Source organism: Leopardus geoffroyi, chromosome A1 (assembly GCF_018350155.1).
Source record: "Leopardus geoffroyi isolate Oge1 chromosome A1, O.geoffroyi_Oge1_pat1.0, whole genome shotgun sequence".
NCBI classification, from domain to species: domain Eukaryota; kingdom Metazoa; phylum Chordata; class Mammalia; order Carnivora; family Felidae; genus Leopardus; species Leopardus geoffroyi.
Window position 1 is genome coordinate 58,130,055 of NC_059326.1, and position 144,179 is coordinate 58,274,233.

The following is a 144,179-nucleotide window of genomic DNA, read 5'->3' on the forward strand; positions in this document are numbered from 1 at the left end:
GTGATTTAACATTAGCATGTAAAAAATAAACCTTCTGGCTGATAGAAGGTCCATCAGTGCATTGTAATTCCCAAAAATATATGCAATTTTTACTCTTCACTCAATGTGGAGAATAAGGAAGATTATGGTACAGCTTTAGTTTGTTTCTTTCTGTGAAGAGTTGTCTGCCAAGGATAATGTGCCAAAGGTAGTGAAGATCAAAATATATGTCTAAAAGCAGAAAATTCAAAGAAATGAGATTTAGCACAGGAAAGGAAAAAGTCGTGTAAATATAATGCCTGTTTTCAAATATATGAAACATTATTTGGTAACAATAACTTTTATTTCCTCAGTAAAAACAGTCTAAAATACATTTAAAAAATATAAGAAAATTAAGACAGGATCCTGGAAAAGAAGAAACCAAATCAGGAATTCAATCATATAAAATGGGATAACAAGGGATGACATGTTTAGAAATCAGGCACAGAAACTTCAATATGGAATGGATAATGGGTCTGTTGCCCAAATGCTACTTCTGACTAGGGGAAACAACAACAACAACAACAACAACAACAACAACAACAACACAGGTATAAATCTAGAGGTCAGTCATGTGGCATTGTTTTCAGCAAATCAAAATTTGAAAGGTTTAGATCAACTTGTGTCATCACAAAGGAAAAAATAATCTATGACATGTTGGTCACGATTATATGAAAAGACACATTAGACCAATGTAAAAGAATGCTTTTTTTTTTTCCTCTCCATTGGAACAGTCAGAAAATTATATGGATGTCTTTGGAGTCTGTGAATTCTTCCTGCCTAACTGGAGGAGGAGAAAAGGAGAACTAGAGTTTCAGCAATACTTTGCTTTGTGTCTACACTGCCTTAAGAACTAGAGGGGAGAGAGCCTGCAGTAGGAACTTCTGTGAATCCACTTCTTTGAAAAAGAGGTAGGGGCGCCTGGGTGGCGCAGTCGGTTAAGCGTCCGACTTCAGCCAGGTCACGATCTCGCGGTCCGTGAGTTCGAGCCCCGCGTCGGACTCTGGGCTGATGGCTCAGAGCCTGGAGCCTGTTTCCGATTCTGTGTCTCCCTCTCTCTCTGCCCCTCCCCCGTTCATGCTCTGTCTCTCTCTGTCCCAAAAATGAATAAACGTTGAAAAAAAAAAATTAAAAAGAAAAAGAGGTAAGGAAAATGACAGGAATTTGAAAACATGTGTTGATTTTAAGTAAAATTTAGTAAAAATACATTGTATTTCGTAAATGTATTAGTATTTAGTAAATGTATTTTTTTTAATGTTTATTTATTTTTGAGACAGAGAGAGAGCATGAATGGGGGAGGGTCAGAGAGATAGGGAGACACAGAATCTGAAGCATGCTCCAGGCTCTGAGCTGTGAGCCCAACAAGAGGCTCGAACTCACAGACAATGAGATCATGACCTGAGCCCAAGTTGGAAGCTCAACCGACTGAGCCACCCAGGTGCCCCGGTATTTAGTAAATGTATTAGTACCTATACTAAATACAACGTATTTAGTAAAAAATACATTGATTTAGTAAAAATACATTGCAGAATTTCAGTATCTTTGTAGCTGTAGTAATCTGATGACTCTACCACACTCAAGGTTATTTTTCCAAATTAGTTTGGGCTCCTGTGTGACACTTTTATTCCAATTGACTAACCTGCAATCATCCTTCCTGATGTCAAGAGCTGTAGGCAGCCTATTAAACCTGGCCTCACAAATCCTTAAATTAATTCACTGAAGCAATTTTCATTGCAGTCCACTTTAACTTCATATCCCATTGCCATACCAATACATTATCATAATCAGAAACATACAATCTTTGAACTCTTAAACTGCAATATTCTAAGTAATTTAATATTAATCCATTCTCATCTAAGCCCCTTAACTTATTTCCCTTTCTATGCTTACTTCTTCAATGCTTTTAGTGGACTACACCATATATAAAAATATGCATAATGTAAATTAACAATTTAAAGAGTAATAATAGGAAAACTCAAGCACACAAGAACAAGTGTGTATGTATGTGAGTAATCAGTATTTTATGCATACATGTATAGCATTTTGTATTTAAAAAGTGTATTTTGTACACTTAATATATAGTAATATGTAAATAGAAATAAAATATATAATGTGTATATATATGTATGTGTGTTTGTATGTATATGTATGTTTATATATGTATATGTACATGTACATACACACATATGTGTATCTCCAACATTCTGGAAAAAACTTATACTTTACCTAATCACATAACTTTCTCCACTGATAATTGCTAATTTACACAGTACTTTCTATATTCCAAGCTCTATTCTAGACCTAAAAGGAAAGAAAAATAATCAGTAGAAAAACTGAAGAAATACTTTGCCTTTGTTGATCTTACATTCAAATGTGTACCTTTCAGAGCATGGGAAGCATACAACAGTTACACAAGAACACTGTTTCCTAAATGTCCATAAATACTATGCAGAAAATAAAGCTAACAGTGTCATAAAGATTGCTGACTGGGAAGGACTTGTAATTTTAAATGTATTATTCAGAGACATTTCACTGAATGTGAAATGTACACTTCCACTTTTCATTCATTAGTCAGAGAGAAAAACTTGCCCACTCAATTAACAAAAAGACTAGGAAGAAAAGTATTTGTAATATAAAATGCTAAACACTAAATTAAATACAATAGAATAGATTATTTGCCTATAGGATATAAAAATTGAAATTGAAAGAGAGACAACACAAAATCATTTGCTGTAAATTGGTATTTGACCCAACCAAACATTCCCATGTGCTCTGTTTATACTTATCCTATTTAATTATCTGGTTTTTAGTTTTGCTTAATGGGATGTTACAAATGATTTTTAGGGACAGAACCTAGTATCATTTCTGAAATGTAGCAAAGAATAAAAAGAAGTTATTAAATCGATAGACAAACAGATGAACAAATTTATATTAGTGATATATGAAACTAGGATTTTGAGGAATCTTCCTCACATTTCATTTTGAAATCGTGAAATAATGAAAAGTTGCTCCTTTTGAATTCTGTGTATATGTGAAAGAGAAAACATCAAAACTATTTTTTTTTATTTTCTCTAGACTTCAATTCTGGAAAAAAAAAAAGTCTACCCCTTACATATGTGTCATGTAAATTCTTAAGTGGATTATTAAAGTAGGTTAATAATTTCTATTTAGAATTCAAACTTTCTTTAGTACAGTCAAATACCTTTGAGTTTTCAGGAGTTTTAGATGAAGATATTTGCCACAATTCACCACCAAAAAAAAAAAAAAAAAAGGTAAAGAAAAAGAGGATAACTGCCTAGCTTTGACTTGTGAGTGGAAATTGCTCTGACCACTCAGTGACACAGAATGCAATTGCTGAAATATTAACAATAAGAAAGGCAGCTGGGAAAATTACTAGAGTGGACAGTCACAAAATGCTTTTCCAGTCCATTAGACCACAGCATATTCAGCTAGATTTTAACAGATGTTCTAAGATTCCTGTAAAATATTAAAATGTTCTTTAATTCAATCATAGCATTCCAACTGAAGAAACAGCCGGATTTATTGCACCTTTTTAAGCTAATACCAAAGATCCATTGAAGAAGTAGTGAAAGCACAAGGAAGCTCAGGGCAGCTCAGCCCCTTTGGCTCCAGGCCAGAGCCTACTAGCTTGCCACTTGGAGTTATTGCGATGCAAATGCCTGGAAGCCAGGCACTCACTGAATCTGAATTAATACTGAAGGAGAGAGGGGAAGAAACAACAACAACAGCAAACAAAAACATAAGCAGAATCACTGTGTGGAAAAGAAAAATCTTCACATGTGCAATGGCATTTTGAGCCTATAGTAAGAATCTAAATTGATTCATCCGGCAGGACTAAAGAAAAACAGGGCATATCGAATCTACCTGGAGGGATTCTTGAGGTGATGCTGACTTGAAAAATGTTTGAAAGAATAAAAGGAATATTTATTTCTCCTTTACTTCAAATAGCTCACATAACAGACTTTTTAAAACAGTAAGAGTGCTAAAAAGTCTATTGGTGGGATATATCTCAAAATACAAGAACTATGCAAATGAAAATGGAAACATATCAATGATTTCAAAGGAAACTTGATTACTGTATTCCAAGTAAATCAAAATATAATTTTTTAAAAATTGTATTGACCTGGTTTAACTTTATATCCCAGGAGAAAATATTTAATTATTTGTGTTTTTAAAATTTGTAAGGATATGTGTTCTAAACTTTATGGATGTGATAAAATGAAACTCCTGCAAATTTACAAATCTTATTCCTCACTTTTTGACTAAATACTCAAAATAATATCACAAAATTAAAATATTTGAAAAGTTTTATTAAAAACACTCAGTGAAAGAGAATATCTATTGTCAAAAAATGATGCTGAATAAATTCTAGACATTATTTTTTATGTATAGGTCTTCATACTTTCCTTTGTGCTATTTGTATATAAACAATGTGTTAGACATTAGTGCCGTTCACCAAAATTTCTGGATCATCACTTCATCGAAACATATGATAGTGTTTCTCTGTCCTTTTAAAGTTAGGAATCGAACTGTGACTTGTTTTGGCCATGGTATAGTAGTTTAGATGGGAGACAATTCTGGACAGAAGCATCAATAGCCTTAGCAAAGCACAATTTATCTTGTCCCTTTCTCCCGCCTTGGTGATCTTTGAAGCATCATCAAGATGAAAATGGGAATTGGTTTATGTCCCCTCATAAGCCTAATATTGAATAAAGCAACTCGTTTTGGAAAAATGGGTGTGAATATGTAATAACTTGTTTTACTAAGTCACTGAAATGTGGAAGCAGTTTGCTAACTCAGTGAAAGTAACCCCATCCTGATATGGAACAGAAATAGGTGGTAACAGAAGGAGATGCTAGTGTTATAGATAAGTACAATGTGGGACATATTCTAAAAGTCCTACAGTGAGCAAAATGGGAGAAATTGTTATTGCAGCATGAAAAAATAGTGATTCAAGCAATACAGTGACAAAGAAACATATAGCTATTATCTTGGGTGCTATCTATCATCAAAAAATAAACATAAATCCAATTTAGTTTTAAGGAAAGTTATACTGATCAGTCTGTATTAATGAAGAGGTTAAGAATTTTTGAGATTTGAAGCTGCCTAGGGCCCCCCATAATCTAGTGGCAGGAAACAGGATCAATATGGCTTTTTCCTTATCAAGATACTAAGGCCAAAACTATAAGTGAAGGATATCACAGTAAGTGGAAACAGTGATTGTGGAGAATAATAGACATGTGAGCTTCTTTCAGAAAGCAGAACTAAGTTTTTATCAAGCGTCCCTCTTCTCTCATGAAGACACAAAGCATCATTCAGAGATTCTGGACTCTGAGTTCAGTCTCAAAACTGAATAGGAAATTTGTCTTACTTGGGAAATTTGTGGGTAAATTGTTTACAGGGAAAGCAGATTAATGAGTGTTCACCAGCCTAGATCTTGGACTGACTACTATGAACAGAGGCTCTTGCTAATATATACACAACAGTAGTGTGAATAATATGCCCTTAGTTATGTTACATTACTGTAATTTTGGAGTTTCTTTATTTAATCCTAGCAAATTTACAAATCTAGCCTTTAGTATGTGATACAGAACAAATATTTTTTAGTTTTATATTTAAAAAATAAAATAATAATAAAGAATTATGTTCTATACAAATGGTTATTGTATAAATGGGCTAATGACCAAAGCTAAAGCACAAAATATAATATTGGGCACTTTAAATTGACCCTTTAGTTCTACTCGTTAATTCTTGTAACAAATTGCATTATCCAGTTTTCTCTCTTTCACTATAGATCGGGACAAAATGAGTGCACAATATAGTTAATAATAGAATACATCATAAAAAAATGTAAAGTGCTATTGAGAGTATGAGGGGCTCTGGTTCTAACACCATAACAAAGTAGCTAATCTGAAATTCCCCTTTCAAGAACCTAAATCTGGGGGTTAAATAACCAAGCAGTCTTTAAATATCTAGGTTAGTTTGCAAGAAAATAAGTACAAGCTTCAAATGCATAATTTTATGATGTGGCACTTAGGGGAGTTTGCCCATCTTATTAACAAAAAAAGCTTGTATTGAATACCTATGTGTGCCAGGGGTGGGGATGCAAGGCAAGACATAAAGCCTTGGGACAATCTATTATAGGGAATTGTGTAACAAGGGTGGGAATTATAAGAAATAATAACAAAATATATATCCCTCAATTAAGGAGTCATCTAGGGAAAGGAAACTTGCCTGTCTGCCTTGATTCCATGGGAGAAAACAAGAAATCATGACTAAGCAGGCATGCCTATTCAGAATCTTATAACGGAGCAATTAACATACAAAGTAGTTATATCCTAGTGATGCACTAGATGTTGCAAGTGATGCACTTGACAGCAGAAGCTGTCACAAATGCACTTAAGTAAAATGTTAAGCATCTCACGATACAAGAATCCATCTGTCAGCCTGACAAATACATACATACATAGGTGTTGGGTATTAAGGAGGGCACTTGTGATGAGAACCAGATGTTATATGTTAGGGATGAATCACTAAATTCTATACTTAAAACTAATATCACACTGTATGTTAACTAACTTAAATTTAAATAAAAACTTGGGAAAAAAACTTTACATACATATGTAAAAATAAACAAAATAAAGGAAACAAAGTACACAGGTTTAGACATCCAAGAAATAAAGTATGTATTTCTAAAATATTTAAATTAATTTAAAAACCAGAATATAAACAAAAAAAGTGCCTCAGTAAATAAATAAGTAAATAAATAAATAAATAAATAAATAAAAATAAATAAATAATATGGATTTGAAAAAGACCAAATCAAAATTAAATGTGCAATAGTGCACTAAATAGCAAATCAGGTATAATTCAATAGAGAATTGGTCAAATGCAGAAACCTCACAGAAACATTACGAAATAGTATAAGAAAAGATTATGAGAAATGTAGTATGTAATAGAAGTTCCATCAAAAGAATGAGTAAAACCATCTTTAAACTGAGCTAAGCATATTCTAGATATAATGAAAGCATGTATTTTCAGATTCAGGAAGCACAGTTAAGTATGAGCATCTTAAAAATAAACTAGCACCTAGACATCCTCATAATTAAATTACAGAAACACAAATGGAATAAAAGACCAAATGGTATGCAAGTAAAAAAAATAATAATAATACATATTATCTCCAAAGAATGACAGCTTGGCTGACAACTTTCTTTAACAAGCAAAATAAGCAGCTAAAATACAATAAAAAAAATCCTTTAAAATTCCTGGAAGATAATCAATGCTATCTCACATTTCTATATAAATATCAACTCTAATTAAGAGGAAATTAATACCAAAACAGAAGGTTTAGCACTGACAGAATCTCATTTTAAGAACTAGGAAAAAGTGTGCAGGCAGAGAAAGAAAAGATACCATATAGAACTACTAAGTAATAAATGCTCCCTTTACAAGTAACAGTTGAGGGGTGTATGAATAAAAGATCAGATTAGTCAGGTGGAAAGACAATGAGGAATAGAGAAGGCATAAAAAAAATCATATTTCAGATATACGAAAGGTTTATCCTGAGGTTGAGAAATGGGATCATAGGGCAGACCTAGAGGATATATGTAGATTCAGGATCAAGAGCAACATAGCAGCCATATTACAATGTCTTACATGTTGTTCAGGAAGGTGTACTATTATTAACCAGGTGATGGACAGGTAGGAAAAGGTCTTAAATAGAATTCTGACATCCAGGTTGTTACCAAAATATAATATTACAGCAGGTGCTGTAGCAATTTTATGGATAGATTGTAAGGGGAAGCAAATACCCATGCAAAGGAAACTTTCAAAAAAAAAAAAAAAATCCTGATCAAGAATAATGGAAGTGGGCATGAAAACTTTATAAAGTTGAAAAAGTAAAGTTTTGTGAATCAATTTGTAAAAAAAAAAAAAAAAGAAGAGGAGGAAAATATAATGTCATTCATTTGGCTTGAGTGTCTGAGAGGATATTAATCAAATTCATTGTGGTAGGAATTAAACAAAAGGAAAAACAATGTGGGATGGTTGAATAGGAATGGGGAAAATGCTTTACTGTTTTAAGGGGTGAGTATATAAAAACAAATGATATGATCCCTATGTTTTGCAGTAAAAATGACAAGCACCAAATTTATATATCATAGAGCATAAAAGGCTAATTGTTTTATGCAAAAAGCGCAATGACAGCAAGAGTCTGAATAACAGTAATTTGACAAAGTAAAGCCTCATTAGGTTTGTATTCTTATTAAAACCACTGAGAGCTCAAAGTTTTCTTTTCTGCTATACATACATACAATCTTGGCAAAATCTAAACATAGTAATGATATTTTTTTATGTTTTTATTTTTAACATGTTAATGATGGCATGATATAAGATAGAATATTTCATATAAAGAAAACAATCAAATAATGAAAAATTATTTTCTTCTCTACAGATGTCCTGTGACAAATATTGCTTTAAAATTTTTTATTTAGCATCATTTCAAATAATTCACTCACACAGAAACCACCAAAGAAAATGACTTAGGGTTTTGGAGGCTGTGTATACACCTTGGTTACCACTTCTTTGCAAAGTTTAGCAGTACTAATTCCATGTCCTAGGCAGTGACAACAGAAATGAAACTCTTTGAGTCTCTTATCTTCCTAAAATGTAATCTCTATCTTACATGCACTGAGGGATGCTCAAGTGTAACGGAGGTCTCTCGGGACCTGTTGGGACTTAATTTGGCTGAGCTCACTTTTACTGAGGTATACTGACTGCTAAGCAACAAACAAACAAAATGGTGGGCCATGTCCAAAATAAAAAAAAAAAAAAAACTGGGAGAAAAGCATCTCTTTGTAGGGAAATTGACACATATATAAGCTAGTAAGTATCAGCTCTAAAAGGAGATGCTAGTGTGATTTCCCTCCTCCCACTGTTAATGTTGCCTAATACATACTTAGGTTTCCTACTTAAGAATGGAGCATGGTCAAATGGGAGCTACCTTACCCAGACCTTCCCTAATGCCTGATTGACAGAGGGATCCCAAAGGGCTGTCCCTTGCCTCAAGGTGGGAAAAATGTTACAAGTTGTGCTCCAGAATTTGTATGTTTCTATAGCTAAAAACACATTCTTGTTCAACTTTCTTCTTGTATCCTTTCTTGCTTTTTCAATTCCCCTTCTCCTGAAAGCATTCCCCAAATAATATTTGAACTAGAACCCCTGCCTCAGGATCTACTTCTAGAAAATAACTGACTTAACAAAGTTTTTTTTTCCCCCTATAAAGTGAGCAGTCTTATTTAACATTATCACATTTAAATAAAATCCTTCTAGTCAAATAGGACAGCTTCCTGGGTTAAAGCTCTTTGGGTTTTCTCATTCACTTCCTTACATAAGCAATTATATTTCTCCAGACTGCTGTCATTTCCTTTAGGACTGAATAGACATTGGTGCACATGATTCAGAGCTATGGCAATGTCTGAATACCTCTGAGAGAGCAAATATTTCAGGGAAGTAACATCTATGCACCAACTCAAGTAACCCCAAATTTATATATACAATTATTCATCTGAAGCTAAGGAAGTCTTTTGGTATATCCCGTGCAGTGAAAGATTGAGTGTTAACCATCGCATTTTTTTGTGTGTTTAGAAGAAACATCTCTTGAGTTAATTTTATGACTGTAATAAAATCCATTATGTTTTAGAAACCTAAGTATTAGTCAATAATGTAAAAATAGCATTTGACAATATCCAACACCTATCCATAATAAAAAACTGTCAGTAAACTCTTTTCTCAACTTGATAAATAATATTTCTAAAAACCTTCAGCTAATACCAAATGTAATTGTGACAAACTTGAAGCTTTCCCACTAAAATCAGGAAGAAGGCAAAAATGTTCCCTCTTACCGCTGCTTTTCAACATCATATTAGAAGTCCTAGCTAATATAGTAAGAAAGATTTGGGAAGGAAGAAATACAACAGTATTTCTAGGTAACATAATGCTCAGTGTGTAAAATCCAAAAGAATCTACAAAAAATCTCCTGGAACTAATTGATTATAACAAAGTTGCAGGATACAAGGCTAATCCAAAAAGTTAATTGCTTTCCTATATATCAGCAGTAAGCTGGTGGAATTTGAAATGAAAAACACAATACCATTTACATTAATAGCCTAAAAAACCAAAGCACTTAGATATAAATCTAACAACATTTGGGCATAATTTATATGAGAAAAAAGATATAACTTTAATAAAAGAGATCAAAGAAGAACTATATAAAGAGGTATTGCACATTCATGTATAGAAAGATTTAATGCTGTCAATATGTCAGTCCTTTCAGCTTGATGTATTAATTCAATGCAATTCCAATAAAAATCTCAGCAAGTTATTTTGAGGATATAAAAAAAATGATTCTAAAGTTTACATGGAGAGGCAAAAAACCAGAGTATCCAAAACAATACTAAAGAACAAAGTTGGAGGGCTGACAATGCCCAACTTCAGGTTATACTATAAATACACAGTAATCAAGACCAAGTGGTACTGGCAAGAGAACAGACAAAAAGATCAATAGAACATAATAGAGAGCCCAGAAATAGGTCCACATCAATAGGGTCAACTGATTTTGACAAAGCAACATACAGTGGATCAAAGATCATCTTTTCAACAAAAGTCACTGAAACAACTCGACATCTACATGAAAAGAAAAAAGAAAAGAAAGGAAAGGAAAGGAAAGGAAGGAAAGGAAGAAAGAAAGAAAGAAAGAAAGAAAGAAAGAAAGAAACAAAGAAACAAAGAAACAAACAAACAAACAAACAAACAAACAAACAAACAAACTAGACACAGACTTAACATCCTTCATAAAATTAACTCCAAATCAATCAACAGACCTAAATGAAAAATATCAAACTATAAAAGTCCTAGAAGATAACAAAGGAGAAAACCTAGATGACATTGGGTATATAACATTAAAGACATAATCCATGAAAGAAACAATTGATAAGCTGGAGTTTATTAAAATTAAAACCTCTAGTCTACAAAAGAAAATATCAAGAGATTTAGGAGACAAGCTAAAGACTGGAAGAAAATATTTGTAAGAGACAAATCTTATAAAGGACTGTTATTCAAAATATACAGTGAACCCATAAAATACAACAAAAAGAAAACAACCTGATTAAAAATGGACCAAAGACCTTAACAGACACTTACCAAAGAAGATATAGAGATGGTAAATAAGTATATGAAAAGATATTCCACATCATATACTACCAAGAAATATAAATTAAAATAACTATGAAATAACCTATTATAATGGCCAAAATCCAAAATAATGACAATATCAAATGCTGGCAAGGATGTAGAACAACAGGGACTCTCATTCATTAGTAACAGGAAAACAAAATGGTATAGCCACTTTGGAAAACTGTTTGGAGGTTTCTTACCAAACTAAACATACTCTTACCATAAGATCCATCTATTGATCTCTTGATATTTACCCAAAGAATTAAAAACTTATGCTCACAACAAGAACATCAAGATGTCCTTCAGTAGGTGAGTAGATAAGCTGTGGTATATCCAGACAATGGAATATTATCCAGAATTAAAAAGAAATGAGCTATCAAGCCTTGAAATGATATGTAGAAAACTTAATTGCACATTAGTGATTGGGAGAAGCTTATGTAGAAAGGCTACATACTGTATGATTCCAACTATGTAACACATAGAGACAATAAAAAGATCAGTGATTGCTAGGGACTGGGTGGGGCTTAAGAGGTAAATAGCTGTGGTGCAGAAAAATTTTACAGCAATGAAATTACTCTGTATGATATTGTAATAAAGAATGTTGAAAAAAATATATAGCTCCATATCTATATCCATAGCCTGTACCAAACCAGGTAGTCTGAAGTGATAATGATGTATCAATGTAGATTCGTTAATGGTAACAAATGTACTACACTGGTGGGGGGATGTTGATAATGGAGAAGACTATGTGTGTAAGGGCAGGGGATATGTGGGAAAACTCTATAACTTCCTTTTAATTTTATAATGAACCTAAAACTACTTTAAAAATAAAGTTTATTAACATAAATAGGAAGAGAATATATATAAACAGGAGGCTAATCTTCTTGGTTTATTATAAAATTTAGATTTGCAGAAGGCATAAAAAATATATTAAACTATTTAAAATGATCAGTGTAGTAATATGGCAGCAAAGATAAAGTGGTTATCACAGAAAACCAATATGTGTTAAATGCAGATAATATATTGAATGAACTGTAGAGTGAAACTTGTTATTAAATTAGCATAGTGGAGATCACTGGGCTTCTTTCTACTGTATGATAAACTCAAGGATCTGGCCTGGATTCAATACATTTCAATAGAAGAAAAAGAAAGACTACATGAGTAGAGCATTCTTTTTGATGATGTACTACAACATAGAAGCACAGAAAAGGATACAGTGGTAACTGGAGGAAGATGTTGAGTTAAAAGTGACATTTGTTCATTTGTTTTTTGTGATATATAATACAGTGTTTCCTAATGTTGATATGAATTGCTGTTCAGGAAGAAAGGGAAACTTGAAAATGGGAATTTTTTGTATAGATGCACCAGTGGGATTCAATGCACATGTGGAGAGCCTAACCTTGGATGGAAACATTTATGATTCATCCACTGTAATAGGGGAAAAGATAGAAAAAAGAAGTTTAATGAATTTGGCACTGGGTAGATGTGGGAAAGTTCTTGATTGCTTGAATTAGCTCACTGGTAAAAGAAACAAAATTGTCAACTTATTTAGGACTGGGAAGTAGATTTGGAGAATTAGTTTCACAGAAAAGTAGAAAAATGAATTCATAGGACAAGTATAGGAGTGCCCACTTGAGAGTTACATCGGTTAAAAAAAGGTGTGTGTGTGTGTATCCCCAGTTATATCTACATGCTGCTTTACAGAGGAGAATGTTTAATTCAAGTGTAGTTGTAGTCCACATACCCCAGTTTGAAGACTTTAATCAAGAGAGATAGAGCAAACTGGAGGATATATGCAAGGGTATAATTAAACACGTGGACAATTGGTTCTAGGACCTCTCTGCAGAGAAGTGAGGATGTGAAAGGTTGATGAAAAGTGAAAAAGTCAGTAGTTTGTAGGTCATGGAAAAGTCTATAAAGATTTTAGAGTCAAGGTATTTGAATGATTAAACTATAAAAAGAGAAGGTGACAGGGAGATAACTGAAATCGAGATTCAGCACGTGGTTCTATTGTTGTTAATTAAAAATCTAGGTATGACAATTAGAATGTCTGAGGTAAGAGAGAAGAAAAGTTCATTAGAAGACAGGAAGTCAAGGGTTGCCTGTGTGGCTCAGTCAGTTGAGCATCTGACTTTGGCTCAGGTCATGATCTCATAGCTTATGAGTTTGAGCCCTGCATCAGGCTCTGTGCTGACAGCTCAGCCTGGAGTCTACTTTGGATTCTGTGCCCCCCTATTATTTATCTATTAATATATTTACCTATTTAACATTGAATGACCATAAATGATAAAATATACAATTGGTGAAATACAATGAAATGCACTAAAATCCTCACCGAATGAAGAGAAATATGAAGGAAGTAGATGACTGCAGATAGGGATAGATCACGTTATATTATGTGAAGGCATAGAGATCAACGTGTTGGTCATTTTAAGTGCCCAGATATTAAGGAATTTGGGGAGGTTGAGGTGTTTGTGGGAACTCAGATAACCTAGAATGTAGGGCATAATGAGTCTAACTCTCTTGCTAAATTACTTAGTCATGTTGATCATGTTCATATGGGTAACACTGCCGTTTATAGTTTCCTTCATGGCAGTGGCTCTTAGGCAGAACATTTAAGTGGAAGTAAAGTATAAGTCTCAGCAGGAACATAAGGAGTTCTCTGGGTCTTAGTTCAACCATGCTATCTTACTATATGAAGGAAGGCAAGAAATGAAGAGGCTTAGAGTAAATGCTAGAACTTGAATGAAAGCAATGACAACTCATGCCACCCCATCAATTATTTAACAGAACAAAGCGTAATGACAAGTCTTTCTTAAGCTAGTATTATATATGACATGGTGTTATGTCATGGCTGCATGTTATTTTTATCAATATTTTTGAATGTAAAAATAACCTTGAATACTCACTGATGCATTATTTCAGAGATATCCCGATGGTATAGACATGTCCTCCTTTGGGGGAACCAAACAACTAAAAATGCAAAACAAAAATTTCAAAATTATTGAACATTCATAAGTGAAGGATTGAACTTATCAAATATCTTTCATTGCCTAGGAAAGTATTTTTTTGCACTAACTTTTTACTCTTCTCAATCACCTGGACAATTTTTTTTCTTTTTTTTTTCAACATTTATTTATTTTTTGGGGGGACAGAGAGAGACAGAGCATGGACGGGGGAGGGGCAGAGAGAGAGGGAGACACAGAACCAGAAACAGGCTCCAGGCTCTGAGCCATCAGCCCAGAGCCTGACGCGGGGCTCGAACTCACGGACCGCGAGATCGTGACCTGGCTGAAGTCGGACGCTTAACCAACTGCGCCACCCAGGCACCCCTGGACAATTTTTAAAACAACTATGTATTCCTTTTACTTCTTTTTTTTCCAGAAACTCAAAATTTTATGATTATTACTTTAGTATAAATAAATAAAAGAAGTTTGTGTTTATCTAGTAAGAATTCAGATTTTTTTTTTTAAATGGTTGAAAAGTTTCAATATTTAGGAAAAGAGAAATGTGTGGAAGGATATCAAATGGAAAAGCAATAGAAGTTGGACCAAATTTAAAATTTATCTGAAAGTCATTCAAATGAAATGTTGTACAAATAATTGATTTGGAAATACAACAGCAAACTGTTCTTGGTAGCATAAAAACAGTTACTAGCTCGGCCAAGCTAGGAATGTGACAGGTTAATTTATTTTCAAATAGTATAGCTTTTCTGTTCCCAGTTCCTCTTGTAAACAAGAGTAGGGATGCGTGAAAATTTTATAGAGTATGAAATAGAAGATAAAGGAGATTTTTGAGGATATGAGTCTAAATAAAATTTCAATTTAAGTGAAATAGTATTAAAATAATTATTAAATTAGCATCATAGCTTTTGCTACATAAATAACTTATAAAAGAGAAGGATTTAATATGACTGGTGAAAGTGCAACAAGGGTCAAGTAAGTATGAAACAATATTATAAGAAAAATGAATAGAACCATGTGTTCCTGTTTAAAATATTTTTGATTCTATACCTTTTCATAAACATTGCAGTATTGGGGTATAGGAACCAAGCATACTCACTGTATCTTAATTCAATTTAGGGGGTTCACTTCAGTTATTTTTTTAAATGTTTATTTATTTATTTTGAGAGAGAGAGAGCGCGTAAGCCCTGGAGGAGCAGAGAGAGAGATGGTGAAAGAGAATCCCAAGCAGGCTCCACACTGTCATCATAGAGCTGACACAGGGCTTGAACACATGAACCATGAGATCAGGGCCTGAGCTGAAATCAAGAGTCGCACCCATAACTGACTGAGCCACCTAAGCACCCTATCAGCTATTCTGAATATAGGAAAGTTGATTGGCCAAGAAAATAAGTTTGTTACCAAACAGTTATTTTTACTCTTTTTTAAATATTACATCATAAAAAGTATGTAAAATACTTTACAGTACATACATAAAGTACATAAAAATACTTTACTGATACTAGAATAAAAAAAAAAAAAATTCCAGAAACTGAAAAATAAAACCTTTGGTTACTGTGTAGATTAGTTTCATAAAATATAGGGGTAATTTAGTTTCAAAAAAACATTTGAGAGGCTGGCCTTATAGTTTTAAAACTCCATGTACTGGGGAGTTTAGGGGCTTTAGAAACAACACACACATGCATACACGCACATACTTCTTGGGTAGATTTTTATACTGTACAGCATGTATCACTAATGCATTTATTATTACATGGGCTTTATTAGTAGAAACATACCAAATTATAACTTGGGAGACTTGGGTCCTATTTCCTACTCTTGCTAGTTCAGTTATAACCTTGAACTGACCATTACCCTTTGAATATTCTTTTCTATAGCAGAGATAATAACAATGCCCTCATCACATGCATATTGTGACAACTTGAGCTTGGGAATTGTCTACAGTATAAAAATACAAGACAATATTTTAGTAATTATGAAAGGCAATAGAAGTTCCAAAAGAACGCCTTTGCCTTCTCCTGAATTGCCAGCATTCCTCCGGAAGGCTTTATTAAATGCCAAGACTTTAGGCATTTAAGTTTTATGTAAGCTTTGTGGTAACCACAAAGCAATAACCTATCATCGATACGCACAAGGTCTGTATGGAGTTGTTTTGGATTCCCGTCCTAACTTAAAGAGAAACATTTACAATATCTGGAGTCCTTAATATCCTGCAAATGGAGGAGGATGTCCTCAAATTCCTTGCAGCAGACACCCACTTACGTAGCACCAACCTTGACTCCGAAAGAGAACAATAATCTACAAAAGTAAACGTAAAGGCGTCTATATTTTAAGTCTGAAGAGAACCTGAGAGCAGCTCACGGTGGCAACTGGTGCCATCGCTGTCGCTGAAAACTGGGCTGATGTTAGTGTCACATTCTCAAGAAATACTTGCCAGCGAGGTGAGCTGGAGTTTGCTGCTACCACTCGAGCCAGTCGTATCATTTGGCCGCTTCACTTCTGGAAACTTCAGTAACCAGTTCCAGGGAGCCTCCTGTGCTGCGACTTCTGATGGTTACATACCTAAAGGGCTGACCGCTATCCTCTCAGAGAGGCTTCTTACGTTAACCTGCCTATCGCTGTTCTGGGTAACAGGGACTCTCCTCTGCATTATTTGAACAGAGCTCTCCCGCGCAACAAGGGAGCTCCCCAGGCGGGTCTGTTGTGATGGATGCCACCTCGGAAGTTGTGCACATGCGCAACACCGTCTCCCGTGAGCGCCCACGGGAGGTCACGCCTTCTCTTTCGTTCGCCAGAAATTCTGAGAGGATTATAAAAGGAAAAGCAGGACCCCAGGTGATGGGGCTGTGACAAAGGAGGAATTTCAGAGTAAGTGGACTGCTTCAGCTCCCGAGTTTACTGCAACTAAATCTGTTACACAGAGTTTTTAAAACAGATATTTGTCTGTTTGTTTTTGTTTATTTTTAAAGTTGGCTTCACGGCCAGCTCCCGGCTTAAACTCACGACCCTGAGATCAAGACCTGAGCTGAGGTAAAGAGTCAGTTAGAGGCTTAAATGACTAAGCCTCCTTTCGCCCCCACAGACTTTAAAGACTTTTTTCCTGGGGGTTGGGGGGGTAATTTTTTATTTTGAGAGAGAGAGAGAGAGGTGGGGAGGGCCAGAGAGAGAGAGAGAGAGGGAGAGAGAGAAACCTAAGCAGACTCTACTGGTAGCACGGAGCTCAACATGGGGCTCCAGCTCAGGAACCGTGAGATCATGACCTGACCCAAGCCAAGAGTCAGACGCCTAAGGGACTGAGTCACCCAGGTGCCACCCCTCACCCGCAGCCAGACATTTAAATAGAAGGGAGAAAAAAGGTTGCTAGAAAATACTTTCTAAAAAAAAACCCCACAAACAAAACCTGTTTCCTTGACAGGTATAGTGCTGTGCAACTCGTCAAATGCCAGCCATGTTGGCTTTCACAGCGTGGCATTTTGGGGTCTCATCCCTCAAGTCTTACAAATTGGGGCACTAGCTGTGTGGTTCAAACATTTTGCTTCCCAGGAAGAAGCTGGGAGTTGGGACTTCCCTACCGGTTTTATGACACTGTGTCCAGGTGGAGTTTATGGTAAACCTTTCCTACCTGTTGCCAAGTGGGTATGTTCGCACTTGCCTGATGTGAAGGGCTCATTCATCTAGTTCCTGGATTTCAGATTGCACCCTGTATAGCTGTACATTCAGTTTATTCTTGGAGTAGAGGGGAAGTTCAAGAGTCTTTGATGTCACCCTCTTGGTCCCTCCCTCTTACTCTTTTATTAAAAATAGATAATTCATCAATCCTGGATTTTATGTCCAAGATTTTATTTTATTTTTAAAAATATTTTTAAGTGATCTCTAAACCCAACATGGAGCTCAAATTTACAACCCCGAGATAAAAGTTGCATGCTCTATCAACTGAGCCAGCTAGGCGCCCCTCCAAGATTTGAGTTGTTGGCTTATTTGTGAAAATATTTTGCTGGCCAAGGGCACCTGGGTGGCTCAGTCAATTGAGCTTCGTCTTTGGCTCAGCTCATGATCTCCCTGTTCATGAGTTAAAGCCCCTGACAGCTCAGAGCCTGGAGCCTGCTTTGCATTCTGTGTCTCCCTCTTTCTCTCTGCCCTTCCCCTGCTCGTGTTCTGTCTCTCTCAGAAATACATAAAAACATTAAAAAAATATTATGCTGGCCAATAAACAGACATCTGGAAAACCTGTCATTCTTGGATCCCCTTAGATCTCTTAGAATAAAATCTGCTTGGAAAAGTAATAGTAAGTCTAAAGGTTGCAGGAATAATAAACATTTTGTTCAGGGTATGATCTTCTGTCCTAGGACTACAATTACTTTTTGGTGTTATATTTTGTCCTTGATAATTAAGATTCCCTAAAAGTTCATAACTTCCTTGCTTAGCAAGCTCTTTTCTACAAATCAAATTATTTTAGACCATTCTCCTTTTTCATAATTTCCAAGGATAAAAGATCAAAGATGTGAGCTAAGTAAGCATTTGATGCATAAAAGTAGTTAACTTCTTAGATATAAAGTAGAAACATATTACTTATAAACTAATCAGTGAAGTAGCAAGTCACCTGAAAAGTGATGCTTGAACTCAAATACCTCACTGACTCCAAGAAATTCAAGTTTTTCATACTTCTTACGGTTTTTAAAAATAATGTCAATCATACTTTATATTAGAAATTGCTGTTTTAAGCTTCCACATGGGTGCAAGGTGATGAAGAAATAAGGAAGACTGCTAATTTGAAATTTTCTCCAAAAAACCTTATATATACTTAAGTGCACTTAAGAGAAAATCCAAGCATCCATCAAATTCTTTATTATCCTGAAAAAGGAAATATAGAACTAGAACTCCTTGAGGAATTAAGTAACCTTCCAAGACTTGGCAAGAGTACCAAAATGTTAAAAAAAAAAAAAAATAGAACTGGGATGGTCTACTGGAAATCAAAACAAAATATACACATACTGACTTTAAAGTTAAGAAAACCTGTGGTAAATATCTACTTTGAAATTAAAAAAAAATTTTTAACGTTTTTTATTTATTTTTGAGACAGAGAGAGACAGAGCATGAACGGGGGAGGGGCAGAGAGAGAGGGAGACACAGAATCGGAAACAGGCTCCAGGCTCTGAGCCATCAGCCCAGAGCCCGACGCGGGGCTCAAACTCACGGACTGAGAGATCATGACCTGAGCTGAAGTCTGACGCTTAACCGACTGAGCCACCCAGGCGCCCCTCTACTTTGAAATTAAATAGCTGTATACTTATCTTCATTTTTTTGAAACTTTATTTTTTATTAGTGAATTGAGTAAAATAGCAAACAAATCAAATAATTATTCTATTAATTTATATTACGTTATTGAAACAATCATCATCCTTTAGGATAACTCATTTGTAAAACTTTATTGTTGAAGAAATCTTGACTGAGATAAATATGCTATTTCAGGTCATTCTATTGATTTTTAAAGCCTGAAGGAAAGCATATTGTAAGAATTTGTGTGTGTTTGTGTGTGTGCGCGTGTGTGTATGAAGTTGCTTACTAATATTTCACTTAACTGCAAGTTTTGGAACTTAACATCATTCAGTTAGTATATAAATAGATTGGATTGTTTCATTACATATATTATTCATGTTCAAAACAATTACATATGTATTGATACCAAGCTAAGTATCATCTTCATTTTACAGAGGAGAAAACAGTGGCTCAGAGATTCAAGCTTAATATCCTGCTTTTCATAAAGTCAAAATAGCACCAAAACAGAACTCAAAGAACACTGGACTGAACTCCAAAAAAAACCATACAACTCTTCCCAGACCATTACCTATTCACACAGCAGACTTGGTAAGAAGAAAAAAATGACACACTATCAAATTTCCATTTATGTAAGTATGAGATTTAACTGCTTCAGACATAAAGAAATTTGAGTAAGAAAATATAGTTCTTTTTTCTTATAAAGCATTTTAAAAAACTTCATTGTTCACAGTGCTTGAATTTAAATTTGATGTGGACTCTTGACTTTTGTTCACTGAAGCATTTCCTATTAGCATTCTAATTACATCTAAAACACACATACTGGAACTGTTATTCTGTGCTTATTATTTCCATATAGACTTCATTGAAAATTAAGCTCTAACTTACGTTATCTCAGTGGAGTTCCAGAACATGACATTTAGTACTTGAGAAATCAAAGTTGCATTATTTTTTTTTATGTTGTAACCATAGCAGTTATATGTGTGCTTCTTGTTTTTCAAGCCTGAAATTAACTACTTGAAATGTGCATTTTAACTATATGATAAGCATTGAGTTCCAAAAAAGAGTTTGCTTCGGTGAAGAATAACTAAGCTATGGGCATTGCTTTCAATCTTTAATAAAATGCAGATTACCCATTAAAAAGCAAAGCCTTCATTTCATAAATTGAATAGAAAGATGATTGAAATAATTATAACTGGTTAAAGTAGGTCACTTTGAAAAGTCAAATATAAGTATCTCTCTAGAGGGCTTGTAGTATTTTTATTTAATTTTGAATAGAAAATATTTTCACTTATTTTAAACATTGAGTGTTTTGTTTTCTTCCCTTAAAACTAGAATTGACTGGTATGAATATTTCAGCATAAAGTCTTTATTTAAAAATAAATCCTGTAATTTGTATTAATTTTAGATAAACACATCTTCAGTATTCATTGAGATTAAAATTCTTACAGAAGATATTTATTCTTCTACTTTGCTAGCAACTCAACCTTATGATAAGTAGTATGGTCTAATAGTCACTCTTGAAATAAGATAAAAGTCTAGTGAAATATGTTAAATGTTAAAAGGAAAAGAAACAAAGGCCAACCTAGAAGTCTGTATCTAGTGAAATTATCATTTAAATAATGAGTAAATATTAAGACAAATAAAAATTGAGGGCATTTTTTCCCAGTAGACCTGTCTTAAAGGAAATTTTAAAAGAAGTTCTTTATAGAAAAGGAAAATGATACAGTTCAGAAATATGGGTCTATGTAAAGAAAACAGTAGTGTTATAAAGTATTATAGGTAAAAAAAATATTTTATTTTCTCCTTTTTAACTTATCAGCTAAAATTTTATTTAAAATAATGTATTAGGTGGTTATAGTGTGTAGATAAAGTAAATGACAGATATGTTAGACAGGTGGGAAAATTTGGGAATATTCTGTTATAAGGTGTGTGCGCTACACATCAAGTGGTACAGTGCAATATGAAGGAAGATTTACATTAATTGTAAATTATATTTCCAACTCTCAGGCAAACACTAACAACAAAAAAGGAAGTATAATTAACATGCTGAGAGAATAGAAAATGAAGTCATGAAAAACTATACTTCCAGCTGTTCAGAATTTGTTGTCTATTGTTTGTTTTGTTTTGTATTATTGCCAGCTCTTTTTTGCGGTGTTCAACAAATGAGGACAGTTTTATTCATTATTTTATATCTTTGTGCACTTTTAAAAAATTTTATTTGACTAGGTAGACCCTTCTAGTACTATGTTGAATAGAGGTTGTTAAGAAGAGGTATCATGGTCTTTTTCCCAATGTGGGGAGGAGAGACACTCACTTATTATTAACTATGACGTTAGCTATAGGTGTTCTGTAACTGTCTATTACTAGTTTGAGAAAATTCAATTCTGTTGGTAGTTTCCTAAACGCTTATAACAGGAATGGATGTTGCATTTTATCAAATGCTTTTCCTGCATTTATTGATATTATCATGTGTAAATTTTAGATTGGTTTGCTTGTTTTGTCTTTCCTATCCTATTATATGTAGAAGTAGGTAATGTTATTTACGTTCATTGATTTATGGTTTTTAAACTACCAAATTTTCCTTAGATAAACCCCACTTGGTCATGGTGTATAAAGGTTTCTATGTTTACAGATTCAGTTTGTTAATATTAAAAAAATTGTGTGTATATTCATGAAAGATATTTTTCTGTGGTTTTCTTTATTTTCTCCCTTCCTTCCTTCCTTCCTTCCTTCCTTCCTTTCTTTCTTTCTTTCTTTCTTTCTTTCTTTCTTTCTTTCTTTCTTTCTTTCTGTCTTATGTCTTCATCCTATATCCATGTTGGGGTAATATAAAGAGTTGGAAAGTTAGGGTAGGATTAGGATATCTTTACCTTAGGTGTTTGATAAAGTTAACTCAGTTTCATTTATGGGAAGATTTTTTAATTAGTTCACCTTTACTACATGATCTATTTACAAATTTGATTGATTCTTAATTCAATTTTGGTGATTTTTGTCTTTCTAGGAATTTGTTGATTTCATCTCATTTGTCTTATTCTGTAGCATACAGCTATTCATAATATTTCTTTATAATTATTTTAACATCTTAGGATCTATAGAGGTGCTCTCTTTAATTTCTATAAATTGAATTGTAATGACCATCTACACTGAATATATGTTTCCCTTACACTGCTATTAGAAAAATTCATATAATGAATGCATTATATGAAAATGAGATGCTTTTAATACCATACAGAGAAGTTCCTTATCTTCATGTAATTCAAGGAAGATTTCTATTTTTAAAATTTTATCTCACTGTTTATATTTCTGAAGGTATACTAATAACCTATTTACTCATTCAGTTACACTTAACCTTTCATTCTGCTTTAAAATAAATTAGGTAAATGATAAAGAAAAAATTAGAAAAAACAACTCTGATCTTTAAGAGTATCTCACTACAGGGTACCTGGGGGGCTCAATCATTAAGCCTCTGACTTCAGCTCAGGTCATGATCTCACAGCTCTTGAGTTCAAGTCTCACATCAGGTGTGCTTGAGCCCTGCTTCAGGTGAACATGCTCATCACTTCAGATGAGCCCCAGTTCTCTCTTCCTCTCCCTCTCTTTCACCTGGGATTCTCTTCCTCTCCCTCTGCCAATCCTGGGATTCTGTCTCTCTTTCTCTGCCCCTCACTCAATTGCACACACTCTCTCTCAAAAAAAAAAAAATTTTTTTTCTTACTACATAAAGGATTCTTAGAATTTTAGCAGCCATCTTAATTTTAATGACAATTCACACTTCAACCCTAACATTGTCCTACTATCCTGTATGTTATATGTAATGTATAGCGTATGACATATTCTCATATGTGGCATAAGATAATGTTTCTTGGGGTGCCTGGGTGGCTCAGTAGGTTGAGTGTCCAACTCTTGGTTTTGGCTCAGGGCATGTTATTACAGTTCTTGAGTTCAAGCCCCACATCGGGCTCTGTGCTGATAGGATGGAGCCTGCTTGGGATTCTCTCTCTCTCTCTGACCCTCCATGCCTTCTCTCTCATAAATATAAATAAATAAATAAATAAATAAATAAATAAATAAATAAATAAATAAATAAAATGAATAAAACTAAAAAAAAAAAAAAAAGATAATGTTTCTCAAACTGCAGATTTTTAAGAACCATGGGGTCTGCACAAATTCTGACTCAGCTCCTATCAGTAATTTCAGGTGATTCTGATGTAGTGGTCTTAAATACTCTTAGTGAACACTGTTCTAAGAGGACTGTATAACACTGATATCTATGCAGATCAGTATAGTTTCTTTTTATTATTGTTCCAAGTAAAAACTATGTGTAACCCATACTTTGTACAGTCAAGCAAATGTTTGATAAATACCATTTGGCATAACATCAAAATCTGGTTGAATTTAATTTTTATCTTCCTATTTGTTATGCAGCTTATTGTTTTATAATTCTTGAAAAAATACTGAATTTTATAGAAAAATAGAGAAGTTTCCAATGTAATCTGATCTTTAATAGTCTGTAGTGGTATAGCACAATTTTCAAGATAAAAAGGCATACCTGGCTTGTTGTATGCATTTTTCTTCATGTGTAAACTTTATTGACTGACATAACCCCCCTCACAGACCTCAAAGCAGACTTTGTTTCATTCTATCTTTGAACTGTGTTATTACACAAATATGTGTTTCAAACTTAAATTGTCATTTGTGTAAGTTAATATTCAAAATGCTGTTTTTGTTTGGTGTATTTGCAGCTTGATTGTTGATCAAGAAATATAAATAAATTTCTAATAACATTTTTCACTAAAAATTAATTTCAGAAGTAATGATTAAGACTGTAATGTGATTTCTATAAAATGATGACTCAACATTTCAAAATTGTGAAATACATGTCAAAACAAATATTGTTTTAAAAAACAAAACTGCCAAACCACTTGATGCCACTGATAGATATGATAGAATCATGTCTCCAAATAAATGTATGTCCTAATTCCTAGGATTTATGAATGTTACCTTACATAGTAGAAAAGACTTTGCAGATTTGATTAATTTAAGGGGATTATCTGGGTGTGTCCTGTGACATCATTAGGATTCATAGAAGTGGAAGAAGAGATAGGCAAGTGAGAGAGACAGGGAAATGTGACCACAAAAGAATGGTCAAAGAGATGCAATGGTGTTGATTTTGAAGATAGAGAGGCTGCAAGTGAGGGATCAAGCTGCCTATGGAAGCTAGCAAAAAGAAAAAAAAGAAAAAAAGGATTTTATTTTAAAGCCTCCAGGGATAAAGGCAGTCCTGCAAACAGCCTGCTTTTACTGATTTTAAGCCAGGGAGACTTACATCAGATTTCTAGCCTATACAACTACAAGATAATTAATGTGTGTGTATTAAGCAACTACGTTTATGGTAATTTATTATACCAGCAGTGGAGGACTAAATAACATGAGGAAATATCGTAAACATGAACCACTAGTGAGTGACCTATAGACCAAACTTTGCAGAACACTGGAAAGGTCTTAAATTTTGACAGCAATCAGAACCATTAGAGACGGTCATTTTAGCAAGGTCTAATGAAATAGAAGTAGGACAATCATTAAAATTAAAAAATACTTGAGTTCATCCACTCAAGTCGACAAAAACATCATGCTTTTATTTACCGTCATCATTACTGCAGTGTAAGCAAAAGTAAGCCTTACTTACAAGCAGGGTTAATGTATCTACTAAACCTGATTTTAAGTGATTTTTATTAGTGATGCATTCTAATCAGAATATTAAAAGCTTATATGACTTCAGATATAAATATGTGTCAACCAAGAAGTCCACAGCTGATTGTGGGGTTAATATTTTTAAAGCATTATAAAACTTGTGAAATGTTTTTACTGTACAGAAAATCTTATTGCTAGATATTATTTTTGACGACTAATGTATGCAAGTACTCTTCAGATATTACTTAATTTAATCCTTGCAAAAGTCCTGTGATATAAATTATATTATTCCCATTTTAAATAGAATCTGAGATAAAATGCTTTACTTACGTTTCAAAATTCACCTTTGCTAAGCTTCAGAGTTGTAATAAAATCTAGATGAAGCCTACACCTCTGTTCTAAATTAATATACTATATACAAACCCCAACCCCATTTTCCATGTTGAATCACTTTATTATTTTCTTCCTCCTGCACACTCCTTTTTGACTGTACTTATATACCCAGGTGTGGTTAAATATTGTCTTTTGTTTTAATGAATTTAAATATTTAATAACTTTATGTATTGATTTTTAACTAACATCAAATTTTCATTTCCTGAATGGGTATGCTCCTACAAAATAAAACTAGAGTTGGGCCATAGTGTGGATAAGAAGACATAAAACAAGTTTAATTACAACTAAAGAAATTAACATATATTGACGCACACCTTTGTACATTGTGGATATTCTTTTAATAGAAAAATACTCTAAATGTCATGGGAGTGTTCTTACTTAATGTGGTATAAACATCACTGAAGTACGTTTAAAACAGATAATTTCCCATATCTTCCATTGGGTGGCAGCATAGGGTCACTATTTGAATCTCCATTTGCACTTTTAAGTAGCCAACCTAAATGGTAAAAACACAAGAACATAGAACATTTTAGAAACATTTTGTGGGGGTTGTAAAATATCTTTCTTCATGAAGAGTATTATAACAAAAGCTCATTGTTATTTATGACTGTAAATTATATTTAAGTTTAGGAAAGATAAAATTCAAAATTGTGGTTAGTTACCCTTCAAATTATAACTTTTCCCATAACATCTTCAGCATATAATAATTTTCTTTGAGAGGATATTATTACTGTTTAATAAATCATTACTATTTAATAAATTTTTTAATGTTTATTTATTTATTTTTGAGAGAGACTGAGTGCAAGCGGGGGAGGGGCAGAGAGAGGGAGACACAAATCCTGATATGGGGCTCAAACTCACGAACTGTGAGCTCAGAACCTTACAAGGGGCTCATGTTCGGTGAGGTCATGACCTGAGCTGAAGTCAGACGCTTAACCGACTGAGCCACCCAGATGTCCCTACTTTTTAATAAAAAATAAAATATGCTCTAAAAATCTGTCTTAATTAATTAGTGAGACATAGATTATTTATTGTATATAATTCTAAAAACTATGTGAACATTTAAAGAATTTAAAGAATGAAACACGGCATTAGAACTCTCTCTAGAATGTCTATTTCTGTGCAGCATAAGGGCAAAGAAAATATTCCTATCATCCAAACTGGCTGTTCTCTGTTTTCTAACTTAATGTCATCACTGTCCAACTGAGTTTATCAATCCAGTAAAGTCAATTTTTTCAAGCTGGCCATCTCATTTTACCTTATTCCATGCATCAACTCTTATTCTGTCTTACCAATTTACCACTTAAATATTTATGGGATCTGTCCAATCCTTTCAACTCCCATCATTTCCCTGGTCTGAGCCACCATTCACTTAGATAACCCCACAAGCCTTATAAAACACCTACCAGACTCAAGATCCACGGTTACTAGGTATCAGCGTGAGAGAAATCTCTAAGACACAAATTGCAATATACCATAACTTTTTAATATTCACTTAAAGATTTCTCCTTCCTCTGATATGTATAATACAACAAATGAAGAGAAACCTGTTAGGTGGTTGAGATTAAGTATTAAATAAAAGAGAAATTATCTTCAAATATGGAGTTTGAATATTTCAGAGAAAATAAATAGAAAATAAATAACATTAAAATCATTACTTGAGGGGTGTCTGGGAGGCTCAGTCAGTTAAGCATCCTACTTCCACTCAGGTCATGACCTCACCACTCATGAGCCCCATGTAAGGCTCTGTGCTGACAGCTCAGAGCCTGGAGCCTGCTTCCGATTCTGTGTCTCCTTCTCCCTCTGTTCCTCCCCTGTTTGTGCGCTCTCTCTCTCTCTTTCAAAAATAAATAAACATTAAAAAAATTAAAAAACAAAATCGTGATTTGAAAAAATTGTGTTTTGATAGTGTTAGAAAAATACAGGATATTATGGGAACATAAAATAAAAGGATATGACCACAGAAATTTTCCCTCAGAAATGACATTTGTTTTTAGGTAGATGATAAGATCAAGGTGGAAGAGAAGAAAGAATGAGAAAGTAGAGTGTTTGGAGACCATGGAACTGTCTGGGGGTTGTCTGTTCTCCCGTATACACTGAGGAGATTCTAGACTGTATTTGAACAGAGATAGGAGAATAAAAGATAAACATGGAGGTAAGTGAATAGTGATTTTTAAGGCCTGATTCAATCTCCTTAATCATTACTGGTTGAACCAATTTTCTGTTTCTTCATGATTCAGTCTTAGTAGGTTGTATGTTTCCAGGAATTTGTCTATTTCATCAGGGTTACCAATTTGTTGGCATATACTTGTTCATAGTAGTCTATGAGCCTTTGTATTTCTGTGACATCAGTTGTAATATCTCCTCTTGCATTTATGCTTTTTATTTGAGTTCTTTCTAGCATCATATAAAAATATGAAAATTCCTGTTATTTTCTATTTTAATCTCCTTTCCATATACAGCGAGGTCCATGATCTAGACTTCACTGGTCAAGCACACCTACCATAGACTTGAGTTAGTGTCTAATAATATGAGGAATCAAGGACTGCAATAGGACATCAATAGTTATATCTAGGTCCTGTAACTGCAGTTATTAGAGGTGTAGCTGTTTGTAGTGACAGCATCAGCGCTCATTGTGGATTCAGTGATGCAATCTGTATTGTCTGTTTCAGTAGAAATGAGAAGGAAAATAATTTAAACACAAGAGAACACCAAAGTGTAGCATGCAGTGGCAATACCTAACCCATACCTCTTGGACCTTTTATATGCTCCAGGTGATTTCCACCAGGTAGTATCTATATCCCTGATACTGAAGGTCCTTTTATCTTGGGTTTCGGAAAGGCTAGCTTCCTACACAGTGCTGGCAGCAGGCTGGACATGCCAAGTGATTATAGCACCCTGGAGCAGCACTCAACCAATGATGCTTATCCCATGAGTAGAATAAATAAGATGGAAATGTGCATTTGCACTCTTTCCCAGAATTTTGCCAGAAGATTAAGCCTGAATAGCATTTTATGGTAGCTGGCTTAATACCACACTCATTATTGATAATTATTCCTTGTCTTATCAATCTCCTACTTCTTGAATAATTTAATTTTACAACTAAAGAATTTCACTTGAAAGACTCTGAGTCTTGTTCTTAGTTAATGCAAATGGAGACACTTGTGATGTTATATCAAAGGGTATACCTTAAGGAAAACGTGGCCATTTTATACAGGTAGGACCAACAAAGACTCAGATCCCCTAAAAATGAAGATATGGGTTACCTTACAGGGCAGGAACTCTTAACACTTAAGTTGCTTGCTGAAATTACCGGACGCATGATATGATTAATGAAGTAGAGGATTTGTCAAAACCAACTGTGATTTGTTGACATGTTAAATAATGGGTACTCTAGCATCTACCCATGTTCCCTTACTTGCTCTGGCATATGCATATGTTTACAATGTAAATAATTTCCTTTCATTATATATTTCTTTTTTTCTTTTATTGATAAAGGGTGTGTGTAATTGGCAATATCAAAATGAGAATTTTGACAGAATAAAATTTTAATGCATATGATTGATTGTGGTCTTAAATTTGTATGCCATAGTTCATGATAATTTGGTTTAAGCTTTTTGATGGGAATGTTTAAATGTATTTGATTGTATAAAATATAATTATATTATGTTGGGAAAATGGATAATTTGGGGGGGGTTATTTTAGAAATGAAGATAAGGGAAGAGATAATTATACTGATATTGGACAACCGAAGGTGTTGTTGTTGAAGGTTTTTATAATTACTTTTTGTTCCTCAGTAAATTAATGCCATATATATGTTTGAAGAATCTTTTATGCTACAAAGAAGTCCCTGCTTTAAACAGCAGAATTTGATATTTTCAGATTCTTGCTTTCCAAATCTGTCTTGTAGGTAGTATGTGCACTTACTTGGAAACCAGACCGATCAATCCCATGCACCTATTCCGGACACTGAGGCAAAACCAAATAAAATAAAGAGCAGTGTCACGTGGGATTTATGGTGAGGTTCATGGAATCAGTAGAATCCATATCCAGTTTACGGGATTAGCAGTGGCAACAGGTTCATATGGGAGTATCTTCGGTCAAGAGAATGATGAGGTCAGCATAGTCTACAGTGTCTGTGCCTGGTAGCAGTGGCAGTGACGTTTTCACTAACCAGTCCTTTACTTGACTGAGATTACTCTTCTGGACTATCAGGTATTCAAGCCAACTTCTCTTGTCTTCCTGGAGGTCCTGTGAGCTGTCCAATAAACCCTTAGGTAACACCATTACTCACTTATATTTAGCAGGCAGAATTATGTTTCATTTAACAAGTAATTCTCAATTAGGACAATTTTTCATTATCATGAGCTTAATCTGCTACTTCACTCAAAGGATAGTTATATTTTACAGGAAATCCATTGAAAATGTGGTCAAATATAATAACATATCCTGATTTCTAATGAAACTCTAACATTTGCTTACGTGACAGAATTCAGAAATATTTTCACCACAGTTCAATTCCCAGTTTCTTCAAACCACATTACGCAGACAGTAGTCTTCCATGGCTACATATAAATGTTTTTATAGGTACTGAAAAAATATATATATTATAACTGGTATATATATATATAATAACATAATAATATAGGTAATATATAGATATTAATAGATACAGATAACCAATTTTTTTCTAATGGTAAAGTTCTATCAAAAGTATTTGCATTTATTAGTTTTTCAGATGAAAATATAAATTAACAATCCTCCATGTTTATATTCTATTATTTTATATATTACACAAGCCTAAAATAGCTGAAATAATAATAATAATAATAATAATGTAGGTTTTCAAAAGTAATTCAACAACTGGAATTTTCAATTGCTACGCTATGTGAAAAACTACAGTTCTAGATGTTGCCATTTTTTTTTTTTTTTTAGAATAAGTTGACAAGGGGGCACCTGGGTGGCGCAGTCGGTTGAGCATCCGACTTCAGCCAGGTCACCATCTCGCGGTCCGTGAGTTCGAGCCCCGCGTCGGGCTCTGGGCTGATGGCTCAGAGCCTGGAGCCTGTTTCCGATTCTGTGTCTCCCTCTCTCTCTGCCCCTCCCCCGTTCATGCTCTGTCTCTCTCTGTCCCAAAAATAAATAAACGTTGAAAAAAAAATTTAAAAAAAAAAGAATAAGTTGACAAGGCCAACTTGTCATCTGTCAAATAGCAATAGAAATTTAGGATGAAGTGAGTAAGGTTTTCATTATAACAATAATAAAATATTGTTTTAGGGCAACTTTGTTTTTGCCTGACTGTTCACCCCACCAGTCCCCTGTCAGAATTACCTATGTGAAGCCAAAACAGGGGGGTTGGGGGGAGATGTGAAACTAACATATAATATGCATAACATATAGTTTTTATTAGATAATTTTGAAACAGTTCAAATTATATCTCTCTTAGTAAGCGTGGTTTACCCATATTGAAAATTGATATTGTAGCCATCAGTCTTCCTGCTTCTATCTTTACCTCAAATATTGATATTGATGAAATTAGTCTCTACTGAATCTTAAAGAGAGCTTCCACTACTTTCTCTGATTTGAAAGTATGTGAAAATGGGCTCAGGATAACCTAGGTGAGAACAGACATTTTTACACAATCCACATATCCTGGAGCACTTTAGATTCAGGCCGTTCTAGACAAAAATCTATCGGTATTTTGTATCTTTATCTATACCCTTCATAATGGGAAGAATAAAAATGTTTCTATTATAACTTTTTAAGTCAGTTCCCATAGATCTATCCCATTTACTGATACTTTACAAAAATTATTTTGGTTTTGACTGGAGTACTTATCTTTCCTCAGCAGAGAAGGATCTCTGTACTACTATTCATATTTATGTTTTGCTGTGTTTCATGAATATCTTTTTTCAAAAACCATAACTTAGAGAAGCAGTTTGTTTATTAGAAATTCATCTTTAGGGGCACCTGGGTGGCTCAGTCAGTTAAGGATCCAACTCTTGGTTTTGGCTCAGGTAATGATCTCATGGTTCATGAGATCAAGCCCCGTGAAGGGCTCTTGGCTGACATTGTGGAGCCTGCCTGGGATTCTCTGTCTCCCTCTCTCCCTGCCCCTCCATCACTCACATTGTCTCTCTCTTTCTCTCTAATAAATAAATTTGAAAAAAAAAATGCATCTTTAAAAATCATATCCACGTCTTAACAATGTATCACATGAAATTTTCAAGCTATTGAAAATGAAACATTTAAATATATAATCAAGTATACTAATTGATGACAGATCCATGGGGTTATGCTTTTAAAAATCATAAATACAAAATAAACAAATATAAACATGTTAAATAAGATGCTTATTTTCAAAGCATATTACATTATGCTATTCTGTTCTTTCATCAAACCACCTAATGTTTATATGGTATGTTCCTCATTTCATGCCATGCATGGTAATTGAAAAGAGGTTAAGTAACTTGTCCTAAATCACAGGAGTAATGAAAGGAGTGAGAGCCTAATTACTGAATTTTTTTATTCATATTTGCATTTCTTGGCCATTTTGTCAGTGAGTCCAACATAGTGCATTAAACCTGAGTTTAGATATCAAGCTTCATGTTATTAAAAGGTTAGTGAATCTATTAGAGCTCTAAATAATAAAAACTATTGGGGTTATGTACATGTATATACACATATGATTCATTTCTAAGTAAAATTCCAAACAAAATTAAAAATAATACAGTGGTAAATCTCAAAACCAGAGAAGAAAAAATAGAGAAAAGGTAAGAAAAAGGAAAGAAAAATTCTTACTCAGGGAAAAATTGCCACAGATATACTTAATTAATCAACAAATAGCCAATCATTGGATTAAAAGTCAGTAGAAAACAGTTATTTGTATTTCACTCGTGGATATGTATTTTATAACCATTAGCTTCTGAAATCATTTATAGCATTCTGTGTTTTAAATCTGGTAGGCAAAATTGACATGAAACAAAGTACTCTTGCTGCCTCCTAACCAAAGGATTTGCCACCTTTTATGGATGCTGCTGTATAATTAAAGGCTCCTAATATTTTGGTTACTAATATGTACTCACACCAAATGCTGGTGAGGATGTGGAGCTGCGGGAACTCTCGTTTATTGCTGGTGGAATGTAAAATGGCATAGACACTTTGCAAGACAGTGGCAGTTTCTTACAAAGCTAAATATATTCTTCACGTTCAATCCAGCAGTTGTGCCCCATGGCAATTACTAAAATGAGTTGAAAACATATGTATGCTAAAATGTGCACACAAATATTTGTGTCAGTTTTATTCATAATTACCAAAATTTGTAACCAATCAAGATGTCCTTCAGGAAGTGAGTGGATAAACAAACTACAGCACACCTATACAAAGGAATGTTCTTCAGTGATAAAAAGAAATGAGCTCCAAAAGCACAGAAACACCTGTAGGAACCTTAAATGCATATCTCTTAGTATAAAAAGCCAGTATGAAAATGCTGTATGTTGTATAATTCTATCTATATGGCATTCTGGAATAGGCAACACTTTGGAGACAGTAAAAACATCGGTGGTTGGGAGGTTCTGTGAAGAAGGTATGATGAATAGATGGGGCAAAGGGGAATTTTAGGACAATGAAACTTTTTTGTATAATACTGTAATGGTGAATATATGTCATTAGTCATTTGCCAAAACACATAGAATGTACAAAACAAAGAGTAAACCAAAGGTAACCAATGGATTTTATTTAATGATAATCAAGTCAGTCATAAAAAAAATGAAATCTTGTTATTTGTGACAAGGATGGACTTTGAGGGCATAATGCTAAAGTGAAGTGAGTCAGGGAAAGGTAAATACTATATGATCTCACTTATACGTGGAATCTGTAAACAAAACAAACATCAAACAAAAATAGAAGTTCATGGATGCAGAGAACAGAGTTGCTAGTTGCCAGCAGTGGGGACTGGATGGCAGGGTAGGAAAAATGGATGAAGGGGAGCAAAAGGTTCAAATTTCCAATTATAAAATAAATAATTCATGGGGATGGAACGTACAGCATGGTAACTATAGTTAATGATGCTAAGAGAGTTGATTTTAAAAGTTCTTAATCACAATAATTTGTTTTGTTACTATTTAAGGTGATGGATGTTAACCATACTTATTGTGGTGATTATTTTGCAGTGTGTACAGGTATCAACTCATTATGCTGTACACCTGAACCTAATATAATATTGTATGTCAATTATACTTCAATTTTTTAAAAATGCTAAAATTTAAAAAAATAATGTATCAAAATTGGTTTATTAATCAAACCAAATGTACTACATGAAGGAAAGTTATGATAACAGGGGAAATTCTGAATGGGGAGGAGCATGTATATGGGAACTCATGGTACTCCTCATTGATATTTTTCTGTAAATTTGTAAGTGACCTAAAACATAACCTCTGTGAAGTAAAAAAACAACATAATATAGTACTATGTTGAATATAGTACCAAATACATATAATTGAAATTGTAGGCTGGATGCAGTGTCAGTTTCTGGCTGTCTCTAATCTCTGCATAAAGCTAAAAGGCAAGGTTTAATTAAATATTGAAGTTAGTGTGAAATTTTATCAAATTAGTACTTAAACATATTTTAAGACCTCAAAAGGCACTAATAGGTATTAGGAGGGGAAAAAAGCATTTGTCTGTCCCAAATCTAGTTGTTCCTGAGACTAATACACCAGAAACAGCAACTCTCCAGTCGCTTAGTATTTAACCGTATAATTGTAAATACAATTTTATTTTGCTATTTAAAAAAAATAATGTTTATTTATTTTTGAGAGAGAGAGACAGAGTGTGAGGGAGGGAGGGACAGAGAAAGAGAGAGAGAAAGAGAGAGAGAGAGAGAGTCTGAAGCAGGCTTCAGGCTCTGAGCTGTCAGCACAGAGCCCAACGCGGGGCTCAAACTCGCTAACTGTGAGATCATGACCTCAACCAAAGTCAGATGCTTAACTGACTGAGCCACTCAGGCACCGCAATCTTGCTATTTTTTTTTTTAATTTAAAAAGTAAGCACTACTTATTTTTATATCATAGAAAATAATGGTTTATCTTTTTAACACTTTTTATCATTTCAAACAAATAGACACATATGTGCACCTGCACAGATATACACAATGCTCTTTCCCAATCATTTCATGAAATTGTTATTTATTTTCACATTTACAAATACATAATAGTTGGCAGAATTAATTCTTTATAGTTACATCTCCTTTTTTCTTTTTTTTTAAGTTACTTTTAATTTCCAAACTTACTTATGTATTTCTCCACTTGCTTAATTTATTAGGTAACAGATTGTTTTCTTCTAACATTTCTAAAATAATGTCAATACATATAAATATGTTTAAATATAAAATCATCTAGATGTTTTATTTCTTGGAGTTATCTTTCATAGATAAGGTAACTTAGATTTAGCAAATAAAAATAAAAGATACTTAGTTGAACTTGTATGTCAAATGAGTAGCTATTTTTTAGTATAAATATGTCCAATGAATTATTTGGGACATTTTATACTAAAAAAGTAGTTTATCTGAAATTGAAATCTCACTGGAATCCTCTGTTAGTTATCAACTGTACCCCCTGGGTGTTTTTGTTTACCTGCTTTGATATGAACTTTTTGTTACTGGTACTGCTCACTTAAGTGGTATCTTTCAATTTTGTTTTACTGTCTTCTTGATGATTATCTTTATGTGTCTTTTGTCATGAACTCTCTAACTTCTGCATTCAATATTTTCATTTTTCATGATTTCATTGAAAACATCCTCTGGTAGTTCCATGGCATGGCAAATGGGAGTCATTTCTGAGAGTGCATATTTAATCTGTATTTGATTAATAGTTTGGCCATATACAGAGTTCTAACTGTATGTGTTCACACACACACACACACACACACACACACACACACACACGCACACACACATCCCCTATAGAATTTTAATGTTTTCAATATAGCTTCCAGTTCTGCTGTTGAAAATTTCTTTACCATTCTGATATTTGATCATTTATTGAACTTTTCCCGAGTTTTTTTTTTCTTTTAAATGTTTTAGAAATGTCTCTTAATACCTAATAAATTTTGTATCAATGTTTCTTGATGAGAGTATGCTTTATTCATTGTGTCTGGCCCTCAGTCTGAAAACTACAGGGAAATAAAATCCACATTAGTGAATGACCACAATCAAGAGAGAAATGGTATAGTATAAAATCTGATTACATGAAATTAAAAATTGGGATAATTATGGAGAAATAATGGAATTTATTTTAAAATATAGAATGAGGGGCCAAAAAGTGTGTGCAGAATAATTCTGGGCCTATTTGTATAAGGGCTGGGAGAAAAAAAAAGAAAGAAACTCTGCCACATAATAAAAATTTAGAGGTATCATTCACTGTCTTTGGGGGAGACTTGGGAATGTTCAGAAATGAGGTTAATGATTTAGGAATTTTTTTGATAATGAATGTTGAATTCTAGATTGTATATTGGAAGAATTTTCAAAGTTAGGGAGCATAATATATGAGGAAATAAAATCTATGCAGAGAAGTACTAAAAGTGGAGATAATGATGAGGAATAATTGCAAATAGGAGATGTGTTGAGACCTGGAATTCTGGGACCTGTAGCAGTGATTTACGTAAACAGGGATAATGAATATAATGATATTAAGCATGATATCCTTAAGAATTTTAATAGTGACAACACTATTATTTTCTGTATTTTCTTTTGTCTTATATTTTGTTTATGTCAGTAAAAATGTACTATTATAATGGAGAAAAAAAGCAACTTTTACTAAATTATTGTCTTTAATACATAAAAATATATACATGTTTATTTTTATTTTTAATTTTTTTTTACATTTTTCTTACATATTTTCCCTCAAGATAAAAATTGTACCAGGCACTGTACCCCTGGGTGCCCTTTAGGGAGGCATTGAAATTTTAAAAAGTTAGTAAAATAATCTCAGCCTATTTTCAATGGTCTTAGAATTGTGTAAGGGAGAACTTTAAATAAAACGCAAAACTTGTCAGTAATGAATAATATGTCTTGTTTTATATCACAGACTGCATGAATTTACTAGAGTCAAAAGTAAAAAAATTAAGCTCAAGGGTATGTTAATATAGAAAGGCTATGTCTCCAAATATGTATTGAAGATATTTTTCTGCATGCCTTTCCTAGAAATAGACTCATAATTCAAAATACTAGTGGTATGGATATCCCAGGTTCCTTCTTTTGTGTTGCAATAAGAGATCACACAAATGAACTTTCTAGGAAAGTATATCTGGATCTACATTCCTAGGTGTGGTGATAGGCTAATGGAAAGGCTATTTTAATATGAGAAACACAACTTTCTCCTTCTTTAGGTCACCTATAAAAACATAACAAAATATACATTCATAATCCCCAACTGTCTAAATTACCATACAGATAAAAGGATTTTAGTGGCTGGTTTTTGGCACCCTCTCTTATGATGAAAGTGGCAGACAATAGATACCAAAGTCATGATTTCTCTTGACTGTGACAAGACTTCTTTAGTGCCCAATTTTAAAGCTTATGTTTGTCTGCCAAAGGTTAGTAAAAAGTAGAATCAGATATGTAGTTATAAGCCAAATAAAAAGATTGAATATCTCAGCTTGTGAATGGAGACTGTCTAGATATATGGTTTTATTCACATCAATTTTTAGTACAAGGAGGTTGTTTATTTCTACTTCATTATCCCCAAAATAAAATCCCTGACATCACCAGAGGGGACATATTCTGGCAGTACCAGTACATTTCTCTATATTGCATAAATATCTCCCGAGATCTGTTTGTCATGTAAATCATTCCTTGTTCTGCATCATTGCTACCCTTCTTTATTACTTCCTGAGGTCTTGTACCTGACTTCATGTTTCTAACCATGACAAATAGAGGCACGTGATCCTCTCTTAAGTTCCTGAAACATTACAACTATTAGTGTTGCACAGACCAGCGCAAGGACACTCATTCTGCTCTTTCCTCTCTTCGAGGGTCAATCACCATATTGCAGAAAGCAACTAGCCTAACTTCTATTGTGCATGTACTTATAACCACATACCCCTTGTGCAGTCCAGCTTCCATCACACCTAAGGAGATCCTCCTATGCAGCACCCCTTTGCAGTATAAACTGAATGTATTTTAACTTACTGTTTTAGATTTTGCCAAGAACAATAATTAGAAACTTCCCCTATTTATCTATGTTTAAACTATGCACAAAAATGTACCATACCAAAGAGAATGCCCTAAGCAGAAATTGTGATTTCTACCTTAAAATAACAGTTTGATTGCTTCAAAATTTAGTATCCAGGGCTTTTATAGGAATACACTTATTCACAAATATTTTGCAAAGAAATGAGGACAGGCTGTGTTACAAAACTCTGTCCGGATGATATTTTAAATGGTGGCCAGTATATAATTTTCTCTTATTCACAAGGATTTAAACATAAATAATGCAATTTATTTATGTGGTCACTGGCCCTTTCTGAGCAGAATCTCCTAATATGAACTTCTTTTGAGCTTCTTTCCATGTTTCTTTGAGCTGTGATTTGGGAAACAGACTTTTCTATTCTATTTTGCCTGTCCTATGTCCTATAACAGAATTGTTTGTTTTCTTTTTACTTTTTACCTCATTTTTACCTTCTTTTTTTATTTTAGCCTTTCTAAATGCAGGGAGAATTTTAATTCAAAGATGGGAAGAATTTTTTTTTTTACTACTAAGTTACTGGCTGTGGATCAGCAAAAGCGTCAATTTAGTATATTTAGTAATTCCTAACCTGGAGCATAACTTAGTGTTGAGCTGCTTGACTTTGCACTGTCAGAATTAAACTTTCATGAATTTTATTAGAGAAAAATCCTGAAATGTCCTATGAGAGAAAATGGGCAGGAGGCTGGTGTAGCTGGAAGATCCACTATGCTGCCATGCAAATTTGATTCCAGATGATGGAGAGAGACTAGGAATGTGTGTGAAAGACTCCTAGAAAGTTTTTCAGTCTTAGAAATATTGGGCACAGTGACTGGAGAGTTCTGGAGCCAAATTGGGCAATCCAATGAGTCCTATCTTCCAGGAATAGGCCAGCTTTAGGATCCTTGCCATTCTCAGTCATTAGTTGGGAGCAGATAGTGAAAACCTTGGCTTCGATGCAAACACAGTTGATGAATTTCAGTGCACAGAAGCTAGGGCTCTTGGTCAATTGTGCTCCCATTCTCATGCCCACCAGAGTATACCTCTTGTGCTAAACAGATCAGCTTCTCCACATAGGATCAGGGTGCTCTTTGGTGGTTTTCTGTAGCCTGTTTTTTTTTAAAGGAAAAATTTAGAAAAGTGTTACTGCTATGAATTTTAGCACCCATTGATGCAATTGATCTTGAAATTACAACTGATATCCTCCCCAAACACCATCATCCATTCTAAACCCCTCCCACTCTCAGTTATCTCTTCAGAGTCATGCTGGCTTACTTAGTAGTATGATCCAAAACTTCATTCCAGATGGGCCTGATCCCTTGATAATCTTAACTTCCTTCTCAGCTCAAGGTTTCTGCATTTGTCTATTCACAGTTAAAATAGGGCATGGGAATACAGATGGAACAGAGGTTATCCAAGTAGATCAACTGGGATCTATACATCTTCCTCCCTACCCTATTGTCTAAGAACAGAATTCTTTCTCCTACTCATCAAGGTCAATTACATCTGACATTATAGTTCTTTGTGCTTGACTTGCAATCCCCAAGTACATGGATTCTGAAGTGACCTGCTGGTGGGCATAACTGATAGTTAAATTTTACCCTTCTGTCCCCTACCCAGTGCTACTCTGTGTGGGATTCCAAGCCTCTGGATTAAGTATTGTTAGTTTCTGTGTTGTTGTCCTGGCCAAAGCTTTGTGTGTAACAAAAGCAAACCAGTATCTGGAGTAAATATCTATCACTCTGAGGAAAAAAAAAATCTGGTCCTTCCAGGATCCCACTTTGGAATTCTCCTAGAAGTAAAGGCAAATGAAATTAAATGTAATTAAGTGTGCAAGAATTTTATTAGGGGAAATACCCTGAGAAAAGTATGGGGTAAGATCTGGGAGCTGGAACAATCAAGGAGAACCATTGAATTGCAGTGCAGGTCTGATCCCAGTAAAAGAGAGGGGGAAAGAAGGTTGGTGGAAGCTTTACAGACAGTAACAATTTACAGGAAGCTCATCCAGGCTGTGGAGTTCCTAATTCAAAGATGGCTGTCATTAAAGTCCCATGTCGCCCAGAACGGGTCTGCCTTTTTATCTATATCTTACTTAGTCACTGGTTGGGAGGAGACTGTGGAAAGCATAGCCTTTAAACACACATGGAAACACATTTCAGAGCATAGCACCTAGGGCTTCTGGTCAATTATCCTCTCATAGTTGGAAAATCAGACAGTATGTTCTCATCACTGATGTACTTCTTATTCATTAAGTTGATAGTTCATGATAGTTGGTCAATACTTAATAGCTAAATAATACAATTGATTTAGTTAAAATTGTTACAAAGGTCATTTGAATTTATCTCTTTAGAATTGCCTTTAAAGTCCATTTATGAAATGCAAAAGAAATCTACACTTGATTGCATTATAAATTATCCTTTTTAGTTAAAAAGTATTATTAAGTCCTGATACAACTTTTATTGCCAGAGTGTTTTTAAAACATTGTTGTTATTTCAAAACAATGTATTCACCTGCAAAAAAGGTAAATTAGTCCTACTGTTTTCATAAAATTTCTCTTATTTTGAAAAATGTTTTTCATAACATAAGTAACATAAAAAATGTTACTTAACATGTAATGGGTTTGTTATTGTAATTTTTAAATGAATCATTAAACACTTACAATTTTAAGAATAATTTATTCACAAAGGATGATACATTCTTATCATTGAAGATCAAATTTATGTGTAAACTATGTGTATAGAAATATAAATGCTACGCATAGATGAACTCTATGTTAAAATGGCAAAAAATCAACACAAGGAGTAAGATATGATGTTCATGTAATTCTATACATATTATTTTAATAAACTGATATTTCAGTATTTAATATGTAAAACAAGCCAGAGTATATTTTGTGAACAAGCACATTAAGTTTATTATGACAACTAGGGCACCTGGGTAGCTTAGTTGGTTAAGCGTCCGACTCTTTTTTTTTTTTTTTTTTTTTTTTTTTTTTTAATTTTTTTTTTTTTTCAACGTTTATTTATTTTTGGGACAGAGAGAGACAGAGCATGAACGGGGGAGGGGCAGAGAGAGAGGGAGACACAGAACCGGAAACAGGCTCCAGGCTCTGAGCCATCAGCCCAGAGCCCGACGCGGGGCTCGAACTCATGGACCGCAAGATCGTGACCTGGCTGAAGTCGGACGCTTAACCGACTGCGCCACCCAGGCGCCCCAAGCGTCCGACTCTTGATTGCAGCTCAGTCTTGTTATTAGGATCATGAGTTAAAGCCCCACATTTTTTTTTATTTAAAAAATAATAAAAAATGAATTACAATGTAAAAAAAATGACAATTTAGTATCAAAAATTAATAAATTTATTACAACAACTTTCATAAACTTTCAGCCTGCATTTTATAAAAAAAAAAAATACCATCAAATAGTATCATGAAAAGTTATTAGGGACATTCTTTGAAGAAAAGAAAATTGAAGTTGGGATGCCTGGGTGGCCCAGCTGGTTGACTGTCCAACTCTTTTGTTTTTAATGTTTGTTTATTTATTTTGAGAGAGAGAGAGACAGAAGGCAAGCAGAGGAGAGGCAGAGAGAGAGGGAGACAGAATATCAAGCAAGTTCTGCACTGCCGGCATGGATCCCCACACGGGGCACCAACTGTAAGATCATGACTAGAGTCAATATCAAGAGTCAGATGTTTAACTGACTGAGCTATACAGGTGCCCCCAGCATCCAACTCTTGATCTCAGCTCAGGTCATCATCTCAGGATTGTGGGGTCAAGCCTTGTGTCAGGCTCTGTGCTGACAGCCTGACAGCTAGACCTGCTTGAGGTTCTCTCTCTCCCTCTCTCTCTTTGCCCCTCTCCTGTGTGGGAGGACTTTCTCTCTCCCTTTCTCTCAAAATAAATAAATTAAAAAATTGAAGTACATTTGTGGATACCCTGATTACTCTCCTCTTACAGAGAGGAGTTACAGACTTTTGAATAGTTTTGAGAGACAACACATACTACACGTATCATTTTACTTTCATATATTCTAGTTGACTTATTTTAGGTTGTATTTTCTTAATTTTGAAGGAATACCCACTTAAATAATAAATGCTTGCATAGGATTGCTTGTATGTTTGAGTAGAAGATCATTTTCCTGGTTGTATAAACATTAGTATAAAAAAAAACATACATTTACAAATGTGATATATATAAATGTGTGTGATATAACATTTTATTTATTCTTTAGGAAATTTCTTGGAGAAACTTAAATGTATAACTAATGCACAAGGACTAATCTCTAATATTTGCAAAGTTGTTTTGCATCATATTCAATATATTACACATTCCCCTCAAATTTCACTAGATGGTGCTATGTATTAAATATAATAAATTTTATGTTCAGTAAAGGATAGTTCATTTTAATGAACTATCTTTTATTATCATTTTATTATATTTATGACTATTAAACAGGAAACTGGCATTAGAAGACTCTGTTTTTAATGGCATTTATGGACCTCATTTACGGAGAGACATAATTGGAACAGGTGATGAGAAGGCAAAATGAAAAAGTGCAAAAGTCTTCCCCCTAACATGACTATTGAGGCTGTTTAATGGTGTGTGAGAGCTTATCCAATTTGTCATGGTTCACACTCACCTTCTGTGTTTTCATATCTCTATTTTTGATGGATAATTGAGTTATAATTTATAAATTCCATATAAATCTTCTTTTCTAGAATGTGCGGTAATTATTGATGTACACTAATTGACCATTCAGAGTGGATCTGATGAGCCATAAAAAAAATGCAGGCAATTCCTTTTAAATTACATATCACAGGTGTTATCAGGCAAAACTTATTGAGATCTCTGTCAAAGAGGTCAAACGGAACTCTGAAAATGACAGAAACATAATAGTTACCTTGTAAAAATAAGTAAGTACATTTTTAGCCTGTGTCAGTAAACCATTCTTTTCTGATATATCCAAATCAGAAAACTTCTAGGATGCTGGCTAATATGACATTGCATAGCAAAAAATTTAATTACCGTGCTCAGTATTTAAACACCATTATTAAATGAGATGCAATATCCCCTAAAAATAAAAAAAGGCAAATGTTTATAATTGGTATGGTTGTTTTGTTTTGTTTTAATTTTCCTTAGGATTTAGCTGTAGAAGTTATTTTAAAAATAATGTATGAAGGAAAATGGCTTTGTCCTTTATTTTACACTTTTTATGATTCACTGACCATAAACTTTTCCCTCTTTCCTAAGATGGCTCTGTTCTTCCTGGACCTGCCAACCGCCCTGAACTAATGTGCTATCATCTTTCTGTGTTCACACTGAGCCCACTGCACACTGGCCCAATTTTGGAGAGTTCTAGAATCATATCAGTGTCATATGTGCTTTTCTTCATTTGTACCAGTTGTTCTTTCTGCCCAGGAAACTTTTACTTCAAATAACTCCATAACTTTGCTATTTATCATCTGTCATATCCTACTAGAATTTAAGCTTCAGAAGAGGAAGAGCCTTTTGTGTCTTGTCCAAAGACATGTTTCCTGAACCCAGGATATACAGAGAACTGAATAGTAATTTGTGTTTGAAAGAATCAATATATTAGCTGAAACCAAAGGATGTTGGTCCATATGTATTTTAATTATAGCAAGTGAGTTCGAATGAGGAAACACTGTTGAAAGTGCATTTGTGTCTGCATATAGAGTGTCGTTTTTGTTTTTGTTTTTCCAAGCAGGTTTTGAGAAGAATTTTTTTCTCTTTGGAACCAGGATATTGAACTACTCTTTCATACTCATCTGGGTGTCAAGAGAAGCCTTACTTTAATAACCTTTTTTTTAGAGATGTGTGTGTGTGTGTGTGTGTGTGTGTGTGTGCGCACGCGCGCATGTGTGTATGTGTGTGAGAGACATTACAAGTTTTAATTTCATATTTTTAAAAAATTACATAACTTCACAATCTTCTGTGGGTATTTTAGAGTATGTTTTATTCTTATTACGACTAACTTTTTTTTAAGCACATCTAGTTTAAACTATGGTATCTACAGACATTAAATTTTTTTAATTTAGATTAAGTTGTTTTCATATGAGTACTGCTATTGATGATAGGGCGTAAGATGTCTTTTTAAAAGTATAAATAGACAAAGGATTATGAGAATGCCAGTATCTGAATGGGAAATACCACATTTCTTGGGTCTACCGATTTAGGTGTGATTATAATCATGAATATAAATGCACTCTAATTCACATCTAACCTGATTAGAGCTGAATAAACTTTCAGAAGCTAATCAATCAAGTGAAGTGTAAAACAACTGTATGTGTAGGTCATTACCCTTAGCAGGTTTTCGATATAATACGTGATTGCACTTCTTTTTTTTTTTTTTCCTAAAATGAAATTGTTAATGCATGAGCTGTTGTCAGTCCACTTATCAGTAGTTAGTTCTACTTGAAGTGTCTGCTACATGTCCTTTTGCAAATGACATTGATAAATTTGACCTCTGATTGGAGTAGTTATAATCCTGTTGTATATATACATAACTTGCCAAATAACATTCTGACCTTGGGAAGGTTCTCATTCTTCTCAATGTTCACCAGTGATAACATATTTTGAAATCACCCTTTGGAATTGTTAAGTAATTACAATTTCTGCCTTGAGTCTTCACTGCTACAATTCATTCTGGCCCTATTGATAATATGGAGAATGTTGCTGACATTACTGTTACTAACATAGAGAAAGTATTGACATTACAGTTGGTTTTTTTTTTTTTGTAGTCTATCTCTATATGAACAGCTATAACATCTCCACCTATACTTCTCCAGCTATAGCTATCTCTACATGAACATCTCCAGCTATAGCTATCTCTACATGAACAGCTGTAACATCTCCACCTACTATCATTGATACCAAATAATCATTGAAACCTCCTTACTTATCAGAATCAGGTCCCCGGAGAAGGAAGGAAATTCTTCCTCGTCACTAATATTTCCTTACCGGCCTTTTTTTTTGGATGTAGGAAAGTACATTGTTACCATGCGATAATCAGTAACAAAATGGTATACAGTATATGTAGGTATACATATATATGTGTATATATGAGTATATTATATATATATATATTTCTCAAATATTTAGAAATTAAACAAAATATTTCTAAATAACTCATAGGTAAAGACAAAGTCTCAAGACAAATAGAAGATATTTTTAGATAAATGAAAATGCAATATATAAAAAATTTCTTCAATGCTTAAACAGAAACTTACAACATTAATTGTGTTTATTAGACTGGAAGGCAAATCTGAAATAGATCTAAGGTACATCTTAGGAAAATAGATAAAAAAGAATAAGTTGAGCTCATACCTCACAGAATAAAAGAAAGCAAGAGAAAAGTGGTGAAACAAAATTTGGTTCTTTGAAAAAAGTATTAAACCTTTAGCAAAATTCAACACAGAATAACCCCCAAACACAAATTACTCATGTCAGGAATGAAAGAGAGAATATCCCTGCATACTACATAGAAACTAGAGGATAATAAGTAAATGCTCTGAAAAACTCTATGATTGTAAAGTTGGTAATTTAAATGAAAAAGAGAAAACCCTTGATATTCTCATACTACCAAAATATACTCAAAAAGAAATATATAACATGATAATATATTATCAACTTGAATTCTCAGCCAAAATCTTCCAATAAAGAAAGATGCCCAGAAAGTTTCACTGTGAAATTTTATAAATATTTAAAGATTAAATAATATCATTTATTAATCTTTAAAAAACGAGAAGAGGAGGAAACATTTTCCAATTCATTTTATGCAATCAGCATTTCTTGATACCTAACCCGACAAATTGTATGTAAACCACAAAACAATGTTCTCTATGAGTAGAGTTGCACAAGTTCTTTGTAACAATAAAATAACACACACACACACACACACACACACACACACACACACACGCAAGGCATCTTAGATAGGTAGAGTATATGTAAGTTATGAAAGAGCAATTCAATATATAAAATTCATTGTAATTCACGGTATTTACAAAAGACAGAATAGTCATGTGATCACTTTAGCAGATTTAGAAAAGCCTTTGCCCAACATCTGATCATAAGAAACTCTTAGCACATTAAGAATAGAGGGGAAAATCTTTAACCTGGTAATGCAAATTTGCAAAAACCCTACAGATAACATCATTATAAATAGTGAAAGGCTGAACAGTTTCCCTGAGAAATCAGGAGCAAGGCAAGCATGTCTAGTCTCACCCATCCATAGACCATTATACTGGAAGTCGCAGTCATTGTAGTAAGTAAAGAAAAAAAAAAAACACAGAAAGTGAAAATTTTTCTAATATTTGTTTATGTTAAAATTCCAATGAGAGCAACACAAAATATTCTAGACATAAAGTGATTTCAGCAAGATTTCTGGATACAAGGTCAATACATAGCTGTCAATTGTATTTCTAATTACTGGCAATGAACAATTCTAAAATTTATATGAAAAGGCAAAAGAACTAGAATAGCGAAAGTAATTTTAAAAAGAATAAAACCCTCATGATTAATTTTTGTCTTATACACATTTTGTCTCAAAAGTTAATAGAGGATACCAGTTAACTCATGCTTAATAAAAGCTTTTCCGGACCTTTGGTAAATAATTACAAAAATAGTTTAAAATGATTAAATAGTTTGCCTTCATATTTTGTTATTGTTATGTTTTATTTTGAGAATCAGTCTGAACTTAAAACATAACAAGTAACAGAGCACACATGGATATATTTATCTATCATGGGAAAATAATCATGAGAAGATTAAAAAATATATACTATTTTAAGATTCTGAAGTTCTCATTTCAGTGAAGATCAAGTAATCCAGGAATAGAAGAGATCTAGTTATCAATGTTGTCCAATAGATTTATTTACCTTAGCTAAGGATGATAATTATTGATTATATGATGCAAAATGGCAGGTTGTTATAAAAGATTTATAAATCATCCCTAGAAACAAAGAATTTGCAGGGATCTTAATAATTTCTTACAATCACCTTGCATATTTATTCCAAAGATAAAGCAGTCAAGCCTGAGCCATTCCGTCATGAACCCCACTTTTGCTCATCAACACATACCACAAAATTACATATCACGGAGCCCCAGTGGCTAATGCTATATCTTAGTCTCCAACCCAGAAGCCATAAATTAAATTGCAACTTTCAAAAGGGCAAGCAAATAGTCAATGTATATATTACAAATACCATGGATTTAGTACTTCCTGTTTTTTTTTTTCATACACTGCTGATCTAATACATTGTTTATAAACATCTCTGAAAACATCTTGTTCTGTTTTGGAAAAACTGGACAAAACTGAAATTTTCCTAAAATGCTAGATGTAAAATGAATAGATTTATAACAGAAGTGCTTTCAGAACTTTCATAAAAGTCCAGGGATATGGTGCAAAATAAAAATTTCTTCATTTAAATATGAATAATAATTGCCTGGGAAGAATATATTAATGATATTGTTAATATGGATGTTAATGCAAAATTCTCAATCTCAAATTCAAATGGCATTGTGGTATAATGATATGCCAGGTGGTGTTCCATAATAAATACCTAGATTTATCATCATTTTTGATCACAAAACAACAAATGTCAATTTACTTTTTTTGTTTCCCTTTTGATTATCAGTTTCTTGAAACAGGGACTGTGTCTTTACATATTTTGTGCCTAGCTGTTATTATATATCTCGCATAAAATGGATAATTAATAAATAATATGAGAAGAGCTATCATAGGTAGACATTCACAACTTCCGTTGGAAAGTGAATAATTTCAAGAAAACGTAACTGGCACAATGTGCATAATTTAACTGAGTTTAGTAACTTAGACTTATTCGATTGAAGTTCTTCTAGTTGCTCTTATCTGAGTATCTGATATTTTTGATACTTATTTCCTTATTTGAATTCAAATATTACTGAGCACCAATATGTTAACTATGTAATACTGGACTTACATTATCAGAGTAGAAATGACTGCTCTTAAAAAAGTAAAACTGAACTTGGTAATGCAAGAGGGTTAAGGAGAGTTGTCTATTACTCACAAAAATGTACTTGGCTCACTTTTTTTTCCCCTCAAGTGTTGATTAAATTATAAATTTATGAAGATTGGCATAAAGCCATTTCTGACTTTTTATAAATGGCTGAACTCATATTTTTCTTTCTAGTTCTATCATTGGTATAAAGCAAAATAATTTCCATTACTTTTATTAACTCCTAGTGTCCTGACTCACAGTCACATCCATTCAGCATATATGATGAAGGTTTAAAAATAGTTTAAGGGGCCCCTGGGTGGCTTAGTTGGTTGAGCTTCCGACTCTGGATTTCTGCTTAGGTCATGATCTCCATGATCATGAGATCAAACACTGTGGCCAGCTCCACATTTAAGATTCTATCCCTCTTCTCCCTCTACTCCCTCTCCCCCACTTGCACTCTTTGTCTCTCTTTCAAAAAATAATATATATATTTATATTATATATTTTAAAGTAGTTTAATATTCTAGATTATAATCTTAAAATTATAGAAGGCAAGACCATCAAATTTAGTCAGTTGATACTTGCTGTGCCCTCTTGACATTAATTTGTCTTAAGGGATAAAACAATTCTATGTTTATGTTAACTTATAAAATCTACAATGAATGCGTTTGAAACAGTTTTAGTGATTTGTATGTTATTTCGCAGTCTTTTTCTCTATTTTAAAAGTCAGTCACTATTACCAGTTAGGAAGATCATTAAAAAAAGCCATTTGGCATTAGAGAAATTAACACACACACACACACACACACACACACACACACACACACACGAGTTTTATTCTATGATAGCCATCTTTATTAGTAAGTGACATTTCTAACAAAATTAAAACTTTGTACATATGTAAGCAAAAATCATTGATGCTGCATCTGAGTTATTTAATGGATTTAATGGCATCTTGTTAAGGTACATCTACATGAAAGAATTGTTTCTAATTTCAAATGGATTGTAAAAACTAGAGTTTTCTGCGTGAATTGCTTATTCCTCTTTAGATTTTGTTAATTTGGGTCTGAGCAAGTGTTGAGAGACGACCCATAGGACTAAAATCTTATTCTTCAAATCTTCTCAACTCTAAAAATGGTTGAGAGTCATCAATTATTATTATTTTTCAATCAATGGAGTTACACTGAGATTTATTGTTCACTACCACAGAAAATTGGAATTACAGTGGTCTCTGATAACCTTTATTGTGGTAACAAAAGTATAGAAATAAATTCTAAGAAGAACAAACTGAGAAGTTGAATAATAGTATTAATCAACTACTTGATCCCACCCATTTAGAAGTGAGGGCACACAAATGTCTGATAAACAGGTGAAGAGACACTCAGAAAAGTGCTTTCCCTTGTCAGTGTCGGTTACAAAGCAAACATAAGACCCACGTGTAATTGGTGAATTACAATTTTAAAAAGTTTGATTTTAAAAGCTTCTTGAATATATGGTATGAGTCACCACTTGCATGACTTTATGGTTGAAGGTTCTGTATACAGCAGCCTGAAAACATACTTACTCAATGAATCATCAGTGGATGGTAGGGATGGCTTATAAATCTATCCCATTCACATTACAGAAAGATAAATCACACTGAAGTTTATAGGCTTATAAACTATTGTATCACATACTTCTTATTCTAAAAGCTTTTTGTTGACATCACTCCTACAAAATATGCCATGCCAGCTATTCTCTTTTATCAGTTGGAGTGAGCACCATTGCTTTTCTGTGGAATTTACTTTTAATAGAATACCTTACCTCTGATTGCAATAACAGTTATTATTTTTTTGGTTAAAGAAACAATTGATTTGTTCTTAAAATCTTGACAAAATAATATACTGCTGCTGATGAGCTGGCAGGTTGCTTTTTAATTATTTACCATTTAAACTACAACTTTCACCTAAATTTGGGTTAGTTTTGTAATACAAGGTAAGTAAAAGAAAGACAAAAAGGTTAGTTGATGGGCAGTAATGCCAGGGTCTAAAATGAGTAACAAAGCTTTTTAGAGATCACCCTGACAGACTTCAAAGATATTGTATTCTTAAGTACTTATTATGTAGATGACTGTAATTTGTGTGGAATTAAGTTTAAAGAAATTGAAAGTTACTGACATTATGTTTATAGAATTTTCTAGGATTTTAGAAAATGTTAAAGAAATTACAAATTTCTCTTCTTAATGCTTGCTTAGGTTTGTTTATCGAAAAAAAAAAAAAAAGAAACAAGCAAAGAAAACCATGAGGTCCCTTTATCCTAATATATTCATGCCTTTATTTCATCTGTGTATATTGCTTAATTGCCCAACTGAAATTCAAAGTGTCACCAATGTATCCAGTAATTAAAGTAATCTAACCTGAAAGGAATAACAAGTTTATGTCTTTTGATATAGATAGTAAAGGAAAAGGAGCAAAGTCCTTGCTCATCCTGCAAAAGTGATTCCAGTTTGTTAAGACACTATTTTAAGATCTCCACAGCCTGGAATGAAAGAGATCCCTGGGAAATTATATTGAAAATAAATAAGTAAATTGTGGTTAAAAGACTTATGTCAAGATATTTTATAATTAATATTATTAAATTCATGTTTAACTGAGCAATGTAACTGAAAATATTTATTATCAATAACATTTTTAAAAATTAAAAAATAAGTTCTTGATGAAAATCTATGTAATCATTACCAATTTAATGAAAAATAAAGACAGAATCTCTTAAGGTCTTTAGAATGATAGAAGTACTAAATATATGTATGTTTTTATTTGTTTTCTTGGTCTTTCTTAAAACCATCTATTTAAAAAATAGCTTTATTAAGATTATTCACATATCATAAAATTCACCCTTTAAAAGTGAACAATTACATGTTTCTTAGTATATTCGTAGAGTAGGTATCACCACTACTTAGTTGTAGAAAATTTCATCACACCTAAATGAAACTCTATACACATTAGCAGTCACAACCCTTCCTTCCCAGCACTGGAAACCACCAATCTACTTTCTATCTTTATGAATTTGACAACCGGTGCATATTATATAAATGGGATCATAAAATATGTGGTCTTGTATCTGGCTTCTGCCACTGAGCATAAAGTTTTCAATTTTCATACATATTGTGGTATGTATCAGTACTTTATTATTTTTATTACCAAACCATATCTCATTGTACGATGAACAACATTTCATTTACCCATTCATTTAATGAAAGATATTTGAATTATTTCCACCTTTTGGCTATTAGGAATAAAGCTTCCATGATCATTTATATACATTTTCTCCTGGAGATATATGTTCTTTTTTTAAACTTTTAAAAAAGTTTATTTAGCTATTTAGAGAGAGAGAGAGAGAACAAGAGCAAGGGAGAGGCAAAGAGAGGGAGAGAGAGAATCCCAAGCAGGCTCCACACTGGCAGTGCAGAGCCCAATGTTTGAGAACATGACCTGAGCTGAAACCAAGAGTCAGACGCTCAATTGACTGAGCCACCAAGGCACCCCTGGAGATATATATTCTTATTACTCTTGGTTATATAACAAGGAATAGGATTACTGGATCATTTGATAATTCTGTTTAGCATTTTGAAGAGCTGCCTAACACTATTCCAAAACAGCTATGTAGTAAGCTTTGAAATAGGGCAATGTGATTTTTTTTCAAGATTTTTTTTTGGGGGTGGGCTAATTTGGAGCCTTTGCATTTCCATTTAGTTTTAGGAATGTGATTTTCAACTTCTACAAAAGAAAATTGTACAGCTAAGTTTTTCATAAGGATCATATTGAATCTGTAGATCAATTTGTGGAACGTTGCCATCTTAACAATGTTAGTCTTCTGTTCCATGAATACAGGTAGTCTTTGCATTTATTTTTAAATTTTTTTTTCCAGCAGTGTTTTACAGCTTTCTGTGTAAAAGTCTTGCACTATTGTTAATTTTTGTAACAAGTTTATTATTTTTAGTTACTGTAAATTGAATTATTACTTAATTTCTTTGCTTAGTATATAGAAATAAAATTTATTTTTATATTGATTTTTTCTCCTGTAACTTGCTGAACAAGTTTGTTAGTCTTATAGTTTTAGTGGATTCCTAAGATTTTCTGTATATAAGATTACATCATCTTTGAATAGAGCTAGTTTTACTTTTACCTTTCCAGTCTGTGTGCTTTATGTTTATATATATTTATTCTCAAATTGACCCCAGGTACAACCTCTAGTGTAATGTTACATAAAAATGATGATAGGGGATTCTTGTTTTCTTTCTAATTGCAGAGTATTTCCTTCATCTTAAGTGACCAATGATTAGCCAAAATAATATGCAATTTCAGAATCAAGTGTTGTAACTATTTACCTTTATCAAAAAATAGATTGTTGGGCAAATGATTTGCACACATATACTTTATTAATTTTACTTGTCTACACATTACTTGAGGAAATTAGAAGTATATATTATGTTTAAACTAGTTATTTCTGTGAACAGAACACTCAAAATGTAATAAAATTTGTATGCTATTATTAATAGTGAATGACAGTGTTTGCCACTAATCCCATTGATTGTTTTGTAAATCAATTTTAATTATCTAGAAAGATACTGGAAAGGTAGAGTACAGCTCTACATTTTCATAGCATTTATGTTTTAAGAAAAAAACTGAAAGTATTAAACTTATATGAGTACACAAAGTTATGAGTTCACAAAATTTACGAAGGTAAAAAATTTGCATAAATAGATAACTCAACAAAGATTAACCAAATATTTACTTCCAAACCTTTACACATATATTCTTTTATTTAGTAGCTGATACCCAATGAAAACAGAATCATTTATTACAGGAAAATTTTTATCATTAACATCTGTTGTTATTTATTTCATTTGGTGAAAATATATTTTATTTTACTTTTTATTTTTTTATTTATTTTTTAAAAATTTTTTTTTAACGTTTATTGATTTTTTTGAGACAGAGAGAGACAAAGCATGAACGGGGGAGGGTCAGAGAGAGGGAGACACAGAATCTGAAACAGGCTCCAGACTCTGAGCTGTGTCAGCACAGGGCCCGACATGGGGCTCGAACTCACGGACCGCGAGATCATGACCTGAGCCGAAGCCGGACGCTTAACCGACTGAGCCACCCAGGCGCCCCTATTTTACTTTTTAGATGTCTATTTATTATTGAGAGACAGAGGGAGACAGAGCATGAGCATGGGAGGGACACAGAGAGGGGAGACACAGAATCTGAAGCAGGCTCCAGGCTCTGAGTGGTCAGCACAGAGCCCGACGTGGGGCTCGAACTCACAAACTGCGAGATCATGACCTGAGCCGAAGTCAGATGCTTAACTGACTGAGCTACCCAGGCGCCCCTGGTAAAAATATATTTTAGAATCCATTTACATTTAACTACTTTTACAATCTGTCTTCGTACTATAGATTATACATTTTGTTCTTGGTTGAAATGAAGAGCAATTGATACAATTCTGTAATGTATTTATTATAAGTGAGACATGTTCTCAATGCAGGATCTTTGGAAAAATACAAAGTATTCATTCTAACTCCACAGATACTTCATTAGAAGTTCAAGAATATGAGTGAGATCATAGGAGTATTACAATAAATATCAAGTACACTGATTTAAACCTATATACTCTCTGCCTCATGTTGAGGTTTCCTTGCTTCTTTAGTATCATTTAGAATCATCAGGGGCATACTTTGAATGTATTCAAAACTTCCTTAGGAATAATGTTGTTTGTTCAACCCAGACTGCTCACAGTTCCTTAAATTCTTGCTCTCACCATTGCTCTAAAATTATTTTGTTCATTTTAACTTGCTGACAAGATCTGGTCTTGTTTGTTTGTTTTCCCCGTTTGTTTAAAAACCACTGTCTATGTGATCCCTTATGATATAGCTATTATAGGCATTCACAATTCTTTCCACATCAAGTGGTCTCCAACTTTCTTGGTAGTTGTGCCTGGACTCTTTCTAAGTACGATACTTTCCATTTGGAACCAGGGTTCCCTCCAGAGTTTAACTCTTCATAATTGTTGGCTCCTAATGAATTACGGATTTACTATCAGAGGCATATTTTTCATTCTACATATAAATTCTGGTCCATATGTTACCCAAAAGTATACAAGGCATGTTAATACTTCAGAACAATTGTGGTGTTATAATTCACATTCTCCTTAGGCCATAGTTGATACTATGGCTATCTGGATAAAGGAGAGATGGAAGTTGCTAATTCCATATAATAAGCGTATGTGCATGGTAGCTGTAGGTCTGGCTGGCATACAAATATCTCAATTTGACTATATTAAATTGTGTTTTTAATCATATTGTGACTAATCAGAAAAGGGCTCCTGGGTGGCTCAGTCAGTTAAGCGTCTGACTTCGGCTCAGGTCATGATCTCATAGCTAGTGAGTTTGAGCCCCACCATGGGCTCTGTGGTGATAGCTCGGAGCCTGGAGCCTGCTTCCAATACTTGCCTCCCTCTCTGCCTCTCCCCCGTTCTCACTCTCTCTCTCAAAAATAAGTAAACATTAAATAATTTATAAAAAAAAACTAATCAGAAGATATTAAAAAGGAAAAAATCATTAACCTTAATGTTCATCTATATTTACTCTGAGAATATACCAGTATTTATTTAATAACTAACCTTTTGAAATTTTCATTGCCTTTAATATTGCTAAAGGAAATAATAAGTTATTCTTGTATAAAAAATTTAGAACATAAATGTACCTAGGATTGATTTCTATTAGTGAAATTATTGGGTCCCAATGTATGAGGGACAAATAGATTGTCAGAAAGCTTTAAATAATGGTGTACTTCCAGAAATCCCTCATCACATTCTTGCTAACATTTGATGAGTGAAAATCCTATGTGATATTATTATATCATTTTATGGTTACCGTTTACATATGGATATTTTATTTTTTAATGTATTGACTATTAGTGTTTCTTCTATGATCCAGCTTTTCTTCTCATTGCATGTTGTACTAAATCTCTCTATTCTTTTCTACATTCTACTAGAGTTTCTCAAACCTACAATCACAGATTTTGTTTTCTATATTATATGAATAAAATTATGTTCTGCTGCTCTTCCAGTATAAATTTTAATTTTGGTATTATGTCTAGGGCTTCACAGCAGTTCTTCAAAATTTCATTCCTCTGCTGCTTCTTGTCAGCCTCTTTCCTTAATGTTCTCTGTCCCAATTTCTCAGGAGGCACTGGCCTTTGTGTCCTGCTGAAGATGCCAAATCATTTCATGTCATTTATAAAATGAAATATTGAGAGTGAAGCTTTTGCTGTAATTATTCAATATATTTCTACATTTGCCTTTTTCTAAAGATTTTTTTTTTGTGATCAATTCAGTTTCTTCAGCTTATCGATTCTATAGCACTTTGGCATATTTGATCATATGAGTATCTCGGTGCATTATCATCACTTTATTATTCTTTTTTTTCTCACAAGACATTCTAAGTTACTTTTGTTGACTGTTCTTCTCATATGCACCTCTGAATACTGAAGCTTCCCAGGACCGAGGCTTTACACCCACTGTTTACTTATATCTACATTAATTAGCTTCATAATTATATGCAAGGCTCTGTATTAAATGTCATTTATACTGATATTTTCTACATTTGTATTTCTAAACCAAATTTTTCTATTTGACTTGTATATCAGGTCTATTAGGATTCCCTAAAAAGAATTTGAGAATAGAATTTACATGCAAGAAAGTAAATAAAACGTTAGTTTGTGAACATAATTCATTCTGGAAACATGCCTGTAAACCAAAGCACTTGCGTATCAAAGAGAATTTCCTCATGAGAAATAGTGCACTCAGATGAGTCATTACACAAACCAGAATATTCAAGTAAAATGATTACAGTGCTGTAATATAATACAAAATAATAAAGAAAATATAAAAATATAAAGAAAAATAAATCAACCTGCACTTACCTTTCAAATCTTTCATGGCTAGTGTGAGGGAGACAAGAGAGAGGAGGATGTAGGATGACTTTCACTATTACTAATGGAATGATTGCTATCTGTTGGCTCAATGGAATCTTTTTCTGCATGGGGGCCATTGTATACACTTGCACAGATATTGACTACAGTACAGTGTTGATAAACTCTTGTCATATACTGTATTGAATGTAACTGGAAATAAGGAGCAGAGGAAAGGGTCTATATCTGCAGGCAGCCTGACCTAGAATGAAGCAAAGCATTCCTAAGCTTACTCTTGTATGGAAAAGCAAAGGACTGTCCATAGGTGCTTTGAAGCGACAAAAATACACTAATGGCTGTTGTGGGCACCTTCCAACCTTCTGAAAAATCACTGATTTCTGCCAAACACTGTGGTCTGAGACTGAGCATCCGAGCATAGGAGACAATCACTCATAATCTTGCAAAGAGACAGACAGAGAAAGAGAGAGAGAGAGAGGGGAGAAGAATCATTGGCTCATTTGTGATCATGTGACATTCGGCATTACATACTACTTGTATTGCAAGACATTACTCATTTATCAAGTGAAAATTTATTAAAAATGTTTTCTCGTCTTGCAGAACAATTGCAGAACAAGTTACTCACAATCCAAGATTTTACTGTATTGTCATGGGTAATGTAAAAGAGCCTAAGGAAACAGAATAGGAAACAGAAGAAGTCCAATGAAGACTTGCTTTCAGATATAAGTCTAGCCCCATGGTGATGATGTACATTGAACCATGAGGACAAGAGTATTGCCTTTTGTTCTTTACTTGCTATTGCCCTGGAAGAAACTGTTTAATGGCCCAAATGCAATGTATGCGCAGGTATAGGCAGCAGCACAGGCAGTGTATGCGGCAGTTGGGTGAGTGATAGCACTAAAGCAGTCAATGGGAACCTAAGACAGTTGGGAGGTGCACCAACAGTGTTTGCCCCAATATCAAACTGCCTACTTTGTATCTTTGCTTTAGTATCCAGGAGCCATCTAACTAGACCAATTTTAAAATAAAGGTTTGTTTCTCCTCATACACACTTCTAGACTCATGATTGACCACTTCTCTAACTATTAAGCGACAGTCTTTTATTTGGTTACCTAAACCAAAAACCTAGGAGACTTCTTTTATTAGTTTATTTTGCTCATATCCTGTATTCAGGCTTATTGTAAGACCTGTCAGTGCACATTCAAAAATTTTCCTAATTGTCATAATATTTTATGACCTGATGGAGGTGAGGCGAGGCATTCTAAAAATACGTAATTTTTCTGTCATTCATGCAACCATATTGTCATCTGCCTGTTATATATTACAGAGCAATTAGACAAGGAGCAAAAAGTGGAAAAAAATTCAAAGGAGACTACTAAAATGAGAATAAATGTTTGTTAAGTGGGCTAACTTGATGACTACATCTAAGTATTTTCATGTTCTTGCTTAGAGACATGAAATCTCTTTTGTATATCAAAGAAAATACTAACTTAGGTACTTAAGGGAATGTATTTCTTTTTTTTTTAATTTTTTTTGACGTTTATTTATTTTTGAGACAGAGAGAGACAGAGCATGAACAGGGGAGGGGCAGAGAGAGAGGGAGACACAGAATCTGAAATGGGCTCCAGGCTCTGAGCTGTCAGCACAGAGCCCGACGCAGGGCTTGAACTCACGGACCGCGAGATCATGACCTGAGCCGAAGTCGGACGCCTAACCGACTGAGCCACCCAGGCGCCCCAATTTCTTACCAATTATGATAAATAAGCTCTGTCCAAATTTAAGGTCTCTGTTGCATCTTTCTCCTAGTTGAGTCATCTTACAGAGTGATCTGACAAAGGGTTCTGAGGGGAAAGGTTTCCAATCCAAGTCTGTAGTTTTTGTTGATTTAGTCCTATGTCTGCATCATATTTAATATTTTCAATTGCTACAAGTCAAAGGTTACTTGTCGGACTTTAAAATACTTGAATGTATTTTCACAGTTCTGTCTGTATTTAAGTGAAGTTGTGCAGGTCCTCCTGACTTGTTTTAATTCTTTATGTGACTCTCATTGCTGGAACACCAAAGGAAGCTGAGACTTATTATGCAGTGAACCAAAATACTACACAATAAAATAAAGGGGTGTGTGCTTACACATGTGTATAGATATTTGAAAGAATCATAATCACAGCACAAATTAAAGCAATCATAAATTCAGATATATCATTCATAAACTTATTTAATATGGTAATATAATATATTAGCTCTTAAACACATATATTCATTTAGGTCACAAAAAGACATTCAGCTGATCTTATCTTTGGCTGTAAGTCTTACTTTCTTTGGAAGTAGGACATCATAACAATTTTTACTTCCCTAGGACTTTTTCTCAGTTGGATGTTTCAAAGTAGCCTATTTATTTTTAATGATTTGATACTCTGTCTTCACTGCCTTTTACAAGGTTAAGTTACTTTTACTTTTATATTACTAAAAATACTGTTCAACCTAAAGTACTAAAGTCTCAAAAGCTACACATATAAGCAGAATTAATGACTGGAAGACTGTGTTCTTCATTTAGTCTATCCAAAATGCAGAGTGCTGCTTAGCTTTTAACCGTTGTAACTACTGTGACTATCATGGGGTCTCTGCGCATATTTGCTGCTTGGTAGATCTCAGCAGGATAATAAAATGTATGCTCTTTGTTAGAAACTAAGATTTTTAAAGCCTTTAACACAAAGACCTAATGATGAATACTTTTTCCAGTCTCTGCGGTTGGTGAAATTCTGTTTTACAGGGAAAATATATATAAAAAAAAAAAAAAGGCCAATATTGCACAAGTAAAAAATCTACTTCCAAGCCACATTTTGTCAAATAAACATACTGAACAATTAGTTATATAAGTTATTATTTCTACTTGAGATACCAAAAATAGCATGAAAGTAATATCTTGGCTTGCCTCATTTTACACAGAGACCCAGTATGGAAATTTAACTAAAAAAATAAACTGTCATTACAATCTACTTTTCTCTATTTTCAGAAATGTAAATGTTATGGTGTCATAAATTATTAAAAGAAACAAATTTCTAAAAAATATGACAATATATTTTATTTTTGTTACTTTTAGAAACAAAATATTGTAAGTATGACTAAACTTTATTCAAGATCAAAAGGCATTCAGTGTCTTGTGCCTGACCTTATTCCTTTAATCTAATTTCTTATATTTTTACTTGCATACAGGACAAACATCCACCTACCATATAGAAAATTGCATATATGTCGTTTCATGTGAATTACGAAAAAATATATACATTATCTGCTTCTTCCTTTTATTTTATTTCGCTTATAAATACATTTTATGGTCTAATTTAACTTTAATATAAGTTTTAACTGTAAAGTACTCAAATTTGTGAATAGATACCTATTAGCTAGTGACAAATTGCTCTGAAGATCATAATATCAATTTACCCTCTCAGAATCAGTTAAGGGAAATAAATTTATCCTTATTCTTGCCAACATTTGAATCTGTCATTCTACTTTATTTTTCTCAACATTGTGGTTTGAAGTAATGGCTTTAATTGCTTTAGTTTATAGTTATGTGGTAGCTTGTAAGATTGAGCTCCTTTTCAGTATCTTTAATTGCTATAAATATTTTGGGTTCTGTGACTGCCTAATTTCTGTTCGTGGACTTTGTTCTAAAACTTACAGGTTGTCTTTTCTTTATGTATGTTGGATACTACATGTCTTCTATTATGTTGAGTTGTTCTCTCCATCTATTGTTTGAATCTGTTGCTTGGGTAAGAACATTATCAGAACCCTGTGTTCTGGGGCACGAGGGTGGCTCAGGTGGTTAAGCATCTGACTCTTGGTATCAGCTTTGGTCATGATCTCATGGATCGTGAGTTTGAGCCCCACGTTGGGCTCTCTTGTGACAGTGCAGAGCCTGCTTGAGATTCTCTCTTTCTCCTTTTCTCTGCCCCTCCCCTGCTCTTGTTCTCTCTCTCTCTCTCTCTCTCTCTCTCTCTCCCTCAAATTAAATAAATAAACCTTAAAAAAAAAAGAACCCAGTGTTCTAAAATCAATCATGAGAAATGCTTTAATTTTAAATAAATTAATTATAAGACAAAGGGGATGGTAGATTGCACCAGTATAGAGAAAGTATGTGACTTCGGTAGATTACTTCTGTATCTATTACTTCTTAAGGGTCAAATACCTTCTTAGAAAGGATAATGATTTGCATTGATCAGTTTTACACATACCAGGCAAGAATATGTATTGTTTTGGTAAAACAAATAGTAGCAAACTTCCTATAAGATTTTAGATTTTATTTTCACTATTTATTAAAATCCTGTTTTCATCTAAGGTAGAAATGAAAAGAAAGAAAACATTGTTAGAAAACAATTATAGAAAAAAGACTTCTTATTCTGAGATAGAATTTTCCAGGTTATAATTTTCAAGCAAGGTTAACTTTATTCTGCTACCGTCCTATTTTATTTTCAAAGAGATACATAACCTCTATCATCAAACAGTAACATTTCCTCCTGTATTTTTGTTATAATTTGATTAGGTCTAAATTGCCTACAGTAAAAGTCACCCTTTTTAATGTGCAGTTATGTGAGATTCGAACAACACAGAGTTGTGTAACTGCAACCACAGTCAAGATATACCATCACTATTCCAAATTCCCTCATACCCACTTGTAAACAAGCATTGTCCTCACTTGATCTCCTGGAAACACATGGTCTGACCTGTCAGTACAACTTTCACCTAATCCACGATGGTCATTAAAATAGGTTCAGACAGTATGTAGACTTTTGGGTCTGTCTTCATTCCCTTAGTATTATGAATGTGAAATTAATCTATGCTGATGCCTGTGTAGGTAGTTTGCTGACTTTTAAATGTGGAGTAGTATTTCATTGTATGGATCTGCCCTTCATTGTCTACCAGTTCACGAAGGAAAGTTTGGGTGGGTTTCAGTTTCTGGCAGGTCTGAATAAAGTTGTTATAAATATTCACACAGTATATTTGATTGAATACAATATTCACATCTTTGGGTAAATACCAAAAGTGTTTGCTGGCAATTGCTGTGTCTTATGGTAAGTGCACATTAGCTTTATTAGAAACAGTGGAATTGTGTTCCATACTAGATGTTGCCTCTGCAACAGAAATATATGAGAAATATATGAGAGTTTTGCTTTCTGTATTCCCTGATCAACACCTAATAATGGCAAGAGTGGGATCTTAGCCATTCTAGGAAGTGTTTAGAGGTATTTCACTGTGGTTTTAAATTGGTTTCACAAGGGACTAATGATATTAAGCATCTTTCCATCGTCTAATTTGCCTTTGTTTTCATAATGAAGTTTAAAATCTTTTTAAAATCTTCTGCTAATTTTTTGAGTTGCTTGTATATTTAGTGAGTTTTGAGAGTTCTTTATACATTCTGGATGCAAGTCTTTTATTAGTTATCTTTTGAAAATATGTTATAATTGCCTTTTGTTTACTGTTTTATTCTTCTTACAGTGTCATTTGGCAAGCAGAAGTTTTCAATTTGATAAGGTCCAATTTATCATATTTATCTGTTGTAAATTGTGTTTTTGGAAAATTTTGCATATTCTAAAGAAATAATTTTCCTATTTAAAAAAATATTTTTGTAAAAATTATAGGTAAATAGTCACATATACTTGTTTGTTTTTATGGTAGAACAATTATATTGAGCTCTAGCTTTTTTCCACCACATGAATGTTCAGTTGTTCCAGCCCATGCTATCTCAGAAGGGATAAAAGTCTCAAATCAGAGATCTGAACACCAGATTTTTACACAACTAATAAATTAATATCAGAGAGATACTTTATATATATGTGTGTGTGTGTGTGTGTGTGTGTGTGTGTGTGTGTGTGTATAATTGGCAGAGTTTGTGCTCATGAGCATATAGGATGTGTCTTTGTGTCCGTGTGGTGTGTGTGTGTGTGTGTGTGTGTGTGTGTGTGTGTGTGTGTGTTTTGAAGGTGATGTCAATGATTAATAAACACATACTGAGCTCACTCTAAGCTTTCATGAAAATATTTGAGTTTTGGTGAATTTTTCTTTTAGTTGAAACATTTACTTACAACTATATATTTTTTAATTTTTTTTTAAATTTTTTTTCAACGTTTATTTATTTTTGGGACAGAGAGAGACAGAGCATGAACGGGGGAGGGGCAGAGAGAGAGGGGGACACAGAATCAGAAACAGGCTCCAGGCTCTGAGCCATCAGCCCAGAGCCTGACGCGGGGCTCGAACTCACGGACCGCGAGATCGTGACCTGGCTGAAGTCGGACGCTTAACCGACTGCGCCACCCAGGCGCCCCGACTTACAACTATATTTTTAAATGTTTTTAGATTTGCTCTTTCCAATGAGAAAAGAATGGAAAGTATAACATGTACACTATAGAAATTATGTAATCACGTTTAATATATTGACTAAACATATTTCCGAATCCTTAACTATGACTTCATACTCTTTATGTATGCTCTCATCTATACTTTTTTCTAATGTCATTATTTTTGACAAATATATCTATATATTACAGTTTATCTATTTTGAGAGAAGAAAAGAGCATGTGAATGGGGAGGTGCAGAGAAAGAAGGAGAGAGAAAAAATTCCAAACAGGCTCTGCCCCATCAGCGCAGAACCTGATGTGGAGCTTGAACCCTCTAACTGCGAGACCACAACCGAGCAGAAATCAAGAGTTAGAGGCTGAATTAACTAAGCCACGCAGGCGCCCCTTGACAAGTATTATTTGTGATTCTTTAGAAGTAATAAGAATTATGTATATAGTACATTATTGATACAGTTCACTTTAATTTTGTTAAAAAACAGTCATAATAGGAATCCATTTATAAAGCAGGTGTAGAGTGAATCCAAAGTAGAATTCTAGTGATTGTCTATTTATTTACTGCCTACATTTTCTTCATAGGCTTATTAAAAATGAGAATTGTAAGTAATATAAAACTATGAGAAGTTGTGGATACATGCTCTTAGAAGTAAGAGAAAAATTGGCAAGCTTGAATACATAGATTTTTTAAAGTAGGTTCATTACTCAATAGAATGTGAGATAAAAGGAAAAACAAATATTCTTGTGGTAGTATGTTCCAATGTGCCTTCCTAAATACCTATGCTATGAAAAAGTTAAAAGTGTTCTATTTTCTGTTAAATTGAAAGTAAAGTCTCAGTGCTTTTGTCTGTAAGGGCAATAATATTTGGATGTTAAAAATTTTACTTCTGTTTCTAACATGACAACAAATATAAAATATTAAGAAATAAAAATGTCCCAATGTTCCATAGCATGATAAAAATAGATTCTGCCTTAGAATATGCCCATAGTGCTGCCCATGTGAATAGCCTAGGTCTCATTTATGTGACATATGGTGACCTAACTCTCTCTTTAATTTTTTTTTCTAATTTACTGCTAATGAAGAATATTATAGTAAATAGTCATTTTATTAGTTATCTTATATTCAGCAATCTACACCTGTGCCAGTCATTATAAACATGATTAATGTGATAGAAGTAGCTCATTTCATCACAGAATGGCATTTTCACTTGCTTTGACACTTCATTGTGGCAGTCATCTCCAAACATAAGGTCACAGCTGTTCTGTGACATTTTTACACAATGGAAAATCAGCCTGTTCCATAGAGAAATAAAAAAGAAATTTAATAACCTGACATTTGAAAGTAGAAAAAAAGCATTTCAAATACAGGTAATTTTACATGGATCTTATGTGAAAACAACATCGGTGTTAAAGAAATAAAGAATATTTTCTTAGGCCAATTATAATACACAGACCTAACAAGGGCATCATTGTGAGTCATTTTTCCAGTGGGCAAGACTGACAAGCTTATGAAACCTTTTCAGCAACTTGTATCCATGCAAACCTCTTCAGTTTTTATTGCATATGGAAAATTTCTATTTATTTATAGTTTAATAAGGCTTTTTATAACTTTTTGTGTATATATTTATTTTGATGTAGAACTGCCATACATAAGTATATATCTTAAAATTACACAGTTTAATTGCAATACAATGTAATGAATATTATTACATTATTGGAAGTGCTTCTGTCCTCTCTTTTCAGCCCATGAATTTATCTATTCTAACACCACTGTCAGAGTGTTTTAATAATTTGAATTATTAATCTCAATTTCTATCTTACCTATGATATACTTGCTAAATTTATGTTTATTATTATTGAGATTTTGAGAATTGGCTTAATAAAGACTAAGCTGTAAGTCTGTATAATTGGACTTCTCATATTGAATATTGGTATTATTTCATCCTTTGTGAAAATATCTCTACCTTAGAAACTGTAGTTCTCATTATAAGGCTATTACTTTTGATCTAACTTGAACATCCATTCAACTGTCAAGTATGGCTTACAATAAAGGAATATTAATGACCATAATTAATCAATATTTTGAGCTTTGGTTTTAAAACTTTAAGTTTTATGCATATTTGACTCCTGGTTCTATAAAACATTTGAAAGCAGTGAGTCTTCTTTGTCTTATTATTTGAACATGCCCCAAATTCTATAAATACAATTCTTCTTGCATTATTTCATCTGTCTCAATGTCTTTAAAACCCTTATCTATGCTGGTGACTTGAATTTGTAGCTCTTCCTCCCATCACAATAACCTGAGATATCTATATCTATATCTATATCTATATCTATATCTATATCTATCTATATAGATATCTATCTATATCTGTGTATCTATTTATATATATATAATGTGGATCTCATGTTTAAAAATAAACTATCAAAATTGAAGCACATATATATGTGTGTGTGTGTACATATATATATATATATATATATATATATATATATATCAGGTTATTATATATATAATGGGGTGAGATATATATATATATATATATATATATATATATATATATATCCCACTAAACCCATGCCCTACCATCAAGTTATTTCCCTCTGTGCATCACATCAGCAGTTCTCACACAAAGATAGAGGAGTTTTCTTGATTCCTCTCATTACCTTCCATGTTCCCACAACCAATCAGCAGCAAATTGTTTACTTATAACTATAATAGTTTGTCTAAGTCCATATTTCTTACTACCTTAGTCTTAACTATTTGCTCAGACTACTATTAGAGTGTCTTAACTAGTTGGTCTGTCTTCATTTTGGTCTGTATTATAGCTCTACTTTTAGACAGCAGTGTGGGAGCAGGGGGTGGGGAAGCCATCCAGACAAGAAAAAAGAAAAATGCCTTTACATTTGGATGTTGTGATTATTGGCAGGATCCCTAAGGGATTTAATAACAACAACAAACAACAAAAATTATTTAAACTGATAAGCAGGTTTAACATGGATGAAGGTAAAAAATTAATATAATCTATTCTACTTTTACATACTGATGATGAATATTTGGATATTGAAAGACATGAAATAATTAGGATAAATGTGACCAAAGATATTCAAGGTCTACAGATATGTGCTATGGAGGGTTAATTCAGCAAGCATGGAATTGGTCTGGAATATTTTGCTAAATAACCTGCAACACATTGAACTACATCGAGGCATGAAATAATATGAAAAATAGTGTTGCTTTGTAACCATGGGTTTGGGTTATATGGAACGGTTTACATAAAGTTGTCACATTACTTATTGATAACAGGGAAATTTAAAATCTGTATTCTGTCCTGGTGACACTTCCAGGTGGCCTGCTTATATAGGAAAAATATCTGTATATGTGCAACAGGGTATGAGAATCCTCAACTGAAATTGCACTTTGGGTTCTCTGATTCTCATGTATTCTGTACACATATCAGTAGTTTTCTGACCCAAGAGATAAGTATATCTTGATATGGCATTTGTAAAAGGAAGATAATGGGAGCTTAAGATTCACCTTACTGGGTCTTATGCTCTGAGGGAGTCTTTGCCCTTAATGCTTATGTTTATTTCAGTCTTTTACTAGCATATTATTCTTTTTCTTAAAAAAAAAAAAAAAAAAAAAAAAACAACTGTAGGAGCACCTGCATAGTTAAGTGTCCAACTTCGGCTCAGGTTATGACCTCACGGTTCATGAGTTTGAGCCCAGCATTGAGCTCTGCTCTGACAACGTGGAGCTTGCTTTCAGATCCTCTGTCTCCCTCTCCCCTGCTCACACTCTTTCTAAAAAATAAAGAAATATTTAAAAGAAAAAAAGCTATAGATTTGTAAACATCATTATGGCTGTCGTGTTTCTCTTTTGGCAATCAAACCCTGAATTCATGTTTAGTGCAAGACCATAAACTAAACATCACTGAAGGAATTTAAATAAGATGTGTATAAGAGATACACTGTGTATATGGGTTTGAAGATTCAGTACGTTAAGATGTATATGTTTCCCAAATTGATCTATAGGCTTAATGAAATCATGTTAAAATCTTATCAGTCTCTTTTATAGAAGCAGAAAACATATTTGAAATGTAATATTGAAATGCAAAAGACAGTATGGCTAAAACACACTAAAACAAAAAAAGATTTATAAGACTTACACTGTCTGTTGTCAATCTTATTATAAAGCTGCAATATTCAAGGGAGTAACATATGTTGAGGTAGACAAATAGATCAATTGAAAATAATAAATTTGAGAAATACACCCATATATTCGTGGTCAAGTGATATTTTTACAAAGGTGCTAAGGCAATTTAATAAAGGATAATCTTTACAAAAAGTGATCTTGATAAATTGGATACATAAAAAATGAACTTCAACAGACATTCTGTACCACATACAAAAGTTAACTCAAAATGGTCACTGATTTAAATGTATAGCTATTTTAAATTATAAAATATCTCTAAGTGAACATAATAAAGATCTTTGTGACCTTGTTCCCTCTCAGTGAATGTCCTCTCTTGCTACTGATTTATGTAGTATTATTCTTTCCTTCCAGGTCAGACTTAATACACACTTTATGAGGGAAAGGCATAAAAGGGACCACTCTTCCCCTTTTCCACCCTCCATGCTACTGGTGTGATGTAGAAAGAATGGGTATGATTAATATTGGAAGAAATCATAAACCAGAAGTGTAATGATTATAGTCTAAAGAATTCAAGAGAATCCACGGCTGGAAACATGTTCTATGTTTACACAATAAAATTCTGAACGCAAATTTACTACAACCATGAAATTAAAGGTTTTAGCCACTTGCCTACATATTCTGGGTGAGACTTGCCTTTGTGGCCATCATCTATGGAACATGATAACAACAGTTGGCATGTCACTGAGAACAAGTATGTATGAGGGTGTGTTGTATGATGCAGCATCATGAGCAACGATGTTGCTAGCAATGAATAAGTGGCGTTATGAAGCAGCAAAGGAAGATGATCTCTATTGGTTCATGTATATTGATCCTCAAGGCCCATGCATGTGAGTAATAACAGTGTTACTATTGTGTTTTTCATGTTGGGAGATATTAAATCAGCCAGCAATGCAACTTTTGACAAATTAAAAGTTTAAGAGATAGTTCTTAGACCTGACCAAGCGGAGATGATGCTCATATACTATGAAGAATTTTCATATGCAGTTTGAGCAAAAAAACCCAAATACTCTTTTTCCATTATTCTAAATCATCATAAAATTACTATATGCACCCATAAATTTTCTAATACATTTTAAAGTAAATTATGTATATAGGAAAGGGAAAAATAAAACAATTTTCCTTGAGTCCTACACAACTTAAGAACAGCTCTGATATCAGTATTGAGTTTACTGATTTCAAAATTGTACTGTTGTTATATAAGAAAATTTCTTGTGTGGGGAAAAATATACATAGAAATATTTAGGGAAAAAGACTCAGTGCACGAAATTTACTCCCAAGTTATTCAGAAAACTATTACACACAAATAAACAGACACACACACACTCACTCACTTGGAAATGTTTTATATTCTTAATATTTCACCTTTTTATTTATTTGAATTTTCAGAAACATAACATAAACTAAATAACTGCTTTTTGACACTGTTAAAGTAGTTTTGAATATCAGATATGTGCAGTGTCCTACCTCATGTTTTTCCATTTTACTTTAATATACCTGATTGTAAATTAGTTTTCTTTTCCAAAATATGGTGCTCATTAGTAGGATGTAGCAAACCCTGGCAGTGTGAAACCATAAATATGTCTTACATTAATCAGGAGTATAACATATCATGTAAATGCTCAGGGGTCAAAAGATTCAAAAGATGGGGCGCTTGGGTGGCTCAGTCAGTTAAGCGTCTGACTTCGGCTCAGGTCATGATCTCGCGGTTTGTGAGTTCAAGCCCTGCATCAGGCTCTGTGCTGACAGCTCGCAGCCTGAGGCTGCTTCGGATTCTGTGTCTCTCCATCTCTCAGCCCCTTGCCTGCTCATGCTCTGTGTCTCTCTGTCTCTCAATAAAAAGTAAATGTTAAAAAAAAAATTTAAAAAAAAGATTCAAAAGATAATTTACAATTTAAAAAATATATTTTGTCATTTTATGTTCTATTTTTTCCATTTCATCTTTAAAGAAATTTAGTTACCTCAGATAGAAATTGATTTCCAAGTATACTGCTAAAAATTGTATATTGGTGTAAAAGGCCAGACAGAACAAATGTATATACATTAAATGGAGGTCTATACATAAGTTATTCTAACACTAATTTGATTTGCAAAAAGCATTAATACAATGTACATGTGTTAATTTCATTTATAGCTGCAGACTGATGATTATTCATTCACTAAGAGGCAATTTGGTATCTGGAATGAGATGACACTGGAAATTACTTGTGAGACAGAGATATTCGAATGAGGTGAATCTGAGACATGCACAGGCTAAGACTGAGAAGTAACCTCACTTCTGTGTTAATGTTGTATTATTATGGACATGAACAAGATAAGTATTGAAATGCTCAGAACTAAATAATTCAAATCCAAAAGGATTTCCACCTCTAAGTCAATAAAATATCGTGTTTCTAATGATCTCAGCAAATGCCAGTTAATCATACTGGCAACCAGTGATAGCCACAGTGGATATTATTCTTCAGAATGTCAAGACTTAATAGACCTAACAATAATGAAAGTGATCAATTTGGCTTTCTCATGTATCTCTTTAATTTTATGTCAGTAACTGTAATAGTAAAAAATTGGGAAATTAAAATGAACACGCGATTTGCATTTGGATTTCCTCCTTTTACTTTTTTTCTCTTTTTAGACATAAGAAAATATTCTTTCAGGTGAAAAGGGACAGTGTAGTCACAGTGATGCTTTTTCCTTTTAGATAAGAAAAAAGTCAGAATTTTGACTGAGCCTAGTATTTTAGATTCTCTTTGGTCTTTGACGCTTTTCTGCAATGGTCAGTTTTGGGACAAAAAGTACTATGTATTTGCCAATTCTTCAATATGTAAATATAGAGAAGAGGTGAATTCCATTTATCTGTGACTCTATTATATTGTTCTTAAATATTTGAAGATTTGTATTTGAATTTATTATCCATTTGCCATTTAAAAGCCATGAAGACTTTAGGAGTCCGTATCATTACCTGCGTTTCAGTTCCTCAGTCATTCTGATGTAATCAGGGATTTTGAGAGAATTTCAGATCATGATCTTCTAACTCTAGAGCTCTTACCCACTCTTCTCTAATGGCCCTGCTGCCCAGGTTTAGTGTTCAATTCCTACTGATTAGATGAAAACTCAATAGATGCATTATATTTCTTCAGTTTTAATGATGAGACACATATTATGTCTGTCAAATGACAAAATAGACAAGGTAGCAACAATTGTAATGTGCTTCATTCACGGGGAAACAACACATGGAACTATAGTGCCTCGTGAGCAGTGGAGCACACTTCATGAGGGATGTGGGGACTATAGAGTGTTACAAGAGTGAATGCAGAAACAGGGCATGAATGGCTAGGAGGGCAGGGATTTCCTTAAAAGGTTAGCAGGTCTTATTTTCTAGGGAAGGATAAGCTAGCTAACACTGGTGTTTGTTAGGTTTCCCATAAGTACAGGCTGACTTAGGTTTAGATTTGGGATAGCCTCCCTTTTTGAGTCTCAATATATGAATTTTGTCATATCTTAGAAATGATAACTCTCGAAAAGTCTTTTTTTCAAGTATAGTTAGCATACAGTGTGATATTAGTGTCAGGTGTGATATATAATGATCCTACAATTCTGTACGTTATTCAGTGCTCATCACAGTAAGTGTACTTTTATGCCCTTTTCATATTTCACCCACTCCCCACCACTCTCTGGCAATCAGCGGTTTGTTCTCTGATTCAAGGGTCTGGTTTTTGTTTGTCTCTTTTATCAAGAGTGTTCTTTTGTGCGGATGTTCTATACTCCTAAAATTAATATAGCTTTTGTAATCTTTATTTTACTCTTTTTCTATTGATTTAATAGATCCAAACTATATAAAAATGGTGCCAGAACAACACTACTTCATATTCATAAAATGCCATATTTTTCCTGTTGACCTTCTTCCTACCATGCCCTTCTCTTAGGGTTTTGTCCTGTTTCTGGTCTTTTCAGAATCTGCAACTTCTATAAAACTGTTACTGTTTAGTTATAAGTTCCAATTATTTTGCTCTGGCTTAACTGCCCAATTTACACAGGTAGAATTTTTCTGAAAGTAAAAATGTATTCTTTATTTAATATCTTTACCTGTGTACTCTCTTTAATTTTGAATAATTCATTTAAAATAAAACTATCAGTTATAAAAAGTGACTAATCTTTATTTTTTTTATTTAAAAAAAATTTTTTTTAACGTTTATTTATTTTTGAGACAGAGAGAGACAGAGCATGAACGGGGGAGGGTCAGAGAGAGAGGGAGACACAGAATCTGAAACAGGCTCCAGGCTCTGAGCGGTCAGCACAGAGCCCGACGCGGGGCTCAAACCCACAGACCGTGAGATCGTGACCTGAGCCGAAGTCGGCCACTCAACCGACTGAGCCACCCAGAGCCCCAAAAGTGACTAATCTTTAAATGAGCATTCATGTTCAAAAAGCCCTCACACAGGGCTTACAGTATCTCCCCAGGGAAACCTGCTGATCATATAACTGAGTGATATACCTATTCCTTGCCAGGCAAGCAATGATGATATTGTTTTCTCTGAAACCTATTTACTGGTTTTATTTTCAATCATCTCTATTAGTTTTATACATTGCATAACACATTATGAAAATCTTAGTAGCTTAAAATAAATCATATTTGTTATCTCACAGTTATTATAAGTCAGAAATCCAAGCCTGAATTAGATGGATCATTTCTAAAAGTCTCACAAGGCTGAAATCAAAGGTCTTCAAGGCTGGTTTACAATCCGGAGGCTCAAACTGGGAAAGATCTACTTCCCAGAGATGTTAGGTCGTTGGTAGAATTCATTTCCTTACAGTGGTAAGAATCCTGGCAATTTGCTTCTTAAGCCAAACACACACAGATAAAAACTAGGGTGATTCTGCTAGCAAAATTGAATCTTATTTAATGTAGTCACAGGAGTGGCATACCTTTGCTATAGTCTATCATTTAGAAGCAAGTCTTGAATCTTTCTCATTGGAAAGGAAAGGAATTACACAAAAAAGCCCAAAGCGTGAACAACAAAATGCTGGTATCACAAGGGCCCACCTTCTATTTCATTTACTGTAGTAGAGCATCTATTTGTTGATTCCCAGAATCTTGTTAATTTTCCCCACTGAATATTAAATGTTAAAGTTTAAGGTAGGATGATGAATTTACACTTCACAGAATAGTTGCAGCTGAGATATATTACTACTACTACTACTGCTGCTACCTATTATTATCATAATAAATATTTTCTCTTGTTTATTGTGTTTATTGTATGTTAATTACTATTATAATGATCTATCTACTCTTGGAAAGGAATATACCTAATAACTGGTTTTATTCTATGCCACAGATTCTTGAAATTCTTAACATGGCCACATTTGATTATATCATAAACATAACAAAATTAAATAGTTCATGGTGGCAACTTCAGAACAGGTATCATGTCATTTATTATTCTAAAATAGGAATATAGAATTCTTTTTGTGTACTTAGTTCCATTATTGACATTGTTCCAAACAAAATTTTTCATTAATATTCTAAAACATACATTCATTTTGGAATACTATACCACACATTCTATTAAATATGAGATGTTTCTCATGTTCTGATGTTTTTTCAATCTCTAAGATTCCACATTATGTGCTAATTTCAGTATTTAGAGTAGGCTTTGAAAAAAAGGACTACGTAAATTTGAAAGGGTTGTCAAAAGATCTGCACAGCAATTTTGTTTATAAAATGTAACCATTCCTTGGTCTTCCATATATCTGTTAAATTTTTCTGTAAACTTATTTCCTATACACTCAAATATCATTAAACATATAATAGCAGAGAATTTAAATTTCTCATTCTGATCATAATTCTGGGAAGGGATTTAAATAGTTTTACCCTCTGCAAAGCTCATAAATGCTAATGCACTCATTGGAACTCTTTTATGTATTTAATTTTAGCAAATATTTGAAAGTCAAAAAGCTTCCAGTATTTTAACTATCAAATAGGTTAAGACATACACATGTCTATGCATATTAGGAGATAGGGAATCAATCAGTCATTATCATGCAATAATAACTTTTCCCATGTTTATCTAACACAGTACTCCCATTTATTTGGTTAAGTTGGGTTTTGTGAATTTTATGTTTTTATTGCTCTTGAATAGTGTTTCACAGAGAAACTTTTCCATTTTGTTTGTTTGACAGGGTCAAAATTTAGACTTCCAATGTACACCTAATTGCATGTGGATCTTGCTTTAATATTGTCTTGCAAATAAATTAAAGTGACTTTTATTTCATTATAAGAAGTTCATTAAGGTGACCAAATAATATATCATATATATTACTTCAGTAGTCTCAAAGACAGTTAAATTTAATATTCTTAACTAGATTGTAGTCATTGCTCACTAGAATTATGAGGCAGAATATTTAATACTTGGCTTCTCTTTTTCCATGAAGATCTGGAAATGGGTTTTAACTATAAAAGAAAAAATGATACAATTCTAATGGTCTAAAAGGTACAAATGAGCCCCAGCACTCCATCACCTATATTTTAGATTATGTATGTAAATTATGATAATTTTCTTAATAATTTGCTTAACATTTACTCTATATATTTCCAGATAAGTTGAAGAAAATACTGTTCAGTAATAAGCAAAGCAATGGAACATTTTTAAAAATGATTACAGACAGTGTGATTTTTCTATTTATGAATTAGAATAAGTCAAAGCAATTGCTATTTGAGTGAAACAAAATAAAGAGAGAAGTATCTTAATAAACAAAAATGTTGGACTTACAATGGATTAAAATGAAAACAGACACAAAAATAGAAATTAAAAAGAGAAATGTGAATGATGATTGTCCTAAGCCAAAGAGTTTTATCTGACTGAGCATCCTGAAATTTGATACAATTACCCTTCCAAACAGCCACCTTCTTCTCTTCCCCAAAGACAGTGCAGCTGGTAGTGGAACCAAGTTCAATTGACACTTTCGATTGCTTTTATGTCAGCTAAATCCACAACTTAATAGATTCTCTAAATTGTGAACTTTTACTTTTGATTTAATTAACATATTCTTTAACTTTAAAATACAAATAAATGCATTTATAACTGCTGGGAAAAGAAAGGCAATGCAAAATGCATTTATCATTGAATGAGTTCTTATTAGTGGTATAGAAATATTTATGTTTCTAGATTTTTTATATATATTATGGCATATCTCAAATATATATGAAATAGAATGGCATGATGAATCTTCATATGTCAATCTTTCAGCCTCAGTAATTATCAAGATACAATTTTGTTTCATCTCTGTCTCTGCCTATTCACTCCCCATCCCAGATATTTTTCAAACAAATTTTAACACTATGTAATTGTACTTCAGAAGGCATTTAAAAAAAAATTAACATTTATTTATTACTGAGAGACAGAGAGACACAGAACATCAGAGCATGAGCATGGGAGGGGCAGAGAGAGGGGGAGACACAGAATCCTCAGCAGGCTCCAGGCTCTGAGCTGTCAGCACAGAGCCCAGTGTGGGGCTCAAACTCACGAACCACGAGATCATGACCTGAGTCCAAGTCGGACGCTTAACCAACTGAGCCACCCAGGCGCCCCCAGAAGGCATTTTTAATGAAGGTTTTTTTCAGCTATTGCCACAATAACATTAACAAACCTAAAAATTTTAACATAGAGACTTTCTTATCACTCCATATATAGTCATTGGCAAACAGACAAAGGTTATAAATTTTAATTGGTTATTATGGCTTCTCACGTATCCTTTATTTTGTATAATTTTCATCACCCACATATTTTTCTAAATGTATGTTTATGGAAGAAATAATTTTCTTTTAATAACATAAGCAGTCTGGCTTTTGATATTTACATACCAGTGGTCATTTTGCATATTCTTTTCCTGAATTGCATGTAAATTAATAGTTTAATCCAGTGTCTAGATAAATTCAGGCTTAATATTTTGGCAATAATTTTGTTCAAAAATTATTTTGACCATTAAAGTGATCATAATATCTGGTTGTCTCTCTTTTAGTGATATTCAAAACCACTGACAATTATTTCTTTATTCCATTAATTCATGAGGGCTTGCAAAATGTTAGCATTCTTATTTTCTGTAATACTTTAGTACTTTTATAAAGAGATTGTGTCCTAATCACATGGGTTTACACTGAGGTACAATCTATAAAGCAGGGACAGGATAATCACTTGAATTTTTTCTAATTACCTCTTTTTATAATAATGAATTGTTTCCATATATTTCTTACAGTAACTAACAGTTTTACTTCCACAAATATTCCTATGCACTTATGAATTGAATATTTAACATATTAAAAACCTTAATCGTATTAATTAAAATATATTAAGTTCATTAAGTGCACATAGTCTACATAATACACTAAAAAGTCAATATATGCTCATTGGTGACAATAAATATAAACACTATATTAACATTATATATAATATAAACTATTTATATATATATTGTTTATATATATATAAACATTGTTTATATATATATACATATAAACATTGTATATATATATATACACACGTGTGTGTGTGTGTGTGTGTGTGTGTGTGTGTGTGTATATATACATATATATACATATAAACATTGTTTATATATATATATATATAAACACTATATATAATATAAATGTATTCTTTTTCCTCTGATATGATGATCTGAGAGTTTTGCTTTACTCCAGTTTTCAAGAGAGTGGCAGATTATTTAGGAAACTTGGACTATTGTACATTCTAGATCTTTCAGATCTAGAGTGATCTGAAAGAGTGATGCACACTATGATATCATCATGAAAAGTTTTTTTATTTCTACTACATAACCTAATACTCTTGACTTCTAACTATTGCTACAATAAAGCATACTATACTATTGTGCAGGTTGCAGGATAAAGCAAATAAGTAATTTTGTTGGTGGTTTTTGAGAACTCGATTTTTCACTTGGTTTAAAGATGCGCAGTTAAAAGGTCAATACAAATGAAAATTATGTATTTTAAAAATAAGATGTATTATTGAATGTGATTGATAAATATAAAGTCATAATATATTTTATCTTAAAAAAAAAATAGCCATGTTAACTAAAAAGCCCAGAATACAATAACAAGCCAGCTTGGGGACAAGATTGTAGACTCTATATGTGATTTTTTATTAAAAGAAATCTTGAGCAAATGTACATTTCCAGACATGGAGGAGGATATATAAATGATTATTATTCTGTAGTATCTTAATAGCAGAAAGCAAGAATGAGATCAATGATTTTTTGAATCTTGTTAGAAGAATAGGAGTCAACTTGAGGATTCCCCCAAAGTTCCAAAAACAAAACAAAAATCTAGTCTCAAAATTGATATACATAAAATATTTTTCAATTCATTTTCTTTATTTTATATTTAACCAATTTTTAGCAATAAAATCAAATAAATGCCACATGAATACAGAAATTATTTTTGTTATACAGAAATGGAAGTAAAAAATAAGTGCTGGAAAACAGTAATTTAATTAAGCAGACACTTAAGCAGAAAAATAATTTTCCATGACCCATGCCATTTACATGAATAAATCATAATAGTTCCAATAAATGTTTTGGCCATGTAATAGCAAATAAGCGCAAAACCTTTAGTGAATGATATTCTAATAACATAAACATACAGGTGGATCAAAATGTAATGTTTAAGGATAAATCTATCTATCTTTAATAAATCTTCAATCCAATATCCAAAATAAGCTTCAATCTCTAGTTAGAACATAGTACATTGTTAAGGCACACCCATGAAATTAAGGATTTCCATGAAAGTAAATGCATAGGAGCTATTTCTGTCCATTTAAAATTATATCTTAAATTCAAAATATACCAGGCCATAAAGCTAACTATATAACTGGCTTCATATTCAAACCACCATCCTGTTTGTATTGTTCCTTGGCTCTTTTCAAAACAGTCCAGTTCATATTGCCTCAGAATACAAAACAAATCAATCTAACAGGATTGGATGTCAGCATTTTACCAAAATTTATTTTTAAACAAATGACTTTTAGGTATATTGTACCATAATCTAGATGTCACAGTAGTAACCAATAAAGCAAATATTTTTTCTTCTTTAATTTTATCAAATCATTTAAACATTGAAACTATTACCAGCAACATGATCACTGTACTTATTTTAAGTTTTTTGTTTTGTTTTCTACACTTTTACCACAAAATATAGTATCTTTAAACATGCATAGTTAATTTTTTATCTTTTAAAATGACTGAAATAACTTTTCCAGTTATATGTGTATACTCACACATGTACACACATACACACAGATAAGAGAAAGCCTACACAATTAACTTTATTTCATAAACTGAATGGGGAGCAGTTTGTCCTTATATTTTTAGGAAAACAATAAGTACAGTCTACTTTGCAAGAACATTGTTTCAATAAGTGAAGATATCTTTAAATAGATTTGAGTTTCTGGTGTTAAATTTATATACCAGAAAAAAGCCAATAAATACTACTTTTATAATAATATGTTTTGATAAAATTTTCTTATAAAAAAAACACCAAATCAGTTTGTATGTCTTGCCATTGATTGAGATATTCTTTGATATTTTTCAACATTTTAAATACATTCCATGAAAAGCAACAAATATAATACTCTGATATCCCTTCCTTGTTTCTTTAATGGGCTGATAAGTTCATTTATCAAATTCAATAATAGATACATTTATGATGACTTCTATAAACATTCTAAGTTTGTTATCCTTGGCTAGTTTGATACATGCAGTAGAAAACTAAAAAAAAAAAAAAAAAAAAAAAAAAAAAAATCCAAGCCTGATTTTGTTTTTGAATTCCACTATGGATGAATGTCAATGTGATCAAATACATAAATAAATTGTTTCATTTAATGCAGATTATGAAATGTAAAAAGCTAAACTCAGTAAGCTGTTTTTATGAAGTTCCTCTGAGTTTTTGAAGCCATGCTTTTCTATTTCTGTATTCCTAGTATAAAGAATACAGAAGAAAATCTTTATTATGCCCCCTCTCTGTTTTGCCTTATGAGTATATTTCAGTATTCATATGTTAATTGTTTAAAAATTAAAATTGAATAAAATGACATTGCTATATAAAATAGATTTGCCTATTGGAAAAATATGTAAAGAAAAAAAAAGTATATCCGTGCAGAAACTTCTTCCTATATTTCATTATTCTAAGAAGTTAGATAAGCTACTCAGGACTTATTTTTACATAAGAATTATTGAAACTTCCTTGTGCTGGAATAAAAATGGATAGCATCTGGGGAACATTTATGTAGTTAGAAAGGAGGCGAAATATCTTTAACATGGATAATTGAAACTCTAAAAAGAATAATATAGTGCATATTTCTCTAGAGTAAGTGATAAAGGAAAGGACATATTAGCATTCTTTGTAGAAAAGATATTTAAAGAAATAGTCCATTTATTACATTGTAATTATTTCTCCCTTGAAACAAAATTACATCTCTTTTGACATTTTATCATCATATTTTCATTATTGTGTTATTTCTTACTTATCACTTATCTTGTTATGTTGCCAGTGACTTTCCATGACTGTTCTGAACTCCTTAAACTTTAAACTTTCATACTCTCTGGCTATAGGATCTTGGAACATTTTGCCCACTTCAGCTGAGAAATCTTAACTTCAGGAAAATTTTTTCTAGACTCCAACCACTCCCTATCCTTTTAGAGGTTGAACATCTTTAGTTCCTTCTATTGATTTCAGCTTAGAACTACTCACAGTGCATTATAGTCTTCTGCTTACTTTGCAGGCCTCCAGAAGTGGACTGTGAGCATGGTCTTACTCATCTCTAGATCCTTAGAATTTACATCCTTAGCTTTCATTAAATTATTGCACATGTAGCTTCTATATGTAAAATTATTTTTACAAAGATTCATAGATAATACACTACAGAATCCAAATGAGAAGCTTACTCCAATATAAAATATTAGTAAAAATACTGCAAACATAATAAGTTGTCAAACTTACAGGGCTACTAGCAATGTGGAAGGAAAACTAACAATTTTGATCTTCATTTTCCTTCTGTCTGTAACAGTTGGCAGCACAGCAATAATAACACTCCTAAAATAAAGTAAATCAACTTCTACATATTTAGTAATTTCAAGTTATTAAGACTGTGAGTATGACTACTTTAGATTCCTCATATAAGTGAGATTGTGCAGTATTTGTCTTTATGTATCTGGCCTAATTTATTCAGTATAAGATCCTTCAGGTTTATTCATGTGGTCACAAATGCAGAATTTCTTCTCTTTAAAGGTTGAGTAATATTCCTTTGTGTGTGAGTGAGTGTGTGTGTGTGTGTGTGTGTGTGTGTGTTGCCTTTAAACAAAAAAAAAAAAGCATATATCAGTTGACAGACACTTAGATTGCTTCCATATCTTGGCTACTGTAAATATTGCTGTAATAGACGTGAGAGTGCAGATACCTTTTGATATACTGATATCAAGTCCTTTGGATATACCCAGAAGTGCGATTGCTAGATCATAGACTAATTTATCTTGTTTTTTAGAGGTGAGCAGGGTAGAGAAATACAAGTGTTTAAGTGAGCTACAGTGAATATTTATTTCTCTATGTTTTATGTATATATATGTGTGTTTCGGGAGATTTATTCATTTTCTAGCTATTGAATAACCACATGTAAAAAATATTAAAATATTTTGAGAAGTACAAAACATGGAGGTATGTGAAGTATATGAGTTTAGAAGTGCGTCATTTTTATATTTTCATTACCTTGTCTGAAGATGGATGTTGGTTCATTGTGATTTGAATGGATCTGAATAATTGGATCACCCAATTAACTTTAATCATCTAAGATAAAAAGAAATGCTATTTTATGGAGAATACTGATTCCAGTTCTATTTAGTATTATTTTTTTTTAGTCAGAATTCCTAATTTTTCAGATTAAGGGTAAAAAAAAAATTATTTGATATTACCCTTAAATTGAAAGTAAGATTTAGCTTATCAAGCAAAACTTACGATATGGAAAAAATTGCACTTTTTGGAGTAAGAAGTTAACAGATGCCTATGGCTATGCCAGTTAGGTATTGTAAAGATCTGGTTACAGAGCATCATGGAATATTATTCTATTTTTATTTAATTTGGAAAGGAATTCTGTACTACAATTAAAATGTCAATTTGCATGTAAAAATCTTTTTTATACTTTAAAGTTTGTAGCAATTCAGGCTACAATTTTAATTCACTGAGAAGCATATCTGGACCTGAGTGTACTTTTTAAAATTAATATCCTTCACACACACACACACACACACACACACACACACACACACACACACCCGGGATAGATTATTTGTTAATAAAATTATGTTATTTGAAATGGTTAATGTTATTATATTTTCTTAAATTTGTCTGGGAAATATATACTCATAAAAATAAACAATTAGTTATTTGAAAGAATTTTTTTTAAAAACCATATTAACAGAGGTTTTTATTTATCAGAAATCTGTAGGACAAAAGTAGAAAAAGAAATGAATTAATTCCCATGGGAATGTTCGTGGAAAACAGCAGAACATTGAAAGTATGGATTTTCTGAGAAGGCAGCTTGTAACCAGAACAGGAGAAAGATAATAAGAGAAGAGTGATGTATAAAGTGCTCTGTGGAATTAAAGAGGGAAACATGTTTGTATCATTTCTCATTGACAATTCTCATTGCATCAGTTCTCAGTGGCTCTAACACTCTTAAGAAGAGGAGGCTAGAGAGATACTTTATGTAAGGGAACTAGATGATGACCTATTTTCACTGTCCTTTCAACCATACTAATGAGCTCCAATAGCTGTCTAGGTTGAAGAAAGTCCACCTCAAAGGTATAACTTTTAGGGTCACATTATCTTGAATATTAGGATTAACACGTTGCAATTAAATAGAATTTTATCATTAATCAGGACCGGTAGTGTCCAATATGTCAAGCACTAGTCACTTGGTTATCAGACATTTGAAATGTAACTAGTCTGAATTGAAATGTATTCACCTGTCCAGTACATAAACGATTTTAAAGACAGTGCAAAAACAAAAAAAGAATAAAAACTCTCAATAATGTTATAAACTTACATGATAAATTATAACATTTTGAGTAATAAGGTTAAATAAAATATATTTCTAAAATCAATTTCACATTTCTTTTTAGCTTTTTAATATTTTTAATATTGTTACAAATTTGATTGTATATTTGGTTTATTTATAATTCTGATGGATTATACTGATCAAGATTTTAGCCAGAAATAACTTCCCCAATGTGCTGTATATACAAATGAAAGTTTATGATGACACAAGATATTACTATTAATTCAATAACTTGTCAAACCAAAGAGATGATGAGTAGAAAAGCAATATAATTTTAAAAATTATGTTATTAAACAAATTTTTTGCATGCTTTCTCTGGATAAAACATTTTAAGTGAATGTGCAAATATATAAAATATTTTAAAATTGCAATGAAAAATTCTGAAATTTTAATTAGGCATATTTATACATTTTTGAAAAATCTTACAGTAATTCATGATACATGATACAAAAAATGTATATATGTTCATTTATTTCTCCATTAACTTATATATTTGTAATTATAACAACATAATTGGCATTAAACATTCAGACTTATGTATAAAATAGTGATGGTAAGGGCACCTGGGTGGCTCAGTCAGTTAAGCATCAAACTCTTGCTTTCACTGCGCTGACAGTGCAAAGCCTGCTTAGGATTCTCTCTCTTCCTCTCTCTGCTCCTTCCCCACTGTCTCTCTCTCTCTCTCTCAACAAACAAACAAGCAAACACACATTAAAAAATATTAAAATACTTATGGTAATGTCTGAAAGAGTTGTTAGAAAGATTTAAAAAATATAATGTCTAGTAAATAGTATGCATTCAATTATAATAACAATAACAAAAATAATATATATTAAACATTAAAGAAAATAATTAAAATAATGATGCAGAAAAAGTCAACAGTCTTAAGCTATTAATAAAACATTTTTTAAGTTTATTTATTTATTTTGAGGAAGACAGAGACAGCACAGGTGGGGGAGGGGAAGAGAGAGAGGGAGAGAGAGAATTCCAAGCAGGCTCTGTGCTGCCAGTATAAAGCCCAACTATGGGGCTTGAACTCACGAAATCAAGATTCGGATGCTTAATTGATTGAGTCACCCAGGTTCCCCTTGATAAAATACTTTTAAACACAGTTCCTATAATGAAAGATGTGATATATCTATCTTACTTCAGGGAAATTTCCATGTAGATTTTATTCAGGTGGGCAAATTAATTAATTCTATGTTAATCTATTAAACAAAAATATTTTAGTGCTTTTCTCCTGCTTTATGTGTGTCTCCATACATCTTCAAAGTTCTTTGTGTCTCCATACATCTTCAAAGTTCTGTGTGTCTCCACGCATCTTCAAAGTTTGTTTAATATTAAAATATGTCAATTGAATAATTTAAAATTTACCAGTAGATTTTCTGATATTTTTAATAAAATTCTCGTTAGACTGTGTGCATACATACTAGCATTTTTAATTTCAAATCACGATTTTCAAGAAGAGAAAGAAGGAGACATCAATTGTGACAGTCCCCAAAAACCTTTCTTTTTATAATGCTGTGCTTCATCAGAAAGACAAAATCTTCCCAATAACTCTTCCTAACATTCAGAGAAAAGAAAAAAAATCTTATCTATTTTTAGATATACTGGTATACCTAAAGTATCAAGGTTATAAAGTCAAATTCGAAAAAACAGTGGTAATGGAGATACAGCTCTTCACCTTTTAGCTAAAGATAGAAGGTGATATAAAAAGAATGAACCTATACACTACACATTAACAAATATACTTGTATGTATTGCTGCGGATTTTCAAAGGGCTATTTTAGACTTTTTTCATTTATGTTTTTAAACAGGAGAATTAGAGATTATGCAATAAGCATGTGTTCACGTATAATGAAGTGAGTTCATCACATCAGGATTTTCAAGGCTAAATCCCATAATTAAGGAAGACTGTTCCACTTTAATCCATTTGAAATGTTGAATCAAAATATATAATTAAATTTGCTCATTGTGAAGGATGAATAATATATATTTTGAATGTCACTTCATAGCAGCATGAGAACAATATTTCACTTTCTGCAGTCATAACGTACCTTTATGAAATCTATGCCCTGTTCCCTGACATCGTGGGAATGCTCATTTGGAGGCATGTTGACTAAAAAGCTAGCATGAATAAACACAGCCAAGCTAGACTTCAGAAAATATGTCTAAACATCTACCTGAAATTTTGGCATACAATTATTTAGTTGACATATCTAAAGGCCAAGTAAAATTTGATTAATGCATTAAAAAATAAATACAGCAAGAAAAAAACACTTAGGATTTTTTTAAAATTTAAATTATGAGAAGCAGATAATGTACCAAGCATTTAATGGATAAGATGTAAATTAAAAAAGCTATTTAATTAACATTTTCTGTAATTAACACTTTCTAAGATTAGAAATAGAAATAGAAAAAGTTTACTTGTATATTTAGGAGACAAATGGCCTGAATTTCAGGAAAATGCTCATACCAATCAATAATGTGAATATAATGGGAATAAAGTATTGTTAACAGTGCTCATTTTATAGTTATTTGTACATCCTGCAATGTTCATTTTTATAGTCTTAATCATATTGGAGACACACATGTAGCAGATCATATCAGGTAGGCCTTTCTGAATGCAGTAAAGATATATTAAATAGAGCAAACAATGTTGTAACTTTAAAGGTCAAAATCTAAAAACATCGTATTTATATATATATGATATTTTTTTTGTTATCAAATCCCTACTTCCTCTCTAGCTCATTTATATATTAAAGTAGAGTCATGCTTACATGCTAATAATTACATAACTGAATCTGAGTTTTAGGCCAAATTTGCTGATATAATTTACAATTTCATTATATATTCAGACTATTTTAATCAGCTCAAAATAGCATATCCGTCATACAGTTTAGCTAAATTTTGTTTTAGCAAAATAATAAAGATAATCAGTGGATCTACCTTGTCTCATTTTAGAGTATGATACATATGTTTCAATCATGCTTGACCATAAGGAATATAATATAATTAATACATATACATGTATATCTGAATAAAATATACATTGATCTATAATAGAAAATATTTTCTTATATGTTATGTATTGCATTACCATCACTACTTGTTCATTAAGCTCCCCTTACTTTATGCATGATGATACTAAAGTACACTGATATCAGAAGATAGTAAATAACTAGCATTAATCTATAACTAATTGTATTTAGCACCTATTATGACTTAACCAGTAGTAGACTAAATAATGGGGATAGGAGAGGCAAACATGCTCCCAAATTATTAACTATCTAAAAAATACTCAATTCCCATTCAATGTAACAAAATGATTTGATATAGATGGTTGTAAGGTTTATAATCTAAGAAAGAAAGAAAATTAAATGATAATATTTTAGATCTAATCAGTGATTTTCAACAAAATAATGAAGTGAAAATATTCCATTATATAATAATAACCTTTCTCTGTTCTACCTTTAAATATCTCTTCTAATTTTTAACCTAGTTTGGACATATGGGCATTCCTTTCAGTTACACACATATAAATTCCATTCTATATATGTATATATGACTATTACTGTTCTCTATAAAAAATTTATTTCTTATTTCAAGAAGCTGTCTCTTTTTGGCTGATGACATAGATTTTGTATATTATCATCATAATATTTTTTGCTTATTCATCCAGCATATTTAGATGATACCATTCTATTTAAAATTTTACAATACTGTTACTTTGCCACACTTCATTTAAAAACTTGATTAAATCTGAACATTTAAGTTTCAAAAATAATTATTTTCACTTTTATGGGAAAACAGATAGCCAAACCTCCTCATCTAAAACAGATTTCTAAGCCATTACGTTGCAGAAATAACTATTCAGATCCCTTGTGATTAAAGAGAGCCATTAAACTGTAACTCAAAGTGAACTAGCATTTTGATATATTCTTAGTGTTGTTTTGAAGATTTAATTAATGATATAAAATGCTATGTGAATGAAAAACAAAAGCAAATATATCCTGCTCATATATTTTAGCCTTTACGTTTTCTTTTACTTTAAGAATATTGTCTTATTTAAAATATTTCTGAGAAGTGAAACATTATTATAGATTCAATAGCTCATGTAAACTTATAATGAATAATCTTCCTATTCCAAAAAATATCTTTGTTACTACATTCTTTTAAAAAAAAGCAAACACTTTAGTTTGCCATAGTTTCATTGTTCATATAATTCCTTCTCATGGGCTTAAAGTCAAAACTGAACTGAAAGAAACATTTTGTTGAAAGTTCATCCTGTAATGTAGCAACTGGAGTTACAAAAGCAAGCAATTAAGACATAGAATAATGGTTATTTTTTTTTTATTTTTGTTTTTTAAGTTGAAGAAACTTCATGGTTATTTAGTCATTTTCTCTTTTTCTATTTCTGTAAGTGGGACACGAATGACTCTGTTACTCACTTCCTATCTCACAGGCAGTTTGTGTCACAACTATGGTTAGGATCCAGGTCTTCTTGTCTTATTCAATGCTTTGTTTCATTATAGTTGTTGAGAAAAATTGTTTGTTCATTGTTTACCAGGAAGACCACATTCTTCCATGTTTGTCAGTATCGAACTGCTGCTATGTGGCTGAACTAAGACTAAGTTTTAAAAAAGAAATAAAATAAAATAAGGCTCTGACAGTTTTCTAGAGTTTGTTTCTATTTGAGTAGAGGAACAACACTGAACATTGACCCATTTCTATCAAGCCAAAATTCCCCTTACAGCTCATTGCCAATCATCAGTCACTTTGTCAGAAATGTGCCAAAGATTCCAGTCATTCATGTAGCACTGAACCATAATACATACTGTTTAAGTCGTGCATTAAATCTATCTCAGAGCTCTAACCTTAAATCCATTTTGTACTTAGCTGTCTGTGAGTGACAGGGCTAATTGGTCCACTTTCTTGTATAAGGTTACTTTGCAGTAGTCAGATGATGGATTTCTGAAATTGTTAAGCTGGGAAAGTTAGTTCTTTACTTTTGACCTTCCTTCGGGTCTTGAATGTATTCTTAAACATTCATATAAAGGGGCACAGCCTCTTTGTATGAACATCAGTATTGTAGGTGCCTCTAAAAATCTGTTATATCCTACTTGAGAAATCCTGGATTAGAATACATCAGAATGACATAAAACTTTTGATTGTATATTGGGTGTCACCATAATCAGAGGGACACTGAAAATAACAGTAAAACTTATTTGACAATCTTCACAAGTGTACAAACCAGAATCTATTCTATTATGCACCTCATGCTTACTGAATTCATTCTATGTGAAGAGACGTATTATTAAAATCTGTTCCTTCCCTAGTTTTCAAATTTGTGTAGCCACTCCACTGAAAATTTAAAGACATATAAACATCTTCAACCAACAATAATAAGAATGTAAGATTTAAAAAAAAAAAACTGCCTTCGTTCATTCCGCTGCTATAACAACACTGCAGAAAACAGCATAGCGGTTCCTCAAAACATTAAAGATAAATACCATATGATCCAATAATTTCACAACTGAGTATTTACACAAATAAAATGAAAACACTAACTTGAAAAATATATATCCCTATGTTTGTTTATTGCAGCATTATTTACAATAGCCAAGATATGAAAGCAACCTAAGAGTCCATCAAGAGATGAATGGATAAGGAAAGTGTATACACACACACACACACACACACACACACACACACACACACGGGAATATTATACAGCCATACAAAGGATGAGATCTTGCCATTTGCAACAACATGGATGGTCCTAGAAGGTATTATTTATGTGGGGAGAGGCACAAAATAGGTGGAGGGGAGTGGGAGATGTAGGCTTACAGTTATGGTATGAATAAATCATGGGAATAAAAGGCACAGCATAGGAAATATAGTCAATGATTTTGTAATTATGTTGTATGGTGATTGATTATATCTATACTTGTGGTGAGAATAGCATAATATATAGAGACATTGGATCACTATATCATATACCTGATACTAATGTAAAATTATGTGTCACCTGTACTCAAATTAAAAAATAAATTAAGGGGCGCCTGGGTGGCTCAGTCGGTTAAGCGTCCGACTTGAGCTCAGGTCACGATCTCGCGGTCCGTGAGTTCGAGCCCCGCGTCGGGCTCTGGGCTGATGGCTCAGAGCCTGGAGCCTGCTTCCGATTCTGTGTCTCCCTCTCTCTCTGCCCCTCCCCTGTTCATGCTCTGTCTCTTTCTGTCCCAAAAATAAATAAACGTTAAAAAAATTAAAAAAAAATAAAATAAAGATGAATAACACTCCTTAAGTCCCACTAGCAAGTGTCACATGTTTTTGGTAAAAAATAGACATCAACAGTTATTCCAAAATCATCAGGATTGTAAATTCCACAAAGCTACCAAATCTACCAAACCTAATTGAATGGGACAAAATCTTCATTTAACCATTTTTGCATGCTACTGAAGATGCCTGTTCATCAATAAATAACTTCTTTTTTTTTTTAAGAATATGGTTATCTATAAAGGATTAGTTATTAATTATTTTCCCATTAGTAACTTCATTTAGCCATTTCTTGGGCTTCTCCTTTTTAGTGAATGTTCACAAAATACATTGATAGGTTTCCCAGTTGGCCATATTTAGTATCTAAATGTTTATCCTTCCTAAATTATACTCTTAACCTCAGAGTAAACCAACTAATATTCTTATTATTGTGATTCTAAATTCTGGTTCAGACATCTTGCTTATATCTGTGTTGGTTAAGTCCCTGGCTGTCATTTCTTCCTGTTCTTTCTTTGGGGTGAATTCCTTCATTTTTTTCATTTTGAAGAAAGAAAAGGAATTAATAAGGTAAAAAATTTAAAATTAAAAAATTAAAAACAACACAAAAAATCAAATAAAGGATGCTAGATCCTAGGGGTTTTCTGGTCTGGTTGGTGAAAGGAGCTTGATAGAGTAGAGAAAAAAAGGAAAAATAAGAAAAGAAAAAAAGAAAGAAAATGTTTGAAAATTTGAAAAAATGAATATAATGAAATAGAATATAATGAAATTATGGGAGTAAAAAATAGAATTTGAAAATTTACAAAAAAGTAAAAAATATAGAATCTCCATACAATCTCCGTCCTCTCTCTGCAAGCAAAAACAGCTCCCTGCCCTCCGTGGCTTTCTCCCCCAGTTCATCTCTCAGCACCACATAACTGCTGAGTTCTCTGGTTCAGGTTATACAGATTGTTGTGTTAATCCTCAAATGAGTTTTCTAGGTGTGCAGGATGATTTAGCGTTGATCTAGCTGTATTTCAGGGACTAGAGATGCAAAAAAAAAAAACAAACAAAAAAACTTCCATGCTCCTTGCCATCTTGGCCCCTAAATTCTAAATTGTTATAATTCTAATGTAAATTTCATTTTGTGTGTGTATGCGTATGTGTTCTGTGTTCTGGAGGACTCAATAAAATTACAGTATAGCAAAAAAAAAAAAAAAAGGGGGGAAATATTTTTAAATAAAAGTAAGAAAGAATTAACATTACTAAAGGCTATTTCAGGTTACAAAACTATAGTAGTTATAACACTTTGTACTCATACTTAACGTGGTCTTCTGTTTAAATGCTATTGTATCTAGGAGTATTACATTGATGATCTTGTATAAAAGGGAAATCCCTCCTACTCTCTACCTTACTTTGTTTTATTTTACCTCACGATTTTAATTACTGATTGTGGTTACATATCTTGTGTAGGTGTTTTATTCTCAGTATCTTTTGAAGAGAATATACACTTTATGAAACAGAATTTTTTTTTCACTCTTCCATCATGTGGGTCTGCAAGAACACCTGCCTGATAAATATGTGATGGTGGAATGTCTTATACGGTGGTAAATAAATAAATAAATAAATAAATAAATAAATAAATAAAGGAATCCTGGAATAATAGGGAAGCAGAGATTATTTACACAGTAGTAATGGTATGCTTTTTCAAAGGTATGAATAAATTCTTGCAAAACGGTTTTGGAAAATAAAGTCCAATTTAAGTATGTGATACGATGAAAATGACAACAAAGCAATCAAATTGTTTCATAGTTTACCTATGCAAATTGGAGAAATTTCGAAACCTAAAATAAATAAAATGAAATAAATTATTAATGAAAAGCCCATAAAATACAATTCATTGTCATTTATAATTCTTTAATCTGAAGGATAAATTTATTTGGATTACGTTTCCATCCTAATAGATGCTGAATATTAGATATCTGAATAATATGTGTTTATCTATCTAGAATTATACCTGCCAAATATAGTCTTCTTTTAGTAATAATCAAATGATAATAATAACACCAATAGTAATGATAATAGTTTTCTTTTAAATAGGGTTATTTATAAAGTATTTAACAACACTGGGATTTTCATTTTGCTGTCAAGAAACTGATAATCAAAAAAGTTACTTGGTAATTTAGGACTCCATGGTTACTTGGATGCAAATACGGACTGGTAATCCACTGGTCACAATGAAGAAGTAATCTTTTGAAGAACTAGAACATTTATCATATGTACTATTAACAGATATTACATCATCCCACAAAGTCATCACCGCATTTGGAAACATGCTCTTTTATGACTTATGTCCAATTAAGTGAATACAAATTAAGCACAGCCTATGAGTAATTGAAAAGATTCGAGTCCTTGAGAAAGTAAACACACACATGCAGGCACATACATTGTTAGTTTCTCTTATTCTTTTTAGTCATGTTCTGTCCAGATCTTTGCCTGGATCTTCAGCCTGGTAGTTTTTTCCTAGAGTCAGGTAATCCCTTGAGGAAAAAAGCCACTGCAGAATGTCAACTCATCCTCTGTAGTGCTACTTTCTCCAGAATTTTATCCCATTAAATTCAGGTTGCTTCAGTGGTTCCCTGATGACATATAACTATATATATATATATATATATATATACACATATATATATGTGTATATATATATATATATATACAAATTTAACAATATTTAATAAAGTGGGTAAATTTGAAATTCCAATGTGAAAGCCTCATTGATTGCAGGGGAATTACAGTGATGGACTTTGTCTTCATAAGGCAATGTAGTGAGGAGTTTAAGGTTTAAATATATTGAGGTTGGTGAAGTTTAAGGCAAATATAAACATTACCAATCAATTTGGTACATTGAAACTTAAAGTTTTCTAAGCTCTTCAAGCATTTTCTTTTAAAAGGCACATTTATAAAACTGAGAGCATCCTATCTTTGTATGCTCCTGAATATGTGTTTCAACTTATTTTTAGCAAAGACAACATGGCCATACAGTTTCTATAAATGAACAATTTAATATCAATTATACAAAATGTTGTGAAATAAATACTTTTCAAAAATTATTTATGGCATCTCTATCTAAATTTGAAGGCACTTCACATATCTTTTGCATGACCATACTAATACATCAACAGTATTAGAAACTAAATTACTTAATGGAAATCATAGTAAAGTTCCTATTTAATACCAACAATAAGAATTATGGGTTGCTTTGCTATGTATTTGAAAGTAAACTAAAGTTAAAAAATAGTATTTTCAGAAAAAAATGTCCTATTGTTTTGAAAGTCCAAGACATCTTCTGGTTGTCTATTTATGTCTTGTTGAAATGATTTTTATGTTATGAAGAAAATACATTTGTGTTACCAAATATATTAATTAAAATTAAGAAACTATTGAAACATTATTCTTCATCCTTCCTTCTCTTTAATGACAAAAGGGGACTAGAACATTAAACAAACATCTGACTCAAAATGTTTAGTGATAGTCCTCATCTCTTTCTCTTTCTCTCTGCCACTCGACAGACAATGAAAAAAATTTTATAAGAAAGACAGATACTTAACGGTTGCTTTTACTAATGATATTCTATGAAAAATTCCCCTAAGAGTACTTTTAAAAACTTAATATAGATGATTTCTGAATATCACAATGCATTTTTATAAATGGCATTTAGAAGACAATGTTTTTGTTTAGTGTAAATTGAGTTACATCCTGATGTATAACTTTAAATGTGTGTATTGTAATTGAGAACAGTAGGACCAATACACTGTTCAATAGTATAGAACTTATTTTGTATTGAGAAACACATTTTTGGCTGACATAGTCTGTGAAATGGATACATGCATACTTATCTTTATCCCACTGGAGGTAAAAGAGTGCTACTTTTTTGGATAGAACTTTTTTTTTTTTAATTTTTTTTTCAACGTTTATTTATTTTTGGGACAGAGAGAGACAGAGCATGAACGGGGGAGGGTCAGAGAGAGGGAGACACAGAATCGGAAACAGGCTCCAGGCTCTGAGCCATCAGCCCAGAGCCCGACGCGGGGTTCGAACTCACGGACCGCGAGATCGTGACCTGGCTGAAGTCGGACGCTTAACCGACTGCGCCACCCAGGCGCCCCTGGATAGAACTTTTAAAATATATACATTAACTAGTAGGTACGAGACCCTAAAAGGTACACATGGGAGAAGATGTAGCAAAAACAAAACAAAAACCCAGACATCACCTTGATGTGCTCAACCTCAAATTTCTGAGTTGTTTTAAATACTTGAACAATCCTAAAATGTATAGAGAACACCTAAGGTCCTCATTTTCCAGATCTGTGACATCAACAGTATTAGAAACTAAATTACTTAATGGAAACCATGGTAAAGTGCCTATTTAAAGCAACAATAAGAATTTATGGGTTGCTTCGCTATGCATTTGAAAGTAAACTAAAATTAAAAAATAACATCTTCAGAAAAAAATGTCCTATTGTTTTGAAAGTCCAAGACATTTTCTGGTTGTCTAAATATGTCTTGTTGAAATGATTTTTATGTTATGAAGAAAATATATAGACAGTGACTTACAGGGGAACAGTTCAAAATCCACACTTTTCTGGGAAAAGTATGAGTACTTTAATTTGATACAAAAAGAGATGTCTTTATGCCAAGGCTACTTAAAGAAGTCAAGTGGATATGCTTAGCACATTTCAAAAAGTATTTAATAGAATAAAGTTTATTTTTACTGTGATCTGATTTGAATCAAAGTAAATGCATTTATATTTTGAGGCATGAAGTCCAATCTTTCATCGTTAAGGATGTTTCATTCCCTGTATTCTTTCAGCTACTGTTTATAAAATTTCTAAACTCATTAAAACATCATTTAGTAGGAAGCACATGAATAAGAACATGCAAAAGAAAGTTTAATACTTATTATTATTTTCCATTTATGTTGATTTTGTGTTACCTTAAAATATTATATGAAATTTCTTAATTATGAAGAAATTAAAAATATAATCTAGCATATATTTCAAACATTAAGACAATAGAAAACCATTTTATTATAAAGAGCATAAAGTTGTTCATTATTACCTGGGGTAATTAGGTATTCATATATATTTCCAGGAAAGCTGTATGTTAAATATCAATTCTTACTAGAAAAAAAGCAAAAATTCATAATAGTGTGAAAATTAGGGAAGTTAATTTAAGAATAAATTTCATAAAGATAAGACTACATTCAATTATTATAAGTTAGATCTGTTCAAAATATTTCCTTAAATGTAGATAAATACTATATACACAACTGTAGAAAAAAAACATATATATGTATATATATATATATATATATATATATATATATATGTTGTGCTTTAGTGTGTAATTCACTAGTCTAGACATTAAAATGTAGCAGAGAAAGATGCAGAGAAAGAACAGACATCTTTGAGGAACAATAGTAAATAGCAAATAATCCATTTACTTCTGATTTCACTTTTGCATATATTGTATAGTAATCTTAATAAATGTTCATAAAAATGTAATGGGCTAGCTGATTTTTGTACCCATGAAACTATATAACACTTATATATAATGATGTATCTTCATGGTAAATTATGTTTTTCATATCTGTAAGCTGTTATGTATCATAAGTCAAGATAGGTCACTCATTAAGATACGCTGTGAATCAATTTGTTTTTTGTTTTTTGTTTTTTGTTTGGTATTTAGGGTCAATGGGCTCATTTTATTTATTTATTTATTTTTTTTTATATATGAAATTTATTGTCAAATTGGTTTCCATACAACACCCAGTGCTCATCCCAAAAGGTGCCCTCCTCAATACCCATTACCCACCCTCTCCTCCCTCCCACCCCCCATCAACCCTCAGTTTGTTCTCAGATTTTAACAGTCTCTTATGCTTTGGCTCTCTCCCACTCTAACCTCTTTTTTTTTTTTTTTTTCTTTTTTCCTCCCCCTCCCCCATGGGTTCCTTTTAAGTTTCTCAGGCTCCACATAAGAGTGAAACCATATGGTATCTGTCTTTCTCTGTATGGCTTATTTCACTTAGCATCACACTCTCCAGTTCCATCCACGTTGCTACAAAAGGCCATATTTCATTTTTTCTCCTTGCCACGTAGTATTCCATTGTGTATATAAACCACAATTTCTTTATCCATTCATCAGTTGATGGACATTTAGGCTCTTTCCATAATTTGGCTATTGTTGAGAGTGCTGCTATGAACATTGGGGTACAAGTGCCCCTATGCATCAGTACTCCTGTATCCCTTGGATAAATTCCTAGCAGTGCTATTGCTGGGTCATAGGGTAGGTCTATTTTTAATTTTCTGAGGAACCTCCACACTGCTTTCCAGAGCGGCTGCACCAATTTGCATTCCCACCAACAGTGCAAGAGGGTTCCCGTTTCTCCACATCCTCTCCAGCATCTAGAGTCTCCTGATCTGTTCATTTTGGCCACTCTGACTGGCGTGAGGTGATACCTGAGTGTGGTTTTGATTTGTATTTCCCTGATAAGGAGCGACGCTGAACATCTTTTCATGTGCCTGTTGGCCATCCGGATGTCTTCTTTAGAGAAGTGTCTATTCATGTTTTCTGCCCATTTCTTCACTGGGTTATTTGTTTTTCGGGTGTGGAGTTTGGTGAGCTCTTTATAGATTTTGGATACTAACCCTTTGTCTGATATGTCATTTGCAAATATCTTTTCCCATTCCGTTGGTTGCCTTTTAGTTTTGTTGGTTGTTTCCTTTGCTGTGCAGAAGCTTTTTATCTTCATAAGGTCCCAGTAATTCACGTTTGGTTTTAATTCCCTTGCCTTTGGGGATGTGTCGAGTAAGAGATTGCTACGGCTGAGGTCAGAGAGGTCTTTTCCTGCTTTCTCCTCTAAGGTTTTGATGGTTTCCTGTCTCACATTCAGGTCCTTTATCCATTTTGAGTTTATTTTTGTGAATGGTGTGAGAAAGTGGTCTAGTTTCAACCTTCTGCATGTTGCTGTCCAGTTCTCCCAGCACCATTTATTAAAGAGGCTGTCTTTTTTCCATTGGGTGTTCTTTCCTGCTTTGTCAAAGATGAGTTGGCCACACGTTTGTGGGTCTAGTTCTGGGGTTTCTATTCTATTCCATTGGTCTATGTGTCTGTTTTTGTGCCAATACCATGCTGTCTTGATGATGACAGCTTTGTAGTAGAGGCTAAAGTCTGGGATTGTGATGCCTCCTGCTTTGGTCTTCTTCTTCAAAATTCCTTTGGCTATTCGGGGCCTTTTGTGGTTCCATATGAATTTTAGGATTGCTTGTTCTAGTTTCGAGAAGAATGCTGGTGCAATTTTGATTGGGATTGCATTGAATGTGTAGATAGCTTTGGGTAGTATTGACATTTTGACAATATTTATTTTTCCAATCCATGAGCAGGGAATGTCTTTCCATTTCTTTAAATCTTCTTCAATTTCCTTCATAAGTTTTCTATAGTTTTCAGCATACAGATCCTTTACATCTTTGGTTAGATTTATTCCTAGGTATTTTATGCTTCTTGGTGCAATTGTGAATGGGATCAGTTTCTTTATTTGTCTTTCTGTTGCTTCATTGTTAGTGTATAAGAATGCAACTGATTTCTGTACATTGATTTTGTATCCTGCAACTTTGCTGAATTCATGTATCAATTCTAGCAGACTTTTGGTGGAGTCTATCGGATTTTCCATGTATAATATCATGTCATCGGCAAAAAGCGAAAGCTTGACTTCATCTTTGCCAATTTTGATGCCTTTGATTTCCTTTTGTTGTCTGATTGCTGATGCTAGAACTTCCAGCACTATGTTAAACAACAGCGGTGAGAGTGGGCATCCCTGTCGTGTTCCTGATCTCAGGGAAAAAGCTCTCAGTTTTTCCCCATTGAGGATGATGTTAGCTGTGAGCTTTTCATAAATGGCTTTTATGACTTTTAAGTATGTTCCTTCTATCCCGACTCTCTCAAGGGTTTTTATTAAGAAAGGGTGCTGGATTTTGTCAAAGGCCTTTTCTGCATCGATTGACAGGATCATGTGGTTCTTCTCTTTTTTTTTGTTAATGTGATGTATCACGTTGATTGATTTGCGAATGTTGAACCAGCCCTGCATCCCAGGAATGAATCCCACTTGATCATGGTGGATAATTCTTTTTATATGCTGTTGAATTCGATTTGCTAGTATCTTATTGAGAATTTTTGCATCCATATTCATCAGGGATATTGGCCGGTAGTTCTCTTTTTTTACTGGGTCTCTGTCTGGTTTAGGAATCAAAGTAATACTGGCTTCATAGAATGAGTCTGGAAGTTTTCCTTCCCTTTCTATTTCTTGGAATAGCTTGAGAAGGATAGGTATTATCTCTGCTTTAAACGTCTGGTAGAACTCCCCTGGGAAGCCATCTGGGCCTGGACTCTTATTTGTTGGGAGATTTTTGATAACCGATTCAATTTCTTCGCTGGTTATGGGTCTGTTCAAGCTTTCTATTTCCTCCTGATTGAGTTTTGGAAGAGTGTGGGTGTTCAGGAATTTGTCCATTTCTTCCAGGTTGTCCAATTTGTTGGCATATAATTTTTCATAGTATTCCCTGATAATTGTTTGTATCTCTGAGGGATTGGTTGTAATAATTCCATTTTCATTCATGATTTTATCTATTTGGGTCATCTCCCTTTTCTTTTTGAGAAGCCTGGCTAGAGGTTTGTCAATTTTGTTTATTTTTTCAAAAAACCAACTCTTGGTTTCGTTGATCTGCTCTACAGTTTTTTTAGACTCTATATTGTTTATTTCTGCTCTGATCTTTATTATTTCTCTTCTTCTGCTGGGTTTAGGCTGCCTTTGCTGTTCTGCTTCCATTTCCTTTAGGTGTGCTGTTAGATTTTGTATTTGGGATTTTTCTTGTTTCTTGAGATAGGCCTGGATTGCAATGTATTTTCCTCTCAGGACTGCCTTCGCTGCGTCCCAAAGCATTTGGATTGTTGTATTTTCATTTTCGTTTGTTTCCATATATTTTTTAATTTCTTCTCTAATTGCCTGGTTGACCCACTCATTCGTTAGTAGGGTGTTCTTTAACCTCCATGCTTTTGGAGGTTTTCCAGACTTTTTCCTGTGGTTGATTTCAAGCTTCATAGCATTGTGGTCTGAAAGTATGCATGGTATAATTTCAATTCTGGTAAACTTATGAAGGGCTGTTTTGTGACCCAATATATGATCTATCTTGGAGAATGTTCCATGTGCACTCGAGAAGAAAGTATATTCTGTTGCTTTGGGATGCAGAGTTCTAAATATATCTGTCAAGTCCATCTGATCCAATGTCTCATTCAGGGCCCTTGTTTCTTTATTGATCGTGTGTCTAGATGATCTATCCATTTCTGTAAGTGGGGTGTTAAAGTCCCCTGCAATTACCACATTCTTATCAATAAGGTTGCTTATGTTTATGAGTAGTTGTTTTATATATTTGGGGGCTCCGGTATTCGGCGCATAGACATTTATAATTGTTAGCTCTTCCTGATGGATAGACCCTGTAACTATTATATAATGTCCTTCTTCATCTCTTGTTACAGCCTTTAATTTAAAGTCTAGTTTGTCTGATATAAGTATGGCTACTCCAGCTTTCTTTTGGCTTTCAGTAGCATGATAAATAGTTCTCCATCCCCTCACTCTCAATCTAAAGGTGTCCTCAGGTCTAAAATGAGTCTCTTGTAGACAGCAAATAGATGGGTCTTGTTTTTTTATCCATTCTGATACCCTATGTCTTTTGGTTGGCGCATTTAATCCATTTACATTCAGTGTTATTATAGAAAGATACGGGTTTAGAGTCATTGTGATGTCTGTATGTTTTATGCTTGTAGTGATGTCTCTGGTACTTTGTCTCACAGGGTCCCCCTTAGGATCTCTTGTAGGGCTGGTTTAGTGGTGACAAATTCCTTCAGTTTTTGTTTGTTTGGGAAGACCTTTATCTCTCCTTCTATTCTAAATGACAGACTTGCTGGATAAAGGATTCTCGGCTGCATATTTTTTCTGTCTAGCACACTGAATATCTCGTGCCAGTTCTTTCTGGCCTGCCAAGTTTCAAAAGAGAGATCCGTCACGAGTCTTATAGGTCTCCCTTTATATGTGAGGGCACGTTTATCCCTTGCTGCTTTCAGAATTTTCTCTTTATCCTTGTATTTTGCCAGTTTCACTATGATATGTCGTGCAGAAGATCGATTCAAGTTACGTCTGAAGGGAGTTCTCTGTGCCTCTTGGATTTCAATGCTTTTTTCTTTCCCCAGTTCAGGGAAGTTCTCAGCTATAATTTCTTCAAGTACCCCTTCAGCACCTTTCCCTCTCTCTTCCTCCTCTGGGATACCAATTATGCGTATATTATTTCTTTTTAGTGTATCACTTAGTTCTCTAATTTTCCCCTCATACTCCTGGATTTTTTTATCTCTCTTTTTCTCAGCTTCCTCTTTTTCCATAACTTTATCTTCTAGTTCACCTATTCTCTCCTCTGCCTCTTCAATCCGAGCTGTGGTGGTTTCCATTTTGTTTTGCATTTCATTTAAAGCGTTTTTCAGCTCCTCGTGACTGTTCCTTAGTCCCTTGATCTCTGTAGCAAGAGATTCTCTGCTGTCCTCTATACTGTTTTCAAGCCCGGCGATTAATTTTATGACTATTATTCTAAATTCACTTTCTGTTATATTATTTAAATCCTTTTTGATCAGCTCATTAGCTGTTGTTATTTCCTGGAGATTCTTCTGAGGGGAATTCTTCCGCTTGGTCATTTTGGATAGTCCCTGGCGTGGTGAGGACCTGCAGGGCACTTCCCCTGTGCTGTGGTGTATAACTGGAGTTGGTGGGCGGGGCCGCACTCCGACCTGATGTCTGCCCCCAGCCCACCGCTGGGGCCACAGTCAGACTGGTGTGTGCCTTCTCTTCCCCTCTCCTAGGGGCGGGATTCACTGTGGGGTGGCGTGGCCCGTCTGGGCTACTTGCACACTGCCAGGCTTGTGATGCTGGGGATCTGGCGTATTAGCTGGGGTGGGTAGGCAAGGTGCACAGGGTCAGGAGGGGCAGGCTTAGCTCGCTTCTCCTTAGGTGATCCACTTCAGGAGGGGCCCTGTGGCAGCGGGAGGGAGTCAGATCCGCTGCCGGCGGTTTGGCTCCGCAGAAGCACAGAGTTGGGTGCGCGGAGCGAGGAAGTTCCCTGGCAGGAACTGGTTCCCTCTGGGATTTTGGCTGGGGGATGGGCGGGGGAGATGGCGCTGGCGAGCGCCTTTGTTCCCCACCAAGCTGAGCTCTGTCGTCCGGGGGCTCAGCAGCTCTCCCTCCCTTTGTCCTCCAGCCTTCCCGCTTTCCAAGCAGAGCCGTTAACTTATGACCTCCCAGACGCTAAGTCGCGCTTGCTGTCGGAACACAGTCCGTCAGGCCCCTCCGCTTTTGCAAGCCAGCCTCCGGGGCTCTGCTTGGCCGGTGAGCCGCCCCTCCGCCCCGGCTCCCTCCCGCCAGTCCGTGGAGCGCGCACCGCCTCGCCGCCCTTCCTACCCTCTTCCGTGGGCCTCTCGTCTGTGCTTGGCTCCGGCGACTCCGTTCTGCTAATCCTCTGGCGGTTTTCTGGGTTATTTAGGCAGGTGTAGGTGGAATCTAAGTGATCACCAGGACGCGCGGTGAGCCCAGCGTCCTCCTACGCCGCCATCTTCCCTCCGGTCTCAATGGGCTCATTTTAAGTTTAGGAAGGTTACATGACAGTGTCTTCTAGGATGAACGATAGTAGTCAATCCAAAATTTAAAAAGTGGATATGCAAATTCTGTATCAATAATGTTTAGGGATTAAAGATTAAGAAAATGAAATAAATTCACACACACACACACACACACACACACACACACACTAAATTACCTGAGACCAAAACAACCCTCAGACCGTTTCATAGATATAAGAAATCACTGAGAAGCGAAATTTTAAAAGAACTATTTTTTCTGATGTCTTCAGTACTAAATAGTTGTAAACAATGATAAAATATGTTAAAAATTATATTTGAAATGCTAACTTCTAATTGAATTAAGAAATAGAGATATTTCAAAGATTAAAGAGGTATAGTATATTATGGGATAAAATGAGAACACATTTTCATATAGACATCCATTAAGTGGTTATCACTGGTATCATTTTCTGAGTTGATTAAGTTTTTATAGGTGAGTTTTTAAAATTATGAATCATTAAGTAAATATTTGGTATGTGTAGACACTACAGAAAATGATGTTTAATTTTTAAAACTAAATTTCAAAGAAAATTATTTTCCATGCAATAATTTTTTGCCATGTAATACTTTTACCCATAGCTCTATAATCTGGCACTCTTCATAATTGACAGGAAATGATGAGGGATACTTTAAAAATTATGAAATTATTAGTGATTTTTAAAGTCCTCTATTGAATCTGATGTGCAATCAAGATTGCAAAATAGTGTCCCCAACGCTGTGAAACATTGGGAACATTCAGGTATTCATAATGCTATTATTCTGAGCAAAATACCCTTATAGAAAAAAAACCTAGCATACTTTTTCTCTATTCAAGAGGCATTCTCCCTCTACCTTAGAAAAGGCATAAGCCTTCATCATCCTGATGAAACTATCACTGATCCAATCTCGTTTTATATTTCATATCTTCTACCTTTGATATAATCATAACAGAGAAATAGTTTAGCAATTCTTCTAAAATTATCTATTATCTATGCCAATGTCCACTAGTATAAACAAATGATCTTAGTATGTAGCCTCAGATTAACCTTACTGTATTTTTCTTATGTATTATTAAAATCAATATATATTATTATTCAATGGGAAAAAATGGAGATATTTCCTTTGAAAATTATTAAAATAAGGACAGCAGACAGCTCTTTGACTGTGTATTTGTTTTAAATGAAACTCTTCATGTAGACTCAAATAACTCTAGATAATTTGAATAACTTTAATAAAGTTTTTTTCACTTGCAGAGTACTCTTAAAATTTCTATTAGATTTATTTAACATATATTTATTCAGGGATTTAAATGGTTTTTCTGTCCAAATATTTTCTCTCCAGCTATCTGTATGTTATTTTTTTGCTTGAGGATAGGAGGTTTCGTTAAAAATTGAGAAAAAAAACCTTTTTCCCCCCCACGAGCAAATTTTACTAACCTGTTAATAGCTTGTATTCATTGTATAGGGGTGTGTGTGTGTGTGTGCGTGTGTGTGTGTGTGTGTGTGTGTGTGTGTGTGTGTTTGCGTGTGTGTTAGGACATTCTAAAGATTTGTTTTTTGGAGCATAAATATAACCATTTAGAGAAGAAACTCATGGACTATGATAGATAGTAGAGATCGATAGAGCTGTACATGTAGATGTAGATGTAGCCATAGATGTCTGTATAGGTATTTAAAGTGGGAGGCACCAAAAAAGAGGAAAAGCCTCTAGGTGATTTTATTCTAGAAATATTTTTTGTTGCTTAGTTTCTTCATTCTTTAAAACCTAGCTTTTTTGCATGCGTAAGGGAAATATTCCACTGTTACAACTCCGGGGTAAGAAATAATTTCCCTTAACAACCTTTGGCATTAAAAATATATATGTAAAATATTATATAGAAAAAATGTTCTCAAAACATTCAACTCAAAAAAATAACCATTAAGCCTAACATAAGACTTACAGTCCAAGCTACAAAATGCTGCCAAATATAAGGATTTCATAGTAGCACACTTTTATTTATTTATTTATTTATTTATTTATTTATTTATTTTTTGCCATTGGGCATGACTTTAAATGGAATTAACATGCACCACCCTATATATTTAGTAACAGTTGGTTTAAACATATACAAAAGATTTTTAAATTAATTTGAAATATATCAAAGGAGGATAATTATCTCTACCACCCCAAAACATAATAAGAAAATACTAATTTTTTTCCTACATCTTCCAACTTCATATAAAATATGCTTCTCTGGAATGCGGGCAGTGATTGGTGAGCTATTCTCACTCGGTAGAAGATTCAAATACCTTCTTTTACTTCAAGGAGGAAAAAATAAAGTTAATAGAATAGGAAGCTTGACACTGAAACTGAGAGACAGGGATCTCTAAAGTTGAGAAATTTGGGTGACATAATGTCTCTATGCATTAACTTCATAATAATCCAGCCAACATAATGGTAGTTATAGCAGAATGTATGTTTCCACAAAGGAAAAAGGTATGCTAGAAAATGAAACTTCTAAGAGGAATAATTTTATTTTCTATTTTATATTATGAAGATACATCATCAAACTAGTTCTAGGTATACATTTAAGCTACTATGAACGGCATTAATTAAAAATGATATTCTAATATAACCCATAATCTCAAGTGAATTTAATCCATCACAAAACTCTTTTCATATCCACACACAAACACATAAAGGTACATATACACAAATACACATCTCTGCTAAAATCCAATCCATCAGGTGACTATTCATATCTACATAGGAACATACACATAAGCACAAATAGAAACAAAATTCTAAGGAATATGGAATATTATTGGGAGATGGAAAAATCTCATATTTGGGAGTACAAACAATAATTTATTTATTAGCAAATAATGTGTGAATACTAGTTTCTAAAGTGTTTAAAAATATTATTTGAGCCCGCCTTGGCAGCACATATACTAAAAATATTATTTCGAAGTATGCCATCATATTCTAAGTTTAAGGTCCTAAAAATTAATATAAGGTTAAATAAAGATCTAATTTAGTAAAATATACCTTATAATCATTGACTTAAAAAAAAGTATAGAGTTAATTCTTTTTTCAAAAAACGTACTTATGCATGTAAAACACAACTTTAAAAAGTAATAAATTAATATTACATATATCTGGATAAATTTGTTTAGTGACTTTAATCTTAAGTTTGCTCATCAGAAGTTTGTTATTACATAGAAAATACTATGTTACATTTTTTTGAGGGAAAATCATGCCGGCTTTTAACTATAATTAATCAAATATGACTCAAATTATGAAAAATCTAAATATTGCTATAATTATTATTTAGGTGCAGTATTTGACAAACCTTTTCTTTTCCTTACAGCCTAAAGCACTGTTCAGATGACATCATAACTGTGTCTAACAAAGGGTAAGTTTATTATTATGAACATATTTATGTCAATACATACGCATGTTTGTTAGTGTGATATTTTTTACTTTGTCAGCTATTAAAGGAATGTTAATAGAACATTTGTGTGCACCGCTAATAAGTATACAGATTTGTATACAAAATGCTAGCTTCAAGCACTTTTAGTTTTCTGTTAATTTTAGAATTGTCTGCAATATTAAGTCGAAATGCATTTAGTAAATAAGTTATCACTATATTGTCAATTTCATATCCTTTCAATTTCATCATTTGCTTAGAATAAATGACTATCTAAGAACCATAAGAAACAGATTTCTCTCTTAAATAGTATGACAATACTAATTTTTATATTATTTTATTTATCTAAATTTAGTTATTAATATTATAAAGTATCAGTATATGTTATAAATACCATCTACCTACACTTTTTAGGTTAACTCAATTTTATCTATAAATGGGATGGGGAAATGTATTGTTGCAATCACTCTTCTTGTAACCACCATTATTTGATTCAAGGAAAAAAATGTAACCCTCTTTCTTTCAGGAAAAAAAAAGACCTGTGAAGTAGTGCTTTTCTGCTTAACTATTGTCTTTACCATGGTTTATCAACTTCAGCATTATTGACATTTGTTGTGAGGGTTGTTCTGTTCATTGATGGACTGGCAGTATCCCTGGCCTCTATCCACTAGATAAAGTCAAACCCCCAGTCATGATAATCAGAAATGTTTTCAGACATTTTGTCTACTCCCTGGGGGGCACATTCACCCCTTTAGCTTGGTAACCTCCTTAATGTTTTAAAGTGAAGATAAGAATCAGACAACTGTTCCCAGGCTATACTCCACCTTTAGTTATTTGTTAAAATGACACTATTTTATTTTACATTTGTGCAGAATCTGGAAATATATGGCAGTTGGATAATTGCATTACAGTATGCAATTATGCATACTAAAGTCTGTTGTTTTGAGTCTTCTACACTTTCATGTTATATCAGTTACACACAGATTTTTTTTTCTCCTGAATTGTGACTAAGTTTTGGTTAATTTTGCTTGGTACCTCACAGTAGTTGATGCTCCCAAATGCATGAGGCATTTTCTTGGTTAAAGTGTCAAATCCCTTTGGAGTTTTTAAGTCTATTTTGAGAGAGAGTGAGCATGTGCAAGTGGTGGAGAGGGGCAGAAGGAGGGAGAGAAAGAATCCTAGGCAGACTTAATGCTCAGAGGGGAGCCCAAAGCGGGGTTGAAGTGGAATCATGACCTGAGTGGAAATTAGTAGTCAGATGCTTAACCAACTTAGCCACCCTGGAGTCCCAAGATGTTATTAAGCATTATCATAATGCATTATTCTCCAATTCTTTTTAAAAGTTATTAAGCAGATTTAAATGGTGACCATGATTATTATAATTTGATTGAGAGTAAGGATGCCTGGTAAATATATCACCTATACTTTTAAGAATTCTGTTCATCCGGGAGCGTCTGGGTGGCTCAGTCAGTTGAGCGTCCGACTTTGGCTCAGGTCATGATCTCGCAGTCTGTGAGTTCGAGCCCCGCGTCGGGCTCTGTGCTGACAGCTCAGAGCCTGGAGCTTGCTTCAGATTCTGTGTTTCCCTCTCTCTCTGCCCCTCCCCTGCTCATGCTCTGTCTCTCTGTCAAAAATAAAATTAACATTAAAAAATTAAAAAAAAAAAAAGAATCCTGTTATTCCAGATAATGGAATATCGAGGTAGTTGATAAATAGCACACAGGTTAGCCATTCCTGATGAAAGCCTTTGATTACTTCCAGATTCAGACTTCTAATTCTGAGGAACTGATACATTTTATTTACTATCGCTGACTCTTCTAGTCCAAGAAGTTTACATTTATAATAGTTTCTTGAACGAGTCAGTATAAAAATTCTCTCTCTCATATGTATATATGTACACACATATATATGCATACACATATATATATGTTTACACACATACATTATATATACAAATATCAGTATGTGAATATAAGTATATATTTATATACATATATATGAACATATATAGGAAAATAGTAAATTGATAATTAGTGATACAGTAATTATAAAGTGTCCACTAGAAATGATCCAAGTGCCTAAACACAAACAACTTTGAGGTCCTAGATCTCAATACTGTAGAACTTCCTTTTGCATCTTAACTTAATGCCTAAAATTCTACCAAGAGACTTTAACCTGAAAAGAGGAATCTTATGAGAATTTTGGCATTGGAATATAACATGTAAATATAACACTTAAATTTAATATTTATGAAGCATAGTCATGTTATCCCCATTTATTAAATTTCTCAGAAAATATTGTATTTGCAAGGGAGAATCAGGTCATAAATCTTATCTATTTTGGGTAATGAATATTCCTCAGACTACCTCACCAATGAAGGTGAAATATTACATTGAAAGTAATATCCCTAAATTAATAACTCTGATCAGTTCAGTGAAAGATTATGATTCATGCTGTTTAAAGTCATATACAGAACATATGTTTTAACATAGAAAATATATGCATGTATACATCCCTAAAGTTAAATCATATTACAGATATAGAGCATTACAAGTTTTACCAAAATATCTTTATATGGTACTTGTGTGTATATATAAAGAAAGATTTCATGTGTTTTAGATTAAATTATATGATTTGAATAGTGAATTACCTCCTCACTGAAGTTACTTTTTTTCTTTCTTCTTAGCCTCTAGAAGCTATTAGTCAAACTTTAGGATTTTGAATCAAAGAAATTCTTAAATATTGACATAGAGAGGCATAATTAAACTCTTAAACCTTATCATACATTAGATTTTGTGTAATGAACTAGAACTAGAATATCAACCTAGGAATACCCGATAGCACAAGAATATAGAAGATTCCAATGTGGACAAAAGGGAGTGGTTATGAGGGCAGGAAGATCAAGACCACAGCCTGGGAGGGCACCACTGGCCACAATACAAGTGGGAGACTGGTGACTATATGTAGCATGAAAGTACCACATACCTTTGATTCTGGTAATTCAGCAGACATTCATGAATAGCATCTTAGAGGTTAGAAAATTTAATTCTTATTCAGGAATGTCATTCCAATTACCTCTGCCACAGAAGCAAATACCAAATGTAAAAACAGTACTAGCCAACTCATCAAAACGCATTCCTTCAATTGAAATTGGGGCACATTTTTTTAATTATAAAAAACACATTCTGTGGTTCTGTGGTTCACATTCTACTCAGCAGATATTTGAAACTTAGTTGGAATATATTTTTCATGTAGCAAGAAACCAAACCAATGATAAACAACCAAAATTCAGTGCAGAAAATTTTTGTTTATGCAACATCAACAACATTGGATTTATAGTTAGTGCTTTACAGAAACATTGCTGCTGACACAATACAACAATTAAATTTAGTGGTAAAACCTTTAGTTTCTAATTAAATTCTCATCAAGATGTATATTTCTGAAATACCCATTCCTTTTTATAGAAATAAAAATACTTGCAAACAGTGATCATGCTGTAAAAGAAATAGTGTCAGGAAGATTGCACATTTTTGTCAAGTGGGAAGAAGATAATATATATTGGAAAGCATTTAAGAAGTAGATTATTCTCAGGGTGCCTAGGTGGCTCAGTCAGTTGAATATCCAACTCTTGATTTTGGCTCAGGTCATGATCTCATGGTGGTGAGATCTACCCTCTTCCCTCCCCCCCACCACCCAGCGGGCTGCTTAGGATTCTCTCTCCCTTCCCTTCTGCTCTCAAGCATGCACTCTCTTTCTGTCTCTCTAAATAAATAAATAAACAAATAATAAAAAATATATTTTTCAGACCTTAAATGTATTGTGTGCTCCAAGTACTGTACCTATTGGGCTAGTGGATGCATTGATCTTACCTCATTAAAAAGACATTTATAGAAGGAGGGGGAAGGTAAATGAACGAAATGATTATGGAGGTGTCAAGGTGAAAGCATTCAGTAGAAACACCTGTTCAAATGTCTGCATATGGGACTTTGTTTGGCATATGTAAGGGACAGCAGTGAGTTCAATATGACTGGAGTGGAGTGTGGAAAAGAAAATGTGAGACCAAGTAGGAAATGTCATGAAACAATTGATGGAGAATCTGTTTTGGCAGGGCCATGTAACTCATTCACTAAAGGCTTTGAGATTCATTCTGAGCAAGAAGTGAAACTATTGCAAGCAGGTGTTCAACAGAGACATGATGTGACTAAAATCTTTTACCAGAATCACTTGGTCAGAAGGACACAAGGACATTTGTTTAGCCTCTTAAGACAGTACCCATAGAGAGGCTATTAAAATGTAAAGGAGGATGTGATCATATTCTACGGGGAGAGATGGTTGGGTCTGAGACAAGGGTGGTGACTGGGAGTGGTGATATGTGCTATCATGGCAAAGCTAATATCATTTGCTGAAAGACCATACATGGAGTTGAGAAAGGAGGGGAAAAAAAGAAAGAAAAAGGAGCACTGGAATCTATAAGGATTTATTGCTGAGTAAATGAAAAAATAAAATTTGCATTTACTGAAATGAGAGAGACTTCAGGACAAATAGATATGGAGTTAAGAACTTCATTTTTCATGTGCAAAGTTTGCAATTACTATCAGATACACAAGTAGAAAAGTCAAATTTGTATAAGATATTTGGAACTCAAGGTCAGGAGAGAACTACATAAAATATAAATCCAGGAATTAGCATTTAGAAGGTGAGTAAATTGTTAGACTATGTGAGATGCCTTAGAGAGTGACAATAGATAATACAAAATAATCATGTGAAAGGACTGACACTCCCAAGTTTAGTGATAAGAGTTGTGTTCAACAGTATAGGTGAAGAAAGGATCTCAAGAAAAAAAATAGAGTAATATACTCTATGAAATGCTCCAAAATAGCCAAAGTGAGATTACTGCAATTTGATTGTTGGAATTGACAACATGAAGGTCATTGGTGACTTTGAAAGGAGTTTTAGCGGAGTTTGTGGACTAAAACTAGTGCAAGGGGTCATTATGAAGCTAACAATTATCTACACTTTCAAGAACCTTTCCTGTAAAGAGTAAATAAATGGAGCAGAAGTTAGAGGGGAAATGGGATCAAAGGGGAATTTTTAATATAAAAGAAAGAATTTATTTATACACTGATTTGAATAACACAAAAGAGAATTGGTAGTGGTGGAAAGAGAGAATCAATGCAACAATTTCCTTAGGTAGGTGTGAGGGAATGAGATGTAAAAGCAAGGAGGGGGATATTTAGCGAGTAACATGACATTTATTATTATTGTGTATGCACAAAGAGTAAATTAGTAAGTAATAAATTATTTATTTGCTTTGCCCATAGGAATTAAATGTGTACAAAATAAAGGATTTGATTTTATATGCCTCATCCCACTGGTCTATAAATATGTCTGAGCACTGATATCATTATGGATAGACTTGTCCTAGTCTGCATCCCACTGGTTCTTTATGGAAATTCGGAGGAGAATAAACCAAATAATTTGAGATTCAGCTGCTGTTCTTCATTGTTTATATTTCATGGTCCTTTTTAGATTCAAAAATTAGAACATAATATTTGTATATAGTTTCCTTATTCTCATTAATGTCACATTTCTCTTTTATAACAAGGATACAAATTTTCTTCCTTCTATTTTAAATTCAAAACTGTCTACTTGAAAAGTTTTTTATAAATTACAGTTTCAACATTGTTTTTTTAATGAGAGAGAGAGAGAGAGAGATCAGGGGAGGTGCAGAGGGAGAGGGAGACACAGAATCCAAAGCAGGCTCCAGGGTCTGAGGGGTCAGCACAGAGCCCGACGTGGGGCTCAAACCCACAGAATGTGAGATCATGACCTGAGCCAAAGCCAGACACCTAACTGACTGAGCCACCCAGGTGCCCCTAAATGTTTCAAGTTTTATTTATTTGCTTTGAGAGAGAGGGAGAGAGAGAGAGAGAGACAGAGAGAGACAGAGACAGAGAGACAGAGAGAGAGAGAGACAGAGAGAGAGAATCCCAAGCAAGCTCCACACTGCCAACATGGAGCCTGATGCAGGGCTTGAACCCATGAACAAAGAGATCATCACCTGAGCTGAAATCTAGAGTGAGATGCTTAACTAGCTGAGCCACCCATGTGCTCTTAACCCTTTTAACAGATAAAGAAACTGGAGAGTAGAGAGTATTAGAAAATTACTCAAGTTCACATGCATAATTAGATGATTGGTGGGGCCTGGATTTGAAGTTCTGGAGTCTCCTCCATAGAACTTAACATCCAGAACACACCCACTACTATATTCTTCACTGTGAGATCTTGAAATGTATGGATTCTATTAGGAAAGCTTTATGGATAGGAATGTCTTCCTGTATATTCGATTTATATAGTTTGTTGGTTTTCTTATATAGTTTGATTTATAAGTTTGATGGCTAGTTTTGAAATATTGTATGTGTACTGTGGACTTGATCATTTTAAGAATTATATATTGTTCATTTTCTCTTTAATGTTGTCCCTATTATGGTTTATACTATACCTTATTACCATGCGTTCTAACATTAATATAGCACCAGAAAGCATAACCTTAAAAAAGAATAGAAGTTGGTACATTTTTCTGTTTTTTTAACCATTAAAATAATCTCTTTTTAAAAATAAAAATGAATTAATTCATGTATCCAAAAAACCCAATAAACACAAGTAAGAATAAGTCAATAATACTGATTTTAATTTTGTTGAAACACCTATTTTATGTTAGTGATAGGAACCCCTTATTTGAATTCTATTCATTTTATCTTTAAGTCTATTTACAGTATCTGATAGTTGCTTCTAATTATGTCAAATTCAGATAGGTATATAGGTAGGTAGGTAGGTAGATAGGTACACAGATAGATAGATAGATGATAGATTTATACATACATATGTAATGATCATTACACTAAATGTGTTGTATTAATTATGATTGAAACAGAATAAAGTTTGAATGATTTGAAAATATTTTTTTCTTCTTTGAAATGCTATAAAAGTAAAAAAATGGATTAACATGACAGTCTTTGATGCTGAAAGCTTACACTGGGAGCTTCAAACACTGTCTTATTTCTTTTAGGATATAGGTAAGAATATTTGTTGTATGTCAGATTTTCCCATGTCTACCCACAAGATAATCCCTGTCTCTTTATTTTCTGACCCAATTGTTTAGGATGTTAGATATGATCATAAATTTTAGGATTTTTCAATGACAGCATGATTTTAAGTAAATGAATAAAATATTAATACATAATTTAGAAAGAATAAAATTATTCTAATACTTGTCTGATTCAGTAATTGAATATGACATTGATATTAAGTTCTATTCAAATTAGACACAAACTATTGGAAAGCTTAAAGAAATCTATAATAATGCAAGAATGATCACTTGCTAAGATGAGCACTAGGTATTATATGTAAGTGATGAATAACTAAATTCTACTCCTGAAACCATTATTATACTACATGTTAACTAAATTGAATTAACAAAAGTAGATGCACAAAAATGATAATAATACTTAACTGCAAAATAATGCAATAAGTAAATGGAAAATAAATGTAAATTAGGATTAGGCTACTGCTGATTTCTGTTAAGGGTTTAGGAACTTTATGGCATTGCTGTTATAAACCAGAAAATTATTATCAAATATATTACTTATGCCTGAGACACACATATAAATACACAATACACACACACATAAAAAGATATCTTCTATATATAATTCATAAGATTCTAGTCAATATCATTTTTCTAGTGTGTAAATAAAGATTTAAATGCATGGAAAATCGGAAAGACTACTTTGAGTTTTAATTAGACATCATAAAAGTACTGCTATTCTTGGGAAAATCTATGAATATTTTGTGTGTACGTCTATGAATACACACCTATTTCATGTTATAAGTTGAGTGTGTGGTTAAAAGGCTGAGAGACTGACATACAGACCCTAAGAAGGCAGAAGGAATACTGGTAGAGATCATTGTCCAAATATGGACATTACTAGACATTATCGTCTTACACAAAGCGTTAGATGAAGCCTCTTTCCACCTATCCCACACCCAGCAAAATTAAAGTAATAGGAGGAAACTATCCACATGACTTTCAAGGTGGAAAACAATTTAAGGACATGGATTTATCAATATAAGAATTCAGAAAAGATGAAAATAAAATTAAATGAAAACACCCAAAGCAGAGGAAATTAATATTACTAAGGATGAATCAATTAGTAGAAATCAGAAAGGAATAGAAGTGGAATTACTAACAGAAAAGGAACATAAGGAAATCACAGGAAATATAGGTGAAAATATTCCATGATAGATTGCAACATTGGTCAGATCTCTTTGTCCTGTATTTACTCTTTAATTTGCAATTTCTCCCACTAAAGATGCCAAGATTGTTTTCCTACTCCTTGACTCCTAGGCAGATTTAAACCTAGATTTTAAGGTGTCTTCCATGTTTCCACTTACCTCCTTGGGCTTCTTCTCTCACCATGAGAAGAACATGTCTCATGCTCCAGTAATCTCAGGAGGAAGATAAGATCACTCAACTCAGATCACCAATCACTAGCCAACTCACAGAAGTATGAGCTAAAATAAACATGTACTATTGTATTCAGTTGAGTTTTTATGGACCCTTTTAATGAAAGCGTGATAATAAATAGACATAAAATGCTAAGTAATATCAGGAAGAAGATAATACATGTGAAGGGAAAATATAAAAAATGGTAAGAATAATTGGTATAACCAAATTAGACAACTTGATAAATAGAACAGAAATCATTTCCAAAGCTACGATGCAGGAACACGATCTGGAAATAAAGTTTGTAATAAATCTATAAATTGTGTGCATGAATATATATAAGATAATAATAAAGTAGTGAGATTAAGGTATTCAGGAAGAAGTATGAATGTCCTATTGATAAGTATCATAAAAATACATATTAGACATAGAATGTTCTACCACATGGCATGCCTACATAAATTATTAGAACTGAAGAATGAAGAAAATATTATTTAGTCATCCAGGAAAAATTTTACATGTAGTATAAAAAGGAAAGTCATTATATTTCATTGCATTCTTGAAAAGTTTCATTTTCAGGAAAATGTCTTGAAATTTCTTGAAAGTCACTTCAGTGCTAAAAAGCATTGGACAATGCTTACAAAATCCTAAGGTAAAGAATGTGTGATATGAAAGCATAATATAAACCCTCCAGAATATCAAGCAATGTAAAGAGACAAACATAATAGAACCTTGATTAAATTTAGGAGAACATCGCTCATAGAACCTCTTAGAAAAAAATTATATGTTATAAAACAATGTCATTAATGTAGAGAAGTATTTTTGAACAATTCTGGGTTTATGATGATAATACAAGATGTAAATGTTATAAATTTTATGGTATAATATTTACTATATAACTAACAACATTGAAGAGGATAATCAGGAGAATTAGGGAGACAGGTGAAAGTTTTAATGTCCTCATCTTTTATATAATGTTTGTATTTGAATTCATCTAATACTGGAACATAATTTATGAAATATAATTACTCTAATCCTGACTGTTTTGTTATCTCTATTCTTAATACTAGAATGAATTTTTAAAGATTTTTTAGTCTTTAAAATAGATTTTTAAAAAATTTACTATATTTTTCAATGTTATTCCATCAATTTCTTTTCACTGAATTTAAGTAATATTTGTCCTAAATCACATTATACAAAGTATTTCTTGCTTTATCTCTTGATCTAGGGCATGGTTACATGGGAGTATACTGACAAAGAAGTTCACTTTTCTGTATGCTTAAGATTTTGTACTTCATTTTATATATTTTTTCCTTAATGTAAAAGTTTTAAAAATGTATCTTTTTTAAAAAATTTTTTTTAACTTTTTTTTTTTTTTTTTTTTTTTTGGTTTGAGAGAGAGAGACAGAACGCCAGCGGGGGAGAGCCAGAGAAAGAGGGAGGCACAGAATCCTCCCTTCAGGATCAGGCTTCAGGCTCTGAGCTATCAGCACAGAGCCCTATGCGGGGCTTGAACTCATGAACTGTGAGATTATGACCTGAGGTGAAGTTGGACACTTAACCTACTGAGTCACCCAGGTGCCCCAATGCATTCAATATTTTAAACATACATATTCTAATTGTATGTTCATTTAATGTTTAAGATTGTTAATTCTGAGTAGTAAGATTTATTTTTTCTTTCATTCTTTGTGGTTTTATGCATTGCTTAAATTACAGTAAACACGTGTTTTTTACACAAACTATACAGTATTTTATATCTCAAGTATATGTACAAATAATGACAACTTTAACTGATAATAAGACAGTACATTAACAGTCACACAAGAAGCATGTTATGCTGTATCAAACAAAAAATAGATGTCAATTAGGAAAGAATGACCAGTGAGTGTTATTTACAAGAATGTGAAAGATGGTCAAGAATTTTACATATAGGAATGTCAGAGAGAACACTTGAGTGAAAAGAGTCACAATATTTGTGAATTCTTTAACAAAATAAAAATAGGTTTTGGACACATACCATGTTCAAAACTGTGATGAGCAAACAAATATAAATGCTTTCTGTCCTGAAACAACTTATAATATAGTTTAAAAGACTTCGGTATTTGGCCTAGAGATAAGAAGACTAAGAGAACTTACTGATATTCTTTAAAAAAAAAAAAGTACCTTTATGTGTAAAAGGAAGCATAGTGGTGGGCTGCCCAGATGCCTTCTTATTTTCCCAGCTGTTTGGAGTGTTAACTACTGACAGCTTGCAAGTGAATTGCTCTTACAGGCAGCCTATATCCAGTGATAAAAGCTGAGCCCTCTTGCTTCAATCACAATAACCTTCACACATGTAGTTTCTTGGAATATTCCCCTAATAACCCCATGCCTGCAAATATCTTCCTTATAGTGTGTTTTCTGAGACCCTAACTTATGACAGTAGATACCATGAGTCATCTTAGATGTCACCTCTAAAATGTAATCTTACAGGGGCACCTGGGTGGCTCAGTAGGTTGAGTGTCTGACTTCGGCTCAGGTCATGATTTCACAGCCAGTGAGTTCAAGCCCCATGTCAGGCTCTGTTCTGACAGCTCAGAGCCCAGAGCCTGCTTTGGATTCTGTCTCCCTCTCTCTCTGCCCCTCCCCTGCTCACGCTGTGTTCTCTCTGTCTCTTAAAAATGAATAAATGTTAAAAAATTTTTAAACATAATCTTACAGCTGCATAATTGGTTGCATGGCACTGTGGGTCCTATAATGGCCATTGGTGTACTTACTGCATCTGGAATGCTGTCCTGGTTCAATTGTTAAAACTTTTACAAGAAAAATAAAGTCTAAGGATGACTACTCACAAACTGGTCACAAACTGAAAGTGATAGAGAAAGCCATTGAGCCTCCATGACAATATAGCAATATTCTGAAGGACAAAAGCATTGAGAATCACTTCCATGATTTAATTATAAGGTTGGCCAAACTTTAAAAAAGTTGCTTTTTAAATTTTTTTAATCTATTTTTGAGAGAGAGACAGAGGGAAGGACAGAGAGAGACAGAAACAGACCACAAGCAAGGGAGGGGCAGAGAGAGAGAGGGAGACACAGAATCTGAAGCAGGCTTTAGTCTCTGAGCTGTCAGCACACAGCCAGAGGTGGAGCTTGAACCCACAAACCATAAAATCATGACCTGAGCCGAAGTCAGATGCTTAACCAATTGAGCCACCCAGGAGCCCCCAAAGATTGCTTTTTTAACTCCAGCAAGTCTGAAACACAAACATCAGTGACATGATTGAGAAAGAGTGGAACCCTGAGATTTGGGATGGGGGATTTGGTAACTCCTGGTGCCCTCTCTGGATTTGCACCAGTGTCTATTCCTTCCTATCAGAATTTAGAAACATCCTGTCCCTTTATGTTTAAAAGTAATGTAGAGGTCTTTACATTCAAGGCAGCACTCAACCTCCTTCAGAACTCCTTTATCGTTTCTGCTGGACAATAAATTATATCACAACATAATACTGTTTGGGAAGTATTTGGCCTACTAAAAGAGGAAGTAAGTATATTCCAAAGGTCCTGTCCTGCATGACTGAGGAAACATACAAACTTGCAAAGAGTCAAGAGGATATATGATGGGGCTGGATATTAAGGACTCACACTCAAGGAGAACAGATGATAAATTTGACCAAGAGAGTCTATCTATATGGGAGTATTCTCCTTTGAATCATTATAAAAGCTGGCAAGATCCTGAGAGATAGTGCTAAACTACCAAGTGGCTTTTGGAAGGTTGGAAAAGCCCACAAACTGAGGTATACACAAACTGAAGTATAAATATAACAATATCCTTGGAAAAGATTGAAGGAAGTGATCATAAGGCTTGGAGAAATGGACATAATAGAATGATATACTATATTCAGAAAACCCATATGCTGACTGTATTCTGTGGAAAGATACATTTACCAAAACATCATGGGATGCACCAGTAGGAGGGTCACCATAATCTCTGAGAAGTTAAGTAATAGCTGCCTTTTATAGGTAAGGACTGATGGCAACAGGTGCTGTGGTACCGAGTACCCTTTTAGTATTAAAATTATATAACACAGTAATAGAATTATAAAACACAGAAGACAGGTAGTATTTAAAAATCAAAATTAAGATGTCTGTAGTTATTGTAATGAGCAGCAAGTTTACCCTAGCATCTAAGAGGAGTCTGAACTACCAAAACATGAAAATTACTTAATTTACACAATCAAAACAAAATCAACACTAGATGAGGAGGAGGCTGAAAGAAGCTACTCCAAGAAAAAGTAGCTTTATTGTCCAATTTCTAGATGAGGCCCAGTTCTCAGACCTGGATTCCATATACTGAGGGAGATCCTGGTTTTTCAAGAAGGTATTAATAATAAAAATAGTTAATATCAAAAGGTATTAAAAAGACTGAATAGATACATAAAATGAATTGTCCTCCAGACCTATTACTCTGTGCTTAGGGGAGCAACAGGGGTCATTTGAGAAGCAATAGAATCACTCATGAGATCTCTGACTGTATTACCAACTGTATCTTAGTTCGTTTAGGTGGCTATAAAAAAATTCCATGGACTGAATATCTTATTCACAACATAAATTTATTTTTCACAGTTCTAGAGTCTGAAGTTGTTGCCACATGCTTAGATGAGGACCATCTGCAGGGTGTCATACTTCCTATAGTATAGCAGAAGGGGCAAGGGAGCTCTCTTTAAGGGCATTGATCCATTCTTGAAGGTTCCTCCCTGTGACTAAATCACTCCCACAAAGCCCCACTTCCTAATACCATCACGTTGGACATTAGGATTTCAACATAATTTTGGAGGGACAAAAACATTCAGTCAATAGCAATATGACTGTAGGTCGGCTGTGTATGAGCAAGAAAGCCATGTTGCTTTACTGATGAAGGTAATAAAATATCACAGAGAAACTTGTTAGAAGTTGCCAAAGAGATGGTAAAAAAGAAATCCCAAGGGAAACTGAACATGGCATATTATTATACTGGGAACAAGCAACTAAGCAAAAAGCTGAAGCTCTGTCATGGTCTCAGAAGAGCAGCTGTGGCACAAACCTTTTCGTAGTAAAAATTCTAAGTTTCTGTTTGAGATACAGTGTTTTCTGATAACTACGGATATTCAGAGACAGTCTGAATCCTAGGGATAAACCAGAGACAAAAGAAATTATGAAGAATAAAACATCAACATTAGCCTTTACTTATCTATGAGAATTCATCAATCCTCCTATAAGGAAAGACTGGTAATTAGAAAGTATTACGCATTTATATGGTGAAGAAAAAGTTTTAGTGTGGACAGTCTGGGTTTGAAAACTGAGTCTCAGCAATAAAGGAAAATGAGATAGTAAGACTAATAATATAATATCATAATATAAATATAATAACAAAAAATCCCCGTAGAGGGTAGTTTTAAATGATTATACAGCATCCAGTCATTCTTACCACTTTTCTAACCAAATTTTAGTTTGGGTCCTTGGTACTGTGGCCAATCAGGGGAATTTGCTCATTCCCACCTGGAGGGGATAGATAATTGATTTGGTTTTAGGAGATACTCTCATTTCCCTTGCTGAAAGTTTGGACCAAGTTGTCCTGATGAGACTGCTGGATGTTCCAGAGTAAGAAAGTGCCTCCTAGGGGTGCCTGGGTGGCTCAACTAGTTAAGAGTCTGACTTGAGCTCAGGCCATGATCTCATGGTTGATAAGTTTGAGCCCCACATTGGGCTCCCTGCAGTCAGGGCAGAGTCCACTTCAGATCCTGTCTCCCTCTCTCTCTGCCCCTCCCTTGCTTTCTCTCTTTCTCTAGAAAGGAAGGAAGGAAGGAAGGAAGGAAGGAAGGAAGGAAGGAAGGAAGGAAGGGAAGGAAGGGGGAAGGAAGGAAGGGGAGAAGGAAAAGAAAAAAAGATAGAAACTCCCTTCTACCACTTGTAGAGGTCTACAAGGAAATTTCTCTTTCCTCCTTTTCATTTTGTCAGGAGATTGATGCTGGGGTCAAGCTGCACATAGTTTCATCTCAAGCTAACATATATATAAACGTGTGTGTATATATATATATTATATATATATATATTATATAACATATATACCATATAAATGTTATATATATAACATATATAACATATAACACACACATATATATATAATATATGACATATATAACATATATATTAAAAAAAAGGACAAAATACATTTATCTGTAAACAGAGCTGAGAGACTGGATTAAGCCAATTCTGCAATCTCAGGGTTTTCATGCTTGTGAGGAAATCATTTTTCTTGTTTAAGCCAATGTGAGGTTTGTTTTGTTTTGTTTTTCATTTTTGCTATTGTCAACAGCCAAAAATATCATGATGTAGCTTATGAATACCAAATGTGATAATGAAGGTAAAACAGTTATAATAGTGCCAGACACACAATTAGCACTCAGGAATGGAGAAAATGTTTCTGTGTGTCCATCTCTGTCCAGTCACTAAACATAGTACTTGCTTTTTCCTCAACTCTAATTAAATATTTTTATTAAACATTCAGGATTATTTAAATTCATGTTGTCTACACGGTTTTAAATTTTTCTTGTTACTTTGTATTGTGTGTAGATCAATGTAATTCTAATGTAGTTCACAAGGTTATGAAGATCAAATGGAGATCAAGTATGGTAGTAAATTTGAAAGACTTTAACAGTAATTCATACTTTTAATAATAAGCCCACACGAGGCGCCTGGGTGGCTCAGTCGGTTGAGGCTCCGACTTTGGCTCAGGTCATGATCTCACAGTTCGTGAGTTTGGGCCCCACATTGGGCTCTGTGCTGACAGCTCAGAGCCTGGAGCCTGCTTAGGATTCTGTATCTCCCTCTCCCTCTGCCCCTCCCCCCCACACACTCTGTCTTTCTCTGCCTCTCAAAAATAAAGAAAACTAATAAAAAAAGTTAAAATAAGCCTACAAGATTTTGAACATTATATAAATTAATGGATTTCCTCTTTTTACAAAACTTATTTATAACTTTATTTTTTATTTTAAAGCTACTATTTTGATGGGCATTTTCATGGTTTTGATTTTTAATTTATTTATTTATAATTAGGAAAACCATCTTTAGTAATACAATTATTTTTGCTGTTGGAAATTTGAGAATTGCTCTGTGGCTGGGTAAAAGGTATCTTTTCATAACTGTTACATTAGTTTTTGAAAAGAATGTTTGCTAACTTTGACCAAAATGTATTACACATATTCATTAAATAAATATAGGACAATATATTAATTGATTTTTGATAATTTATTCATTACTGAGATTGGTATAGTTCTAATATGAATTTGTCAACATCTATCTTTAGTTATGTTATGTTTTTTCCTTTAATTTCTGGGACTATGTAGTTATGTGATACAAGTTTGTAATAGTTCTAGCCTACTAATGAGTAACTCATTTTGTCTTCGTGTGGTAACTAACAGTTCCCCTAGTACTCCTTTTTAAAAGGATCTATTGGTTTAATATTAATTCAACTACATCTATTTTTTAATAAAATTCTACTTAATACCAGTTTTTCCATCTTTTAAACTTTTATCATTTCTATTCTTTATTTTTCGGTATGCCACTGGGAATAGTTTATAGATAGTTTTGTTGTTGTTTGGTCTGTTTCGCAGTCTTTATAATATAACTGGCAATTTTAATGTATTTATACATACTGAGACCACTAATGTAGTTGCATTTATTTCTGCAGTAATATTTTATGCTTTTAAAAAATATTATTTATTTTAAGAGAGAGAAGGAGAGTATAAGCAGGGAGCGGGAGAGGGTGAGAAGCAGGCTCCACACTGTCAGCACAGATTCTGACATGGGGTTCAATCCCATGAACCTTGATCATGACCTGAGCTGAAATCAACAGTTGGACACTTAACCAACTGAGTCACCCAAGTGCCCCTATACTTTTAATCTTCCTCCATCTGACTTCTGAGTTGTATATACTTTTTATGTTTTTGGTGTTTAACATTTCATTTTTAATATTGATAACTGAAAGTCTAAAAAATGAATCACTATCTGGCACTAAAAGTACAAAGCTGCTAAAACTTTACAGTTGGGGAATATTTACCTTAATATTACTGAATTGTAATAAATCTGAAATAATTCTGAAAAAATAATTCTGAAAAAAGTCTGAAATGTTACTTATTTGTGTTTACTTGCACCTTGATTTATATCTACAAAATTAGATGGTGCATAGTTCAGTGGTTTCTATTATATTAGCATAGTTGGATATCCATCACCAATATTGAATTTTAGAACACTTTCATCATTCCAAAAAGAAGCCTGTACCCATTAGTAGCAACTCTCAATTCCTCTCTATCTGAAAACCTTGGCAATCATTAGTGTACTCTCTATCTTTATGGATTTGCTTAATCTGGAAATTTAATATAAATAGGATCATATGATATGTATTTTGATGACTGGATTCTTTCACTTACCATAACATTTTCAAGAATCCTTTGAATTCTTGAAGTTCATTAGCACCTCATATCTCTTTTAATTGATGAATATTATCCCAGTGTATGGACATACCACATTTTATTTATCCATTTACCAGTTGATGGACATTTGGTTTTTTGCCACTTTGGGAATATTATAAATAATGCCACTGTAAATATTTATGTACAAGCTTTTGTGTTAATATGTATTTTCAGGTATCTCAGGTATATCCTTTATAGTAGAATTGTTGGGTCATATGGTAGCATATTTAACCTTTTAGTGAATCACTGAACTGTTTTCTAAAGGACTTCATTATTTTACATTTCCACCAGTAGCATACAAGTATTCAAATCCCTTGAGCATTTAATTCTTTTTCTTTTTATTGTTGAGATGTAGGAGTTTTTCATATATTCTGAATATAAGTACCTTATCAGACATAGGTCTTAAAATATTTTCTCCCATTCTGTAGTTTGTCCTTTCATTTTTTCTTGATGTGACCTTTAAAACACAAAATATTTTAAGTTTGAGGACTTTAATTGATCTATTTTATATACATTCTCACTTGTGCTTTTGGTGTTATATTTTTAAAAAATCATATAGCATAAGATCACAAAGATTCATTTCCATATTTTCTTCTAGGAGTTTTAAAGTTTAGCTCTTACATTAAGGCCTATGTTCCATTTTACAATAATTTTAGTATATGTCATAAGGCAAGAACTAAATTTCATTCTTTTGCATGTAGATATCAAATTGGTCAAAGATATTTGTTAAAAGGACTATACAGTGACCCTTGAACAATGCAGGAGTTAGGGACATTGATCCTACCCCCTGTGCAAAAACCTGCCTATAACTTTTAACTTTCCCAAAATTTAGTTATTGAGCTATTTTTGCCTGTGGGTGGACCCACACAGTTCAAACTGGGTTTTTCACATGTCAACTGCACTTTCCCCAACGAGTTATGGTGCCATCTTTGATGTAATCAATTTACTATAAATGTGATGGTTTTTGGATTATCCATTCTATTCCATTGATTTATATGTCAATTTGTATGCCAGTACTACACACTTCCTAATTTCTGTAGCTTTGTAAAATATTTTAAAGTCACCAAGTACAGGACCTCCATCTTTGTTTTTTTCATTAAGATTCTTTTTATTAAGATTGTCTATTTTAGGTCCCCTATATTTACATACAGATTTTAGAATCAGCTTGACAATTTCTGCAAAATACGCTGCTGAGTTTTTGATAGTTATATTGGTTCTATAAGTTCATTTAAGACATTACAGTCTTAGCAATATTAAGTCTTTAAATCTGTGAACATGGCTCTTTCTTCATTTATTTAGGTCTGTAATTTCTTACAGCAATGATTTGGAGTTTTCAGTGCAGAAATCAAATACACCTTTTGTCAAATTTATTCTTTTGTTAAATTTATTCTTAGTATTTTAATATGTTTACTGCTATTACAAATGGAAATGTTTTATTAATTTTATTTTCAAAATGTTCACTGCCAATATATAGAAAAAGAATTGATATTTATATTTTGATATTGTGACTAACCTTGGCAAACTTGTTCCCTAATTATAAAAGTTTTCCTGTGGATTCCTTAGAATTTTCTATATACATGATTATATCACCTGAAAATAGAGATAGATGGGGTGCCTGGATGGTTCAGTCAGTTAAGTGTCCGACATCAGCTTAGGTCATGGTCTTGTGGTTTGTGGGTTCAAGCCCCCCATCGGGCTCTGTGCTGACAGCTCAAAGCCTGGAGCCTGCTTCAGAATCTGTCTCCCTCTTTCTTTGCCCCTCCCCCACTTGTGCATGTGCGCGCTCTCTCTCTTTCTCTCTCTCTCTCAAAAGTAAATAAACATTAAAAAAAAAAAAGCGAATAGAGACAGATGTACTTCTTCCTTTCTGTTTTAGATGGAAATAAATTTTCCTTTCCTTTATTTTGCCTAATTGCTCTGACTAGTACCTTCAGTACAATGTTGAAAGGAAAGAGTAGACATCTTTGGCTTATTCCTGGAATTAGTGGGAGAGCCTTTAGTTGTCATCATTAAGTATAACATGAACTGTTAATTTTGAGTAGATATCCTTTATCAGGTTGATGGAAGCCCCTTACATTTCAAGTTTCTTGAATTCATTTTTCATTAAATTTTTTTGATATTGTCAAACGTTTTTTTCCTGTATGCATTGAGATGATCTTATAGTTACCTTTAATATATTTATAAGGCATATTACATTGATTTTCATGTGTTAAATTAATCTTGCAATCTTGATATAGATAAAATTTGGTCATGGTATATATAAACAATCTACTTTTAAGTGGTATTTTTTTCAGCTTTCTTGTAATGTCTTTGGCTTTGGTATTGGGGTAATGTTGGCCTCATAGGCTGCATAAGGAAATATTCTCTTTTGTTCCATTTTTTTTGGAAAATTTTGTGAAGGACTGACAGTATTTTATTTTAAAACATCCTGTAGAATTTACCAAAGAATCAATATAACCCTGGGATTGTCTTTTGAGAAGTTTAAAAATTATGAATTTAATCTCTACTAGTTATAAGTCTATCCAATTTTTTTTTTCTTTTTGAGACCAATTCAGAAGTGTTTGTCTTTCTCAGAATGTGTTTATTAAATCTAAATTATCTCATTTGGTGTCATAAAATTATTCTTTTCCATTTTAAAATTGAATTAGACCACTCTGGAAATCAGATTTCCTTCAAGGCTTGTGGTTTGTTATTGTTTCTGTTGTTATGGTTGTTACTGCTGCTACTGCTCTTTGCTTGTTTACTGACTTTGCAAGATTAATTCAGTAAGGTTCATATTCTTTTTTATGTGTAGTTAGTACAGTCTCTCTGAAGTTGGTTAGTCTGAGATTCCCTTGAATGCTTTCAATTAATAAGTCTCCCACCTTTGCCAAGAGGCTCTGGGTATTGAGGCACACTTTAGTGCTCTGGAATTTTCCATGTCTGCCTTACCCCTTTTCCTTCTGCTTGTACAACACCTCCAAATCTGTCAGAAATGAGAGAGTAGTGCCTTCTCAGGTTTTTCCAGATACGCACACAACCAAGCACATGCGCATGGCTTTCTGTATTCCCAGAAATCTGTCAGAGCTTTCAAAGCTCCATGTGGGCATAACATTCTCCAGTTTTTCTTTTCTTTTTTACCTCTCTGTTTATTTGATTTAGGCTAGTCTCTTGAGCACTACAACTGGTAATACTGCTTCAGACAGCTGCAGTGTTTATTGATAGCTGCCGATTGTTTCATAAAAATTCTCTCATATAGGGTTTTTTTTTTCCCACTAAATAGAATTTAAGTCAGGTTTAGTAAAGAACAAGTTCTGTTAATTGGGTTATTCCAGGGAATTTTTAAGGAAATAGAGAAAATATTATGTGGATCATTAGGGGAAATTTCCAAACCCCTTTTGGCTTCTCCAGAGACCTAGGTTGCTGATTTTTAAGGATACCATGGAGCTCCTGGTGAAAGTGGGATGGAGAGAGAGCAAGTTAAAATATCATAAGTCTTGTTGTAATTATTGAAGATTACTAAGATTGCCGTTATTATTCAGGTTCAAGCATTTTCTTGAATGAATGTTACTCAGATTGTTGTAAGCATTTGATTAATAGTATTCTGGAAGAATTGGTTTCGACATTATTGGTTCTTAATGCTTTCGTGAAGGATACCATTTTTGTAGGTCCTTCCTCTGACAATCCAGAAATATACCCCTTTCTTGAATCTTCTATATTTATAACAACAAATATGTTATCTATTACTTAGTAGTTATCAATAAATAAATTATAAATGTGCTGATTTAGAAAAAACATTTCACAATGACCATTTAGGCATTTTATAGATGCTATTAGCCTAAACACTCATATTATATTACTACAATGAAGATTATCGAAATTAATATATATTGCAACTACGTGCTATAAAGGAACAGGAAACTCTAGCAAACTTGTTATTGTCTACTTGTCATTGGAATATATCAATTTCCAGGATTGGCCAAGAAAGAAGATTTAAATGGAAGTGAAGGAAACATATTAAACTTGAAAACTATTCTTATATATTGCATTTGGTCCATATTTTCCCCCAGTGACATGCAGACAGAGCTTGAATGATCAATAATCTAATTAAACACATGCTTAGGTCATCATAATGAAATATAAAACAATAGATTATTAATCATGATGAGAACTGATAGGGTTTTTTTTTTTGCTATTTCATATACCTATTTTATTATTTTTTATTATTTTCTACTACAGATAGGAAGTTGGTAGAGTAATACAACATTTTTTTTTATTTTGTAGGACTTTAAATATTTTCTAGGCCTGCTCAGAAATTGAGCATATCTTGGCATTTGTTTAGAATTTACAACTTATTCCTAAAATAATGAGACAGATTTGATCCTGAATTCATGAGCAGTTTTCTATACTATCAACATAACCAGAAATACTCTGCTTTCAGATACATATAAAACTAATTTTTATCGGTGGATTTTTCAATTTTAAAAATAAAAATATGTAAAATGTACGTATAAAAAATAACATTGTGCATCTTTGCTCACCTAAAAGTAGAGCTATTGTTGATAAATATATAAGTAAATAAAGTTAAAACAAAAAGGAAAGGAAAAAGGAACAATGGATTTCAGAAAATAACCCATAATATAATTCTATCTTTGAAAGAAAGTTGCATTTATGGTAGAAAATGACTACATTAGTAGGTGCTCTGAAACTATAGTTCAAAGCAAATGTTTCTGTTACATGAATAAAGGTTTAGAAGCAATATGAAATTTTCTAAAAAATGCTATTTTATTTTATGGCTCTATGAGATTCCCTAAAGCATGAATATACACAAAATGTGTTTACAAACATAGGCTTCCTTTAAAACAATGAATACTCATGAAACATTTTAAATATTTTGAAAATTACCCCAGTGGGTCTTATTTTAATAGCAAAGAAGAATTAGCAGTTTGTTATTTCATTAATAGTGTGTTACTTTATTGATGTTTTAAAATAATAATTCATATATTGCATTTCAAAAATAGAAACGTGCTAATAAAAAGCAAATATATATGAATTTTTGAAAATGAGTTAAAAGTAATACTTATGAGTAGCTACCCTCTTCTCTTGTCCACATGAAAATGTTTTTTGATTGATCTTAGATTTATTTTTTCTTTCTTCTTATGGGTATATAGGTCTGCATATATAATTTGTATTCCATGAATTGATTACATTGTTATTGAAAACAAAATTTCAAACTCTGTGATACACAAAACTGAGTATTGAATAAATCAGGGTAAAATTAAATTTGCATAAATTCAAGCATATAATTACTGTTTCAACCACCATAAATCAGTTAATTGAAAACAAAATTTTAGTCAAATATGCACATTTTTTTCCTGTCTTTATATGACAGAAACCATCTGGGCTATTGGCAGAGTATAGTTAATGGTTTACGTTTTCAGTTTCCATTCAGATTTTGGCAATAGTAAATGCATAGTCTTTGGGTACTTAGCGGATTATAGTTTTTAAAAATACTGTTACCCTTGTTATACTTTGCTGAACAAATTGACTCACCTTTTGTTCACTTACCTAGTATTTCAGGGTTTATAAAATTATATAAATATCATTTTTGAAAAGCTATATACAAGATAAACTTAAGTTTATATCCTGCGTAGCACATTATTTTACATTTGTCAGTTCCTACCAGTAGAGACCAACACTCTGAAGTTGTAGTTTTATTGCAAATTCTTTATTCTCAATTAATTTTCAGCATGACAAACTGAGACATAGCTAGTCAGATCCCACTGGGCTCATTATTCATTTTGTTCAGCAGCCCTGCAGGGCTGATTTGAACATAAAGATCACACTGGCTTTAAATAGAATTCCACAGAAGGCTAGATGAAGTGAAAGGAAATAAAGATCCATGCACATTCTATGCTTGATGCTCAAAGGAGAAGAATTTTTTATTGTATTAAATTATTGTTTTTATTGCAATATCTTAAACAGAAATATATATTTCCCAGGCTTAAATTTAACAGGTGAATTTCTAAAGTTGCAATTGCCCCAATTTCATCTAGATTAACATCTCATTTGGGGGGGAAGTTTATACAAATAGGTTTTTTTTTAAAAAAACCTTTAGTAGATTGTTCTTGAAAGATTAACTATTATGACATAATTTTAGAATATAAGAAGAGGCTTTAAAAAATATACTTATCCAATCCCTACATTTAGAAGAGAATTTATATACCCACCTTTTAAATAACTTAATTTTTAATGGAAATTTTTTCACAAGATATTTCTTCTCTCTAAACTTTTAATTATCAGAATCAATGCAATAATAACACAACATTTTTTAATCAAAATTACCACCAATAGTTTTTTTTTTAAATATTTTTTTTGCATTTATTTATTTTTGAGAAACAGAGCGAGACAAAGCGTGAGCAGGGGAGGGGCAGAGAGAGACAGAGACACAGAATCTGAAGCAGGCTCCAGGCTCTGAGCAAGCAGTCAGCACAGAGCCTGATGCTGGGCTCAAACCCACAAAATGTGAGATCATGACCTGAGCTGAAGACGGAGGCTCAACCGACTGAGCCACCCAGGTGCCCCGTCACCAATACTTCTAAAAACAAATACCATTTTTAATACTAAGAAATCCCATGTTTACATTGGTTAATTGCACTGTATGTGAAAAATAGGTAAAATCACCTATTTATAGAAGATAATTTGACCTATATTTATTTATTTTATTTTGTTTTGTTTTTTATTTGATTATAGTTGACACACAATGTTATGTTAGTTTGATGCATACAACAAAATGACTCAACAAGTTTATATGTTATTCTGTGCTCATCACAACTTTAGCTATCATCAGATATTATACAACTCTATTACAATAACATTGGCTGTAACCACTATGCTGTGACTTTAATTACCATGACTTATTCATTCTATAACTGTACCTCCCACTCTCTTTCACCCATTGTGCCCATCCCCTCACCCAGTCTCCTCTGGCAACCATCAGTTTGTTCTCAGAATTTATGTCAGATTCTGCTAAAAATCTAGCCTTTTTAGAGTAAGTGACTTAATCTTTGGCTGAAGGCTCATTTGTTAAGTCAAAATATGTGATAATTTATGAGCTCTCAGAATAATTACTTGTCCACCCCAAAATATATTCCTATCTTTTACTTAAGACATCACCTGACAAAAACAAAAACAAAAACAAAAGCTCATCATTTAATGTTAGACATATTTTTAAGAGTTTCACAGAAACATCAAATGACTTATAAAACTATGAGACATTAAAAAAAATTACTTAGTCCATAATTAAAAGAACACTGCAAAAGTGAAAATGATTGCAACTGAAAAATAAATGGCATGCCTTCAACATTTTAACACTAGATATAGATATAATATCAGTAAAATTATATATGGATGATGTAATATGGAGCAGGCCCCACAGATAGCTGATAGGAAAAATATTAAACATTATCAACTATTTACTTCATTTATTTATACACTTACCGGATATTACTGATACTTACTGATAATCAGTGTGAATTAGTCTATCAATATTTATTAATGCTGAATAAGTTTGTGACTAAAAAAGAAATGGATATGCATTAAGGTCATTAATACCTCAAATGAAGAAAGGGTCAAATATTGACAAAACTACTGAAAAGGAAGCAGGAATGAGGAAAAAAACAAACCAAAATCACAACTTTGCTAAAGTCTAGAGCCAAATCTTATAACCGTGCATCCTTTCAAATATTAAATACACGAAATCTATGAAAGGGGTGTCTTCTCTAAGAAGTTAACAAGGGTGTGGTAGTTAATTGCATTTTTCAAATATTCTAAAATAAAATATGGAGATGAAAAAAATGCCTTAATAACATAGAAATATTTTATCATTATATACCTTGCTATCAGCCAACTGATTTAGGTCATAGGATTAGATCATGTTAACAGAACAAATGATATTTTACAAAATGGAAGTGAAGAAAATATTATGGAAAATGTCAAAATAATCCAAGTAATGTCATAAGAAATAAATTACTATTTGGAATGAACATATACTTTCTTACATACTAAACATTGGAGTTCTTCAAAAAGGAAAAATGAGGTCTTATTATCAGAAAAAATAGCTCTGTGGTGTTAGAGATATTTCCTATTAAACTATCTGAAGAACTCCAGACTAAACTATTTAAAGAATTCCACAAACATAATTTAACACTTGAAATGACTTGCTGTTTAATTTCTTAATGAAGAGATTATTTTAGTAGTTTGCTATGTAATCAGAAGTGTGAGAAAAATAAATTCTTGCAATGGTTATTTGAAATCACTAAGTTGTGTAATGGTTTGTTTTGCACCAATGCATAACCCAAAGAATGAGACCGTTATTTTTGTCCTATTTATCTCCTATTGGTTTTATCTTTTACCAAAGTTATAATGAAGTTAATCTAGTGAATCATGAAATATTATATATACTGATGCTCCAAATATTTTAAAAATTATATTTGCCACAGAATATTATTGAAATTATTTAAACATGAATTTTTATTGCCTTATTTGTATCTGCATTTATTTATAATTTCCTACTACCACAGACCTTCTTCTCAGTCTTCAATGTTTTATTTTAATGGGTCAGAATATTTTAAAAAGCAATACAAAGATAGAGAAAGAAAAAGGTATTGCAGGACTTCATGGAACAAGTGGTCTTGAAAGACTTTGTGTGAACAATAGGTGGAAGCAGATTCTATGGGAAAAAAAATTTTTAGTCTTCTCAAAATGACTCTTTCTGCCTGTGTTTCTTGGATGGTTTCCCAGAAAGGAGGAGCTGAAAATAGCCCATACTGCTCCAACAGTGTTGCATTTACTGGTGGTAGAAAGCCTAAATGGCATTTACCAGCCTAGCCATGCAACAGAATGTTTTCTTAAATATTTATAAAGATTCTAGTGAAGACAATGAAGTAAAAAAAAAAGTTATATAGTAAAATATCATTGAGGAACAAGGAGAATGAAATATCAGTGATTCCAAATGTGGTGAATTTGTTTTGCATATTGAAAATATTCAGATTCTACAAGCAGAAGAACCTCTTAATATATGATTTAGATAATAAAATTATTATATAGAGGGGCTAAGTACATTGCACCACATTATACAAATAAGAGATTGCCAAGTAGGATTTGAACCCTTGCAATTCATGTTCACAGTTCAAGCTCTTAATAATTTTGTATTGCTTCAGTAATTAGGCCCATTATTATTGCTGCTGCACTTCAGAAAATGACTGTGAAAAAAATATAATTTTCAGCACCACAGAATTGATGCACTGACTTCAGAGATTAGGTGGGGAAGAAATATTGAATATTTTTTCTCTTTTATGGAGTAATAAGATAGAATTCTCTCTATTCTTCAACTACAAATTGAACAAAAACATGCTGTAATGCTAATTCAAATCATATTCACATTACTAGAATTCCATCACCCTCTCCTTCTAAGTTCTCCATTCTCTCATTTTAAGATGCACATGATAATAAAATATAGAACATCCAGGAAGAAAAGTCATAATGGCTTTATTAACTATTTTACACCAATATATAGTAAGTTCCTTCTATGCCAAATGTAACTAGGTCAAGTTTGGATATGTGATCCACCTTAGCATTAGAAATAAAGATAATCAACTACTAAAATCAGGTCAGTGTGCATTCCTAAGCAAGATTGACAGAAGCTAAAATAGTTGTAAAGATCAAGAGATTACAGATTTAGACTTTATCTTTTCTATGGAAACGGAAGCATATATTGCAGCTATAATTTCTCTGTATTGTTAGACATAATTTTCACATCATAAATCAGTTTGGCAACATCTTTCTTTGATTATTATTAATTGAGGAAGTCTCAGATCTTTAGCTTTATGTGCTGGATGAGATTAAAGAAGACACAGTAAATTCCTTTCTTACATACTAGTTGGCAACAAAGAAAGGAACTCATTGGATCAAGATAGTAATAAGGATTTATTAAGAAAAAAATATTTGTAAAGAAATCTTATTTAATGTATTTACAATAACTGAAGAATATACTTTACTATAGGCAGCTTTAATATGTCATTTTCAAACTACCAAAACAGTGTTCTAAAGAAACCAACTTTATTCAGATGTCATAAGTGTTAATCCTTATCCTTGCCTAATACTTTAAGCGAGGAAAGCTAATCTGGATTTATGTCATCTGAATAATGTCCTGTATCCAAACATGATGTAATCTCTTATTTCTTCTACTTGAAATCTCTATTTCTTTTCCCCTTTGCTCCCAGCTGTCTTCTGTTGCCTTTCCATAAATTCATTCACTGCAACTAAACAACCAGAAAATCAGGAAAAGCAGTTAAATAATTAACTCACAACAAATGAAATCATGGTGGTTTCATCACTGAACATTACCAGAAAGGCCCTGTATTGAATTTTTAGGGACTCATTTCTGAATTTTACTTAAGAGAATTCTGAAGCATAATGCAGTCAATAATTTATTCTTTTAAGTGTGACATATACAAATTTAAAACACGTAAGTATCTTGAATTATATTGTTATTCATGTTATTTAGTCACTATTTTGCACAAATTCTGAGTTACGCGTTTTCACAGGGTTTAGCCATTTAGCCAGGCATGGGGGTTATGGACTTTTGGGAATTTGTTATCATCATTCTTAATTTGGTTTAAACTGAATAGAACCATAAAGAGACATCACACTATGATATTTTAAGACTGTTTCTTGTTAAACTTTCGTATATTTTCAGGTCCTCATTTAATGCCAGGGAAGAATGTACTTTCTACCTTCTCATAAATAGTATGCAATTCCTTCATCAAATTTTTGACATTTGAAAATTTATCACCTTATAATTCTAATTCAGTCCTCTTTCTCACCTTTCTATAAACTCTTGTATAGAACACAACAAATTTATAACATTTCAAAAATGTGTATCAGGTATGCATTTAAGCATATGATTGAAGTAATGTTGTATAATTGTTCAAATGTGATACTGGCATGTTAATATTTTTCTTTCAATACTGTTTTATTGATTAAAATGTTTATATTTGCCTATTTTCTGAAAATAAACACTGGTATATACATTATAAGATGTGGTAAATCCATCATTTTATACAATTATGGACTCTACACTTGATGGATACAATAAGGTTTTTGTTGACATCATGAAACCAATAATACTACTTTATGATCAATGCTTTTATGCTATTTCCTCAAAAGATTCCACAGAAGGGTTTATGTCTGGGTCACAGACTTCATTGGCCTATTACAAAATGTGCTATCAATTTAGACAAAGTCAAAGAGGTCTGTGTTCTATATGGGTAGTATGAATTATAATTCCTTTCTTTTGAATAAATATGTCATATTTTAAATATTCTATATATCCTAATATCCTGGGCATGGAAAGAGTAAATCATATTTGAAAATTACATAAACACAAAACTTTTCCTATAAGAATTGTCAGCTAGTACTTATGCAATGAAAAAATATTTCCATGATTTCATCACGTAATTATTACAATCTACATTTTTTAATGGAGAGGAAGTGTTAAAAGTCATGGTCTAGGAGCTTCCATTGTCTGTGGGAGCTGCTCACAATAGGACCTTAACTATTAGAAGCTACCAGTGAAGCTAAGGGAAATAATTGAATTATAACAACAACAACAAAAAAAAAAAAAACAGAATAAAGTTCTAGCAAATTGCGTCAGCCAGCATATACTAAACACACTGAGTAGTAACTCATCAAAATGTATACATTAAGTGAATGCAGTTTTTTGTATTTCATTTATACCAAATGTAGCTAAAAAATAAAATAAAATCTATATTGCAATTAAATATTTTACTCATATTTTATGAGTAATAAGTAAATCATTTTGTGTATCTAGGTTCAGTGAAGCTTAACACCCCATTTTAGCCAATGAAATTTGAGAGTTGTTTGTTCTTAGTTTCTGAGAATGATTTCCCGCAGTCTCAAGGGAAAAATATGAAAAACATAGATCCAATAATCTCCAGGGTTGAACAATGAAGTTCATACCTTAACAACTATTATAAATATTGACTTATAAACATGAAATTAATGTGTTAATAGAGCTAAACCCAATGAAAAGCAAAGAAAAGAATTCTAAAGAATCTTGTTTCCTGCTAAAAACAACAATCTTTATCTTAGGGGTGTGTGTGTGTGTGTGTGTGTGAAGAGAGTGTTAAAAGTCTTATTCCAGGAATTTCCATCGTCTATGGGAGCTGCTCACATTAGCATCCCAAGTATTAGAAGCCACAGATGAAGATGAGTATGGTCGAACTCCAGGGCATAATTAAAACAAAACAAAACAAAACAAAATAAAAATATATATGTTTAAACAATTTTTTAATAATTATTTATTTTTGAGAGAGAGAGAGAGAGAGAGACAGAGAGCAAACAGGGGAGGGACAGAAAGAGAGGGAGACACAGAATGTGAAGCAGGTTCCAGGCTCTGACCTGACAGTACAGAGCCCAACACAGGGCTCAAACTCACACACTGTAAGATCATGACCTGAGCCAAAGTAAGCTGCTTAACTGACTGAGTCACCAAGGTGCCCCCAAAATATATATATTTTAAAATCCAGCTTTATATGATCAATTTATTATGACACAGTGTCTGTATTATCTCCAAGGGAAAATTAACACAAAATCCTCTAAAGATTTTACATAGTGATTGGAGGGATAAAAAATTACTAGTTTCTTTAATAATAATAAAGAGAAGGAATTACAAATATAACATGTGCAATGCTTAGGTGTAATTTACTTATATTTATTTTTTCAGTTAACATGAACTTATATTTTGGAAGAGTTTGCTACTAAGAGTCTCTAAAGGAAGAGATCTTATAAAAAATCTTTGCAACCAATTTAGAAAATAAACGCCATTTTCTTGTAAATTTATATGAAGATATTATTTAACCTTTCAGCTTTTTTCCAAGTCTGTTTTACAGCTAGTTTAAGGAAGATATCAAAGACAGGAAAGACATGAAGTTGGCACATGTAGAGGAAACAATAATGTATTAAGCACAAACACATAAATTGATTTGAAGTGAAACTGAAAAATACCAATACAAGAATAAATTTGGATATCTAGAACTCTCATAACTTAGAAGGTGAAGATTGTCCAAAAATGTAGACTAATCACAGGATCCAGAAGGGTCATATAATTTGGCTTAAAATGGGACATTCCACTAATGAAAAAATATTGTGTGGAAATAGATTCAATTAGATGGACATGTGAGTGGTGAAAAGACAATATCCTATGATTACCGATTAAACAAATATCTAAATATTACCAATATTATAGTCTTTTGAATTTCCTGCTGTTTAATTGCTTTTATTCTTTCCATTTATGTGTTTGAATCTTTAAAAACCTATAACATCCTCAAGTTCCTAGAATGAACACTTTTCTATATTTCAATACACTTTTAGCTTGGTAAAATATTATTCAACTCGTGTGTGTGTGTGTGTGTGGGTGTGGGTGTGTGTGTTTGCTGCATTACCACATATTTGTCAATATTGCATTTGTCTATTTTATATACAATGATATATGTATTCTTGCCTTTCAATTCTCAAACTGTTTATTTTGAATATATTTTAGATCCCCAATGCAATCACTAAGAAAGAAAAGAACACCAAATTATTTGTACTTACTAAGATTTTTCCATGATAAAGGGAGGAAACTATATCTATAAATTCATTTTTTTTTAATTTTTTTTTCCCAACGTTTATTCATTTTTGGGACAGAGAGAGACAGAGCATGAACGGGGGAGGGGCAGCGAGAGAGGGAGACACAGAATCGGAAACAGGCTCCAGGCTCTGAGCCATCAGCCCAGAGCCCGACGCAGGGCTCGAACTCACGGACCGCGAGATCGTGACCTGGCTGAAGTCGGACGCTTAACCGACTGCGCCACCCAGGCGCCCCTATAAATTCATTTTTAAAAGAGAAGAGTCTGGGGCACCTGGGTGACTCAGTCAGTTGGGCGTTCAACTTCAGCTCAGGTCATGATCTCATGGTTCATTGAGCTTGAGCCCCACGACAGGATCTGTGGTGATAGCTTGGAGCTTAGAGGCTACTTAGAATTCTGTGTCTACCTCTCTCTCTCTCTCTCTCTGCCCTCCCCGACTCGCACTTTGTCTCTTTCAAAAATAAATAAACCTTAAAACATAAATAAATAAATAAATAAATAAATAAATAAATAAATAAGAAGAGTCTGAGAAACATTTTAAAGGTGATTCAAATAAAATAGATTACAGTTTATAAACATAGGTGACATAACAAACATTATTAATGTTTTAAAAACAGAAGGCTGTATGAATTATTAGCTTATATTTAAATATATGTATTTACCACAGTGAAAATTTTCATGTTTCTTTTATTTGAAAAAACACAAAGAATTTTCAATCTTCAACCACAGGGGGGAAAATGACGTTAAAAATTATTTCATTGAATAAAAGTTCTGTTCCTTACAAATAGGAAATGAATCTGCATCATACATATGCTCTATAATACATTATATTGCATTGTGAAGGACCTATCCTATGTTTATTTTTATTTTTGCCATCATGTTGAATCCTGGCAGGTAAATTCCTAAAATTTCAAAACTATTCCTCTAGATTTTTGTTTCGAATGCTCTGGGTATAAAAATTCTTCAATTTTCATGATAACACAATATGTTAGACTCAGAATATTTTATCATACACATCTTAGAACTCTGTTAGAACTGTATTTGTCTACATTTTCCTCATTTCAATTCAAACTCTATTCTACATCAATTTTTCTAGGAATAGAAAAATTCTTATCCTATTTATGATAATTTTTATAGGAGTTAAAGATTTCTGTTAGCTTTATGTTAGATATAACTACAAATTTCTTAATGTTTCTTTGAAATATTAAGGGTAAGAATTTGGATTCTTACCCTTTTGGAATAATAATCTTTAATTTTTTAGACCTCAGTCTTATCTAAAAATGGCTTAAGTTGTGTTTTTTTTTAATTTTTTTAAGATTTGTTCATTTTTGAGAGGCAGACTGTGAGCAGTGTGGCCAGACAGCGAGGGAGACACAGAATCTGAAGCACGCTCCAGTCTCTGAGCTGTCAGAGCTCAGTCGGATAGTCGGACCCTTAACTGACTGAACCACTCAAGCTCCTCTTAAGTTGTGTTTTTAGGGAATGCCTTTACTAAAAGATACACACACACACACACACACACACACACACACACACACACACTCCTTTTAAATCAATCTCATTGTTCTGAACCATCCAAAACAGTGAGATAACTTAGGTTAAAAGGAGTAAAACAATTTTAAAAATGCATCACTAGGTAAAACAAAATTGTAACTTAATACATTTTGTAACTTCCAATTATGATATATTAATTTGCTATTACCATTTGGATTTTTTGCATTGATATTAAACCAATGTTTTCCTATTCTCATGTTTTGAAAATATACGGGGGCACCTGGGTGGCTCAGTCATTAAATGTCCAATTTTGGCTCAGGTCATGATCTCATGGTTTCTGGGTTTGAGTCCTGTGTCGGGTACTGTGCTGACAGCTCAGAGCCTGAAGCCTGCTTCAGACTGCATGTCTCCCTCTCTCTCTGCCCTTCCCCTACTCGTACTGTCTCTATCTCTGGTAAATGAATAAACTTCAAAAATTAAAAAGAAAATATAGATTGTGCACTCAACTGAAAAGGAAATTGCAAAGTGAGGACACAGTATGTCTTTAAGCAACAATATCATTAATGATTAACAGAAATGGAAGAATTTAAAAATACATGAATCAGTATCAACTATTTTTGATGGAAAGCAGTGTTTGTGAGTGTGTGTGTGTTTCCTCAGAATGGATTTTTCTTCTGATATTACCCATAGAAGTAATATTTGTCACATAAAATTTTGTCAAAAAGATTTGGCAAACATAGACAAAGGAAGTCCTACAGTGTTCCATTTTCGGTCACGTGGTCAGAACCTGATATCTCACAGAAGATAGATTTCACAAAATTTTCTTTTCTGTATCTATATCTGCTTTGTACTTTTATGATATTTTTGCTGGTGTTATTTCTAAAACTATCCACAAACTTAGTTATATCTAACATAGTTAACAGCTACATAATTGATATGCTTATACAGTTATATTAAAGATTTGTGCATTCCCATTCATATCATTTGGTGTTATTTTCATTATATATATGTATATGTATATATATATATATATATATATATATATATATGTTTTATTAGCTAAAATCTCTCCTGTGTTTTTTTTTTTTTTTTTAATTTTTTTTCAACATTTATTTATTTTTGGGACAGAGAGAGACAGAGCATGAACGGGGGAGGGGCAGAGAGAGAGGGAGACACAGAATCGGAAACAGGCTCCAGGCTCTGAGCCATCAGCCCAGAGCCTGACGCGGGGCTCGAACTCACGGACCGCGAGATCGTGACCTGGCTGAAGTCGGACGCTTAACCGACTGCGCCACCCAGGCGCCCCTCTCCTGTGTTTAGAATATTTAGAAACTGTTTTCTGGATCACTTTGCCTTTGTTTTATAATACTTTAATGAAATATTAAATTTTTCTTAAAAGCTTTTTTGACTTTAACTGAATGCCATCTCTAATTAATTCCACTAGTAAATTCCATGTAGCTAATTCATAAGACATGTGTCTTCTTCCTAGTAAATATATTAAGAAAGAAATAATTGTTAATATATTACCTTGCCAATATTAAACTGTCACCAGAATTTATTATATTTCAAACAGACTTATGTTCATGGATACTATAACAGAAAAATATATCTTTGAAAATACTACTTTGGGTTTCTTATACTGTTTTGGCATTTAGGATAATCAACAATGCTGATATTTTAATTTGCAAAAATTATTGTTTATTTTGAATCCCCTTCAAAATACTTTTGTTTTTCACTTTACATCACTAGCATGAAGTTATAGGGTATAAAAAGCAAACTTGGTTGCAGTGCTTTACCAAAGTCATACATAGGTAATGTCTGGGACATAGGATTACAAACCTGAGCAAACTGTTTCTACAGTATGTGGCCATAACAGATGTGCACTGTATATTGCCTCTGTTTATGTGTATATTCCTGTCTGACAAGAGAGAGGAAGTTAGAGTGAATTGTCTCCATTCAGTAAGTTGTTTTAAATGTAATGGAATTAGGGGTGCCTGGGTGGCTCAGTCAGTTAAGTGGCCAACTTGGCTCAGGTCATGATCTCAGGATTCGTGAGTTCCAACCCTGTATTGGGCTCTGTGCTGACAGCTCAGAGCCTAGAGCCTGCTTCAGATCTGTGTCTCCCTCTCTCTCTGCCCCTCCCCTGCTCACACTCTGTCTCTGTCTCTCAAAAATGAATACACTGAATGAATTAAATGCATGAATGAATGAATGAATGAATGAATAAATAATTTTTTATAAAAAATTATAAATGTAATGGAATTAAAGAGATGTAAATGTTAACACTGTTGTATGCAACTTTATTTATAAAACTCAATAATTTACAAGAGTTGACAAACTATGGGTCTGTTGAACAAATCTTGCTTGCAATTGATTTTTGTTAAAAAAACAAAACAAAACACTCAGGGAGGGGAATCACACAATTTACTATTGTTTATATCTGCTTTCCTGCTTCAATAGCAATGGTGAATAGTGGCCAAAAAAGACCACATAAGCCTTCAAAACTTAAGATATTTCCTTTCTGGCCCTTTACTGAAAAAGTGTGTAAACCTCTGTGTTCTAAATTAATTGCCTCCAATTCTTTTTTAAAAAGCCATGTACTAGACTGAGAAAATGTCTATTCCCAGTCCAAACTTAAATGGAATTTGCTTTTATCTTGGACTCTTTGATTCTGTTATTTATCAAAGTTTAATTGGTATAAATTTCTCAAAAATATAGATGTGTGTTAGTCCCTGATATTTTGTTTATTTTTATTTTTAATTTTTTCCCTGATGTTTTAAATTACAGCTAGTTAATATTTTAATAGCTTTAAAAAGAAATTCATATGTTTTAAACTCATTTGTTCTTTTCTATTTTGCCTATTTTAAAAACAAAAATTATTAGCTAATATGTTTATATTCCTTGACTTGCTTTGTTGGTCTGAATTTCAAACAATGATAATAGTAATTAAATGAATGTCATCTTTATGGATAGAAATAGGAAATTGTTCAGCCCTTTTCCAGACAGTTCACAAAATTAGTCCTGTCTTTTAAGCATTTAATTCAGACCAACTGAAAATGGAATTGAGAAAACATATACAAGTTTAAAATGCCATAAAATAAAGGTACATTAACTTATTTTATAGGAATGCGTATGCGCGCGCGCACACACACACACACACACACACACACACACCCCATGAAGAAAGGCCTGTGAGAATCCTTTGAGAATATCCTATTGTTGGAGTTACTTTTCCCAACTACAGCAAAATATGTGATTTTTGGAAAATCCTTGGCCACTCAGCAATAACATTCACTTTTCTCATATTCACCATTCCAGATATTGTCACCAGTCAGCTAACACATAGTTGTAATTCTCTCATTCCTTTTACGACTAATAATTTCCTACAGGAAAGACAAAGATAGATTTAGTTTATTATAGAAAATCAAGATGAAGGAAATGTTTTGGTCAGGGATACAAAAGCTAACTTTGGAATTGTTTGTTTTTTACAATAAGCATCCAAGTAATGACATTCTTTGGTTGGATATTGAGGTTGAGATTTTCCAAGGAAGATTGTAGCTCATGGAATAGTGGTAGAAATGACCAATTGATATATATAAAAACTAAATTTTTGCTAAATAAATTCTTCTTCAAATAAATATAGATGGATAAGGCAAAGAAGAAAGCCCTGTGTATTCAAGAGTCAAAATGAATGATGCTTGTGAATTTTAACATTCAGTTTCATTTAGTCAAAATACAAAAGCTTGGGCGCTTGGGTGGCTCAGTCGATTAAATGTCCTGACTTCAACTCAGGTCATAATCTCAGGGCTCGTGGGTTCGGGCCCAGTGTTGGGCTCTGTGCTGACAGCTCAGAGCCTGGGACCTGCTTCAGATTCTGTCTTTGTCTCTGTCTCTCTCTGCCCCTCCCCCACTCACACACTGTCTTTCTCTCTCTCCTTCAAATATAAACATTTAAGAAAATTCAAAATACAGCAGCTAACACAAATTTATGGAATTATCAGCTCATGGATTTTAAAACCACTAGTCACTTCCACGATCACTATGATTATGATGTTATGGCCTGTGATAATTCATTTATAAATATTGTACTCTAACAAAAGAGAAAAAAATAAATTTTTGAATTTATAAATAAATAACATAATATTGATAATAAAATATATATATATTTCTATATCTATAATTTGATTATCATTCAGAAAAATACCTTTCACATATACTTCAATCTGTCGTGATGATGGGAATTAATATTTGATAAGATCATTCTATTTATTTGCGAAAAAAAGGTACTAACTTATAAAGTTATTTTGCAATACACTTATGGCCCACTTGTGTGGGCTCATTATATTTTTCAGATAATTATGGACTCATTGTTAAGTTGCAAGTTTTTCTAGACTGTGGTCTTCTGTCCTCTATTTAATGGCATGCTTGAGTGGCCAAACCAAGCTCTTTTGTAGCTGTTCCATACACACATTCTTCAATAGTTACCTCAATGATACTGAGACAGACAGAGACAAAGAAGGAATGAGAAGAATATATATTTTTTAAAAGAAAGGAACAGGGCTACTGTATAAAGTAAAAATGACAAAAAATAATCACATGATATGCAAAATTTGGTCTTTCAATAGATATGTCCATGGCACTGACCAGAGAAATTGCGTAGTAAAATAAACAAATGGGTGTTTATTTACATCATTCTGCACTTGGAAGATTTCAGTTCAGTTTACTTGTAGCTTCAGTTATTGTCACATACAAGAAATTAAGTTGTTCACTAAATTTATTATGAATAATTACAGATTTAGGTTATATGCTCTAAAGCAAAATGCGTGTGTCCCATCTTACTTTTAAATTACTATAGTTCTACACTACTTTTCTCCCTTATAGCTTTCGTTCAATTCAAGACACACAATATTTTATAAATTCATAAAAACAACACAAAAGGAAAGTGTTTTTGAATATTTAAAACCCTTAAAATTAATTTGTATAGTTAATTGAGTTAAAAATCAACAATTCCCTCAATTTAGTTTAATACTCTTGAGTTCTATAAGGCACAATTAAATTTGAGTTCAAACCTGTTGTTCTTATGAAGATTACATTAGATAACTAACTTTATGTCCATGGATGCTACATTTCCAGTGTCTCATTTAGTGGATTATGTGATGCTTTGACCCCTCTGATTGTTCTTAACTGTTTTGTTTATCAACATAACTCTTTTCATGGAACAAAATATTTTAAAGTTCTTAATTTTGCTTTTTGTGCTAATTGTGATTGGTTTATGTAATGGAAATTAAATTATCTTAATAGGAGCACATTGTTAGAGATGATTATGCAATTTTCCAGAATTCAATGGTTAAAAGCTATTCAATACCAAAAACATGTAGCTGAAAAACAAATGATGGAAAACCTAATACAATATTATCATACTTAAGGATCTTTAATTTAATAATAATTCTATTATTTCTGGTAAAAGAGAGAGAGAATAGTATTAAATATTTCATTTTGAAGAAGTAGATAGTTTTGGTTTGAATGGTTAAACTTGTATCTGAAATGAAACAATGATAAGAAAAGGCATTTATTTTACTAAACTTGATACTCCATCACTTAAATAATTTAAACACCATGACATATCATATGAGAAGTGATGTACACTGAAATTCCAATAACTAAGTATTAAAAATTAATATATTGAATTTCAAAGCAATTATAATATAAATTAAAATTGCAAAATTAGAATAGTTTATCATGCACTATAGTTATTTACATAACCTTAAAAGCAATTATTTATTTTGAATGTTTCTGTTCTTAAGACATTTGATCATGAACTGGGTGTTGACTTTACGAAATAGTGTAGGACTTCAGGATGCCACTGGATTGTATTTAAAATGATGTGATTGTGGGTCTTGCATAGATTGTTTGGACAGTAGAATATATGAAGTCATAAGCCAATGTGATGTAGAGTATATGATTCAGGAAAAGTCAGTTATTATTCCCCAAATATGCTTATTAACTCCTTCAGGCCACTAAATTTTATTAAATAGATCTTATTGTGTACATACATAAAGTATTACAGCTAGAACAGAGTCATATGAAGTAAGGACAAATCAAAGAACTACAGAAGGATGGGTCAATTTAGATAAGGAGCCGGGGAACCTTTTGGAGTGAGGGTACTTGTAACATTTCAGCGTGGCCGTGACCAAAATCCAAAAGCAGGAGAGAATAATAAAAATAGCAAAGGAGTGAGTCTGAGGTAGCGGCACGAGCTATAGAAAAAGACCAACAGGGATCACTCTCTGCCAACTGTGAAGCTGCATACCAGTGTTCATTTTAGGCAACGTGGAGGAATTGAGATCAACCTAGCCTGCCTGGATCCCTCTCTCTAGGAGTTTAGATCCATAAATCCATATAGGAGTAAAGTGTGGATGTTATTCCTAGACCAGGTAGAATGAGGTATCCTAGGTGGTAGACCATCATGGATGAGGCAGCACTAAAAGATGAGTAAGCTTTAAACTCGTACAGATGCTGTATAAGACTTAATATTCGGGTTTATGACTGAAAGCAAGTTGTGAGGATAAAAGAATATTTCTAGATCTAATAAGATCTGATTACCAATATCTTTTTGAACATCTGTTTAAATCTGTTAGGATTCTTCTCCTTCCCTATAACTATTTTCCTGTGTAATCTTTTATTATATATAAAATTTTATTTCCTTCTAATATCTGCTTTTAGAACCACGTCATAAATGTTTTTCTTTGAAATTTTTTATATTACTTGAATTACTCTTTTGGATATTTTTGTCCAAAAATTATGAATAGAATTTTCTTTATTTGAGATTTACTTTAATTTAATTCTCATTATCTGACCCAAGGAGTAAAATCCAATAATGAAAAGTAACATTCTTGACCCCCCCCCCAGCCTATCCCAAACACTTTATTAGATTTTCACGATACCTATAATTAAATTCCGCAAAAAGGGAAGACAGGTATGAATTTTTAACATCATTCAAAAGATGAGATCGGTAAGCTTCAAAAAGTTTAAGTATTTTCCTAAATGTTTGAGCCAAACAGGTGTCCCTAATGCCAAAGCCCATGCATGCCTCCAGTAGATTCAGAAAAACTGCAGAGACTATGGCTTTATTTCCTGGCCTTTTCAAAGTATGTCTGTTTGACAACATTTTAAAGCTGAAGGTACTTACAGTATAAATTGGATAAGTAGAGGAAGGAGTGAATCTATTTTTACCTATCACTCTATGAACATCAGAAGATAATTCTGCTAGGACATTGCTTCTAAAGATAAACAATGAGCTAAATTATTTGAATAAACACTTTGCTCTGGAGAGGTCAAAATACTGAAACTGATTACCCAGCAGGCTATCTTTCTTTTTCTTTTTTCTTTTCGAAAGCATTTTGTCTTGTAATATTTGTCCTTCAGGAAACTATGTGTTTAATATTTAGTCTATTTAATATTTTAACTCTGAGCTATTGTTCACTGAGGCAGAAATTTGGATATTGAAGTCATGCAGCTAAATCCTATTAGAAGGCTAAAGAATCTACTTAAAATTTCAGAATGTTGATCTGGGTCATTTGCAGTGAATTGCAATGAAGCAGAAAATGCATTTTAGAGTTTGCTGAATTAAAGATAATGGAACTATTTTGCTCAAGAATAAAGAGATAATTTAAATATAATTTTTGTTTCATATTCAATCTCATTATATGTTTTAAAGTGACTTGTATTATATAATGCTTATCTCTGAAGTTTTAATATGACTATGACATTTTATTAGTTTCAAATGCCTATTCCCAGATTTATTGTTACACGGTCCCCATTCCCCAACCACTGTTTCTGTGGAACTGAAACAGTTTTGTTGTTGTTTTTCTGACTTCTGCCTGGAAGACAGTTCTTGACCTCTCACTGATCTGTCAGTGCTTTGCTGCGACAGCTGTCACATATTCACAGCTCTCTTTTGAATGCTTTGTTTGTACAGTATCTTTTTTTTCTGCTTTTCTTTTTTTTTTTTATTATTTGAATTCAAGTTAGTTAACATAGAGTGCAGTATTGGTTTCAGGAGTAGAATTTCGTGACTCATCACACCCAGTGCTCATCCAAATGAGTGCCCTCCTTAATGTACAATACCTTTATTTTTACTTCACCATTTTCCACATATTTGATGCCACTATATCAGCTTAATGTATTGGTCATGTGAATTAAATTAGCTCTCCTACACATATGTGAAAAGGAGAAGTGAAAGAAAAAGGCAAGATAACCGAACCATGAGAGAAGTTTGGAGATTATTGCTTGTAGATTTTCAAGGTAAAAATTAGGCATTTTCTCAGTGCTGAGTTGATGGGAATTTTGTATACTAATTGTAGCTTTATTTAGCTTTGCCATGTATCCAACCTCAAGCATAGTACAAAAGTGTACATCTGCTTTTGAAGAATTTATAAACAATAATAGAACATAATCCCATAAAGATTTGTTTTTATTTTATATACAAGAAACCTGACAAGAGTCCAAAATGTGTTTTAAGACATTTTCTGAAATGTGCATTTAAAGTTTTGTCTTGCAGTTTTAATGTTATCTAGTCAATCAGTAATTTTTTATGGAGCTTCCATAATGATAAATTAAATGGACAGCCCACAGTTAATCTCTGCTGCTGTGGTTTATCTGGCACTGGGTGCATCTCACATCCCCATGAGGTAAACTAATCTTCATTTATTCAAATGTATTTTTAAGGTGTGTTGTGTGTGTGTATGTGCTAAATGCAGTGTCATAAAGGTTAACAAAAAAGAATATCTGGACCTCAAGGAGCCTAGGATTTAGTGGGACGTTTTCATAGATTTTACTCAATGTATTTTGTTCTACATTTTTCTATAGTGTTTCTCAAAAATACCCATCTATTTACTATAGTCTGTGTTTCTGTATTGTAACCTTTACCTTTCCAGACTATTTTCTCTCTTTTATCATATGAACTGAAACTGTGTACTCCATTCAGCCTATATCTACATTAACATGGTTTACTCTAGCAGGCTTTACAAATACCATTCTACTTTCTTCATCAATGTGATTTATGACTGTTCTATTCCAGGAAACTCTTGCCCAGGTACATAAGTGTTGCTCATTTTATTGCTCATCTCAGGAACTTCCCCAAACTCTATTTTAATAAACATCAAAATGTTCAACTTTTCCATATATAATATAACATGATTAAGTGTAAGATTGTTCAAATATTATCAAGTTGCTTAAGTATTATTTTTGGAAAGCCAGTTTTTAACATCTTGTAAGCCCATAGAGAATCAGTCAAGCTCTCTTTATCACTATGGCCCAAAATCTTTAATACAAAAACAGCACTTTCCTTTGTAAGCCCATGGGCATCTGGCTTGAGTATCTTTCAGAATATTATAAGTCTAATTAACTTTGTTGTGCCCAAGTTTTTATATATGTATGTATGCATGTATGTATGTATGTATGTATGTATCAAGTCTCCTTAAATACTAAATTAATTTTGTGTTTTTGAATTCAAAAAGAAAAAAATCCTCTATTAAAAAAAAGGTTGAGTTAAAAAAAACACCCTTTATAAAGAAAGATTCTTTAATCATCAAATCAGATATGAAAACTACTTGTTTGTCAAGGACGCTATTGTTTGTTTTTCTCTGTCCTTGTCTTTTTTTATTAAAGTCTATAAGAATAAAGCACATTGGGGAGAAGACAGAAATAGACTCCAACAAGCCCACTCTTCAAACCTGGTGACTGAAAAAGTCAAAGTTTTGTTGTTTTTTTTATACCAGCATTCCTCAGTCAGAATTTACCTAAGGTCACTTAGCAAAATTTATAAAGACTTCCTGTAAACTTGTTTTGTTTTGTCTGTGAACGTATTAATCTGAGAGAGATCTCTTTAACAATACTTTCTTTCTGAAAGAAAATGAATATTAATTGGGTGAAAAGGCCAATTAATGAAAATGAAATAAAAGTGAAAATGGCCCAGCCATTAGGTCAAGAGACTCAAGACACAAAGTCATAAGCAACTTGTTTAGTGACTGTTTAAATGTGTCTGTTTCAGTCCAGGTTTTAGTCTATGCTCCTTTCAGAACCAACTACTAAATACTATAACCCATATTTCTATACTTAATTTTTAAATGTT

General features: G+C 33.0%; 1 long non-coding RNA gene across 1 annotated transcript; it reads left to right on the plus strand.

Annotated features, from left to right (window-relative positions):
* Window positions 1–17,029: 17,029 nt before the first annotated feature.
* On the plus strand, window positions 17,030–101,855 carry LOC123599173. The gene is made up of 3 exons (XR_006713023.1): window positions 17,030–17,105; window positions 19,949–20,143; window positions 101,809–101,855. It is a non-coding gene; the product is annotated as an uncharacterized LOC123599173 (long non-coding RNA).
* Window positions 101,856–144,179: the final 42,324 nt, after the last annotated feature.